We start from the raw sequence: 144,179 nt of genomic DNA, 5'->3' as shown, positions 1-144,179 counted from the left end.
AAGCAGTTTAGGGGGACTTGCCTGGCAGTCCAGTGGTTAAGAGTTCATCTTCCAGTGCAGGGGGTGTGGGTTTGACTCCTGGTTGGGGAGCTAAAATCCCATATGCCTCGTGGCCAAAAAATCAAAACATAAAAAAAAACCCACAGAAGCAATATTGTAACAAATTCAATAAAGACTTTAAAAATGGTCCACATCAAAAAAAAAAAAAAAAAACCTAAAAGAATAAAAAAGCAGGTTAGGGACTTCCCTTGTGGTCCAGCGGTTAACTCTCCACACTCCCAATGCAGGAGGCGCAGGTTCGATCCCTGCTCAGGGAACTAGATCCCGCAGGCCAAAACCAACAGCCCCCATGCAGCAACTAAAAGATCCCTCTTGTCACAACTAAAAAAGATCCCACATGCTGCAACTAAGACCTAGTGCAGCCAAATAAATAAATATTTTTTTAAAAAAAGGAAAGCAGGGCTTCCCTGGTGGCACAGTGGTTGCGAGTCCACCTGCCAATGCAGGGGACACGGTTTCGTGCCCCGGTCTGGGAAGATCCCACATGCCGCGGAGCGCCTGGGCCTGTGAGCCATGGCTGCTGAGCCTGCGCGTCGGGAGCCAGTGCTCCGCAACGGGAGAGGCCACAACAGTGAGAGGCCCGCGTACCGCAAAAAAAAAAAAAAAAAAAAATACTTTTGAATTAAAATTATTTGACTCTGCATGAATCAGCTGCCTAAGTATATTTCTTACATCCTATTCACTTTTTTTAATTAACATTTTTAAAATAAATTTATTTATTTATTTTTGGCAGCGTTGGGTCTTCGTTGCTGTGAACGGGCTTTCCCTAGTTGCAGCGAGCGGGGGCTACTCTTTGTTCCAGCGTGCGGGCTTCTCACTGTGGTGGCTTCCCTTGTCGTGGAGCACAGGCTCTAGGTTCTCTGGCTTCAGTAGTTGTGGCACGTGGGCTCAGTAGTTGTGGCTCACAGGCTCTAGAGCCCAGGCTCAGTAGTTGTGGAGCACAGGTTTAGTTGCTCTGCAGCATGTGGGATCTTCCCGGACCAGGGCTCGAACCCGTGTCCCCTGCACTGGCAGGCTGATTCTTAATCACTGCACCACCAGGGAAGTCCCCTATTCACTTTTTAATGAAATGTTTGTTAACAAGAAGTTTGAACTTCATAATTAGATACATAATATTCATGCCTTGTGATTCCCCACAGAAAACAATTTATTCTGTATGTTTAGTATTTTTAAACTCAGGCAATATATTTAAGAAAATTAATTTAAAGCATGACAGGCTGAAAGCATGAGCCAAAATTCCATACAATGAAAATCTGAAGAAGACAAATCTTATTTGGTAATTTGACCCAAATGAATAAGAACTATTTGATTTAAAAAATAATAAAATAAAAGCTAAATTAAAGTTTTTTTTCTTAATGAAGTAGGGCTTTTTTTGTATAATTAAGAAGCTAATATACTTCTGTGTTACTATCATGTCACATCTTTATTTACTTTTACCGTGCTTATTTTAAAGTTTCCAATCCATAGAGCAATGGTTCTCAACATTGGCTGCACATTTAGAATCATCAGGGGAGCTTTTAAAAATACTTGTACTTAGGCTTCACCTCAGATCCACTGAAAAAGGATATTTGAGAGTGGACCCCACAGGAGAATTATTTTTTTAATTTATAGCTCTCATCAATCCCTTTTCACACTATCACTATGCTGTTCAGACCTTCAGTATCATTTATCTAGACTGTGACCCACCCAAGAAGCCACCCAAGGTGTCTCATCACCATCCTTCTCCCTGTTGCCAAACTAAATGTCCTAAAATGTAAAATAAGCATTTTCAGAACTCTAATGGAAAACTGATGAACTCACAAAAGTGCTAACAAAAGATCAAGATGAAAAAAAAATTAATTACATGTGACTGAGTGAACTAATGAGGATGATTATAATTTTTGTGACTTTCTGTTTGAATTAAAAAAAAAATCCCACAGGACTCAGAGGCAAAAAATATACAAATCAATTTTCACTGCAAAGTAAAGGAGCTGTTACAGTGGAGGATTACTGGACTGAATGTCAATATTATGACATAGTATGAGTGTGTTTCGTGTTTGGTAATTGCAATCATCGTTGCTTTTGTTGTGGTCATCCATTTACAATGCTTGATGTCAGTCTATTCATCTCTTGGAAAAATAAAATACAGTGTGTGTGTGTGAAAAAAATAATAACGAAATACAATAAAAAAAATTTACTTGTCAAACTTGAACATGCATGTAAATCATGTGACAGTCTTGTTAATATGATCATACAATAAAGGCTCTAATTCAGTAGATCTTGGGTGAAGCTTGAGATTTTACATTTCTTTCAAGTTCCCAGATGGTGGTCATGCTACTGTGATCCAAAACAACCACACTTTGAGAATCATGTTCTAATTGTATTACCAAACAAATTGATTAATAGTTAAAATAAAATGTGTTTTTATTATTTACCACCCTAGTGTGAACATAATAACATTTTTAATGAAGCAGAGAAAAGTAACAGTACGTTCTTACAAGTATAAGAAGTTACACAGACCCAAATATATACACACACGTACATATGCACATATGCAAATTAGCAGAGTTGCTAAAGTATTGCTCGCTGCAATACTTTAGATTCCTAAAGTATTTCAATTACTGATCGTGCTTCAGCACTTTCACTCTAGTCTTTTTTTTTTCAGATTTCATCCATAGCTCTAAGTTCTTTATTTTACTTCAACTTGAACTATAAAATTATTTTCAACCAATTAACAAATAAATATGTATTGATTGCCATTACTATATATTAAGACTTCCAGAGTCATGAAGAAACTACTGGTACCACTTTTTCATTTTTTTTTCTTTCTTAAATTTCTCCTAATTTCATTTGACATTGTACATTTAAAAAGTAGAATTTTTCTCCGGCTGTTTAGTGAGTATCCATGCTAGTTAATATGTTCAAGTAAAGATAGATTTTTTGAGGACTTGAAACTCTGGGACAGTTCACAGGACAAGTTTGATGTAGAGAGTGCTCTCCCCTTACGGACAGATACTGTAAGATATAATATTTCTCCCTGAGCAAGTTCAGGGTCATATATACTAAATATACCAAGGGTTGGCAAATAGCACTACAATACTTACTTATTAAAAATTATAATTTATGGTAGGTAGGGGAGAAAAGGAAGACGTATAGTTGGAAGATTAGAGAAATACATCTAACTTAAATCTTGCTTCCATAATTTTCCTAACCATCTATTACTGGATTTTTAAAAAAAATCTTCTTCTTATGATAGTCTAGAAATTAGCCATGCTATCTGAAAACTAATACATAACTGGTATTGTATACCCATTTTAAATAACAATACCTGGAAACATACAGACTGAAAGAAATTATCCAGGAATTGTTGACAAATATTATGTAATGAGACATTTCCTTCCTTTGTGGTTACCTAAAATCCTTAACAAGAAAATATTAATAGTTTGGGTGTTCAAGCCTTCACATCTGCTTTCCTGAGTTTCCAGCTTGCCAGCTACAGATCTTTAGATTTTTCAGCTTTCATAGTCTCCTAAGCCAATTCTTTACAATAAATTTCATATATATATTTTATATATATATGTACATATATATATATACATATATATATACACCCACACACCCTATTGGTTCTGTTTCTCTGGAGAACCTAACTAATACACAGAACAATAGGTGTAAATTTTTAGTCATGCAAGATGAAAAAGTTCTAGAGATCTGCTGTATAACGAACGTTGTGTTTAAAATCGATAATACCGTATACTTAAAAAGTTAAGTAGATTTCACGCATTTTATACCACAATTTAAAAAAGAAAAGAAAAAAAGAGGATTTCTTTAGTCAGGGGTAATATATTTTGAATAATGTCAGACTCATTGAAATAAGTATACAAATTGCTAAGAAAATAATACTCACTGGAATATAGAAATTCTAATGTTTCTAAATTCTTTCATTACTTTGTCAGTATTTACACTGAAGTATATTTTACTATTTGCGGGTTTCATCAGTAGAAAGTAAAGAGCTTTGTATAGGCATTAAGATGTTTCAAGCCTGGATTTTTTAACTGGATATCAACTATTAAATTATAGCAAGTGTTTTTATAAGCAGGCAGCTACCATTCCTTATGTAGCTATTAGTTCCAGATCAGTGTTAACACCATGAGAGTTGCAGTTTTAATATTTAAAGTCATCACCAGAATTGCAAATACATCACAAGCTATTATACCTGTGAAACCTTGAAAGTGTACCCTGAGAGTCTTTCCAGCCTAAAATGAATTACAAGAAATGAAGTAAATTACAAATATGTCCCTAGCCTGGGGTTAGAAAGCTCATGAATTACAATACCAAAAGAACCCCCAAGCCCTAGATATTATTGTAAACCTCATCTACTTTGTTGTTATTGGTAGAACTATTTATAATATCAAAATAATAACATATATGGGATTTTCCCCTGTAATTCCAGTATACATAGTAGTTATAGTTTGTGTCTCAAACTACCCTTGAGAAAAAACACACATTAACGTGATCATAATGAAGTCACTGGAGGACTACTGTTGCTTAGGAACATAAAATTCTAGCATGGATTGAGGATTTATTATCATATGAGCCATTGAAATCAGCAATTGGGTGCTTTTCTTTTGATTAAATGCTATATATCAATGTGGCACCTCTAATACTTCCCAGTTAAGCTGATGAATGAAATCAATTTTATATTACATTACTCAGTGTTTGCTGTTTAATTTGGAAATAAAACCGTACTCTTATAAATCTGAAAATACAAACTAGAAATGTAAACACAACATAAGTCGTTGTTTTCCTGTTGTAAATGTTTTTACTATTTTCTAAGTTTTACTCACGTTCATGCGTTTAGTTCTCCTTGTCACCTTTCCTCTTTATCAGGGAAAATACACAAATAACACATTTCTCAAAGTCTATTGATGCATGAGCACTTATTCAAAGGGCCATTTCTGATTACTAACATACTATGTGCCGTGGCGATTTATGTTTACAATTGTAGAAATAAGTGGCTCGTGTTTCAGATTTTCATGAAAAAGATAAGCCTCCGAACTCAGAATTTTATTATGTATAGCATTAATTTTAAAAGTGACATCTTGAAAAATTTTTAAAAACATTTCAACCATCTGCTTTGTCAGCTAAACTTTACAGTGTGTGCCAAATCATTTTTCTTGGGTTAGCTCAACCTATTACTCAGTTTTGGAGGAATACAGCTCATCTTGTGTTCCACTTAAAATTTATCCATTGATGGGACTTCCCTGGAGTCACAGTGGTTAAGAATCTGCCTGCCAATGCAGGGGACACGGGTTCGAGCCCTGGTCCGGGAAGATCCCACATGCCATGGAGCAACTAAGCCCGAAAGCCACAACTACTGAAGCCTGCGCGCCTAGAGCCTGTGTTCCACAGCAAGAGAAGCCACCGCGATGAAAAGCCCACGCACCACAATGAAGAGTAGCCCCCGCTCACTGCAACTAGAGAAAGCCCACATGCAGCCAAAAATAAATAAAAAAATAAATTTATAAAAAAAAGAAAAAAGACTTATCCACTGATGTGATGTAGAACATAGAACGTATCACTGGAGTCTAATGAATTGCTCCCACCCTCTCCTTTGTATTTTATGTGTCATTATTATGATGAAGGGGTAGTAGAAAAAGAAGGGGGAAGAGAAAAACTATTGGGTATATTATAAAGTCAACCTCTGAGAAAACAAAGGAAAATTAATGTTTCCTATTTTACTTCAAATACCAGATTAATTATTAGAATAAGACTAAGAACAATTTGCCACATTGCTTGGAAATTCACTTAAGAGGGCATATCAAGATAAGTCTAGGTACAAGACTAAAAATAATGACTTTTCCATATCATAGTTAAAAAGTTTTCTAATAATAAGAAACTATACCAGATTATTCTGACACAAGATGATTAATTCTTATCTCAGGAGAATCTACGTTCATTAACAGCTGGTTCATTCACTGGATCAGTCAGTTAACAAATATTTACTGAGCTCCTTACTTTGTGCTATTCTAGATGCTGAAAATAAAGCTGGAAACAATATGGACAAAACCCCCTGCCCTCTTAGAGCTTTCTGTCTAGTAAGAAAGACAGGCAAAAAGTAAATAGACAAATAACAGAATGTCAGACAGTGATAACTTCTTCAGAGAAAAATAAAACTAGAATTGAATAGAGAATTATGAAGGAAAGCTTTCACTTTTAGAGTGAACAAGAAAAGCTTTGCTGAAGAGATGATATTTGAGCAGAGACCTGAATGAAGTAAAAGAGTAAGCCTCGTGAATATCTTGGGGAAACATATTCCAGGGAGTGGAACAGCAAGTGCAAAGGCCCTGAGGTAGGAGTGTGCCTGGGATGCTTAGAAAACAGCAAGGAAATCAGTATGGCCAATATAGTGAGTCAAGAGGAAGAGTAGCAAAAAAGCACAGGTAAAAGAACTAGCCAAGAGAAAATCATACAAGTTTTATCAATTACAAGAATTGTAATTCAACTATTGAGGTAGGGGAACACTGGGGAAGAAATAGGATTGAATGGAGGATTTCTGTTTGAGGTATAAGGTATCTACTTGAACTCCAAGTAGAGGTTTTGAAAAAGACAATTTGATAAATGAGTCTAGAACTCATAGAAGAGGCTGGGGATATAACTATGAGTCAAGTGCACTGGTGGAAATCAAAGCCGTGGCACTGGATGAGATGACCTGGCGAATGCGTGTAGCTAGAGAAGGAATAAGGAGCAATAGAAAAGTTAAGAAGAGGAAATAAATGCAAGGGAGACTGAGAATGTGTGACCAGTGAGGTGTGGGTAAACCCAAAAAGGAATAGTATCCTAAGTCAAAGAAGACAGTGTTCAATGTATTGGGTCTAATTGTTGCCAAATGATGCAAATAAATTCAGGTAAGATGAGAATTGAGATCTGGCCATTGATTTTGGCAATTTGAAAGCCAATAATTACCTTAACAAGAGAGATTCTAGAGGAATAGAGAAAATGAAAATCCTGTTGGAATGTGTTCAGGAGAAAGTTGAGGTAAAGAAGGAGATAGAGTGAAGATAGATAACCCTTTTGAAAGGGTTAAGAAAAATGGAGATAATAAATAGGTTAAGATAATTAGGATAAGAAAAATAAGATCGGTACATGGAAAAGAATGTAAGGACAGAGAGAGTTACTTTAAAGACAGCAAATATATTGGTGTCTTGTTGGCAATGGTCCATCAGGAAAAAGGAAACTGTTAGTAAAGAAGAAAAGGGAGTAATTGCAGAACCAAAATCTTTTAACAGGGTGGGATCCAGTATACAGGTGGAAGTGTTGTCCCTAATAGGAGCAGAGAGAGTGGATCCATTGTAACAAGTGGTAAAGTAGGGTATGTGATTACAGATACCCGAAGGTCCTAAATTTGCTGATACAACCAGAACATTTTAACCCTGGGATGTTAAAGTAAGCATTAAGTAGCAACCTCACTATCTGCTCCTCAGCCCAGGTCTCTGATTCTCCATGCCTGAAATAGCTGAATCCTGATCCCTCTAGCAAGGTAACAGAGGACATGGACCATCTTACCTAGTTCCCTCTACCCCCTCTCCTAGGCACTACCTTCCGTGATCCACACCTTGAAAGTCCACAAGAGGTAACAATTGCCTACAAACATTTACTAAGCCTGGTTTCAACAAACCTGACCTACATTAATCAAAACTTTTTCTTTCCCTGTGACTCTACCAGCCCTTCTGCCCTTGACCATTTGAGTTACTGGCTCCTTCCAGAGGGTGCGAGCCTTTCCAACCTGGTTTATTCCTTTCTTCCTCATAGCCATCCACTCCTAGTCTTCCACCTTTATTCTTCTACTTCATTCTAATCTCACTCCCCCTTTCCTATGCCAGTTTGTCACTGACAATGACAATCATTTCTATTGGAAATAAGTAGGTCAATGTTCTTTATGATTAGTTCTCCACCTACCTCTCCCTCAAACTTTAGAACATTCCATTCACTGTCTTTCCTTCTGCTGTACTGAATAACTTGTGAACCGCCTAAATCTTCATGTTATTTCATAATCCTTTCAAATGCCTCTTCAAAATGCCCCTTCTTCCTATTGTGACATCCCCCATTTCTTCATATAGCTAAATAAAATGTCAACTCAAGTCTCAACTCTTCTGGGACCCCATCTGTAAATATCCAGATCTCTGATTCTCAAAGTTGGCTGCACATTAGAATCCCTTGGAAAGCTTATACATGTGGAATCTAGAAAAATGATACAGATGAACTTATTTGCAAAGTAGAAATAGAGACACAGACGTAGAGAACAAACATATAGATACCAAGGTGGGGGAGGAGGGGTGGGATGAATTGGGAGATTGGGATTGACATATATACACTACTATGTATAAAATAGATAACTAATGAGAACCTACTGTATAACACAGGGAACTCTACTCAATGCTCTGTGGTGACCTAAATGGGAAGGAAATCCAAAAAAGAGGGGATATATGTACACTTAGCTGATTCACTTTCCTGTACAGCAGAAGCTAACACAACATTGTAAAGCAATTATACTCCAGTAAAAGTTAATAATAATTGGGACTTCCCTGGTGGTGCAGTGGTTAAGAATCCGCGTGCCAATGCAGGGGACATGCGTTCAAGCCCTGGTCTGGGAAGATCCCACATGCCGCAGAGGAATTAAGCCCGTGCACCACAACTACTGAGCCTGTGCCCTAGAGCTTGTTGCTCCACAACAAGAGAAGCCACCACAATGAGAAGCCCGCACACTGCAACAAAGAGTAGCCCCTGCTCGCCGCAACTACAGAAGGCCCATGCTCAGCAACAAAGACCCAACGCAGCCAAAAATAAATAAATAAATAAATTTATAAAAAAGAAAACAAGCCTATAAAAAATTAATAATAAAAAAAGAATCCCTTGGAAAGCTTAAAAATAAAACTGAGGCCTGGGACCTACCCTCAGAGATTCTGATTTAATTGATTGGGCTGCCACCTGGGCATAGGAATTTTAACACCTTTCCAGGTGATTCTAATGTGCACCTAAAGTTAAGAACTACTGCCCTAGATGATATGAATATCATCCTGCTTCAACTCCCTATCTCTTTACTCACCATTATCAGAACTTCTCACCTTGTATATTTGTCTGTGGACCATATTTTATTAGATTTTGCATCCCCAGTACCTGCTTCAGAAAATAGAGGAATGTTCAACATACAGGTTTTAGGTGAATGAAGGAATAAAATTATTTCATGTTTATTTATGAATGTTATTACTACTTAATCAGATAAGAAAACCTGTAATATCTTGGGGAAAATCACATAACTGGAGAATAAAGGAAAAATATAGTTGGAGGTGGTTGCATGATACCAGGGCAATGTTTGGAGCCAGGAAAATTTTAGAGTGATTCTTGAGTTGCACAGAAAAAAATCAGCAGATCTTTTACATAAGTAACAAAATGAGATAGCAGACAGTCACACTTTCTCCCCATTGTCCTAAAAGTGTCAACATAAATGAATCTTTAGCACTGCTCTGGTACCTGCTCTTTCATAATTCTGAAGATTAAATAACATGTCAGCACTTTTAAACTTTATCCTACTTATTTGATCCCAAATCATGAAGTTGTTGTTAAGTTACTGGAATCTAATACCCTTTAGATTACTGAAGCACCTAGATTCCCCTTACTTTATTATCCATAATCCATCTACTTACTTATTTGAAGGCAAAAGAAGATAGATTAGAAAGAAGATACAAAGACAAAAACAAAAAAACATGTATAGTAAAATCAGCATGAAAATAAATACTGGTAAGCACTAGGAGACTAGACATAATGCGTAACATTAGTATTTAATTGGAACATCGTCCAATTATGGTATGTTTAACCTTGGGTAAATATTAACTATAAATCCAATGATCAGAATGTAAGGTAATATAAGCCAATTTTGCAAAACAAATAAAACCTGAATTTTAGATTCATGCTTAAGCATATATTATGATAACATTTACTTTTTGTTAAATGGGTAATAGCAATTGCAATAAAAAATCAGAGCATTGGGGGACATATTATTTTCAAATTGAAAGGAAAGAAAATATTTTTAAGAAAAGCTAGCCCTGCCATTGAAGGTACAATCTCCAAAGCTAACATTAATAATTCAGCAGAATTCTATCAATTTTCAGAGGGCCAGGAATTAAAACTGTTGATTTTTAAGATTTCTAAGATTCCTGATTTATAAGAGTATAGGTGTGTTACAAAATGGGCCATGTTGAAAACCATAATTCAAAAAGAGTCATGTACCAAAATGTTCATTGCAGCTCTAGTTACAATAGCCAGGACATGGAAGCAACCTAAGTGTCCACCATCAGATGAATGGATAAAGAAGATGTGGCACATATATACAATGGAATATTACTCAGCCATAAAAAGGAACAAAACTGAGTTATTTGTAGTGAGATGGATGGACCTAGAGACTGTCATACAGAGTGAAGTAAGTCAGAAGGAGAAAAACAAATACTGCAATGCTAACACATATATATGGAATCTAAAAATAAAAGAAAAAAAAGGGTCAGAAGAACCGAGGGGCAAGATGGGAATAAAGATGCAGGCCTACTAGAGAATGGACTTGAGGATACGGGGAGGGGGAAGGGTAAGTTGTGACAAAGTGAGAGAGTGGCACGGACATATATACACTACCAAATGTAAAACAGATAGCTAGTGGAAAGCAGCCACATAGCACAGGGAGATCAGCTCGGTGCTTTGTGACCACCTAGAGGGGTGGGATAGGGAGGGAGGGAGGGAGGGAGACGCAAGAGGGAAGAGATATGGGGACCTATGTATATGTATAACTGATTCACTTTGTTATAAAGCAGAAACTAACACACCATTGTAAAGTAATTATACTTTAATAAAGATGTTTAAAAAATTAAATTTAATTTAATTAAAAAAAGAAAATAGTGTTATTTATGGAAGGGCTTTAAGTACGCTACCATTCTAAAGCTGAAAAGAGAGGGCTGATCATTTTTATCTATTTAGGTCAAAGTTAATTTGTTTTTCTTTTTTGATATAATCAGGTATTATTTTTGCTGTTGCTGCTCTTTCTTTGGCTTTTGAAAATAGATGAACACAAGTATCTGAGTTTGTATTACAGTTGCTAACTCTCTAGTCGGTAATCTCCACATTCAACTCACAACTTAGGAAAGGGAAATTGTCTTGCCTAATAACAAATCCTTAGGATGGAGGATTATTTCAATATTCAAAATCATGGACAGCAAACAAATATTTACAGGAGCCATTCAGGTAATGTAAAGGAGAGAAGCTGGCCACCAAGACATAGGGAATGTTGAGAGCTAAAGAGAATTGCAAATCTCATATCCCATATAAGGGCACTGAGATTTATGATAATGACGATGATGATGATTATGCTATCTACCATTTGGTCCCTACATTAAATTTAATAATTTATATAATGATTTTCCCTAAAATAAGAGATTCTTATACCAAAATTGGTCAAGAAGTTACACAAAATAAATTTTTGTTTAGAGATATTCCTTAGTTCTAAATAAACAACATCCATCAGCAAAATTGCCTAGCTTAACTTGGTACACAATTACACAAAAATCTTTTCCTATTGTAACGTATTTTCTTAGATTTACACATTACCTAATATACTTTGTAACTAAGAGGCAAAAATAAAGAAAATTTAGAAATAGAGATGAATATTTACTGAGTACCTAATATTTCTAGACCCTATATTAGAATTATTTCATACATTAGTGTATTTAATCCTCACAATAAAATTATAAAATAGGTTTTATTAACCCCAAGGTATGAGGAGCTTCGAGATGGCGGAAGACTAAGACGTGGAGATCACTTTCCTCCCCACAAATACATCAGAAATACTTCTACACGTGGAACTCCGACAGAACACCTACTGAACGCTGGCAGAAGACCTCAGACCTCCCAAAAGGCAAGAAACTCCCCACGTACCTGGGGAGGGCAAAAGAAAAAACAGAGACAAAGAATAGGGATGGGACCTGCACCAGTGGGAGGGAGCTGTGAAGGAGGAAAGGTTTCCACACACTAGGAAGCCCCTTCGCGGGCGGAGGCTGCGGGTGCCGGAGGGGCGAAGCTTCGAAGCCGCGGAGGAGAGCGCAGCCACAGGGGTGCGGAAAGCAAAGCGGGGAGATTCCCGTACGGAGGATCGGTGCCGACCAGCACTCACCAGCCTGAGAGGCTTGTCTGCTCACCCGCTGGGGCGGGCGGGGGCTGGGAGCTGAGGCTCAGCCTTCGGAGGTCGGATCCCAGGGAGAGGACTGGGAGAGGCTGCGTGAACACAGCCTGAAGGGAGCTAGTGCGCCACGGCTAGCCGGGAGGGAGTCCGGGAAAAAGTCTGAAACTGCCGAAGAGGCAAGAGACCATTGTTTCGGGGTGCGCGAGGAGAGGGGATTCAGAGCACCGCCTAAATGAGTTCCAGAGACGGGCACGAGCTGTGGCTATCAGTGCGGACCCCAGAGACTGGCATGAGATGCTAAGGCTGCTGCTGCCACCACCAAGAAGCCTGTGTGTGAGCACAGGTCACTATCCACACCTACCTTCCTGGGAGCCTGTGCAGCCCACCACTGCCAGAGTCCTGGGATCCAGGGACAACTTTCCAGGGAGAACGCACGGCGCACCTCAGGCTGGTGCAACATCACGCTGGCCTCTGCTGCCGCAGACTCGCCCCGCACTCCGTACCCCTCCCTCCCCGTATCAGCGGCTCCTTTAACCCAGTCCTGTCTGAGCGAAGAACAGACGCCCTCCGGTGACCTATATGCAGAGGCGGGGCCAAATCCAAAGCTGAGCTCCTGGGAGCTGTGAGAACAAAGAAGAGAAAGGGAAATCTCTCCCAGCAGCCTCAGGAGCAGCGGATTAAATCTCCACAATCAACTTGATGTACCCTGCATCTGTGGAATACCTGAATAGACAACGAATAACCCCAAATTGAGGTAGTGGACTTTGGGAGCAAGGATATATATATATTTTTTGCTTTTTCTCTTTTTGTGAGTGTGTATGTGTATGCTTCTGTGTGTGATTTTGTCTGTATAGCTTTCTTTTACCATTTGTCCTAGGGTTCTAATTGTCAGGGTTTTTTTTGCTTTTTGTTTTGTTTTTAGTATAGTTGTAGCCCTTGTTATCATTGGAGGATTTGTTTTTTGGTTCGGTTACTCTCTTCTTTCTTTGCTTTTATTATTTTTCAATTTTTATTTTTAATAATTATTTTTAATATTTATTTTAATAACTTAATTTTATTTATTTATTTATTTATTTTTCTCCCTTTTATTCTGAGCCGTGTGATGACAGGGTCTTGGTGCTCCAGCCAGGTGTCAGGCCTCTGCCTCTGAGCTGGGAGAGCTGAGTTCAGAACACTGGTCCACCAGAGACCTCCCAGCTCCACATAACATCAAACGGCAAAAATCTCCCAGAGATCTCCATCTCAACGCCAAGACCCAGCTCCACTCAATGACCAGCAAGCTACAGTGCTGGACACCCTATGCCAAACAACTAGCAAGACAGGAACGCAACCCCACGCATTAGTAGAGAGGCCACCTAAAATCATAATAAGGTCACAGACACCCAAAAACACACCACCGGATGCTGTCCTGCCCACCAGAAAGACAAGATCCAGCCTCATCCACCAGAAAACAGGCACCAGTCCCTTCCACCAGAAAGCGTACACAACCCACTGAACCATCCAAAAACAACAGAATACACTTTCTTCTCAAGTGTTCATGGAACATTCTCCAGGATAGGTCATATCTTGGGTCACAAATCAAGCCTTTGTAAATTTAAGAAAATTGAAATCGTATCAAGTATCTTTTCCTACCACAACTCTCTGAGACTAAATATCAATTACAGGAAAAAATCTGTAAAAAATACAAATTCGTGGAGACTAAAGAATACACTATTTAATAACCAAGAGATCACTGCAGAAATCAAAGAGGAAATCAAAAAATATCTAGAAACAAATGATAATGAAAACATGACGACCCAAAACCTATGGGATGCAGCAAAAGCAGTTCTAAGATGGAAGTTTATAGCAATACAATCTTACCTCAAGAAACATCTTAAATAAACAACCTAACCTTACACCTAAAGCAATTAGAGAAAGAAGAATAAAAAAACCCCAAAGTTAACAGAAGGAAAGAAATCATAAAGATCATATCAGAAATAAATGAAAAAGAAATGAAGGAAATGATAGCAAAGATCAATAAAACTAAAAGTTGGTTCTTTGAGAAGATAAACAAAATTGATAAACCATTAGCCAGATTCATTCAAGAAAGAAGGGAGAAGACTCAAATCAATAGAATAACGAATGAAAAAGAGAAGTCACAACTGACACTGCAGAAATACAAAGGAACATGAGAGATTACTACAAGCAACTATATGCCAATAAAATGGACAACCTGGAAGAAATGGACAAATTTTTAGAAAAGCACAACCTTCCAAGACTGAACCAGGAAGAAATAGAAAATACAAACAGACCAATCACAAGCACTGAAATTGAAACTGTGATTAAAAATCTTCCAATAAACAAAAGCCCAGGACCACATGGCTTCACAGGCGAATTCTATCAAACATTTAAGTACAGCTAACACCTATCCTTCTCAAACTCTTCCAAAATATAGCAGAGGGAGGAACACTCCAAAACTCATTCTATGAGGCCACCATCACCCTGATACCAAAACCAGACACGGATGTCACAAAGAAAGAAAACTACAAGCCAATATCACTGATGAACATAGATGCAAAAATCCTGAACAAAATACTAGCAAACAGAATCCAACAGCACGTTAAAAGGATCATACACCATGATCAAGTGGGGTTTATCCCAGGAATGCAAGGATTCTTCAATATATGCAAATCAATCAATGTGATACACCATATTAATAAATTAAAGAATAAAAACCATATGATCATCTCAATAGATGCAGAAAAAGCTTTCGACGGAATTCAACACGCACTTATGATAAAAACCCTCCAGAAAGTAGGCTTAGAGGGAACTTATCTCAATAAAACAAAGGCCATATATGACAAACCACAGCCAACACCGTCCTCAATGGTGAAAAACTGAAACCATTTCCACTATGATCAGGAACAAGACAAGGTCGCCCAATCTCACCACTATCATTCAACATAGTTTTGGAAGTTTGAGACACAGCAATCAGAGAAGAAAAAGAAATAAAAGGAATCCAAATCTGAAAAGAAGAAATAAAGCTGTCACTGTTTGCAGATGACATGATACTATACATAGAGAGTCCTAAAGATGCTACCAGAAAACTACTAGAGCTAATTAATGAATTTGGTAAAGTAGCAGGATACAAAATTAATGCACAGAAATCTCTTGCATTCCTATACACTAATGATAAAAAATATGAAAGTAAAATTAAGAAACACTCTCATTTAGCATTGAGACAAAAAGAATAAAATACATAGGAATAAACCTACCAAAGGAGACAAAACAACTGTATGCAGAAAACTGTAAGACACTGATGACAGAAATTACAGATAATACAAATAGATGGAGAGATATACCATGTTCTTGGATTGGAAGAATCAACATTGTGAAAATGACTATACTACCCCAAGCAATCTACAGATTCAATGCAATCCCTATCACACTACTGCTGGCACTTTTCACAGAACTAGAACAAAAAATTGCACAATTTGTATGGAAACACAAAAGACCCTGAAGAGCCATAGCAATCTTGAGAACGAAAAACGGAGCTGGAGGAATCAGGCTCCCTGACTTCAGACTATACTACACAGCTAAAGTAATCAAGACAGTATGGTACTGGCACAAAAACAGAAATATAGATCAATGGAACAGGATAGAAAACTCAGAGATAAACCCATGCACATATGGTCACTTTATCTTTGATAAAGGAGGCAAGAATATACAATGGAGAAAAGACAGCCTCTTCCATAAGTGGTGCTAGGAAAACTGGACAGCTACATGTATAAGAATGAAATTAGAACACTCCCCAGCACCATATACAAAAATAAACTCAAAATGGATTAAAAACCTAAATGTAAGGTCAGACACTATCAAACTCTTAGAGGAAAACATAGGCAGAACACATAAATCACAGCAAAATCCTTTTTGACCCACCTCCTACAGAAATGGAAATAAAAACAAATATAAACAAATGGGAGCTAATGAAACTTAAAAGCTTTTGCACAGCAACGGAAACCATAAACAAGACGAAAAGACAACCCTCAGAATGGGAGAAAATATTTGCAAATGAAGCAACTGACAAAGGATTAATCTCCAAAATTTACAAGCAGCTCATGCAGTTCAATATAAAAAAAAAAACCCAATCCAAAAATGAGTAGAAGACCTAAATAGACATTTCTCCAAAGAAGATATACCGATTGCCAACAAGCACATGAAAGAATGCTCAACATCATTAATCATTAGAGAAGTGCAAATCAAAACTACAATGAGATATCATCTCACACCAGTCAGAATGGCCATCGTCAAAAAATCTGGAAACAATAAATGCTGGAGAGGATGTGGAGAAAAGGGAACACTCTTGCACTGCTGGTGGGAATGTGAATTGGTTCAGCCACTATGGAGAACAGTATGGAAGTTCCTTAAAAAACTAAAAATAGAACTACCATATGGCCCAGCAATCCCACTACTAGGCCCATACCCTGAGAAAACTATAATTCAAAAAGAGTCATGTACCACAATGTTCATTGCAGCTCTATTTACAATAGCCAGGACATGGAAGCAACCTAGGTGTCTATCGACAGATGAATGGATAAAGGAGATGTGGCACATATATACAATGTAATATTACTCACCCATAAAAAGAAATGAAATTGAGTTATTTGTAGTGAGATGGATGGACCTAGAGTCTGTCATACAGAGTGAAGTAAGTCAGAAAGAAAAAAACAAATACCATATGCTAGCACATATATATGGAATCTACAAAAAATAATTTTAAAAGGTCATGAAGAACCTAAGGGCAGGACGGGAATAAAGACGCAGACCTACTAGAGAATGGAGGTAGGGGGAAGACACCGGGATGGGGAAGGGTAAGCTGGGACAAAGTGAGAGAGTGGCATGGACATATATACACTACCAAATATAAAACCGATAGCTAGTGGGAAGCAGCCGCATAGCACAGAGAGATCAGCTCGGTGCTTTGTGACCACCTAGAGGGGTGGGATAGGGAGGGTCGGAGGGAGAGAGATGCAAGAGGGAAGAGATATGGGGATATATGTATATGTATAGCTGATTCACTTTGTTATAAAGCAGAAACTAACACACCACTGTAAAGCAATATTACTCTAATAACATATTCTTTATCCATTCATCTGTTGATGGACACTTAGGTTGCTTCCATGTCCTGGCTATTGTAAATAGTGCTGCAATGAACATTGTGGTACATGACTCTTTTTGAATTATGGTTTTCTCAGGGTATATGCCCAGTAGTGGGATTGCTGGGTCATATGGTAGTTCTATTTGTAGTTTTTTAAGGAACCTCCATACTGTTCTCCACAGTGACTGTATCAATTTACATTCCCACCAACAGTGCAAGAGTGTTCCCTTTTCTCCACACCCTCTCCAGCATTTATTGTTTCTAGATTTTTTGATGATGGCCATTCTGACTGGTGTGAGATGATATCTCATTGTAGTTTTGATTTGCATTTCTCTAATGATTAGTGATGTTGAGCATCCTTTCATCTATTTGTTGGCAATCTGTATATCTTCTTTGAAGAAATGTCTATTTAGGTCTTCTGCCCATTTTTGGATTGGGTTGTTTGTTTATTTGATATTGAACTGCATGAGCTGCTTGTATATTTTGGAGACAAATCCTTTGTCAGTTGCTTCATTTGCAAATATTTTCTCCCATTCTAAGGGTTGTCTTTTTGTCTTTTTTGTGGTTTCCTTTGCTGTGCAAAAGCTTTTAAGTTTTATTAGGTCCCGTTTGTTTACTTTTGTTTTTACTTGGGTGGATTCTGTATTTGACTATCAAAATTAAGTGAACAATAAAATGATCATTAGAATCTTAGGATAGTATTTTTGTGACCCATAGGAAGTTCTGGATTATCTATTAACTGGATATGCAATTATATTTTATGTTTAGTTATTCTAATACATTGAAGTTTCATCATTTCCCTAAATTGACTACACTATCATGTCTTTAAGCACTATCAAATGACACCTTTTTGACCATACTTCAAACCAAATCAGTTGCCAGTTTAACTAACTTCTTAATGTTTGATACCTCATCATAACTCTTTGTGTTTATGTGTTGGTAAATTTGTGTGTATACCTAACACCATTAAATATATTCAATGTGTTGGTACAAATGATGTCATGAAAACTTAAATAGGGGCAAATTCCAGAGAACCCTATATCCTTCTTTTAAAATTATACAATTTTAAATGATGTATAGGAAACATCTAATTTCATAGCTTCAAATGATGGAATTAAATTTCTCTCCCAAGTGGGAGACTTCCCCCCTATGTTTACAACAGTAACGTACAAACTGTTATCCAGCTGGTCCATCCACTACAAACTCAAACTGGTAGATTCATTCAATAATTGCCTGCTGTCACTAGTGTTAAACACAAGAAAAAAACAGGGCATTTATCTAAGGCAAATTCAAAATCGACTTTTACTCAAATTGCCACACACATTTCCAAAGCTTTACAAAAAAGGAAATTGTTACTTTAAATTAATTAATTAATTAAATCAAAGAGAAATGACTTAACTGACTCAGCTATTCAAATAGCAAAAAATTAAATATTGATCATACAAAACAATATCAGTTTATTCAACCAAAACATTCACTTGATTTTTTTAAACTTCTGTTTATACAGTATTTACTTGGTTACATACTAATATATCCTATGTTCTAATCAACATTTCTGCACTTTTGTAATTAGAAAATAAGAATGGTCACATTTCCCACGTAATAGTCTCCTATATTTTGTGTAGAATTCTAGGTTAAAATTCTAAGTTTTCTGCTTCCAACCATCACTAAATAACTGGCACTAAATTAACTATCTTGTTTTAAACATATATAAAACTAAACAAAATATATGAAGCATCAGATGTCACATTTTTGGTGACAGGTAGTGAAGAACCGTAATCCATGAGAGAAAGGAAACTCATCAGGTGAGTCCCACAATTGCTCGGACTTTGGTCTGGAAGCACTTTCCGAACCACTGCACAAAAATGTGGAAGCCAGGCAGAGCACAGAGTCCCCTTTCTGTAGAAACTGACAAAGCTGTTTGTAAAATTTACATGAGAGTTAAAAGGATGTGGAATAGCCAAAATAATCTTGAAATATAAAAACAAAGTTGGAGGATTCACAATACCTGATTTCAAAACTTACTATAAAAGTTATAGTAATCATTAAGGTAGACAAATAGATCAATGGAATAGAATAGAGTCCAGAAATAGACACACAGTTATATGGTCAATTGATTTTTACAAAGGCCTAAAGTAATTCAATGGGGAAAGGAAAGTCATTTCAGCAAAAGGTATTGGAACAACTGGATATCTATATGAAAAAGAAAAAAACAACTAACTTCAAATGTCTCTCACAATGCTCAAAAATTAATTTCAGAAGGAGAATAGATAGAAACACAAAAGCTATTATTACTGGGTTTTAGGAATTCTTTATATATTCTGATAAAAATTGTTTTAAAATGTTTTTCTTGCATGTATTTTCTCAAATCTGTGAATGCTTATTCATTTTCTTGATGGTATCTTTTTGCTAAACAGAAGTTTTCAATTTTTATGAAGTCTTATTTATCATCTTATCATTTTATGCTGTGTGCTTTTTGTGTCTTGTCTAAGAAATCTTTAACACCGAGATTGCAAAGATATTCTCTGTTTTCTTTACCTGGTAGAGCCTCAAATACAAAAGGTTGTTTGTAATGACTGCTCAGGTGTCTTCTTCAGTGGGTATTTTTAAAAATGAAGGATTTATCAAAGGCTGCTGAAAACATTAACTCTCACTTCTAGAGCAGACCATTTTGGGGGCGCACAAATGATAGCTACAAATGTCAATTTTATTCTTGCTTTAAATACTATGTCCTAAAGTTTGATCCAGAATGAAAAATAAGTTACATGATATCTCTCTCAATTTTGTATATAATATAACAACAGACAATATAGACCATTTAAAATAAAACTTAAAAATAAAAAACAAAAAACATTTTTGACCCACACGACATTCTATTGGCAAAGAAAAATTGTGCTAAGGCTCAATAGAGGGACTTCCCTGGTTGTCCAATGGTAAAGAATCCGCCTTCCAAGGCAGGGAATGCAGGTTCGATCCCTCATTGGGGAATTAAGATCCCACATGCCGGGGGGCAACTAAGCCTGCGTGCCACAACTACTGAGCTCCTACACCTCAACTAGAGAGAGGAAATCCACACACCACAAATAGAGAGAAGCCCGAGTGCCACAATGAAGAGCCCATGTGCCACAACGAAAGATCCCACATGCCGCAATGAAGATCCTGCATGCTGCAACTAAGACCCGACACAGCCAGAAATAATAAATAAATAAATAAAATATTTTTTTAAAAAAAGCCTCAATAGAACAGTCCCACCAATATCGTATTTTCAGTCCAGCACCATGCTGAAATTATGATAGATCCTCATCTGTTTCTAAAGTGCCTTTTGCCTAATTATTTACATTACACAAAAAACTGCCCAAATCTATTCTGTCGTACAAACTACACCTTGTATGGATTTTAGGGAAAGTGTGATGTGCTATAGCCTGGCCTGACACAAAGAGAAATAAAACTTGAGTGTGCAACAAGGTATTGCTTTATAAGGCAGTAGGTAGACCATTTAGTGCTGGCCTGGCTGCTTCCCTGGCTGATGTAGCTCTAAGCCTACAGTTTCTTACACTATGGGTACGATATTGATCATCAAACTAAGTACTCATCTCCATGAAAAACTGGAAATTTGGAGGAACTGTATCCATTCATATATATTCTTTGCAATCTTGATTGCTGATTCAGCAGAAAATCAAAGAGAATGATCCAAAGTAGATTCATAATGTGTATCAACCTATGAACTTCAACCAGCCTTTGAAACCTGACATAGTGAGTAAATGCCCAGACTTTCTCTAGGCTTAGGGAATACAAAGATGAATGAGGCAACCTAAACCCTCAAACTGAAATAGCTATCAAATATTCTGAATTCGAATTTTCTGAATTCTGAATTTAACTGGTACATGACCCATAGCCAATCTACCTGACTCTTGACTTACAAACAAATTTGGGGAGTATCACTATTTATTAACCTTATTTAACAAGAGAGCTATAACTGTGTTATCTTAAACTAGAATCCATCTGTGCCTTAAAGTCTATAATATTGTAATATTTTTGTTGACGCAAGTATGCATTGCTACATACTGTTGGATTAAATAAGCAACCCCAAATTGATAAATCATTGATAAAATTACATCAAAATATCATGATTTTTAATTTAAAATCAAGAATAGCAGCAATTTAGAAATCACAGTTAAGAGAGGATGTACTTGTAAAAGTATCCTTCCTGAAGTTACTGAAAATTACAACTAACAAACATTGCTTGAAAAAGGAAAAGAATTCTAAGAAGAATATAATATGTAATAATAACGTGATAGAGTTTATGATGCAAATTTCAGCAATCTTTATAACTCATCTCACAAGCAATCCTTTGCTTTCATTCATTAAAAAAATTATTTTGGGGGTCTTACATGTGCTAGGTGCTGGGAGTATAATGGTAAGCAAAAAAATAGCAAAAATAAATGATCGTGCCATCATGGTACAAACACTTTAACCGAGGAAACATGTAAATCAGTCAATCAATCAATTACAAATAAATAGGAAATAGAAACTAGGAAATCATGTAAATGCTTTATGTACACACACACACACACACACACACACACACACACACACACACTCCACTAATGGATTTTGGCTTCATCACAAGGTCAGAGGAGATCTCCTGAGGAAATGACCCTAGAGTTAAAATCTGAAAGATGAGTATGGGTTAATTAGAAGAAAAAGATGGTTACATTCATTTGAAACCTCAGGAAGACCATAAGTAATGTGTATGGTGGGAGCAAGCTTGGGGAATACTTTGGAGTCAACAAAGACCTCTGTGTCTGCAGTAGGCAGTGAGAGGGAAAGCGCAGTGTGTGATGAGAATGGAAAACTGGGTTAGGAAGAGAATATGTAAGACTCTGTAGGCCTTTTTAAGGATTAACATCTAACAAAATGGAGTGTTTCAATTTAATATTTAGTTTATAGGATATCCTGATGAGACTGTGAGTAAGCTAGAAGAGAAATTATCATCTCTAAGAAATACTTGGTGTCTTTCCTTTTAGGGGAAATAGTGAGGATATTTTTATACACAAGGGATAGTTGCGTTATACTGCATGATATAGTTGCTACTGTCTAAATGTGTATAGTTTAAATTTGGATGATGTGGACTTCGCTAGATAGTGTGTGGATACTCAGTAGAATAATATATAAGATCAAGTGTCATGTGAATGTAAAACATATTATATTTTTAAACAGATATTAGTGGTATCATGAATATGTGATCGAAGATGTTCAGCATCATGAAATCAAGAAAACACTCCCATTTACCATTGCAACTAAAAGAATAAAATATCTAGGGATAAACCTACCTAAGGAGACAAAAGACCTGTATGCAGAAAATTATAAGACACTGATGAAAGAAATTAAAGATGATACAAATAGATTGAGAGATATACCATGTTCTTGGATTGGAAGAATCAACATTGTGAAAATGACTCTATTACCCAAATCAATCTATAGATTCAATGCAATCCCTATCAAATACCACTGGCATTTTTCACAGAACTAGAACAAAAAATTGCACAATTTGTATGGAAACACAAAAGACCCTGTATAGCCAAAGCAATCTTGAGAACGAAAAAAGGAGCTGGAGGAATCAGGCTCCCTGACTTCAGACTATACTACAAAGCTACAGTAATCAAGACAGTATGGTACTGGCACAAAAACAGAAAGATAGATCAATGGAACAGGATAGAAAGCCCAGAGAAACCCATGCACATATGGACACCTTATCTTTGATAAAGGAGGCAGGAATGTACAGTGGAGAAAGGACAGCCTCTTCAATAAGTGGTGCTAGGAAAACTGGACAGGTACATGTAAAAGTATGAGATTAGATCACTCCCTGGAGTGACCATACACAAAAATAAGCTCAAAATGGATTAAAGACCTAAATGTAAGGCCAGCAACTATCAAACTCTTAGAGGAAAACATAGGCAGAACACTCTATGACATAAATCACAGCAAGATCCTTTCTGACCCACCTCCTAGAGTAATGGAAATAAAAACAAAAATAAACAAATGAGACCTAATGAAACTTCGAAGCTTTTGCACAGCAAAGGAAACTATAAACAAGACCAAAAGACAACCCTCAGAATGGGAGAAAATATTTGCAAATGAGGCAACTGACAAAAGATTAATCTCCAAAATTTACAAGCAGCTCATACAGCTCAATAACAAAAAAACAAACAATCCAATCCAAAAATGGGCAGAAGATCTAAATAGACATTTCTCCAAAGAAGATATACAGACTGCCAACAAACACATGAAAGAATGCTCAACATCATTAATCATTAGAGAAATGCAAATCAAAACTACAATGAGATATCATCTCACACCAGTTAGAATGGCCATCATCAAAAAATCTAGAAACAATAAATGTTGGAGAGGGTGTGGAGAAAAGGGAATACTCTTGCACTGCTGGTGGGAATGTGAATTTGTTCAGCCACTATGGAGAACAGTATGGAGGTTCCTTAAAAAACTACAAATAGAACTACCATATGACCCAGCAATCCCACTACAGGGCATATACCCTGAGAAAACCAAAATTCAAAAAGAGTCATGTACCACAATGTTCATTGCAGCTCTATTTACAATAGCTCGGAGATGGAAACAACCTAAGTGCCCATCATCAGATGAATGGATAAAGAAGATGTGGCACATATATACAATGGAATATTACTCAGCCATAAAAAGAAACGAAATTGAGCTATTTGTAATGAGGTGGATAGACCTAGAGTCTATCATACAGAGTGAAGTAAGTCAGAAAGAAAAAGACAAATACCGTATGCTAACACATATATATGGAATTTAAGGAAAAAAATGTCATGAAGAACCTAGGGGTAAGACAGGAATAAAGACGCAGACCTGCTGGAGAACGGACTTGAGGATATGGGGAGGGGGAAGGGTGAGCTGTGACAGGGCGAGAGAGAGTCATGGACATATACACACTAACAAACGTGGTAAGGTAGATAGCTAGTGGGAAGCAGCCGCATAGCACAGGGAGATCAGCTCGGTGCTTTGTGACCGTCTGGAGGGGTGGGATAGGGAGGGTGGGAGGGAGGGAGACGCAAGAGGGAAGAGTTGTGGGAACATATGTATATGTATAACTGATTCACTTTATTATAAAGCAGAAACTAACACACCATTGTAAAGCAATTATACCCCAATAAAGATGTTAAAAAAATAAAAAAATAAAGTTCTCAAACATGAAAAAAAAAAAAAAAGATGTTCAGCATCATTCTTGCCCTTCTAAAAAACATTCCTCATTACCACAAGGACTAGAACCCTAAAAATACATTTCTCAGAAGACTTTGCAGGCAATTTTCTGGTTTAAATTCTTCAAAGAGGAGCACTTTCAGAAAACATAGAAGATTGAAGAGAAATAAAAGTATTGTTCTCCTCCAGAAGCAGTGTACAAAACATGTCTTAGACCATGAGCAAGACTTTGAGTGCAAATAGCTTGATTTGGAATTGATCCAGAAGCAGGAGAAAAGAGTGCAGAAGTAAAATAAGAAAGGAAAGAAAGGCAATAAAAGGACATTGACATGTGGATTACAACTATAGCCAACTAGGGCTCAATCCTGCTGGAAACCCTCCAAGGGACTAGGTAGAACATTTCAAAGTTGTCTCACTTAAGGCAAAATTGCCTTAATTGTCCCACTTAAGGCGAGGAAGCTGCTGTCCCTCAGGGTTGCTCCTGAGGCATTCACTTCCTGCCACCTATAGCCTGTCCCACATACAGTAGGCCCCTACAGCCAGATAAAGCCCTCAGAGAGACACAACATCTAAATACACAGAAATTGATCCTACAAAGTTTCAAGGGATGTTCAAGATAAGCCAACGTCAACAATGAGGGCAGAGCTCTTAGGACTTGCTTCGGCATTGCAATCATAACTTCCCTGTGATTCCTGCATTTCTGGACTTCCTAACTACCAGAAACACTTTCTTCTGATCTTCCTTCTCTCAGCCTTCCAATAGTGTTGTGTCTAATTTTCTGTATCAAATACCTTCCACCTAAAATGATTTCTGTTTTCCTCACCACACTAGCTGAGAGGGACAATATAGGAATAAAGATGTGGAGATATTCAAGTAATAGTTAATAGGAAAATTTACCTTGGTCAATAATTGGATTGGGGGAGGAGGTGAAAGAGGGGAAATCTATAGCAAGCAAAGTAGGATATACATGTGGAGCAGATGTGTTCAAGTTGGAGTGAGCGGCAAGGAGAGGAAGATAGTTCTTTTCCAGACATGTAGAGTTTGATGAGACTTTAGGATACGTACTATAATTCCTAATAAGAACTATATTTAGGAGGTAGTTTGATAGATGTATGAGTGTATTATACATTTCAGAGAAGTTGTTGGGACTGATGACATAGATTTAGTAGTCATATGAGTTCCAGAAATATTTGAAGCTGGATGAGATTTTCCATGAAGACTATTTAGAGTAGGTACAAACATTGAAGGTGCTAATGGGGAGACCCTGGAAAGAAAATTGAGGAGCAGCCAATAAAGTGTAGAAGGAAAACTAGAAAAGAATGATGTCAAAGGAGCCAAGGAAGAAGAAAATTTCAAGACTGACCAAAGTATCAGACTGAACAGATTTGGCAAGAAAGATAAGGTCCTAAAGTGTCCTTTGAAATGGGTGATAATAAGATTATTGGTAATTGAAGCAAAAGCATTTTCAGTGGTATAACTGGGAGTAAGTATAACTGAAGCAGGTTGAAATTTAGAAATTTAGCTGTGAAAGTGAGAAAAGAGTAAGGGAGGTTGCTAGAGAAAAATATATATAAATGTAAATGTCTATATTATGAATTCCATAATAGATTCTTGTATTATTCATTTACCTATGTATACTCAGGTTCATAAAAACACTATGAATATAAATACAAATATTTTTATATTTATTCAATACTTCATCAGTTTTTTTAAGACTGTGTTATTCACACCGAAAAAGAATAATTTTCTCTTGATTTATTATTTTATCTCTGGCTAGTCATTTAAAATGTACAACTTTTCTTACATTTAAGCAATATTAAAAATTTGAACTCCTTTATATACGCTAATCATTTAGCTTCTATGCTCTTTTCATGCTGAAAGAGTTAAAGCTTTTAATACACTAGAGCTGCCTGCTAGAAGCTCAGAAATGCTTGTATTAATTGAGAATTTGTCAGTATGCTACCCCTGGATGCATGTGGATAGATCACACTGGTATTAGCAGAATCACAAAAATGCAATGCAGTAAGGCTTTACAGCTTTTTATTTTTAACACAATTCATGGCTCATGGCATATGCTACCTCTTAAAATATGAATTTAGAAAATCCTGTGCTGGGCACAGTGGAAGTAGTATTTTTTTCCTATATTAGAATTTACATAGAGGTACAATCTAAAAGAATTCCATGGGTCTACATTCAATCAGTAGTGCCAGAGCCTATGCTAAAAACCAGAGATATGGGCATCAGGAAGACTTGCCTCGGAGTAATTTTTTTCAAACCACAGCTTGAGACCAATTAGAGATTTGTTAAATGAATATATTGAGTTGTACCAATGTTTTTAAAAAATGGAATTGAAAATAGCAGAGTACAGTTCCCATAGTAAATATAAATATTGTTTTGTGCAATTTAATTTCAGTTTTATGCATAACTCACATAAAATGTATTTCTTACTATGGTTGACAGCAAAAAGATTTGAAAGTTACTCTTCTAGAATATCTCACAGTCCAGGGAGGTGGTTGAGTCAGAGGAGAATGTTTGGTGATAGACATGTAAAGAGAAAATTTCAAGGTAATAATATAAATTCTATGATAAAATTATATTTAGGGTTGTATGGAAACTGGAGAAAAGGCATTTATTTAAGCCAGCCTATGAAGAAACAGGAGTCTTTAAAAAGGAAATAAATGTAAGTATCTATCAGTTATACTATTTAACAACATGAGCTTATTTGTTATATAAAATTCTAAATATGTAAAAAATTTTTGAAGTACTGCTCTTAGAAATGTTTTTACAATATGCACATATTTTACATACTACTTAAATATTAAGGCTTCACAAGCTACACTAACATGCCCTTTAATCAAATTAAGAAAAAAAGTTATATGGTAACTTTTATCCACATATTTTTTGTTTTAGAGTTCATTTTTCAATTTACAGTTACAAAATATGTCTTAAAACAAGATTATATTATTCACATTCAGATACTTTTTCAAATTGACTTTCTTACTATTTAAAATAGGTAGCTCGGGCCTTCCCTGGTGGTGCAGTGGCTAAGAATCCACCTGCCAATGCAGGGGACATGGGTTTGAGCCCTGGTCCAGGAAGATCCCACATGCGGCGGAGCAACTAAGCCCGTGCGCCACTACTACTGAGCCTGCGCTCTAGAGCCCGCGAGCCACAACTACCAAAGCCCATGTGCCTAGAGCCCATGCTCCACAGCAGGAGAAGCCACCGCAGTGAGAAGCCCGCGCACCACAATGAAGAGTAACCCTTGCTTGCCACAACTAGAGAAAGCCCACAAAGAGCAACGAAGACCCAATGCAGCCAAAGAATAAACAAATAAAATAAATAAGTTAAAAATAAAATAAAATAGGTAGCTCCATATTAAAGAAAAAGAGACACAGGTCCAAAATGCAATATACATATTTTAAACATTTATATTAGACTTTAGAATATTATCACCAAACAGATGGACACACTCACCTTGATTCTAACTTTGATTTTTATACTATTCTACAGGGCTTCTAGGGATTTACATGGTGATGATCCCCAAGTCTATATTCAGCTCCAGACCTGTATTTCCCAGTATTGAACATCTCCTTCTGAATTTCCCACAACTATCTGAAATTCAACATTTTCAAAATAAATTTATTATTTTATTCCAAATATAGGGGTTCTCTTTTATGTACCCTACCTGGTTATTGGCATCACCATCTGACTAATAACTTAATCCAAGAATCTACTGGTTATCTTAGACTCTTTCCTCTCCATTATACATCATATCCAATTAGTTAATAAAACCAGTGGATTTTCCAAACTGAATTCATCCCTCCCTCTTCACCTTCCACTGCTTTAGTTTAACTCATTTCTTATAAAAGTTTACTAGTTTCCCTACCTCCCTTCTTGGCCTCCTCTAGTCCAACCTCTTCTCTGCAGTCAGAGTGATGTTTCTATAAAAGAAACCAAATGATGTTTTTCCTCTACTTAATATTCTTCAATAGCTCCTTATTTCTTATAAAATAAGATCCTTAGTATGCAAGGGCTTTCTACTAGCTTGCCCTCAAAGGCAGTAATCCTATCTTTCCATCATTATTCCTCCAGCCCAGCAACTTGTTAACATGCTTAATGTCAGATGTTCGTTACTAGTTGGTACCCACTCTCCTACCACAATTCCCATCACCCTTTCTCCTTTACATGCACATTATTTTCCAGCAATACTAAGCCACTTGTAGGTGCCTGAGGACACAATTCTATATCAAGATGTGACTTTTCATAGCCTAGTCCTTTTTCCTGCAATTACAATTTTCCTTTTACCATTTACATTTCAAGACTCAATATAAAGGTTCCCACATACTTTATGACTATCTTTTTTTCTGAACTTTTTGAAAATTTTTCTAAAATTCTCAAGCAATCAAGGCAAAGTTAATTATTGCCTCTTCTGTATTCCCATGGTCACTTATAGTTCCATTATAATACTTATCATACAAGTATTTTGTTAATATAGTATATTAATTATATTATTATAATATTTATAATATTGCCATAATTACGTTTTTATCCCCACCACTAGGTATTGAACCTTCAATGTTTGTGGCTCTATTCATCCTTGTATTCTGAGCATGTAGCATAGTCTGACACCTAAGAAGTGAATTTAATAAAGGTATGTTGAGTAAATAAAACAACATAAGACAAAAACAAATATCATTAAGTGGTTGTTATCTTAAATACTTGCTTTCCTCTGAAAAGACTCCATGAAAAGAATGTGTGATCATTAAGCTATATTCAGATTAAACTTGAAGATGATTATTGTTGTCATATGTTTATACACAATCAAAACCTTGCAGTTATCATGTTACTTCTGTTTTTTCAGTATTGGAGAGACTAGTTTCAATGTTTTCAGGATTCTTTTGTATACCTCACTATGCACTTTGCATCATGGAATATCTTTCTCAACATGGAAAAGCAAGTGGCAGGGGCAGAAGAAAGACTAATTTGGCTTGAATTCATTTTGGCACAAATATGTTTTCTCTTCATGATTTGATTAACACTTCCTTCAACATTTTTCTCAGAATTCATTTATCAGATTGTAATTTCTAGTATTCACTTTTTCCCTTCCTGGAAATCAAATTACTCTGTCTATAGTTGTTTATCTTAAAAATCAAAGTTGATTATACCTAGGCTTTTTTTATTTCTCAAGTTTTTCAACATTCCTACAAAGTTTCTGATGGTTCTTTGATCACATACATTAATGGTACTATTTATGTATTTGTAAAAAATGTAATTCACCCAACCCAAAGAGATGAATTCATTGAAGTGATGATACTTTTAATTTTTTCTCACCTGATATTGGACTTCAATTATTCTTAATTATGATTGTGTCATATTTTGAAGCCCATTCCCTCTTAATAGGTAAAATAGGAGTAAAATACACATTGAGTAGTTGGGTTTTTTCCTAACATTTGTTAACACTACACTAACTGCTTGAAACAGCAAACCTGTCTCTACTTCATTCTCCCGTTCTTTCTTCCTGTCTCAAAATAGGTTTTAATTCCATTTTTTAATTATTTGTAGCATATTTCAAAAAGTTAACTCATGAACTTTAGTTATCCAATTTACCACCACTGTTATAGGCCCATACCATTATTTTTGTATTTATTTTCTTCCCATCTTCTGTAAATGGTCTTTAAACTCTCTGTTCAGCATCTTGTTCACATTGGTTTCTTCCACTGCAGCTCCCTATTCATTATCAATAGAATACATGGTACATTCTGCATTTAATTTCATGCTTCCCCAACCATCTAGAACCATATTTCCACTTAAGTCTCCAAGCATGGTCTTATGCCTATCTTTTTTCTGAAGTTTTTGAAATTTTCTTTCCTAGAATCCACTATATATACTTGACTATGTTCAGTGTCACACAGAGTTTTCTCTCAAGCTGCACATCAGTTCCACATCATCAATCAATACTTTCTTATTTGGAGCCTGCGTTGCCACAGAGCTGGAACTCCCGGCTCGGGGTCTCTTCCCTCCGCCATCACAGAACTGCCCCGGAGCCCGAGGGGAGGTCGGCCTCACCGAGGCTGGCGGTTCTAGAGGAGCCCCGGTGGCTGAAGCCGCAACAGTCTTGGGGACGGCAGGCCAGGAGTTGCTGGGCTGCCACCTGCTAAAGAAGAGGATGTGTCACCCATACCTGCTGCTGGAATTTCTCCCTGGGCAGAGCCAGGAGTCAGTGCTGTGCCTCTGAGGTGGGAGAGTCAACTTCAGGGCACTGGTCCACAAGAGACCTCTCAGCTCCACATAATATCAAACGGCGAAAATCTCCCAGAGATCTCCATCTCAACACCAGCACCCAGATTCACAAACGACCAGCAAGCTACAGTGCTGGACACCCTATGCCAAACAACTAGCAAGACAGGAACACAACCCCATCCATTAGAAGAGAGGCTGCCTAAAATCATAATAAGGCCACAGACACCCCAAAACACACCACCAGATGTGGACCTGCCCACCAGAAACACAAGATCCAGCCTCATCCACCAGAACCCAGGAACTAGTCCCCTCCACCAGGAAGCCTACACAACCCACTGAACCAAATTTAGCCACTAGGGACAGACACCAAAAACAACAGGAACTATGAACCAGCAGCCTGCAAAAAGGAGACCCCAAACACAGTAAGATAAACAAAAGGAGAAGACAGAAAAACACACAGCAGATGAGGGAACAAGATAAAAACCCACCAGACCTAACAAATGAAGAGGAAATAGGCAGTCTACCTGAAAAAGAATTCAGAATAATGATAGTAAAGATGATTCAAAATCTTGGAAATAGAATAGAGAAAATGCAAGAAACATTTAACAAGGACCTAGAAGAACTAAAGATGAAACAAGCAATGATGAACAACACAATAAATGCAATTAAAAATACTCTAGATGGGATCAATAGCAGAATAACTGAGGGAGAAGAATGGATAAGTGACCTGGAAGATAAAATAGTGGAAATAACTACTGCAGAGCAGAATAAAGAAAAAAGAATGAAAAGAATCAAGGACAGTCTCAGAGACCTCTGGGAAAACATTAAATGCACCAACATTCGAATTATAGGGGTTCCAGAAGAAGACGATAAAAAGAAAGGGGCTGAGAAAATATTTGAAGAGATTATGGTTGAAAACTTCCCTAATATGGGAAAGGAAATAGTTAATCAAGTCCAGGAAGCATAGAGAGTCCTATACAGGATAAATCCACGGAGAAACACGCCAAGACACATATTAATCAAACTATCAAAAATTAAATACAAAGAAAACATATTAAAAGCAGCAAGGGAAAAAAAACAAATAACACACAAGGGAATCCCCATAAGGTTAACAGCTGATCTTTCAGCAGAAACTTGACAAGCCAGAAGGGACTGGCAGGACATATTTAAAGTGATGAAGGAGAAAAACCTACAACCAAGATTACTCTACCCAGCAAGGATCTCATTTACATTTGATGGAGAAATTAAAACTTTTACAGACAAGCAGAAGCTGAGAGAGTTCAGCACCACCAAACCAGCTTTACAACAAATGCTAAAGGAACTTCTCTAGGCAAGAAACACAAGAGAAGGAAAAGACCTACAATAACAAACCCAAAACAATTAAGAAAATGGGAATAGGAACATACATATCGATAACTACCTTAAATATAGATAGAGTAACTGCTCCCACCAAAAGACACAGACTGGCTGAATGGATACAAAAACAAGACCCATATATATGCTGTCTACAAGAGACCCACTTCAGACCTAGAGACACATACAGACTGACAGTGAGGGGATGGAAAAAGATATTCCATGCAAATGGAAACCAAAAGAAAGCTGGAGTAGAAATTCTCATATCAGAAAAAATCAACTTTAAAATAAAGACTATTACAAGAGACAAAGAAAGACACTACATAATGATCAAGGGATCAATCCAAGAAGAAGAAATAACAATTGTAAATATTTATGCACCCAACATAGGAGCTCCTCAATACATAAGGCAAATACTAACAGCCATAAAAGGGGAAACCGACAATAACACAATCATAGTAGGGGACTTTAAAACCCCATTTTCACCAATAGACAGATCATCCAAAATGAAAATAAATAAACACAAGCTTAAATGATACATTAAACAAGATGGACTTAAGGGATATTTATAGGACAGTCAATCCAAAAACAACAGAATACACCTTCTTCTCAAGTGCTCATGGAACATTCTCCAGGATAGATCATTTGTGGGTCACAAATCAAGCCTTGGTAAATTTAAGAAAATTGAAATTGTATCAAGTATCTTTTCCGACCACAACACCATGAGACTAGATATCAATTACAGGAAAAGATCTGTAAAAAATACAAACACATGGAGGCTAAACAATACACTACTTAATAACAAAGTGATCACTGAAGAAATCCAAAGGGAAATCAAAAAATACCTAGAAACAAATGACAATGGAGACACAATGACCCAAAACCTATGAGATGCAGCAAAAGCAGTCCTAAAAGGGAATTTTATAGCAATACAATCCTACCTTAAGAAACAGCAAACATCTCGAATAAACAACCTAACCATGCACCTAAAGCAATTAGAGAAAGAAGAACAAGAAAACCCCAAAGTTAGCAGAAGGAAAGAAATCATAAAGATCAGATCAGAAATAAATGAAAAAGAAATGAAGGAAATGATAGGAAAGATCAATAAAACTAAAAGCTGGATCTTTGAGAAGATAAACAAAATTGATAAACCATTAGCCAGACTCATCAAGAAACAAAGGGAGAAGACTCAAATCAATAGAATTAAAAATGAAAAAGGAGAAGTAACAACTGACACTGCAGAAATACAAAAGATCATGAGAGATTACTACAAGGAACTCTATGCCAATAAAATGGACAACCTGGAAGAAATGGACAAATTCTTAGAAAAGCACAACCTGCCAAGACTGAATCAGGAAGAAATAGAAAATATGAACAGACCAATCACAAGCACTGAAATGAAACTGTGATTTAAAATCTTCCAACAAACAAAAGACCAGGACCACATGGCTTCACCGGCGAATTCTATCAAACATTTAGAGAAGAGCTAACACCTATCCTTCTCAAACTTTTCCAAAATATAGCAGAGGGAGGAACACTCCCAAACTCACTCTACGAGACCACCATCACCCTGATACCAAAACCAGACATGGATGTCACAAAGAAAGAAAACTATAGGTCAATATCACTGATGAACATAGATGCAAAAATCTTCAACAAAATACTAGCAAACAGAATCCAACAGCACATTAAAAGTATCATACACCATGATCAAGTGGAGTTTATTCCAGGAATGCAGGGATTCTTCAATATATGCAAATCAATCGTGATACACCATATTAACAAATTGAAGAAGAAAAACCATATGATCATCTCAGTAGATGCAGAGAAAGCTTTCAGCAAAATTCAACATGCATGTATGATAAAAACCCTGCAGAAAGTAGGCATAGAGGGAACTTTCCTCAACATAATAAAGACCATATATGACAACCCCACAGCCAACATTGTCCTCAGTGGTGAAAAACTGAAAGCATTTCCACTATGATCAGGAACAAGACGAGGTTGCCCACTCTCACCACTCTTATTCAACATAGTTTTGGAAGTTTTAGCCACAGCAATCAGAGAAGAAAAGGAAATAAAAGGAATCCAAATCGGAAAAGAAGAAGTAAAGCTGTCACTGTTTGCAGTTGACATGATACTATACATAGAGAATCCTAACGATGCTACCATAAAATTACTAGAGCTAATCAATGAATTTGGTTAAGTAGCAGGATACAAAATTAATGCACAGAAATCTCTTGCATTCCTATACACTAATGATGAAAAATCTGAAAGTGAAGTCAAGAAAACACTGCCATTTACCATTGCAACAAAAAGAATACAATATCTAGGAATAACCTACCTAAGGAGACAAAAGACCTGTATGCAGAAAATTATAAGACACTGATGAAAGAAATTAAAGATGATACAAATAGATGGAGAGATATACCATGTTCTTGGATTGGAAGAAACAACATTGTGAAAATGACTCTATTACCCAAAGCAATCTACAGATTCAATGCAATCCCTTCAAACCACCAGTGGCATTTTTCACAGAACTAGAACAAAAAATTTCACAGTTTGTATGGAAACACAAAAGACCCTGTATAGCCAAAGCAATCTTGAGAACGAAAAAAGGAGCTGGAGGAATCAGGCTCCCTGACTTCAGACTATACTACAAAGCTACAGTAATCAAGACAGTATGGTACTGGCACAAAAACAGAAAGATAGATCAATGGAACAGGATAGAAAGCCTAGAGATAAACCAACGCACATATGCTCACCTTATCTTTGATAAAGGAGTCAGGAATGTACAGTGGAGAAAGGACAGCGTCTTCAATAAGTGGTGCTAGGAAAACTGGACAAGTACATGTAAAAGAATGAAATTAAAACACTCCCTAACACCATACACAAAAATAAGCTCTCAAAATGGATTAAAGACCTAAATGTAAGGCCAGAAACTATCAAACTCTTAGAGGAAAACATAGGCAGAACACTCTATGACATAAATCACAGCAAGATCCTTTTTGACGCACCTCCCAGAAAAATGGAAATAAAAATAAACAAATGGGACCTAATGAAACTTCAAAGCTTTTGCACAGCAAAGGAAACCATAAACAAGACCAAAAGACAACCCTCAGAATGGGAGAAAATATTTGCAAATGAAGCAACTGACAAAGGATTAATCTCCAAAATTTATAAGCAGCTCATGCAGCTCAATAACAGAAAAACATACAACCCAATCCAAAAATGGGCAGAAGATCTAAACAGACATTTCTCCAAAGAAGATATACAGACTGCCAACAAACACATGAAAGAATGCTCAACATCATTAATCATTAGAGAAATGCAAATCAAAACTACAATGAGATATCATCTCACACCTGTCAGAATGGCCATCGTCAAAAAATCTGGAAACAATAAATACTGGAGAGGGTGTGGAGAAAAGGGAATACTCTTGCACTGCTGGTGGGAATGTGAATTGGTTCAGCCACTATGGAGAACTATGGAGGTTCCTTAAAAAACTACAAATAGAACTACCATATGACCCAGCAATCCCACTACTGGGCATATATCCTGAGAAAACCATAATTCAAAAAGAGTCATGTACCAAAATGTTCATTGCAGCTCTATTTACAATAGCCCGGAGATGGAAACAACCTAAGTGTCCATCATTGGATGAATGGATAAAGAAGATGTGGCACATATATTCAATGGAATATTACTCAGCCATAAAAAGAAACAAAATTGAGCTATTTGTATTGAGGTGGTAGACCTAGAGTCTGTCATACAGAGTGAAGTAAGTCAGAGAGAAAAAGACAAATACTGTATGCTAACACATATATATGGAATTTAAGGGAAAAAAATGTCATGAAGAACCTAGGGGTAAGACAGGAATAAACACACAGACCTGCTAGAGAATGGACTTGAGAATATGGGGAAGGGGAAGGGTAAGCTGTGACAAAGCGAGAGAGTGGCATGGACATATATACACTATCAAACGTAAAATAGATAGCTAGTGGGTAGCAGCCGCATAGCACAGGGAGATCAGCTCGGTGCTTTGTGACCACTTAGAGGGGTGGGATAGGGAGGGTGGGAGGGAGGGAGACGCAAGAGGGAAGAGATATGGGGACATATGTATATGTATAACTGGTTCACTTTGTTATAAAGCAGAAATTAGCACACCATTGTCAAGCAATTATACTTCAATAAAGATGTAAAAAAAAAATAATAATACTTTCTTATTTAGAATTAATCACAGACTAGCAATACCCCTTAGTCTCTTTTGACCTTTTGAGAGGTGAGATTGTAAGCAAAATGTGGCAAGAATTTGTCAGAAAATCTGCTTTTACAGAATTTGATTTCTTGTACTTCAGAGATGGTTGTGATAAAGAATGATATATTCAAAATAACTCTGATATTACGCTCAGGGGATTTAGATAATGCTCTACCACTTATTATTTGTGTGATTTTAAGAAAGTTACTTATCATCTCTGATCCTGTTTCCTCATCTGTAAAATTAAGTTAAAAATATCTCCTGCAGTTGTTATGAAGATCAAATAAAATGATTACATGAATTTAACATATGGCAGGTAATATAATATAGATAATAAACACTTTAAAAAACAATTTAATTATACTATTTTCAATGTTACCTCTCTAAAATCATTGATAAAGCACAATAAGATATTTAAAAGTATAAAACTATAATGCTTTAATATTAAAGGATTAAAAGGGTGAAGGGAGGAGTGTTATGAGCGAAATCTTCTTTATTCTGCATTGATGTATAACTGACAAAATTGCAGTATACATTGTGAAAGGATTCCCATCATTCAGTTAATTAACACATCTATCATCTCACTTTTTTTTTTTTTTTTTTTTGGTTAGAACACTTAATTTCTACTTTCTTAGCAAAATTTTCAATTATAAAGTTTGTACCTTTTTAGAAGCATCTCCCTATTTCCCACATGACAACCACCATTCTACTCTCTATTTCTATGAATTCAACTTTTTTTTTTTAGATTGCACATATAAGTGATATCATACAGTATTTGTCTTACACTACCTGGTTTATTACACTTAGCATAATGCCCTCCAGGTTCATCTACGTTGTCGCAATGGGAAGATTTCTTTCTTTATTAAAGCTGAATTATATATATATATAATATGTATCATATATATAAAATTATACCACACCTTCTTTATCCATGCATCTATCAATAGACAATTAGGTTGTTCCCATGTCTTAGTTATTGAAAATAAGGCTGCAATAAATGTGGGAGTACAGTTATCTCTTCAACATAGTAATTTTGCTTACTTTGGATAGATACCCAGAAGTAAGATTGCTGGATCATATGATAGCTCTATTTTTAATTTTTTAAGGAACCTCCACACTGTTTTCCATAGTGGCTGTACCAGTTTACAGTTCCACCAGCAGCGTATAAGTGTTCCCTTTTCCCTACATTCTTGCCGTAATCTGTTATCTGTGATCTTTTTGATGATAGCCATTCTAATAGATGTGAGGTGATATCTCGTTGTGGTTTGATTTGCATTTTCCTGATGATTAGTGATGTTGAGCACCTTTTCATATCAGTTGGCCATTTGTATACCTTCTTCGGAAAAATGTCTATTTGGGTTCTTTGCCCATTTTTTAATTGGCTTGTTTTTTTTACTGTTGGGTTGTATAAGTTCTTTATATATTTTAGATATTAATCTCTTATCAGATATGTGGTATATTTTAACAGCCTATTTTAAAATAACAACTTAATTTCAAACATATACACAAGCTCTACATTTTTTAAAAATAGATCTTTATTGGAGTATAATCGCTTCACAATACTGTGTTAGTTTCTGTTGCACGACAAAGCCAATCAGGCATATGCATACACATGTCCCCATATCCCCTAACTGTTTTACTTTTTATTTTTTTTTTGCGGTACGCGGGACTCTAACTGTCGTGGCCTCTCTCGTTGCGGAGCACAGGCTCCGGACGCGCAGGCTCAGCGACCATGGCTCACGGGCCCAGCCGCTCCACGGCATGTGGGATCTTCCTGGACCGGGGCACGAACCCGTGTCTCCCGAAGCGGCAGGCGGACTCTCAACCACTGCGCCACCAGGGAAGTCTCCACTAGCTCTTGAATCTCCCTCTGATCCTCCCTATCCTACCCCTATAGGTCATCACAAAGCACTGAGCCGATCTCCCTGTGCTATGCTGCTGCTTCCCACCAGCCAACTAGTTTACATTCGGTAGTATACATATGCCGATGCTACTCTCACTTCGCCCCAGCTTCGTCCTCCCACCCCATGTCCTAAAGTCCATTTTCTATGTCTACCTCTTTATTCCTGCCCTGCAATTAGCTTAACCAGTACCTTTTTTTTCTTTCTTTTTTTAGATTCCATGTATATGCTTTAGCACACAGTATTTGTTTTCCTCTTTCTGACTTATTTCACTCTGTATGACAGAAGCTACGTCCATCCACCTCACTACAAATAACTCAGTTTCGTTTCTTTTTATGGCCGAGTAATATTCCATTGTATATATGTGCCACATCTTCTTTAGCCATTCATCTGTTGATGGACATTTAGGTTGGTTCCATGTCCTGGCTATTGTAAATAGTGCCACAATGAACTTTGTGGTACATGTCTCTTTTTGAATTATGGTTTTCTCAGGGTATATGCCCAGTAGTGGGATTGCTGGGTCATAAGGTAGCTCTATTTTTAGTTTTTTAAGGAACCTCCATACTGTTTTCAATAGTGGTTGTATCAATTTACATTCCCACCAACAGTTCAGGAGGGTTCCCTTTTCACCACACCCTTTCCAGCATTTACTGTTTCTGGATTTTTAGATAACAGCCATTTTGACCAGCGTGAAGTGATACCTCACTGTAGTTCTGATTTGCATTTCTCTAATAATCAGTGATGTTGAGTATCTTTTCATGTGCCTCTTGGCCATCTGTATGTCTTCTTTGGTGAAATGTCTATTTAGGTCTTCCACCCATTTTTTAACTGGATTGTTTGTTTTTTTGATATTGAGCTCCATGAGGTGTTTGTATATTTTGGAGATTAATCCTTTGTCTGTTGTTTCATTTGCGAATATTTTCTCCCATTCTGAGGGTTGTCTTTTCGTCTTGTTTATAGTTTCCCTTGCTGTGCAAAAGCTTTTAAGTTTAATTAAGCCCAATTTGTTTATTTTTGTTTTTATTTCCATTACTCAAGGAGGTGGGTCAAAAAAGATCTTGTTGTGGTTTATGTCAAAGAGTGGTTTTCCTATGTTTTCCTCTAAGAGTTTTATAGTGTCTAGTCTTACATTTAAGTCTTTAATCCACCTGGAGTTTATTTTTGTGTATGGTGTTAGGTAGTGTTCTAATTTCATTCTTTTACATGTAGCTGTCCAGTTTCCCCAGTACCACTTATTGGAGAGGCTGTCTTTCTCCATTGTATGCTTTTGCCTCCTTTGTCATAAATTAGGTGACCATCTGTGTATGGGCTTATCTCTTGGCATTATATCCTGTACCATTGATCTATATTTCTGTTTTTGTGCCCGTACCACACTGCCTTGATTACTGTAGCTTTGTGGTGTAGTTTGAAGTTGGAGAGCCTGATTCCTCCAACTCCATTTTTCTTTCTCAAGATTGCTGTGGCTCTTCAGGGTCTTTTGTGTTACCATACGAATTGTAAAATTTTTGTTCTAATTCTGTGAATAATTCCATTGATAGTTTGATAGGGATTGCATTGAATCTGTAGATTGCTTTGGGTAGTATAGTCATTTTCACAATGTTGATTCTTCCAATCCAAGAACATGGTATATTTCTCCATCTGTTTATGTCAATGATTTCTTTCATCAGTGTTTTATAGTTTTTCTGAGTACAAGTCTTTTGCCCCCTTAGGCAGGTTTATTCCTAGGTATCCTAGGTACTTTTTTTTTTTTTTTTTTTTTTTTGCTGTACGTGGGCCTCTCACTGTTGTGACCTCTCCCGCTGCGGAGCACAGGCTCATCGGCCATGGCTCACGGGCCCAGCCGCTCCGCGGCATGTGGGATCTTCCCGGACCGGGGCACGAACCCACGTCCCCTGCATCGGCAGGCGGACTCCCAACCACTGCGCCACCAGGGAAGTCCTCCTAGGTACTTTTTTCTTTTTGTTGCAGTGGTAAATGGAAGTGTTTCCTTAATTTCTCTTTCTGAATTTTCGTTGTTGGTGTATAGGAATGCCAGAGATTTCTGTGCATTAATTTTGTAGCCTGCAACCTTACCAAATTCATTGATTAGTTCTAATAGTTTTCCGGTGACATCTTTAAGATTTTATATGTCATCTGCAAACACTGACAGATTTACTTCTTCTTTTCCAATTTGTATTCCTTTTATTATTTTTCTTCTCTGATTGCCGTGGCTAGGTGTTCCAAAACTATGTTGAGTAAGAGTGGTGAGAGTGGACATCCTTGTCTTGTTCCTGATCTTAGTGGAAATGCTTTCAGTTTTTCACCATTGAGTATGATGCTTGCTGTGTGTTTGTCATATATGGCCTTTATTATGTTGAGGTATGTTCCCTCTGTGCCCATTTTCTGGAGAATTTTTATCATAAATGGGTGTTGAATTTTGTCAAACGTTTTTTCTGCATCTATTGAGATGATCATATGGTTTTTATTCCTTAATTTGTTAATATGGTATATCACATTGATTGATTTGCGTATATTGAAGAATCCTTGCATCCCTGGGATAAATCCCACTTGATCATGGTGTATGATCCTTTTAATGTGCTGTTGAATTCTGTTTGCTCGTATTTTGTTCAGGATTTTTGCATCTATGTTCATCAGTGATACTGGTCTATAATTTTCTTTTCTTGTGATATCTTTCTCTGGTTTTGGTACCAGGGTGATTGTGGCTTCATAGAATGAATTTGGGAGTGTTTCTCCCTCTGCAATTTTTTGGAAGAGTTTGAGAAGGATCAGTGTTAGCTGTCCTCTAAATGTTTGTTAGAATTCACCTGTGAAGCCATCTGGTCCTGGACTTTTGTTTGTTGGAAGATTTTTAATTATGGTTTCAATTTCATTACTTGTGATAGGTCTGTTTATATTTTCTAATTCTTCCTAGTTCAGTCTTGGAAAATTATACCTTTCCAAGAATTTGCCCATTTCCTCGTGGTTGTCCATTTTATTTGCATACTCCTGCCCTATTTTATGTTTTTGATGTCACAAGTCACATCTTGTTATCTTGTGTATCTGTTAACAAATCATTGTAGTTATAGTTGTTTTTAATACTTTAGTTTTTTAACCTTTATACCTGATTCATGAGTGATTTACCCACCACTAGTACAATATTAGAGTATTCAGAATTTAAGTATATATTTAACTTTACTAATGAGTTTTATACTTTCATATGTTTTCATGTTACTAAATTAGTGTTCTTTCATTTCTGCTTGAAGAACTATCTTTAACATTTCTTGTAAGACTAATCCAGTGATGATGAACTTATTAAGCTTTTGTTTGTCTGGATACTATTTATCCCTCCTTCAATTCTAAAGGACAACTTTGCCAGGTAAAGAATTCTTGGCTAGCAGTTTTTTGTTTTATTTTATTTCAGCGCGTTGACTACATTATCCCATTCTTATCTGACCTACAAGGTTTCTGCTTAAAAATCTGCTGACTGCCTTATGGGGGTTCCTTTTATGTAACAAGTTGCTTTTCTCTTGCTGCTTTCAATTATGTGTCTCAGTGTGGGTCTCTTTAGACATACATTTTCTGGAATTTTCTGGGCTTCCTGGATATGGACATGTATTTCTTTCCCCAAGTTAGGGAAATTTTCATCCATTATTTTTTTGAATAAGCTTTCTGTACCTTTTTCTCTTTTGCTTCTTGGGCCCCTATGAGGTATATATTGGTGCCCCATAAGTCTCATAAGCTATCTTCACTCTTTTTTTATTCTTTTTTTCTTTTTTGTTCCTCTGATAGAATGAACTCCACTGACCTGTCTTCAAGTTTGCTGATCCTTTCTTCTACAGTATTTAGCCTTTTGTTGAACTCCTCTACTGAATTTTTCAATTCACTTATTGTATTCTTCATCTTTATGACTTCTGTTTGGCACTTTTTAAAATATAAATTTATTTATTTATTTTTGGCTGCATTGGGTCTTTGTTGCTGCATGCAAGCTTTCTCTGGTTGTGTCAAGCGGGGGCTACTCTTCATTGCGGTGCGTGGGCTTCTCATTGTGGTGGCTTCTCTTGTTGTGGAGCACAGGCTCTAGGCACGCAGCCTCAGTAGTTGTGGCTCATGGGTTCTAGAGTGCAGGCTCAGTAGTTGTGGCGCATGGGATTGTTTGCTCTGCAGCATGTGGGATCTTCCCAGACCAGGGCTTGAACCCGAGTCCCCTGCATTGGCAAGCAGATTCTTAACCACTGTGCCATCAGGGAAGTCCCTGTTTCGTACTTTTAATTAATTAATTAATTTATTTATCTATCTATCTATTTATTTTGTCTGGTACTTTTTCGCATTTCTGTTTGTTGAAATTCTTGCTTTGTTCATGCACTGCTGTACTGGACCTCAGTGAGCATCTTTATGACCATTATTTTGAACTACTGGATAAAGCGTTTCTCTCCATTTTATTGAAATTGATTTCAGGATATTTGTGCCTTCTTCTTTTGTTTGAAACATATTCTTTTGTTTCTTAATTTTCCTTGACTCTCTGTGTTGATTTCTGCACATTAGATAAAACAGCCACCTCTCCCTATCTTGACAGACTTCTGTAGGAGTTGAGTCTCATCAATCAGCCTGGTCTGAGCTCCTGTTTGCCTCTCAAACCTTTTTAATTGTCCAAGTTGCCATCTTTTTTCTTAATGGTTCCTAGTAGTTAAGGGTGTGCCAAGACCCAGCAGTGTCCCAAAGGGGAGGATGGAAGTCAGCACCTAGATGCAGGCTGGGTAGAAGCCAGACTCTCAAGCAGCACCTGGGAAAGTATGCAGTTAAACTCCTTCCAGGTAGGAACTGGGAGATGGGCATTTTGGCATGCTCCCCCAGTGCTGAGCCCAGGTATATAGCCTGCGTTGGAAGGGGGTGCTTCTTTACCCATTTAAAAACTGCTGTTTTGTGACTTCCCTGGTGGTCCAGTGGTTAAGGCGTGCAGGTTTCATCCCTGTTTGGGGAACTAGGAGCCCACGTGCTTTGGGTGCAGCCCCCAAAAATAAATAAGTAAAAATAAAAACTGCTTTTTTCTTTGCTGTAGTCTTGTGGGACTTGTAAATGCAAGTTCTGTTGGCTATCAGAACTGCATGATTTGTAGACTGTCCCTCAGGTAGTAGCCATAAAAATTGGGGCACTAGATGTGTGGACAAGGGACAGAGTAATGCCTTTCCTTACCCTGTAGGCTCACATAATAAAACAGCTTTAATATTGTACAAAGTAATGTATTCATAGGTTAAAATAGCCCCTTAAAACAAATGCAAATGCAAAATCCTCACTGTATTGGCCTTCTTTTCTTGCTTTATGAATTATGAATTTAACCAGAAAAGTATGGTATTCAAAAAAAAACCTCAGTTATTGGTTCTGACATACTTTCTAAATGATATTATTAATATTTTATGTGTTTAATTTGAATACCTCTGAAATATTCATTAATATCACAATTTATTCTTTAATCCTCCTGCTCTATAGGTAATTCTAAGTCAATATTGTGGCAGAAACCAATGCTCTGAGGGCAGGAGGAAAGAGGAGAAAGAAATGTATTCAGTTTGCCTTGTAAAATACTCTGAGGAATCTCTTTAAAGCACACTTACACAATGAGATATCTACATTTAGAATTTCAACAGTTTTATTCTTTTAGTGATCTCTTCAATGCTGATGTTATTAAAACCAAGAAATCACATTAAAATTACCATAATAAAGTATCAACATAATTCATTTATTTTACAAAAGGTGTTGGCTGCCATCTCCTGGACTATATGAGCCTTTTGCTTTCAAAAACAACAAACAAATTAGACCTTATATTACTAATATTTCTTCAAGAAGGAAATAAGAAAAATTGTAAACAGCTGAGCTGCAAAAAATGTTATTTGCATATACTTGATTATTTCATGAAAAATCTGGTTTCTAAAATATTTATATATGTGGTTAAATTTTCCTAGATGTGTTAAAAGAGGTTTATCCCAACAGGAGGCACACACACACACACAAAAGTACTGTATACATTTTCCCAACTTTAAGCTTTATGGATTTTTAAAAAAAATATTACTTGTGTACTTCCACATGGTCATTTTTCTATCTTATATAGTTGTGGCTACAACACTGTTCATTTCTCTCCTTAATATATTAGTTAATAAGATGCCAAGGCTGATTCATTTCCTCTGAAGGTAGTTGACAATGTGAATCCTCAAGAGATAAATAATTATTGTTTTTCATTAGAATCAAGTTTATTTTTATTTTATGGACATCGTATAGTTGGAACTAATAGGACAAAAAGAAGGCATAATTATTGGTATAAAACTAGAGTACATGTAAATTATACTCACTTTATGGAAGTTAGTGATAAAAACTCACATTTTAATCTTCTCACTACTCCTGAGTGCTTCTGTATGACATCTGTTTGTATTTTTTAAAAGATTTTATAGACTAGTGATTTTCTAAAAGTTAAGGAGAAGGTATTTGAGATGCCTCAATCTCTAAATATGTATATTTAGTTTTACCTAGGAAATAAAGTACAAGACTGTGAAAATTAAAACCACAGAATATTAAAACAAAAGCAGTTTATCACTCTTTTTTTTTTTTTTTTTTTTTGCGGTATGCGGGCTTCTCACTGCTGTGGCCTCTCCCGTTGCGGAGCACAGGCTCCGGACGCGCAGGCTCAGCGGCCATGGCTCACGGGCCTAGCTGCTCCACGGCATGTGGGATCCTTCCCGACCGGGGCACAAACCCGTGTCCCCTGCATCGGCAGGCGGACTCTCAACCACTGTGCCACCAGGGAAGCCCAGTTTGTCCCTCTGTTTTTGCGGTACGCGGGCCTCTCACTGTCGTGGCCTCTCTCGTTGCGGAGGACAGGCTCCGGACTCGCAGACTCAGTGGCCATGGCTCACGGGCCCAGCCGCCCCGCGGCATGTGGGATCCTCGCGGACCGGGGCACGAACCCGCGTCCCCTGCATCGGCAGGCGGACTCTCAACCACTGCGCCACCAGGGAAGCCCTGTCCCTCATTTTAAAAGGAATCCTAAAACAACCTGCAAGTAAGTAAATGAACATTTTTAAATGATGCTGCTTTCTAAAGTAGTGTTAATAAGCTCAAACCTCATAATCCCACTGAGGCTTATTGTGTATGTGAGAAGTAGAAGTTATTATTGGCAATTAGTAAATTGCAGTAATGTTATTAAAATTAAAGAATATTTTGTCACCTAAAAAAAACTTTGGTTTTCTATTCTTAATGTGTTCTATTAAAAATTTGAGAAGGTAAAAAGAACACCATTTAATTGTGTCTGGGGTTGAGAAAATTGCTTAGGTATTTGAAATGATCTAATTTTAAAATAATTGTTATTATGTTATTGAGTATTGCACGTGCATGTAATTATTAATTATTTACCCTCTCACCAGGCAGACCATCTAAGGATGAGATTACAGAAAAACTAAGGAATAATGGGTCTAATATACACATCATTTTGAGTTCTGACTCATTTGTTTAAGTACTAAAATCCACATTGCTTGATTTCTTATTTATCTAGGCAAAAAATTCAAGGGATATTACAAGTACATGGAAAGTCAAAAATACAAGAATACAAAGAGAACTAACAATTGTTTTCTTTTTTATTTCTGCCTTAACATATGTTTATTTTTCAACTATTCTGTAGATTTTGTTTTGTTAATTTAAATTTTTTAGATAATTGTAGATTCACATGCATTATAAGAAATATGGAGAGATCCATTCCGTGTACACTGTAACCAGTTTCCTGTAATGATGACATTACGTAAAACTGTAGTATAATTTCACAACTAAGGTATTAACATTGATACAATCCACCAATCTTTTTTTTTAACATCTTTATTGAAGTATAATTGCTTTACATTGTTGTGTTAGTTTCTGCTGTATAACAAAGTGAATCAGCTATACGCATACATATATCCCCATATCCCCTCCCTCTTGCATCTCCCTCCCTCCCACCCTCCCTATCCCACCCCTCTAGGTGGTCACAAGGCACAAAGCTGATCTCCCTGTGCTATGTGGCTGCTTCCCACTAGCTATCTATTTTACATTTGGTAGTGCATATATATGTCCATGCCACTCTCTCACTTCTTCCCAGCTTACCCTTCCCCCTCCCCGTGTCCTCAAGTCCATTCTCTACATCTGTGTCTTTATTCCTGTCCTGCCCCTAGGTTCTTCAGGACCATTTTCCTTTTTTTCAGATTCCATATATATGTGAAAATTGTTACCAAGAGAAGAAATTGCTGGCGTCTCTGGTTTAGAGTTGTAAACTCATTGTGACACCTGGTGGATATTGTTGAAAAGGCAAGTAATAGTAGTTTGCTTCCAATACGACAGCCACTAGCCACTTGTGGCCATTGAGCACTTGAAATGTTGCTAACCCAAACTGAGACTTGGTGTTCAAAGACAATATTTTACTATAATGTTCTATATTGATTACATTTTGAAATGATAATATCCTGGATATACTGATTAAATAAAACATATTAAAATTAATTTCACTCATTTCTATTTACTTTTTCTTACGTTGCTACTCAAAATTTTAAAGTTACATATGTGGCTCATGTTTGTGGCTTGCATTATACTTCTACTAGATAGTGCTGTGATAACACCTAAGCCTTAGATATTATATAGGTATTACGGAAATTCTCAGCTCATTTGTGAAAATAGGAAATATATCCGTAATTTAAGATTGATGTATGTGGTAGGCAGAATTTAAGATGACTCCCAGTGATCTACACCCTTGTATAATCCCCTCCCCTTGAGTGTAGGCAGGGCCTGCAAATATGGTGAGATATCATTTTCTTGATTAGGTTACACTATATGGCAAAGGTGAAGGAATTTTTCAGATGTAATGAAGGTGCCTAATTAGTTGACTTTGAGTTAATCAAAAGGGAGATTATGCTTGGTGGGGGCCTGCACTAATCAGACGAGCCCTTAAAAGAGGCTCAAAGCAGCAGCAAACACCTTCCTGTTGGGCTAGAAGCAAACTGCCATGTTGTGGAAAGAGTCACATGGCAGAAACCGAATTCTGCCAGCAACCTTGGCAAGCTTGAAAGAGAACTCAAGCCTCAGATGAGTTGCAGCTTCATCTGACAGCTTTATTGCAGCCTTCTGAGACCGTGAGACAGAGGACCCAGCTAAGCTGTGCCCAGACTCCTGACCCATGGAAACTGCAAGATGTAACTGTGTGTTGTTTTAAACTACGAAGTTTGTGATAATTTATTATGCAGCAATAGAAAACGAATACACTATGCCTTTGAGTTTTTTACTTTTCTTGTTTGTGTTATATTACTATAGTTCATGTTTTTTGGGTTTTTTTCACCTGACATATTCATCATAAGAAATCAAAATCAGCAATGATAACCGTAACTTTATTATAGCATACAATTTACTGTAACTTCATTGTAGCAAGCACTTTATCACGGTAAGCACAATGGAAACAGAAATAAATACAAGGAAATAATATAAAGGCTAATATAAACCTCTCATTAGAGCTGTGCTGCTATATAAATCATGGTAGCTCCAGCCCAGAGCTCTTTTAAATTTAAAGCAGTGATGCATTCCTTTTTCTTCATCATTTAGTGCTGTTTTGGCACTTAAGGGCACTAGACCTCGAATGGTCAAGAGACAAATGGATGCTAGTAAAGGGAAATTCAGGTACATGGAGAGGTGAAACCACTCCTAACCTAAGCTGGGGCCTCTAAACAGAACTCTTAACCATCTAGAAGTTCATCTAGTATCAGAGACCTTTCGCTCTGCTGCTTTGAATTCCCGATATTTATAGCATAGTCTTGACCCAAGTTCCTCAAGTCGAAGATTAGCTCACAGAGTAGTGGCACTTGAAGAGCTGTGCCCTGTGGCCTTGCCAATGATTCTAAAGGTGGCAGCTGTCATTAGCTCCTCCGATCAACCTACTATTCATCAAACTCACCATAATTTTTCTATGCTCTTGAGCCTTTGCACATAAATTTTGCTTTTCCTAGAATAAATTTTCCATTACTTCCATGCCTGGAAAAGGTCACTTCCCTTGAGAACCTTTCCCATTACCTTCTGCTGACTTCCTGGGTAGCTTTTGACTTTTTTCCCAGTCAAATGTTTCTTCTATTCAGTGAGTCCAACTGGGAGAACAAGTGTGGCCAACAAGATTATGTGGCCATTTTGTGATTTAGTATCTGCACTGATTTCATCAGAGTCAGTGAGTGAGGCTACTGTAGGTTTGCGGTACCCAAAGAGTTCTCAGGTGCACAGACTTGGATGTACATATTTATACAAAAAAACAAAAACTCCTCCTCCCTTTGTTTCCTCTCTTGACCACTCCCCCCGGGATTACATTAGACCCATGCCTCTTCCTATTCGCATATTATAATACAGGGAGCTACCTGTCCCCTTGTTATTTCTCCCTAATGCCTGCTGGCATTAGGCCAGTGGGGTCTGTTTTCTCACTATCCTTGTATTTTCACTTCTGATCTTTGGAAGAGGCCTTTTTTCTTAAATTAAGTTTTACTATGTCAACACATTTCCAAAATACTATAAGACCTACTTTTACATCCCATTACATTTCTTGTCACCCTAATATAAAGTTCATTGTTCTTGGCACTATGGTTTCAGAATACTTTGCCGACTTCTGTTACAGAATTTACCAAGTTGTATAGTAACTACTTCATGTCTATATCCACCACTATTAAGGACAGGGGCCATGCCTTATTCAGCCTGGCATCGTTAATCTCTAAAAGACAACAAAACAAAATAAAATACACTATCTAACTTAGCTTAAATGAAACATTTAGGATGAACTTGTGTTATCACTAATAGTAACCTTCCCATCCCTCTGCTAAAGCAAAAGCTGATTGCTTATTGCTTTAGCAGAGGGATGGGAAGGTTACTATTAGTGATAGTTGGCTGAGCCAATGGGGGAGGGGAAAGGAGAGGGAGGAATAGGCATGAGACTGCAACTGTTTCCTCCCCTTCCAGTTCCCAGTGACTAGATAATTGTCATTATCTAAGATTTCAGAGCCAGAACTTCTTTAACAAGTATTTTTTAAATTGCTTAAAATGACACTTCCTTATAGGTGAAGCTGATGTTGTAGATTGTACAAGAAGAAGAAAATGAGAAGAGGTGAAAAGGAGGATATAGGAAAAAAAGATTAAAACTATGCTCCAGTTTTCCACACTGAAGGTCATGAGTACCCTTGAGGTGTTTTGGTTAGCTTCACTTCTCATGACTTGTGAGATTTATTTTGATAATTATAGAAATTTTTTTATGAACATCTTGTGACTCTATATTTATCTCAGTTATTATCTCCGTATGAACTTAGCTATTGCTTGAGCCTGTCTCAGCCAAGTTTATTGGCAATTGCAGTCTATTTGCCAACAATTTAAGAAGCACTAATTTTAAACTAAAGTACACCCAATCCTTAAATGCAATCCTGCCTCAGGTTCATAAAACCAAATCAATAGAATCATTCAAATCCAAGGTTAAATCTTATCTTGGAACTAAGCTCATTTTATTTTTGTAAACTTTTATTTTTGCCTTATTATGAAGACCAAAAGGACCGTGGGAGGGCTGTAGAAAGAAAGCACCATAAACAATCTATTTATGTCCCTTTGTAATACCAATTAATTCATATAATTTTTACTTCCAACTTCATTCCAAGTATAATTGTGTATCTTCTCATATATAAGAATTGTCTTTTTCTGTTTGATGGAAGCCTTTTCAAATACCAAATATTATTAGGATTTTCTAAAAATATTAGGGGAACAGAGGAATGGAAATAAGTCAGATGTATTGCACATGAAACGGTCACACAGCTTTCTATAAGATCAGAGAAGAAAAAAGTGTGTTTGTGGAAGCATATTTCTCAGAATTAATCTGTTTTTAAAGTATTTTAATTTACACTAGAACTGTAATTGGCACTAAAAAAGAAGTTGATATTTTTATTCCCTCTACTTTTTCCTGGACATTTTGATATTCTTTTTATTTTGTCTATGATGACAAAAGCAAATATACAGGTAAATGTAAAGATAAAAGATTTATGGAGCAAAACTAGAGTTTCCTAGAAAAGAAGGAATGCCACCTCAATATGGTAACAAGATTGCAACATTGACTCTTACCTGAATATCCAGCCTGCCCGCCTGCCCTACAAATTTCAGGATGCTAGCTCCCAAAGTCACATGAGCTAATTCCTTATAATAAATAAATACACATATATGTCCACGTGCACACTCATACACACACAAACACACCCAAGTTCTTTGCAGAATTCTAACTGATATAATAGGTATATATTGTATTTTCAACTACAAAGAAGTGTGCAGGAAATGTTAAACTCCATTATTTCTTTAAAACCAAATTAATTCCAACTCCAAGTTCCCATTCCACAGACCAGCAAAAAAATTTAACCTAGGTCCTTTAAAGTTCACAGATATCCTCTCAGCTTTATCATATTTCCCTTTGATATCTTATTTTTCAAGGCCTCTTGGTTCCTGAAGGCAGATGGCTCTGTTCATTCTATGTCAAACCTGAGCACTGGAATCTCTGTCAAAGCTGGGAGTCCCATTTCCCGGTCCAGTCTCTCTAGGAGCACCACACAGCAGATCAACTCAGATGTCTTGCCAGTTCCTGAAGGTACTGCCAGGGAATAGAGGGTGGATCACCACTATTTTTGAAGTTCATAAACCTGCAGGCCCAGTGTTGGGGAATTTCTCTTTCCTCATTCACTTCCCTCAAAGGAATTTAACTCTCTTCTTTGCCCTAAATATTCTTCAGAAGCTCGGGTCTCACTATAAAATAAAAACTAAGAAAACAAGCTCTTTGGCAAGCAGTATCTACTTTCTATCAGGTAATACAAATTCCTTTTGAGATGAGGAATCCAAAATTATATCAATAAATTTTCATACTCTGTTACATAAAATGACCCACCTTGCACTATGAGTAGATCTTTTACCCACATATAATTCTGTTAACTCATGCATTGGTCTTTTGAAAAATATCAGTTCAATGAGTTATATAGATATTCCAAATGTTTATTATTAAAATAATTTTTTTAAAATCACATTTGTTAATATCACCACCATGTCATCAGAAAAATCTTTAGACAGTATGAAGCTGTCAAGCCCATAATGACAAGTACAAGTTTTTCAAAATTCTAACTTTTGCTTGAAAGGCTGAACTTTACCATTGGCAACAATTAATTTTCCTTGAAGTGATAGTCTCACTCAGTTGTTTTTCAAGAAAATATTTGCAAAATACCCAAGTCTAAATAACCATAGTTTATCAGTCAGTCTTTTAAATAAAAATTCTGTTCCATAAGAAAAGCAACTGGTTCAGCTTCCAACCCAAACAGTTGCACAAATGCTCTTCTTTGAGACAGCCATTGTGTTTCAGTATGCATCAGAAGAGCTTTATAAATAATTCTGATTTTTGCCACACAGAATGCTACATAGATGTATTTAAGGGTCAAGTTTTAATAAACTTCATAGTTTACACTACTTTATCAAGGACATTCTAAAGTGAAACTTGCTTTTTTTCTGTAAGTGGCAACAAAGCATACAAAGACTGCTAATATTGTTGGGTGCCACTGCCTTGGTATGCACCATCAGTGCAAATGTTAATACATGTGAAAGGCAAATAAAGTCTCAACTTCATTATGAAAATAATTTTGACCTCATGGACCCCCTGAAAAGGATTGGTGGCTCCCTCCCCCACCCCAGTGTTTATGTACCTTGATTTGAGAACCTCTGGTCCACAGCACTGAAGTAATGGGAACTAAGGAACTGGCAAACACCTCCCACTTATCTCCTGGCAGAAATGGGCAACTCAGTACCAAATAGCTGCAACTTTATGTACTAGTCCTAACCTAGAAACAGACCTCTAGACTAAACAGGATGCAAAAATCAAGTTTGTGTAGAAAAGATTAGAAGAGGAAAACCAGTAGGAAGGCATTTGCAATCATTCAACAATAATGTAAGAAAAACTGGAACATAGGGTAGTAAAAGTTACAATAGAAGAAAGGAAAGATAATTTAAAAGGCATTGGAAAAGTAAATATGTCAATAATGCCTTAGCTTTGGGGAACTACGGCAGAAGTGGTGTAAAAGACAAGTCCAAGATTGGTGGTACTAATAGGAGAAAAGTAGAATCAGGAGAAATCACTGGAAAAATAGAAATAATAATAACAATAACATTTACTGTAATAATGTACTAAGTAGTATTCTAAGCACTGGTTTTAGACACCTTTTTGTTTGGGGCTTTGTTTTTATTTTTTTAAAAAATGAGAGGATGCTGAAAAAAAAACCTGACAAATTTTAAAATTTCAGTCCCACCTCTTTGCTAGTGTTTCTTTCTTCTTTCTCCATTACTGTATTACCACTGCAGTATCTGGCAACTGTGTTATAAAGAATACCAGACACAAGTCAAAGGATAACACTAAAATCTTAGCATTATTAATCTTCGTTAATGTGTAAAATCAAAAGTACATGCTCATTAAGTAGAAGGGAATATGAGTCAGTCCACATATTTGTCTGTGAAATTATTGCTCTTAATCAATACAGATTGTGTGATAGGTGCTTTCTAAGATGCCCCTTGATGATCTCAGGACCCCTGCCCTGGTATTCATAACTTTGTGTAATCCACCCCAGCCCCAAACTGTGGGCTGGACTTCGTGGTTTGCTTTACGAATAGAATGCAGCAAAAATGGCAGACTGTCACTTCCAAGATTAGGTTACAACAAGACTTTGGCGTCCAACTTGCTTGCCCTTTCTTCCTCTCTCCCTGGCTCACTCTGATAGAAGCCAGCTTTCACGTTGTTACTGTCTGATGGAGAGGCCCATCTCATCAGGATCTGAGGGACATCTCCAGCCCACAGTCCATGAGAAACTCAGGCACTCAGTTGAACAGCCCACAAGGATATCGACCACTTGAGTGAGCAGGAAGTAGCTCCTTCCCTAGTTGAGACTTCAGATCACAGCCCTGGCCACCCTTGATTGCAGTTTGAGGACCCAGTAAGCCAAGCCCAGATTTCTGACAAACAGAAAGTGTGAGACAATAGATGTTTTTTGGGTTAAGCCACTGAATTCTGGGGTAATTTATTATGCTGCCACTGAGAACAAGTACACATGGTCAACATTTGCTCAACATTCATTTATTCATTCAGTGAATAAATACTAAATGTCTTTGTGTCAGTTATTGTACCAAGGAGAGGCAGATGTGACTATCTCACATGGGCCCCTTACACTCGAGAAAATCAGTCTGGTGAGGGAGATAGTGAGGTAAATAATAGTATATAATATCTATAGCAGAGATTGAAGAAAAAATCATGTGGGACTATGAAAAAGAAAATAACTCGATTTGAGAAGGCTTTACTGAGTAACTGCCATTTGAACTAGATCATAAAGTTTGAGCACATTAAGACTCCCTGGCACATGGCACTGATTTAGTTCAAGCTGCTACTTCCAGAAACCAAACCTAGAATTCTGCATGTAATCATTTTCGACCTACAGGCAGTAATTACATAAAGCCATGAGAGAGAATAGGATCTCTTTAGGAAAAAAAAAAAAAGCATGTAGAGAAAAGCAAAGACTCAAGGCACACATAGGCAAAATAAGGGAAATGATTAATAAGATGAATAAATACAGGGTCAAAAAGTGCTTACGTATAGCATTTGACACAACTCCTCCTCCTAAAAACTTTCTTCTCTTGGCTTTTTCAACACTACTCTTTCTCCTTGTTTCCCTTCTACCTCTCTGATAACTTCTTGTCTTTTTTCCTTCAATGTCTTTGTATTAGTTATGTATTGCTATGTAAGAAGCTACCCTAAAACTTAGTGCATCAAAACAACAAACTTTACTTATCTCAAAGTATCTGATGGTCAGGAATTCAGGAGCAGCTTGGGGTGGGGAGACAGGGACATTCTGGCTCAGGGTCTCTTATGAGGTTGCAGTCAAGGCATTAACTGGGGCTGCAATTATCTAAAGGCTCAAATGGGGAGAGGGGATCCATTTCCATGAAGTTTCACTCACATGGCTGTTGGCAGAAGGCCCCAGTTCCTATGTGTCCTATATGTCTCAGTTCCTCACCAGCTGTTTGCTAGAAGCCTTAGTTCCTCACGATATGGGTCTCTCCACGGGCTACCTAAGTGTCTTCACAGCATGACAGATAACATCCCCCAGATCAAGTAAAGAAGGACAGACAAACAGACAAACAGAAAAGCTGCAGTACCTTTTATGCCCTCCTCTCTGAAACTGTCCACTGTTGGAAGTTAGCCAATAAGTTCATCCCAACACTGAAGAAGAGAGGAATTAGGCTCTACCTCTTGAAATGTATCAATTTGTGGTATATTTCTTAATTACCACAGACTACTTCGTTTCATTTCTTGAATTGTTACTAAGAGGTCTTACCAGTCCTTTCACCATCTCACTTTATTCACTCACCCTGGGTGATCTCAACTACTCCCATGGTTCCAAGTGCCATCTATATTGTTGAATATACGCATCTATATTGAATCTCAAATCATTATTTGAGATTCATTATTTTAGTCCTCATCTCTCTTCCAAAACCCATATTTGTATTTTCAACGGCCTATCACACATCACCTAGAAAGCCAGCTTAGCCTAACCAAAACCAAATGCTTGTCCTCGTCTCTCTTTGCTTCCAGTTTGGCTCTTCTATATCTTCAATGCAGTTACCCAAGATAGAAAACATGAAGTCATCCTCAATTCCTACCTCTCCTCACCTCTTATATCTTTGTTATAGATTTATCCTTATTGTTTATGCCCCCTAAATAACTCTCAGTTTATTTCCTCTCTCCATCATCAGCATCTTTGTACAGGTCGTCATCATCTCTCTCTAAGACTACTGCACTAGCTTAATAATTGATCTTTAGGTCTAGTCTCTCCTTTTTCTAATTTATCTTTTGTCAGATTTATCTTGGCTAAAATATGTATCTGAAATCATATATCTCTCTAAAAACCTTGAATGTCTCACTAATAACTTCAGTTTAAAGCCCAAGTCATTTAAAATGATATATAAGGCCCTTTAAAATCGGATCCTAATATGTTTTTAGCTTCATCTCTTGTCACTGTCTCAACACATCTTCCCCAAATCATTGCCATTCCCCAAAAATGTCATGTACTTTTATACATTCATATATTTGCACATTCTCTTTTTCTCTGCCTGGCATACCCACTATCTCCACGCTGCTTGGTAAATTCTTATATTTCAAGTTCAAACAACCTCCTCCAAGCTTCTCCCTCTGACTTCCCTAGGTGAGAAGTCATTTTCATCTACTATGGCTTCACATCATCTTGCATATACTGTTGGTATATCATTTTTTTAAATTTTATTTTACTTATATGGCTGCGCCGGGTCTTAGTTGCAGCACGTGGGATCTTTTAGTTGTGGCATATGGGATCTAGTTCCCTCACCAGGGATTGAACGTGGGCCCCCTGCATTGGGAGCGCGGAGTCTTAGCCATTGGACCACCAGGGAAGACCCCTGATGGCATATCTTCATCACCTATATGTCATGGATGTTTTTAGAACTGTTTCAGTTTCTAATGTTCTATCTTTATGTCCTCATAAGAACATGAATAAATTTATCAGAGTGCTTCCCACTTTTAATGCAGAAAATATGATTACTAGTGACACTACTTGTCCCCTCTAGGAATTCCAGAATAACCTATTACAGGAAGAGGCTTACCTGTCTCTTGCAGAATTTTTGGAATCTTTTCTGATTTTATGTTGCAAACATGCATCATCGAAGAAGGCAAAATATCATTTAAAGCCCAGAGCACAAGTAAATATTTTACCAACGTTTATATCCTTCTGCACATTGCCTATTCCCCATTCACCACAACCCCCACCACACCATTAAAAACCCACATTCCATAATAAGCAGCAGAGATGTCATCAGGAGAACTGAAAGAAGGGAAGCCTATAAATGTGTCTGTACATCTAATTATAGATGTATATCCTCAGAGGTCTCATCTATTAATTTTTCCTGTTCTTGTGGAATCTTGGCATTTAGTGACATATAGCATCCCCATCATTACTGGAAAATTCCCCAGTTGGATCTGGATCCTCATAACATCTTGGCACAGAGGCTTTTATTAAGCTCACCTTCAATAGATGAGATAAATACCAAAGCTAAATACACTCTTGCAGAGCAAATGGGAAAGAACTCTTGTCTCTCTCACCTTAGTTCCAGGCCATCACTTTTTTTTTTTTTAACAGATCTTTATTGGAGTATAATTGCTTCACAATACTGTGTTAGTTTCTGTTGTACAACAAAGTGAATCAGTCATATGCATACATATGTCCCCAAATCCCCTGCCTCTTGAGCCTCTGTCCCACTATCCCTATCCCACCCCTCTAGGCCATCACAAAGCACTGAGCCAATCTCCCTGTGCTATGCTGCTGCTTCACACTAGCTATTTTACATTCGGTAGTGTATATACGTTGATGCTACTCTCACTTCGCCCCAGCTTCCCCCTCCCACCCCATGTCCTCAAGTCCATTCTCTACGTCTACATCTTTATTCCTGCCCTGCAACTAGGTTAACCAGCACCTTTTTTTTTTTTTTTAGGTTCCATATATACGCATTAGAATATGGTATTTTTTTTTCTTTTTGACTTAACTTCACTCCGTATGACAGACTCTAGGTCCATCCACCTCACTACAAATAACTCAATTTCATTTCTTTATATGGCTGAGTAATATTGCATTGTATATATGTGCCACATCTTCTTTATCCATTCATCTGTTGATGGACATTTAGGTTGGTTCCATGTCCTGGCTATTGTAAGCAGTGCTGCAATGAACATTGTGGTACATGTCTCTTTTTGAATTATGGTTTTCTCAGGGTATATGCCCAGTAGTGGGATTGCTGGGTCATATGGTAGTTCTAGTTTTTTAAGGAACCTCCATACTGTTTTCAATAGTGGTTGTATCAATTTACATTCCCACCAACAGTTCAGGAGGGTTCCCTTTTCACCACACCCTTTCCAGCATTTGCTGTTTCTAGATTTTTTTCTGATAATAGCCATTCTGACCGGCAGGAGGTGATACCTCAATTGTTGTTTTGATTTGCATTTCTTTAATAATTAGTGATGTTGAGCAGCTTTTCATGTGCCTCTTGGCCATCTGTATGTCTTCCTTGGTGAAATGTCTATTTAGGTCTTCCACCCATTTTTTAATTGGATTGTTTGTTTTTTTGACATTGAGCTCCATGAGCTGTTTGTATATTTTGGGGATTAATCCTTTGTCTGTTGTTTCATTTGCAAATATTTTCTCCCATTCCGAGGGTTGTCTTTTTGTCTTGTTTATGGCTTCCTTTGCTGTGCAAAAGCTTTTAAGTTTAATTAAGTCCCATTTGTTTATTTTTGTTTTTATTTCCATTACTCTAGGAGGTGGGTCAAAAAAGACCTTGCTGCAGTTTATGTCAAAGGGTGTTTTTCCTATATTTTTCTCTAAGAGTTTTATAGTGTCTGGACTTACATTTAGGTCTTTACTCCATTTTGAGTTTATTTTTGTGTATGGTGTTAGGTAGTGTTCTAATTTCATTCTTTTAAATGTAGCTGTCCAGTTTTCCCAGCACCACTTATTGAAGAGGCTGTCTTTTCTCCATTGTATGTTCTTACCTCCTTTGTCGTAAATTAGGTGACCATTTGTGTATGGGTTTATCTCTTGGCATTCTATCCTGTGGCATTCTATCCTGTACCATTGATCTATGTCTGTTTTTGTGCCAGTACCACACTGCCTTGATTACTGTAGCTTTGTGGTATTGTTTGAAGTTAGGGAGCCTGATTCCTCCAACTTCGTTTTTCTTTCTCATGATTGCTTTGGCTTTTCGGGGTCTTCTGTGTTTCCACACGAGTTGTAAAATTTTTTGTTCTAATCCTGTGAAGGATATCACTGGTAGTTTGATAGGGATTGCATTGAATCTGTAGATTGCTTTGAGTAGTATAGTCATTTTCACAATGTTGATTCTTCCAATCCAAGAACATGGTATATTTCTCCATCTGTTTATGTCATTTTTGATTTCTTTCATCAGTGTTTTATAGTTTTCTGAGTACAAGTCTTTCACCTCCTTAGGCACGTTTATTCCTAGGCATTTTTTTCTTTTTGTTGCAGTGGTAAATGGAAGTGTTTCCTTAATTTCTCTTTCTGAATTTTCGTTGTTGGTGTATAGGAATGCCAGAGATTTCTGTGCATTAATTTTGTAGCCTGCAACCTTACCAGATTCATTGATTAGTTCTAGTAGTTTTCTGCGGGCATCTTTAAGATTTTATATGTATAGTATCATGTCATCTGCAAACACTGACAGATTTACTTCTTCTTTTCCAATTTGTACTCCTTTTATTTCTTTTTCTTCTCTGATTGCTATGGCTAGGACTTCCAAAGCTATGTTGAATAAGAGTGGCGAGAGTGGACATCCTTGTCTTGTTCCTGACCTTAGTGGAAATGCTTTCAGTTCTTCACCATTGAGTATGATGCTTGCTGTGGGTTTGTCATATGTGGCCTTTATTATGTTGAGGTATGTTCCCTCTGTGCCCATTTTCTGGAGAATTTTTATCATAAATTGGTGTTGAATTTTGTCAAAAGCTTTTCCTGCATCTATTGAGATGATCATATGGTTTTTATTCCTTAATTTGTTAATGTGGTGTATCACATTGATTGATTTGCATATATTGAAGAATCCTTGCATCCCTGGGTTAAATCCCACTTGATCACGGTGTGTGATCCTTTTAACGTGCTGTTGGATGCTGTTTGCTAGTATTTTGTTCAGGATTTTTACATCTATGTTCATCAGTGATACTGGTCTATAATTTTCTTTTCTTGTGACATCTTTTTCTGGATTTGGTATCAGGGTGATGGTGGCTTTGTAGAACGAATTTGGGAGTGTTTCTCCCTCTGCAATTTTTTGGAAGAGTTTGAGAAGGATCAGTGTTAGCTGTCCTCTAAATGTTTGCTAGAATTCACCTGTGAAGCCATCTGGTCCTGGACTTTTTTTTGTTGGAAGATTTTTAATTATGGTTTCAATTTCATTACTTGTGATAGGTCTGTTTATATTTTCTAATTCTTCCTAGTTCAGTCTTGGAAAATTGTACCTTTCCAGGAATTTGTCTGTTTCTTCATGGTTGTCCATTTTATTGGCATAGAGTTGCTTGTAGTAGTCTCTTAGGATGCTTTGTATTTCTGCAGTGTCTGTTGTAACTTGTCCTTTTTCATTTCTAATTTTATTGATTTGAGTCCTCTCCCTTTTTTTCTTGATGAGTCTGGTTAAGGGTATATCAATTTTGTTTATCTTCTCAAAGAACCAGCTTTTTTTTTTTTTTTTTTTTTTTGCGGTACACAGGCCTCTCACCGTTGTGGCCTCTCCCGCTGCGGAGCACAGGCTCCAGACGCACAGGCTCAGCAGCCACGGCTCACGGGCCCAGCCGCTCCGCGGCATGCTGGACCTTCCCGGACTGGAGCACGAACCCGTGTCCCCTGCATCGGCAGGCGGACTCTCAACCACTGCGCCACCAGGGAAGCCCAAGAACCAGCTTTTAGCTTTGTTGATCTTTGGTATTGTTTTCTTCATTTCTATTTGATTTATTTCTGTTCTGATCTTTATGATTTCTTCTACTGACTTTGGGTTTTCTTTGTTCTTCTTTTTCTAGTTGTTTTAAGTGTAGGGTTAGATGTTTATTTGAGAGTTTTCTTGTTTCTTGAGATGAGATTGAATTGCTATAAACTCCCTTCTTGGAACTGCATTTGCTGTGTCCCATAGGTTTTGGGTCGTTGGGTTTCATTGTCATTTGTTTCTATGTATCTTTTTATTTCTTCTTTGATTTCTTCAGTAATCTCTTGGTTATTTATTAGCCCACTGTTTAGCCTCCATACAATTGTGTTTTTTACAGTTTTTTTCCTGTAATTGATTTCCAATCTCATAGCACTGTGGTCAGAAAAGATGCTTAAATTTTCCAAGGCTTAATTTGTGACTCAAGATATGATCTATCCTGGAGAATGTTCCATGTGCACTTGAGAAGAAAGTGTATTCTGCCACTTTGAGGTGGAATGTTCTATAATATCAATTAAATCTATCTGGTCTATTATGTCATTTAAAGCTTGTGTTTCCTTATTTATTTTCTGTTTGGATGATCTGTCCATTGGTGTAAGTGGCGTATTAAAGTCCCCTACTATTATTGTATTTCTGTCGATTTCTCTTTTCATGGTTGTTAACATTTTCCTTATGTACTGAGGTGCTCCTATGTTGGGTACATAAGCATTTATAATTGTTATATCTTCTTCTTGGATTGATCTTTTGATCATTATGTAGTGTTCCTCCTTATCTCTTATAACAGTCCTTATTTTAAAGTGTGTTTTTCCTGATATGAGTATTGCTACTGCAGCTTTCTTTTGATTTCCATTTTCATGGAATATCTTTTTTCCAACCCTTCACCTTCAGTCTGTATGTGTCCCTAGGTCTGAAGTTGGTCTCTTGTAGACAGCATATATATGGGTCTTGTTTTTGTATCCATTCAGCCAGTCTGTATTTTTTGGTTGGGGATTTGAATCCATTTACATTCAAGGTTATTATCAATATGTATGTTCCTACTACCATTTTCTTAATTGTTTTGGGTTTGTTTTTGTGGGTCTTTTTCTTCTCTTGTGTTTCCCACCTAGAGAAGTTTCTTTAGCATTTGTAGTAAAGCTTGTTTGGTGGTGCTGAATTCTCTTAGCTTTTGCTTGTCTGAAGAGCTTTTTATTTTTCCATCAAATCTGAATGAGATCCTTACTGGGTAGAATAATCTTGATTGTAGGTTTTTCTGTTTCATCACTTTAAGTATATCCTGCCACTCCCTTCTGGCCTGCAGAATTTCTGCTGAAAAATTAGCTGATAACCTTATGGGGATTCCTTTGTATGTTATTTCTTTTTTTATGTTTTTCCCTTGCTGCTTTTAATATTTTTTCTTTGAATTTAATTTTTGTTAGTTTGATTAATATGTGTCTTTGTGTGTTTTTCCTAAGGTTTATCCTTTATGGTACTCTCTGCACTTCCTGGACTTCGGTGACTACTTCCTTTCCCATGTTAAGGAAGTTTTCAAATATAATCTCTTCAAATATTTTCTCAGACCATTTCTTTTTCTCTTATTCTTCTAGGACCCCTATAATTTAAATGTTGGTGCATTTAGTGTTGTCCCAGAGGTCTCTGAGATTGTCTTCAATTCTTTTCATTCTTTTTTCTTTTTTCTGTTCCTCAGCAGTTATTTCCACCATTTTGTACTCCAGCTCACTATTCATTCTTCTGCCTCAGTTATTCTGTTATTGATTCCTTCCAGTGTATTTTTCTTTCAGTTATTGTGCTGTTCATCTCTGTTTGTTTGTTCTGTAGTTCTTCTGGACCTTTGTTAAACATTTCTTGTGTTTTCTCAATCCGTGCCTCCATTCTATTTCCAAGATTCTGGATCATCTTTACTATCATTACTCTGAATTCTTTTTCAGGTAGATTGCCCATTTCCTCTTCATTTATTTGGTCTTTAGGTTTTTACCTTGCTCCTTCATCTGTGAAATATTTTTTTTGTTGTCTCTTTTTTTTTTTTTTTAAATGAGTGGGATTGTGTTCCTGTCTTACTGGTTGTTTGGCCTGAGGCGTCCAACACTGGAGTTAGTAGGCTGTTGGGTAGAGCTGGGTCTTGGCGCTGAGATGAGGAACTTTGTGAGACCTCACCCTGATGAATATTCCCTGGTGTCTGAGGATCTCTGTTAGTCCAGTGGTTCGGACTTGGAACTCCCACTGCAGGAGCTTCCGCCCAACCTCTGGCTCATGAACCAAGATCCTGCAAGTCACGTGGGGTGGCAAAAAAAAAAAAAAAGAGAATAACAAAGTAAAAAATAAAATTAGATTAGGAAACTAACAGATATGTCAGAAAGAATATAAAAATAAAAATACAGATGAATGAACAACCAGAAGGTACATCACAGTACCACAGTAGTAAAAAAGAGGAGGGAAAAGGAAAAAAAAACGAAAGAAAAAAAAAGGGGGGGAAAGGCCTTGGCTGTGGAGGGAGGGTGGGACCTAAGCAAGGGGAAGGTTTGGGTGTTGGGCGGGGCCTATACTTAGGACCCACAGAGCAGGAAAAGGCCCTGGGGGCTGTGGGTAGTGGGGTTTAGGCTCAAGGAACAGAAGGGGCCCAGGCATGCCCCCTGCCCCTGGTCTCAGAGGGCAGGGCACCTCACCTGGGAGCCCAGCAGGCTTCCTGGGCTTGAGGTGGAGGGGCAAACGTCCTCCTCTCCTCTCTTGCTTCTCTGGTCCTGGAGGGCCCTTCCCACCGGTCTCTCCTGTTGTCCCCGCCCTCCCTCCTGTGCCCCCAGAACCAATGCGGCTGGGGGCAGGGTGTCTTGGAGGTCAGGGGACTAGCCAGGGAGCTCAGCAGCCTCCCCGGCCCAAGTGGGCCAGGAGATTGCCCTCTGCTCCTCTCCCGCTCTTTCCAGAGGGTCCCTCCCGCCTGCTTCTCCTGATCCCCCTGGCCTCTGGGGCGCCGGTCCTGTCTGGCCTCCACTTCTCCTTCTCCCTCAGTCCCCCCATGTCCTACCAGTTCACTTGGAGGTTCCTCCTGTCTCCTTGGGCATCAGCGTCCCCCACCAGTGGCCAGCAGGTGCCCTAGTTGTGGGGAGACGCTAACTCGACATCTTCCCACACTGCCATCTTGACTCCGCCCCCATCACTTATTTTTTGACACATGTATTGAGATCCTTCTAAGAGACGGATTGTGTTAGGGGCCATCAATGGAGCAGTACACAAGAGACCCAGGATCCCTACTCCAATGAAGCTTATATGCTGGGGCAAGAGACACCCAATTAAGAAATAAAGAAACAAAATTACAAAGTAATTACAGCTTGTGATAAATGCGATTAAAGAAATGAAGAGAGTGATGAGATAGAGATTAACTGGGAGTAGGGGAGGGAGGCCCTTTAGCTCTAATGGTCAGGGCTGGCCATTCCGAGGAAATAGCATTTGAGCTGACACCTCTGGGTGAAAACAAGCCAACCACGTGGAGATCTGGGAGAAGAATATACCCTAAAGAGGGAACAAGGGCGACCATACCCGAAATATAGTACCTTAATCACAAAAATGCATGTTATTAGCAGACGGCAGTATCCATATATACAAGAAAAAAAATATAGGCCAAGATAGTTTGAAATATCTACTAATTTAAGACTTCTATGTCTTAAATCGGATGTCCAGTATGACTCACCCTATTTCTGAATGAGTAGCCACATTTTAAAGCCAACTCCAGAGTCAAAACTACCCTGGTGACAACCTCCGACTTGAAAGGTTCTTCTCCCTAAGCATCCCTATCATAGTTGTCTCTTGTCACTTTGCTTCCTGAGCTGCTTCTTCTATATTTGCCTTTTAAATGTTTTTCCCTTACATTCCTACTCTTTTTTTGCTCTGTACAATTCTCAAAATTCTCCATTCCCATTGACATCCATATGTTCCAAAGTCTCTCCCGAATTTCCAAGTCAAATATCCATATTCCATTGGATTTCTCCACATGGATGTCCCACTAGCACTCTAAATTCAACAGAGCCGAAACTGGATACATTACTCCCTGCCCTGCCCACATACTCCACTCATTGTCTATGTAACCTGTCTAGCACCATCAGTGATCATTTGCCCACACTTGACACCTGGAAGTCCTCTCCTATTTCCTGACTTCTACCCCCTCAGCTCCCACACACAGTCACCCAATCTCCCAGTTTTACAATCTTAACGTTTCTTGGCGTGAGTTCCCCCAGATTAAGTCAACAATGAATTCTTTACTTCTTTACACTATGAACTGGAGTTATAGTAACATAAACTAATTATGTGTTTAACAGATGTTATGCATTCTGAATGATTCACATGCATTATGTCATTTCATCCTTCCAATAGCCCTGTGAGTTATGAACAGTATGATTATTTCTCTTGTGTATATAAAGAAACTGAAGCTTAGAGGTTTTTAGCAATTTCCCTAAAGTCCCCTATGGAAGTGGAAGGGATGAGATTTAACCTACACTTTTCTGACTCTAAAATCTGATCTTTTAAACATTATATCATAGAAAAGTAAAAAAATTAGCTTTCATAACAGAAAAATTAAGCATTTAACTTGACAGTTCTCCCTAGGAACAAACGTACCACTTTAAAGATTTTAAAGTTCTGGGATAACAGGCACTAAATCCAGCTATGAAGGTGACATGGTGTTTGATTAATTAAATCAGTTATTGTGAAATGTGTTCAGAAAACAGACATCTGAAAGTTGTGGTGTTATTTGGGTAACAACCAAAACAATGACACCTTTAATTTCACCAAAAACCTAGATCTAATGTTTCTAACAGAAAATAAGACTATATTTTACTTAAATAGCTCTACATTATTTGGAATGTCTAAAAAACACTTTTAGTCACATGAAATATTTTATCCATCCATTCCTGCTGGTTTCTTCTTTGTTCATTTGTTTTATGACTTGCTAACTAAAAATGCTAGCAGCCTGCCCATTTTCAAAGAACAAATGTGAAGGAGAAATTTTGAAATTGAGAGAAAGAGTTTCTTGCAGTAGCCCAAGCAAGAGATGTGGCCCTGAAATAAAGTAGTGAGGTAGGAAGGGCATAATTTGAAAGATATTTAAGAGATAGAATCAATAGGACTTGACTGGATTTGGAGGTAGAAGAAGGAATCAAAGATGACTCACCAAAGTTTCTATTTATAATAGATGGAACATAGATAGCAGTTTTTGTTTGGGGTTATATACATAAAACTATAGTGGTCCCCATTTATCCACAGTTTTGCTTTCCATGGTTTTAGTTACTTGTGGTCAACTTTGGTCCAAAAATATTCAATGGAAAATTCCAGAAATGAACTACAGTAAATCCCCTACATACGAATGAGTTCCGTTCCAAGAGTGCATTCGTTAGTCCAATTTGTTTTTAAGTCCAACAAAGTTAGCCTAGGTACCCAACTAACACAATCAGCTATATAGAACTGTACTATAATAGGTTTATTATACTTTTCACACAAATAATACAAAGAAAAACACAAAAAGTAAAGAAAACATTTTTAATCTTACAGTACAGTACCTTGAAAAGTACAGTAGTACAGTACAACAGCTGGTATACAGGGGCCGGCATTGAGTGAACAGGCAAGAAAAGTTACTGACTGGAGGAGGGAGAGGAAGTGGGAGATAGTAGAGCTGAAAGATCATCAGCAATAGGAGACGGAAGGCAAGCTGTAATTTCACTCACGCCTGACGATGATGGCACAAGTTCTGGTTCCTTGCTGGATTCAATTCTATCTACCCTCTTGAAAACATGATCCAGTGATATCTGGGTAGTAGCTTTTTTTTTCTCGTCATTGATGACACGGTAGCACTGGATTGCATTCTGAATGGCTGCTGCAAATTTCGTGTACCATTCTACATTCAGGTCCTGTGCCTCAAACACTAACAGTGCCTCCTCAAATAAAGAAAATCCTCTTGCCATTTCCCATGTCGTGAATCTCATCAGTTCTTCAGTTACTTCTTCCTCCTGTCTCTCTTCATCCTTTCTCTGGGCCGCCATTTCCTGGCGCTTCTTAGCAGTACCAGCTACATCACCGCTGCTTTTACACTTGCTTCCAGACATCCTGGGCTTGAAATAAAGACACTGTACTACTGTACTCTATACAGTACTGTACAGTAAAGTACACAAAAGCACAACCACTTGCAGAAGATGCAGACACATGAACTAACTTATGTGACTGGACACGGGAACGCACGTTCGCTTCTTTGAAAGTTTGCAACTCGAAAGTTCGTATGTAGGGGACTTACTGTATTTGTAAGTTTTAAATTGTGTGCCATTCTGAGTAGCTGTTCTGAGTGGCATGATGAAATCTTATACTATCCCACTACATCCCATCCAGAACATGAATCATCCCTTTGTCCAGCGTACCGGTACTATATATGCTACCTGCCCGTTAGCACTGTACAGGAAAAGAAAACATAATATATAGAGAGTTTGGTACCATCTGCAGTTTCAGGCATACATTGGGGGTATTGGAATATACATACCCCCGATGGATAAGGGGGGACTACTGTATTTATGAAAAGCTCTAAGGCAGTAGAGAGTAATAGGTGGGGTGTGGAGAGATAGGTGGGGTGTGAGAGATAGGAAAAGTTGGCCTAAAATGGGCAGTATAAACTGAAATAATAGAAGATAAAAAGCAGACATAACTGGGTGGAGGAAAGAGTGGAATCCCTTGTATTAATTCAAAAGGACATGGGAAACCATCAGAAAGCTAGTACTAGGGAAATGCTGTGATTGATGGGAATCATGAGAAATGGTTTTAGCTTCAATGAAGCAAAAAAATATTTGGAAATTGTACATCTTGATTTCTTGACAAATGCCATAATAATTTTATCATAATGGCACCAAGAAATATTTCAAATAGAAACAGATAAGTCACACATGTAAGTCACCCATTTAAGAAAACTTTACATCAGCGTAGGCTGAAGTGAAGGTTCATAGAATTGAAACTCAAACTGACAAGTTAAAAGAGATTTTACATGCGCTACTGAAACAATGGCACATCTTTTGTAATAGTTTATTTGGGAGAGGAAAAAATGTCTTAAGGAAACTGCCAACGTGTCAGAAGCATTTTGAAGCCCTCAATATTTAAATCAAAATACTTTCTAATATGTACTGCCTCAATCCATAAATCAGCAACTTACATGGCCAGTCAAATTAGTCTTGTCTTGATGACAAGAATTTATTTACATAAACTAGTAGTCTTGCCTCTGCTCACCGTAACAACACCCACAGCATAGTTTGGTCCTTTATCAGTTAGTATATTAGTATGCTATGATAACAAAATATCACAGACTTGGTGGCTTACACAACAGAAGTTTATATTCTTATGGTTTTGCAGGCTAGAAGTCCAAGATCAAAATGTCAGCTGATTTGGTTTCTTCTGAGGCCTCTCACCTTGGCTTGCAGATGGCTACTTTCTTGCTGTGTCTTCAGGTGGTAGTTCCTTTGTGCACATGCATACCTAATGTTTCTGTGTGAAATTTCCTCTTCTTATAAGGACACCAGTTAGATTGTATCACTATTAGAGCCCAACCTAAAAGCCTCATTTTAATTTAATCACCTCTCTAAAGTCCTTACCTGTAAACACAGTCACATTCTGGGGCACTAGAGATCAGTGCTTCAACATATGAATTTGGAAGGGTGGGGGGAGGCACAGATCATCCCGTAACAGTCTTTAGGTGCAAACAACTAAAATCAAGCCCAATTTAATATATATATATTAAATATATATATATAATATATATATAGGAAATGTTGCCCACAGAATCTAAGGAATCTGGTAAACTTAGGATATCCAGAATCTTGAGAAGCCTGGAGATCAGGCTGGGAAAACCTAAAGAGCAAGAGATAATAGCAAAGAATGTAATTAAAGTGTAAAGCAGATACTGCCACTGACCTACCACCTGGATTTGTAATAAAGTGTATTCTTCTAATGCCCTGAAAGACTCCAGAACTCTTCCTGAGTCTTGTCTCATTCCTTTGAGATAAAAAAACGTAGACATGGGGGTGGGGGGAGGTGGCAGGAAGAATCTGCCTGCCCAACCCTAAATTATGTAGCTAGAATCTGGTTCTGTGGGATAAGGGAAAGGGAGAAACTTGCCCCTTTAGTTTCTAAAGTGGGAATTTTAACGTAATGGGTTATCCCTCTCTCTCTCTCTCTCTCTCTCTCTCCCTCTCTCTCTCTCTCTCTCTCTCTCTCTCTCTCTCTCACACACACACACACACACACACACACACACACACACACACACAGGAAGGACCTTTGGTTTTGTTTGTTTTGGATCTTGGATCTCTATTCTTTTCTCTTACCCCCGCCCCAGATTTATCGAGATATAATTAACACATCATATTGTGTAAGCTTAAGGTGTACAATATGGTGATTTGACATGTATATGTTGTGAAACTATTACCACAATCAAGTTAGTTAACACACCCATCACCTCACATAAGTTACTGTGTGTGTGTGGGGGTGTGTATGCGTGTGTGAGCAAACTTTTAAAATCTACTCTCAACAACTTTCAAGTATACAATACAGTATTGAGTTTTTTACTATTTATTCTAAAATTTATTATGCATCTTTTTAAAAATTGAAGTATAATTGATTCATAATACTATATTACCATATTGTTAACTATAGTCAGGAAGCACCTTTGGCTGCTGGGTAGCAAAGAAATAATTTCTTCAGTACCAAATCTCCTACTCCCTAGAGACTCAGGTCCAAGTAATATATTCTGATGTCTTCTAAAGAGGTAGTTAAGGGAACAGACTACATCCAAGGCAATAAATCCACAGCCTGTCTACCAAATCAATCAGCCAGGACCAACATTTTTTTTAACTTTTTTATTTTTTGAGCTCTTTTATGGTGGGCATTTACCTCAGGTTTAACGCTGGTCCACTATTCCTTAGTGCAGGGGTCCCCAACCCCCAGGCCTCGGACCGGCGGCCTGTTAGGAGCTGGGGCGCACAGCAGGAGGTGAGCGGCGGGCAAGCACGCTCCCCATCCCTCTACATCGCTCGCATCACCGCCTGAACCATCTCCCCCCCCCCCACCCGACCCCAGTCCGTGGAAAAATTGTCTTCCACGAAACCGGTCCCTGGTGCCAAAAGGGTTGGGGACTGCTGCCCTAGTGTATTTCATTCATCTTGACACCCATGTTTATATCCCTGCTTTCTGGGGCATTTGAATTTGTAACCCCTGGACTACACCTTTAAACTTTGTTTTGTGGAAGTTTAGTTTAAATTATAAAGGAGTAAAAGGTATTGAATTCCTAATCCTACTTTCATTTGCTACTGGATACCACAAACAAGTAATTATCTCAGAAAACAGTGAATTCAATGAGTTAGACTTATTTCTAATCTATGAAGAAATGACTATGAGGGACGAGGGCTATCAGAGGAGGTACTATATTTTAAAATGTATATATTCCACTTAAGGCAAGACAGGATCTTTTTTTTCTGCCTGGATCACAACTGCGGGGCAGAAACAAAAGTAATGGTCGGACGTAGAAGGGAATTAAGACCTATGAACCTGGGGCCACTACTATAATTTAGTTTCTAGATTCTTTATAATGCCCCCATATTTGTTAGTTATAATTCATCAGTTTTATAAGAATGATTACCGATAAAATTCTTCAAAAATCAAAGAGCCCAAAGCTATCCTTGGGAGCACTAAAAAGAGAAACAAGGCAAATACATTTCACCCCCACGGGAAGTCTTAAAGGAGAAGATTCTCAAAGAATCAGAAAGATTATAATACTGAATAGAGAAGAAGGTGAGGTCCTTCCGTCTTCTGACATGAACTACAAAAATAATAAAAGATAAACAAGAAAGTAAATAAGTAAAAGACAGGGGAGTCCACCCATCAACCAGGGATAGGATCCCAGATGAAGTAAAATACGTCACACACACACACACACACACACACACACGGGATTCTTTGGCATTATCTTATGCAGAAAGTTTCGAAGTTTACTTCTTCGTAAACCTTCACAGTAACCTGAAGCACGCTGCACTCGCCGGCCGACCGGCCCTGCCCCACCTGGGCACGAGAAGAAGGTAACTGGGTACCCTGAACCTCCAAGCATCCCCGAGTTGCTGCGGCTGCTCGGTGATCACCGAGGCTGTGGATGCTACAGGCGACCACTAATCCAGCAGGCAGAAAAAGCCTCCACCCGAGGCGAAGATGGGCATGAGTCGCACACCCTCAGCGGAACAGGATGCGCAGGGAGAACTCAAGCGCAGTGTGTTCCAACTCGCTCGCCCCAACCATTATGAGGCCTGCCGCAACCAAGAAAATGCTAGGCGCGTAAGTGACATCACGTGTGACGCCCGGTCATTTTTCCCACGTCCCGTCCCTGCCCCATCCTGGCCGGCCGCTGCGGAAGCGCACGCGCACCTCCGCTTCCGCGCTCCTCCGCTTCCGCGCTCCTTCGCTACCCACAATGCTCCGCAGCACTGAACTGTCGCAAAGGCCGCGTTTCGGCGGCGAGTGAGCGACTAGCTTTCCGTGTGGTGCGGCGGCAACGGCTGCGCGCGTCTCCCTCCTCCTTCTGTCGCGGGGCCAGAGTGCCTGAGGGAGTCCAGCTACGCTTAAGTCTGGCCGGTGCCACCTATCTCCGCAATGCCCCCCAAGAAACAGGCTCAGGCCGGGGGCAGCAAAAAGGCGGAGCAGAAAAAGAAGGAGAAGATTATTGAAGTGAGTACCCACCCCCTCCCCCACTCACACCGCGAGTCCTCAGGAAAGAAGTCTCCCGGTTCCCCGCTCCCCGGCTCCTGTTCGCGTCTTCCGGGGCCACGTGCCCCTCCCTTTGGTTCTGTGTGCCCACAGTCCCTTCTCCAGCCCCCTGATGACGCTCACTGCCTCTCATAGCTGTAGTGACGCCGCTGGCGCCCCCGCACCCAGCCTTTGCTTCTCCGCCCACACGGTAGCCTTCACTGGGTCGCGTGCGAAACGACCCCTACCCCAGTGCCCACACAAGGTTGTGTCCTTCGCTAGTCACCGAAATTGAAGACGTTTTTAGGCTAGTGTTTTAAAAAATACGCTGAACTGCCCCGGACCAGACTGTTTCTGGGAGGCCGACTCATTACGAGCCTTTGTGTTCCTTGTTTCTTTACCCGTCACCTAGGAATAGTGGTTACTTCTTTCAGAGCAACAAATTAGTTCTTCATGGCCGTCTCGATCCATCTCTAAACTGTTTGAAGTTACATAAAGAGAGGAGGTTTCTTTCATGTCGTAGCCCACCGTCTTGTACATGGCGCTTGTCACAGATTCTGAGTTACATTAAATCCAATGACGTTTTAAGAGAGATTAGGTCTCATGTCACTAGCTGTGTACAGTGCCGTATCTGGATTTGTTATATATTATACATATTCATTTAGTGCACTAAAGCCTGTTGCCCTTTAATGGCAGAGGAACGTTGTTGACGTTCTCAAATGTTTTGTTTGTAGTCCAACGACTGTATCAATGAGTTTCCTTAAGAGAGTGGACCGTATTTGAGATTCCATAAACGTATAGTGTAGTCCCCAACAAGATATTTCTTCCCTCAATTCCTGTTATTAATCCTTCTCATAATTAAACAGTTCCTCGTGTACGTTAGAAGTAATTGGAAAAGCCATGACCGTTTTTCCTGCATGAGGTATATCTGAATAATTAATGCAGAGCCTTTTGTGGAATAGTTAACTTTTTATTAGAACACGACCAAAATGCGTGTTGTGCGTGTTTTGAAATGAGATGTTTATTTATAAATGATTATTATTTTTAATATTTAGTATTTATAGCCTTGAAAAATAGGATTGAAAGCCCCCAGGGTTTCATTGTATAAATCTAGTCAGAACTTTGTCAAATTTCACAAAAGTTTTAGTCTGTTGGTTGAGTTTAACTAACATGCTTATTTAGAATTCTGGTAGCCTTGGCCAAGTTCCAACACTGAAACAGAACCTGTATTCTTATTGCCAGTTTGTGCTATTTAGAACTGTCATGAGTAGCATAACCAGAGATTTGAAAACAGAATGATTGTCACCTTCACACCTGTGTCTGCTATACCTTTTTGAACAATCTGGACTCCTGGCACTTAGGTAGATCTCTGGGGATGGAGATCTGATGGCATTCGGTACTGTGTAAATAAACCAGGAGCATTTTAGGGATGACATTTTACCTGTTAACTTCCTTTACTGAGGTTGTATTAACATGTTAGACCATGATGCCAAATACAACTCCCATATAGACATGAAATTAAATGTTACATGACAATTTAAGTATACTTAACACATTATCAAGTTTTAACTATATATGATTGTTTCTGTTTTTAAATAAATATTTATTTTTGTTTTAAGGAATTGTAAATGAAAGTTACTTATAGTATCCCATCGACTAAAAATGGTAGTTATATTATGGATTCATTCATCTTGTTACAAGGTTATTTTTAAGATAAAGAGGACTTTAGTTTCATTAATGAAGACTTCACAAAAGAAAATTGCAAAATAGCTGTATTCTTTAGCCAAAAGTATTCTAACAGAATGGTGAAATTAAGCCTTTTTTCCTCACATTTAACATATATGATGAGTGTGTGTTTTTTTGTTTTTTGTTTTAAATGGTAGTGTGCTGCATAGATCTTTGCTACCACCAGAGAGGAATGACAATATTTTAAGTTGTAGGTTAAGTTATATCATTTTTTGTGAAACTAGATTTATAGAGAATATTCATCCTGGTTAGGAAACAGTATATTCCATTTTGTTAAATATCATATGTGACTTTTTTTTTTTTTAAACTTACCTAAAGCCCTAACATATCTCAGTGGCTCTTGCAAGGGGTTGAGGAGAGTTATAGCAGGCTTAGCTCCCAGCTCCTCAATCAGATTTCATCCAGAACAGCACTTTATCAATTTTTGTATAATTTGCATAATTTTGAATACTAGAAAGGATTTTTATTACCAAAGCCTTTAAAAGTTAAGATGAAGTAAAAAATATATTTTTAAGAATTCTACATGTTTTTTAATTTTTTAAGTTTTATATACAACTTCTAAAGGTTACTTTCCATTTATAGTTATTACAAAATATTGACTGTATTCTGCGTGTTGTACAGTACATCCTTGAGCCTATATACACCCAATAGTTTGTACCTCCCACTTCTCCACCTGTATATTCCCCCCTCCACTGGTATCTAGTAGTTTGTTTTGTGTTTTATTCACTACTTTGTTGTTTTTAGAGTGCACATATAAGTGATATCATACAGTGTTTGTCTTTCTCTGTCTGACTCATTTAACTTAGTATAATGCCCTCCAAGTCCACCCATGTTGCTGCACATGGCAAAATTTCATTCCTTTTAATGGCTAAGTAGTATTCCATTGTGTGTGTGTGTATGTATATGTACCATACCTTCCTTATCCATTCATCTGTTGATGGACACTTAGATTGCTTCCATATCTTGGCAATTGTAAACGATGCTGCTATGAACATTGGGGTGCATGCATCTTTTCAAATTAGTGTTTTGGGGGGGTTGTATATATACCCAGGAGTGGAATTGCTGGGTCATATGGTAGTTCTATTTTTAGCGATGTAAAATATATTCTGCAACAGACTTATAATGAACGTAATTGGAACCTGGTTCATACTGGTTGTTTATCTCTATGACCATAATATTTGTGGAAAAAAATATTTCTTTAAAGTCTATACTTTGACCTGTAAAAGGCTAATACTTATTTAAGTGTCTGGTTAATTTTGGAAAGTTTTTATAGGACTATGACCCGAAATTCTAAGTTTACCAAAAATTGACAGTTAAGTAGAACATACGCTTTTTAAGCAGTACTTTTGAAGAGATTTTAAAATAAGTGGTTGCACTACTTGCCTGTCCCATCTTCTGTACCTCTGTTGCTTCCACTGCCACCACCATAGGCACTCACTATAGAAGAACAACAGCAACACGTAGCTTTTGAGAACTCCAAGTAAAGGAAGTAAAAAGATGCATGAGAGACAGCCTAATTTAATGAAAGAAGCACTGGCTTGGGGTGAGATAGACCTGCATTTGAGTCCCATATTTCACATTAAAATTTCAAATTTTGGAGGCTTCCCTGGTATGGCAGTGGTTAAGAATCTGCCTGCCAATGCAGGGGAAACGGGTTCGAGCCCTGGTCTGGGAAGATCCCACATGCCATGGAGTAACTAAGCCCGTGCGCCACAACTACTGAGCCTGTGCTTTAGAGCCTGCGAGCCACAACTACTGAGCCTGCGTGCCACAACTACTGAAGCCCGCGTGCCTAGAGCCCGTGCTCTGCAACAAGAGAAGCCACCGCAATGAGAAACCTGTGCACCTCAACAAAGAGTAGCTCCTGCTTGCCACAACTAGAGAAAGTCCGTGCGCGGCAACAAAGATCCAACACAACCATAAATAAATGAATGAATGAATAAATAAATATATATATATTTCAAATTCTGCAGTTCTAGGCAAGTTACATGACCTATCTGAACCTCAGTTTCTCATTAGCAAAATGGAGCTAATTCCTATATTACAGAGCAGTGGATGACATGTAAAGTACCTGACGTATGGTATATGTTCAATTAATGGCAGTTGTTAATTTATTAATATAAAAAGCTAGTTAGGGGAAATAGACTGAACTGTACTGTTATGCAGTGCTTACTTTCTATCACTTGAAATAATTTCCTTATGGTGCCTTCATTTTTTTTCTTTCCCTGTTTAAACTCCCCAAAATTTCATGAATTCATTTGCATTTATAAGTATTTTCTTTCCGAAATGAGTATATCAAAAAGGGTTATTTAAAAAAAGGGTTATGGTTCTGTTAAACATTCACACTGTTGTCTCAAATGGCATGCACTATTTGCTTTCTTTGGATGAAATTTAATAAACTGAAGTCAGCTTTGGGAAATGGAAGGTTTGTTAATGGAAACGGGGGGATAATCTGGGTTTAGGGCAAGCAAATAAAGGATGTCCAGCTAAGGCCTTGTAGCAGCAAGGAGGTAGTAATGGAGACCTATAGGGATAGGATCCAGGTATGTGAAGGATGGAGAAAGAAATGATTCTCGTTGCCAGTGAAAAACTTCAGCTAAGGTCAGCTGTTGATTACTTGAATCTATATTAACCAGCTGCAGAATATCCATTGCGTGGATAGACAACAAAAGTATACTGGAGTGCATTTGGGGAACAAACTAATGAGGTAAAACAGTGCTGGCCTTTGTTTATACTAGTGTCCCAAAAGGAGGACTCCAGTTATCTTGGAGTACTATTCATTATTGACCTGCACTCCTGCCCCCTTCCTTTATTCAGACATCTTATTTAAGGAGTAGAGGCTGTCCTGTAAAAGAAGCAGGATTACTGAAGAGTGGACGGGGGAGAAACTGTCAGTTTTAAGTGAAGTCTGGAGTTCACTGAGTGTTAAGGCTTTTGGAACCTCTGGGAGTCGTCCTTTTCTGTTCTCTAAACTCCTTCGTATTTAATTTCCCAAGTCTGAAACACACACTGTTCCTTCCTTATCACTTAATGAGGACCACTGTTTCCCTAGTTTTATTTTAACCATGATTTGGGGTTGAGTATAACCTCCAGTCTTCCCATCTCATATCCCCTGACCCTAAATCCAGGTTAATCTGTAGGTAAGGTCTGTCCTGAACTCAAGAAAAAGGGAAAGGAAGCCTTTTGGAAGTATTCTGAATTTCAAACTATCCTATTTTCAAGAGGTACTGTTAGTATCCCAGGTCCACAGTGTAATATTCAGAAAACGTTGTGTACCAACCGACCCAATAACCTAACTAGTTTCTCTGGGAAGTAGTTTTTCCTGGTGGAAAGAACAAGGACTTTGCTTGGAGTCAGATATACCTGGGCCAGACACAGTTCTCAGTGTTTTGGGGAAAGGAAGGAAAAGAAACAAGCCATCTACAAGTGATAAATTTACACAGCTCCTTTAATTCTCTCACTGAGATAAGTACCTTTTTGCAGTTGAGGAAACAGAAACAGGTTAAATAACTGGCCCAAGGTTATTAAGCCGGCAAGTGGCAGAGTCAGGATTCTGGCTCCAGAGTCCTTGATGTTAACCACTGTGTTCCACCTCTTTGTAGTAACCCTAAGAGGTTAGAGTGAGACCCACTTTACAAATAAGAAAACTGACAAAGAAGGTAATTTGCCCAGTCCTGTTTGGGATTAGAATTTGGCCAGTCTGACTCCAGAGCTTATACTCTTGAATCATTACATTGTACAGCCTGCCCCTTATTAGCAGTGTTACTTCAAAAGAATTGTTGAAGATTTCTGAGTTTCAGTATCAACATTTACAGAATGAGGTAATAGTATATCATATGATTGTTAAGAGGATTCAATAAAGTATATATTCAGAAGTTTATGTTTAGTGAATACTAGGTAAATAAGTATCCCTTATCTCTGGAAAAAAATAACAATTTCCAAGTTCTAACCTAATTAGAGACTTCCAAGACACAACTCATTCATTCTCTTTAGACTGGTTAATTATGTGCTAAAGCAGTGTAATTAAACCTGAAAAACTTTTTCTCCTGGAATCTGGAGCTTATATACCTCTACCAGAAGCTGTTGTCATGAGTACTTTCTTCTCTAGCTGGCCACATCCCCTTACAGGACTTTTTTCTTTCCTAAGTTTTCATATATCAGTATCTACCTTGCCGTTTGGCCTTGTTTATTCGCAGTTTGCTTCTCATCTGTAGTTACATGTGGGGCATGAGTTGAACCCCAGAAACGCTGTTCTCTGATGAGACATATGTAGATGGTGTTGTACTTTTGAACCTCAGCATATGAAGATTGATAGTAGATGGATGAGTTGGTTAACTGGCTTAGTAGAGCAGAGCAGTTGGGCCTGAGGGCCCACCTAGGAGTGTGCGATTGAGAAGCAGGTGGGTTTGCTCTGAAGAAGTCTGCAAAAGCTTGACAGTGGGAGGTACTAGGTAATGCAGAAGGCGAGTGACTGAAAACTGGGTGTTAAAACTATAGAAGTAGCTGATAGCTCTTACCTATTCCTCTCGCCAGAAAGGGGGTGGAGGGGATAAATCAGGAGGCCTCTCTGCTTCTGTAACTAGGCACAAAGGATGTGGGGAGCATGGTTAAAATATGAGCCTGAAAAGGGCCACTAAGGAGTCTGTGTAGTAAACTAAGAGACACCTTCTCCCACCTGCTCTCTTCTCCAGTCCTTTAGCCAGGGTTATTGCTCTCCTAGCTAGAAGATTCTTCTCCAGAGAAACAGAAAAGACAGGAAAAAAGACTTCAGATACCAGTGTTTGGTGGTTTCCTGACAGCCTTTTCACCCGTTTACCTTAGAGTGAAGCTCACTCAGTCTAGCTTCTTGTGTTAGTTTCTTAGGGCTGCCATAACAAATTACCACAAACCAGGTGACTTGAAACAGAAATTTATTCTTTCACAGATGTGGAGGCTAGAAATCTGAAATCAGGTGCAGGCAGGGCAGTGCTCCCTCTGAAGACTCTAGGGAAGAACCTTTTCTTGCCTTTTCCTGGTTTCTGGTGGCTTCTGGCAGTCCTTGGCATTCCTTGGCTGATAGCTGTATCACTCTAATCTCTCTGCCTCTTTCTTCACATTGCCTTCTCTCTCTATGTTTGTGTCCTTTCCTCTTCTTATAGAGATACCAGTCATTGGATTTAGGGCTCACGGTAATCCAGTGTGACTTCATCTTAATTTATTACAGCTACAAAGACCTATTTCCAAATAAATTCTCACATTCTGAGGTCGGGGTAGGCATGAATTTGGGGGGAGGACCCTATTCAACCCACTGTAGCCCCCAAACACACACACAGTTGTGCAGTGCTTTCTAAATGTTTTTGTGCTGTATACTTACTAAATATGAATAAGTAGTCAAAGACTACTGTTAGTGCCTTGCATATAATGAGCATACCATAAGTGATAGCTGCTATTGTATTAATAACTTGCCCAAATTACTATTTAATAATATTCCAAATTTAGATTGTTGCTTTTTAGTTAGGAATACTTCAATTTTAATATTTCCTTTTTAGCAACAACTAGTAGTGTATATTTTAGTAGTTTGGTTTCTATAAATTTAATTGTTTTGAGAGGATAGCTCTATTACCCAAAAAAAACAATCCAGAACTTAATGTATCTTCTTATGCAGTATTCCCTAAAATGTGTTCAGTAGTGCATAATCCCTCAGGATACTCTGAGAAAAATGTTTTCTGAGGTAAAATAAGATTTGGGATTGCTGCCTACTGTATCTCCTCTGGTAAAGGCTCTCACATATCTTGTGCTTGAGAATTAAAAACCCTGTTAAATAAGCATTTTCCTAAACTTATTTGACTGTTGAACTAATTATCCTGGTGTAACAACTCTGCACATCCTGTAATACTGATACTCTAAAAACACAATTCAGAAAAAGCATTATAGGCTAACAAGCTTATTGACGATAGTTATAAGTATGTATTGAATCCTAAAGAATCCTGGGTGATGTTTTGAGCTCATATGTTGCCTAGACTTGTCGTTGTAGTGTTTTGCATGTCTGTGTATAGCATAAAGAAAGAATAATTTTCTTACCAATGCGTAAATGAAAGAATGATTTTTAGACATGACTGAAAAAATAGATAAGAAATTAATATAAATTGCTAAGATATCTCAATAATTTTTCTCATTTAGGACAAAACTTTTGGTCTAAAGAATAAGAAAGGAGCAAAGCAACAGAAGTTTATCAAGGCTGTCACTCATCAAGTTAAATTTGGTCAACAAAATCCACGTCAGGTAAATAACTTAAATTTCTTCGTTTTCTTCATATGGATGTAGTACAGCATCGTTGCAGATAAAAATGTTTGATATTGTAATTGTGTTTCAAAATGGAATCCTAGGGCTTCCCTGGTGGCGCAGTGGTTGAGAGTCCGCCTGCTGATGCAGGGGACACGGGTTCGTGCCCCGGTCCGGGAAGATCCCACATGCTGTGGAGCGGCTGGGCCCTCTGTGAGCCATGGCCGCTGAGCCTGCGCGTCCGGAGCCTGTGCTCCGCAACGGGAGAGGCCACAACAGTGAGAGGCCCGCGTACCACAAAAAAACAAAAACAAAACCAAAAATAAAATGGAATCCTACTCTATAAACTTTCCTGCATCTTGCCTTTGTTTCTCAGCAGTACCTTTTAGATATTCCTCCAAACCATTTTGATATAGTTCTAATTTATTCTAATGGCTGCATACTATGATGCGGATGTACAGTATCCATCCATTTCACTATAAGTAATCATTTTGTTTCCAGCTTTCTGACATTAAGAACAATTGTACAAGAAATATCCTTATACATGTGTTTTTACATGCATTTGTGTTTTTATTTCGGTAGCATAAATTGTCTGGTGACACATTTCTAAATAAAGGGAAATGGATTTCTAATTTTTAATAAATTTGCCTGATCATTCTCCATAGAGATTGTAATACTTCAGATTTTCATTTGCAGTATGTGAGTTTTAGGTACTAAAGCTCTTTTTAATGTTTTCCAATCTGATTATGTATAAAGTGATACCTCATTTTTACTCTTTCCCTTACTCCTAGTGAGTTTGAGTACCTTTTCATAAGCTTGTTGGCTAATTTGGTTTGTACTTCTCTGACTTGTCTATTCAAATCCTTTGCTTTTTTGGTTATTTGTCTTTTTATTGTCAATTTATGAGAGACACCTTCTGTCTACATTATAGATAATTTGTGATGTTTCTGTTACATTTTGTTGTACAACAGTTTGTATTGTCAGATATGTCTAGTTTTTCTTTCATATGGCTAAAAGGTCTCCCCTGCCATGAGATTATGTGTGTTTTTCCTCGATTTTTTTCTAATTATTTTATTTGCACAGTCTGTAATTTTATCATATAAATTTATTTTGTATGATACTAAGTTTATTTCTTTTCAAATGAATAGCCACTTATACCAGCATCGTTCATCTCACTGAATTGAAATACCCATATTGACATATATTAAAGTCTCATGTATGTTCAGATCTATTTCTGGATTCTCTTTTCTTTTCTGTTTATTGTCTTTCCCTAAACCAGTGTCACATTGATTTTGATTATAGTGACCTAGTAACATATTCTGTTAGCTATTAAGGCAAGTCCTTCCCCCCCAAGATGTTACTCCTTTTCTGTTTTTCCTGGCTGTTCTTAGGCGTTTATTTTTCCATATGAATTTTGAAATTATTTTATCATTCATCAGTTTTACCATTTTATTCAAAAAAATTTAGCTCCATTTTCTTCACATCTCTGTGTTCTCAATTCTTCATTTTATATAGATCTTTCACTTTATTGAGTTCAGGATTTTACAGACATGGACCTTTATTTTAAAAAGTACTTTTTTCACCACCCTATCTCCTTTTCCTCAACTTTTGGAAACACTTTTTTTTTCCATCTGAAAATATCAGAATATATATTTGTGAGATGGTTAACCTCTGTCACTGATGCTGTCTACAAATTAGTGCCTCCAACACTTTTGTTTCTCTTACACAGTTTGACTCTAAAGCCAAAAGCTTGATCTTCCACACTGCTGACTTAATAGCTTGGTTTCATAAAAATGCATGCTCAGGCCTTGGAATCAGATCAACTTGAGTATGCATCCGCCTATCTTATTTGTTACATGATCTTAAATTATTTAGTGACACTGGTCTTTAATTTGTAGTATAGTATAAGGGGGGCAGTTACCCTTGTAGGGTTTCTGTGGTTTAACTAAAAGAGAAGATAATGTAAATCATCTGGCATAATATAAGAATTCATTTCAAACATGTTCCCTCCCCCCCTGTTTTTTCTTCTAGTGGGAAGTATATTGACTGGTATTCAAATTTTATAGACCTGAGAAAGCCATAAAATGTGTTTTGGTTGTTAGGCTTGATGGTACATTTAGTAATATATTTTTGATAATTTCTTGGGTACCTGACCTTTTATCTGTGAGCTTGAGTTATCTAAACACCATACGTAACATTGGAAATGAGCAGCAGTCTTGCTGTTGGAGCCAAGCAAGAGATGCCTCACCCTAAACCCTGTGATGCCGAGGATGACCCTACTCTGTGTCTCCTCCAGATGTACCTCTCCCCACACCAGCTCAGGGCCTGCAAAGGTCAGTTACCCCAAGTCCATCTTAGGGTATACTACACTGCCAATATGCCTGAAGTAGTCAAAGGCAGGATATGTGCTAGGAGTGTGGACAGAGCCTTGATCCATTCCATGTTCTCCTCTGCACCTTCTTTCTCCCTGCACAAATGTGGTGGGATGAAACTCAGGGTGGGAAGCGGAGGAGCCAGGGGTTGACTCTCACTTTACTGCCATGCTCCAGTGTGGAACTCCATGGAGCCTAAGCGTTTTAAATTTGAAACTGTCCTTCCAGGTCACAAGGTATGTTTGTCAAGTAGGGGTACAAACCATACTAGGTACAAACCATACTTTATTTAACATTAGTTTGATTTCTAATTTATAAATATTTACAAAAATGATTTGTAGGCATCCACTGAACTCTTGCTTGGGGTCCCACAAATGTCTGAGATGGGCCTAATGAGCAAAGAATACTTTTTATTAAAAATAAAGTGACTTAAATGTTTTCTTTTTAGAAAACTTCTCCCATTTTTCTGTTTAAACACATCCGACCCACAGGGTCAAAGTCAGGATTTAGAATGCCTTTAACCCTATTATAGTATTTGGCCAATCTTTCCCTAAAATTTCCTCTTCCTTTAATACATCTTTGTCCTGGATTTCTGTTTCTTTGATGTTTCTTTGTTCCTTTAACAGGCTTTTTAGGTTCTGTTGGCTTGTTTAATATTGGTATTCTTCAGGGAGCTGTTCTCTGCTCTTAACCACTTTTTTATGCTGTCCTTGCGTAATCTGATACACACCCAAAGTTTACTTATTTGTAAGCAGCTATTTCTAAAATCTTTATCTCAAAGCAGACATTCTCTCCGGGAATCAAGATCCATGTCCAGCTGCCTTTTAAATAGCTCCACCTAGATGCCCTGTAAGCATCTCATACTCAGTATGTCTAAAACTGAGCTCATCCCCACCTCCTGCCCTGAAACCTGTTCCTCCTATATTCCCTGTCTTGTTTAACAGCACTAACCATGCAAATGATAATCCTAGACTCCTCCCTCTCCCTTATACTTCATGTCCAGTCACTTAGTCTTAACAGTTCTACCTCCTTAAGAGCTCTCCTTCCCCTTTCCTCCATCCTTGCTACTAATGCCTATTTAAATTAAAACTCTTGTGCTTTCTTGCATACAGCAATTTCATTAGCTTCCTAATTTTTATTGCCTTCATTCTTGGGCTCCTTCTAGTCCACCCTTCGCAAAGTTGTGATCTTTATAAACTACAATCTGATTGTATCACTGGCTTACTTTAAACTCTTGAGTCTTATCCTGTCACCTGTTGATACAGTCCAAATTTCTCATTGATGTCTCTCATACCTTTTTCATATCTTTGCACTGACTGACACTCTCTGCATTTCTTGCCCATCAAAAGAATTCATCCGTAAAGTATTAGCTCAGTCTAATTTTCTTAGGCATATTGGCATTCTTTGTTCCCAGAGCACCATGTATTATATTATAGTTGTTGACATGTCTGTCTTCCCACTAGATTCCGAGCTTCTTTAAATAAGCATCTTTGTCTTTTCATCTTTGTATTCCCTGTTATCTAACATAGGACCTGACATATAAATGTTTGGATGAATCCTCTAATCATATTAGGTATGTAAATTGTGTGCCTGGAATTATGTCATATGTCATGTTTTGTTTTGTTTTGTTTGATCTCCCCCATTGACCTAGCCCAGTGTTTTTCCACAAGGGTACTTATAGGTATTTGGGTTGGTACAATTCTTTATTGTGTGGGACTGTGCATTTCAGGATGTTTGTATCTCTAATCTTCAAAATGCACCTACTTGTTTCTGGGTTGTTGTCACAGAAGAAATTCCCAGGTGAGAACCATTTGCTAAAAATGCTGGGCATGTAGCATATGCTTAATAAATACTATTGCTATAAGCTTTTGAATATGCTTTTAACTTGGCATGGTACCATTTATAGGGTTTTTTTGGTAAAAGTCAGCTGCTACAAAACTTAGCAATTTCATTTAATAGTTTAACCACACCATTTAATATATACTGGAAGGCCATTGTAACACTGATATTAAGAAGTAAGAACTATATACATGTAATATGCACTTGTCTTTATGTCAGTGATATTGTATATTACTATATAGTAAAAACAATTCATTATATGAAATCAAATTTACATTTTATACCTGGGAATATTATAGGTAGCACAAAGTGAAGCTGAAAAGAAGTTGAAGAAAGATGACAAGAAGAAAGAATTGCAAGAGCTAAATGAGTTGTTCAAACCTGTAGTTGCTGCTCAAAAAATAAGTAAAGGTAAACTTTAAATTTCAGAAACGTTATTTTTATCAAATGTAATTCATATTTTAACACTCTTACTATGTTTTCTTCAGATTATAAGCCAGTTGTGTATGCTATGAAAATAATACTCCCTTTGTCAAAGTTATCTTTGTCAGTGACTTTCTTATGTTTCCTTTATACATGTGCATAGCTGTGTCATACAACTGTAAGACCAGCCATTAGCCCCTCACTTAAGGGAAAATTAAGGATTTGGGGCAGTCTGCTAGTTGATTTATAATATCCAATCTTTGGTAGTGGGCAAAGCAAACCTATGGTTGTAAAAACTGTAAATCCCAAACTGTTGGTAGTATACCTGCATTTATATTTCTCTTTTGCCTCCTGCCTCATTGACGCTAACTAGACAAGTGATGATAGAATAACCTATGTGTTTGCTTGGTTTCTCACCCCTGCTCTCTTTCTTTTTGGTAAGAAAAAAGGAAACAAAAATAGATATAAAATGCTATAGAAAGGACTTAGAAGAAATGTCTTATTGTTCATTTATATATGGCATTTCCTCTCACACCAGTAGTAGAAAATAACAAGTTAACCAAAAGTAATTATATCTCAGATAGAAGCTCTACTTTGTGATCTGGCAGAGTATAGTACAAATACCATATGCTATTTGACATAGGTGCAGATCCCAAATCCGTGGTATGTGCATTCTTCAAGCAAGGACAGTGTACTAAAGGAGATAAATGTAAGTTCTCTCATGACTTGACTCTGGAGAGAAAATGTGAAAAACGAAGTGTTTACATTGATGCAAGAGATGAAGAGCTTGAAAAAGGTATTTTTTTTAAAGATATTCTCTTAAAAATAAATGTATATTACTTTTGGTTTGTTGTCAATAAGATATTTAATAACTTGAAGACTATTTCAGTCTTAGTAGGACTGTGTTTGTCCTAAAGAATAGTTGTGTGTTGTTGTTTTTCATAAAATCTGAATTTACCATATTATGCCCTTTGATTAAGTAAATGAAGATGTTTAAAAAACAGTGGATTATTTTGTATTTGTCTCTTACCCATTCTTCCAGTACTACTTTCTCATTTGCCTAAAGTACTTAGATTTTAGTGGATAATCTCACAACAGTGTTATTCCTACCTTTGGTGTTTTAAAGGAAATGTGTTTGGTTTTGAGTCTTAAAATAGAACTTTCCTGTGTAAGGATATATGCAGTGTGTTTTGGGGACAGTAGATAAAATTACAGTATTTAGTCTCCATATCTCTTTTTATTTAGATACTATGGATAATTGGGATGAGAAAAAACTGGAAGAAGTAGTGAACAAGAAGCACGGTGAGGCGGAAAAGAAAAAACCAAAAACTCAAATAGTATGTCCTTTTCTTGAATTGAGTTGCTGTGGTATTTATCATTAGGGAGAATTAAGTGGCAAGGTATTTGCTGCTGTTTTCTACTGGATTATTCTTTAAGTTATTGCCTCTTTTCATAAAGATTAGGTGAATCAAGCTTTGTTTTTGGAATTTACAGGTGTAAGTTATACAAAATTTGTTTCTTGTTTAAAAGTGACTTGAAAACCATGTGACTGAAGTCCTTCAAATGCCGTTTTCTGAGGTGGTTTTACTTTCTCAAACATGTAGAATTCTTTATTTTTTTGTGCAAAATGAATGGAGGTAGAACTATTAAATTAACCCACTTAATTCATAACATATTCTGTTTTAATGGTAGGGAGACATTAATAAATCACAAGGGTGAAAATATTGTTGCATATGAATTGCAAAATGAATTTTTATTCTGTAGTATAGTTACCATGAAAAACCTTGCCGTGTTAGAAAAATTCTAAGTATTGTTTTTACTTACTTCTATTGTATTTTTTCAGGAAAAAAATGACACTTATTAGTTAATTTTTCCTTCTTGTTTGTAAAGCGTGTTTACCTAAGGCTTCAGTACAGTTGCATCTTGCACCCATTCATGTTTTAAAGGGTCACTATCCTTTGTGTTTCTTTTGTGCCTTGCTCCTTTCTTAGATGTAAGAAATTGCCTATAATTTCAGGTAATTCAAATAGTGTTAGTATCTTTACGCATGTGATTAGTTTTTAGGAAAGATCAGATCAAAACAAAGTTATTGGTTTTTATTTTTTTGTAACCATTTTTATTTTCTCATATTTGAAAACCAGACTTTTGGATTACATTTACAAAGCCTAAATGGCAGCAAATCTTTTTTGTATAATTCAGTTTAGAGCAATGTCAAAAATAGAAATTTTATACAGATCCTCTCTAAAGGGAATTTACCATTGTATTAAGTATTTTAAGATTAATTTATATTTACATTTCTGCACGCAAGGTGCTCTGTACGTAAGTGGTTAGCCTAAAAAAGATGTGAATTGAGTGTACTTGTTCCATATACCTAAGCATTTACCTTGGAAATGGACCACACTGAGCCACTGCTTGTGAATATTGTCTCTGTAGGTGTGCAAGCATTTCCTTGAAGCTATTGAAAACAACAAATATGGCTGGTTTTGGGTATGCCCTGGAGGGGGTGATATTTGCATGTATCGTCATGCACTTCCTCCTGGGTTCGTCTTGAAAAAAGATAAAAAGAAAGAAGAAAAAGAAGATGAAATTTCATTAGAAGATCTAATTGAAAGAGAGGTAACTAGTATCTTTTTCCTACCATAAAACACTAAAGCAGTATTTATTGTGAAATTCTAATATTTACCACTTGGGGGCAATAGCATGTTGTTATGAAAAGGAAATGTAAGCCTAGCCATAATGATTAGCCAAGCATGACATTAATTTTAGGATTATGAAATATTTTTTTAAGTACTAGCTGCTGGCTTATCAAATAAACTGTTTCCATAAGATTGATATACTGGTATATCAGTTTGTGAAAATGCTTAGTCAGTATTCAGAGTGATTGAACTTGAAGTTTTAGATATTTTCCTTGGTGTCTTTATTTTTTGTCATTTTACTAATTATTTAGTAGTTTTTAACATGTGTGGAAGCAGACAACTCCACTACAGTTTTTCAGCTATATGTTTTATCATCATTCCTGGACTCAAAGACTCTTCAGCTGCTCATCTCTGGCTCAGCACAAGAGTTTTATTCTTGAGCTAGCAGATAGGGTTACTGAGTTAGCAGATAGGCTCTTGGCCTTGACATGAAAAATGTTGAGATTATTGGAAATACTAGATTTAGGGTTGTATGCTTCAGACTGTATCCATTTTGCCTTGTCTTGGGTAATCTAAATGTGTTGTGTACATGTCTAATGTTGAGATTATATACATTTGTTCTTAAAAGGACATACTGTTTGGTGTCTCACATAGGCAATATACTGTGATAGAAAATGTAGACTTTGGAGTCAGATATATTTGAGATTACTATTTGTATCCTGGTTCTGCCACATATTAGCTAATAACCTTTGGTAAATTTTCCATCACCCTCTGTTTGCTTATTTGTGGAGATGGATGTGTTAGCATATGTGTATGAAGTATTTAACATTGAATACCTGGCAGATGTTCAGCAAGTATTATTTTTCTGTATATTTATTATTTGATTATTGGCCCTGAGGAAAGCAGATGGTGCCTTTTGCTTAGTTTGTTTTCTCATCTCTTGAGGATCACAAATGAAACTTGGATATTGTCATGGTGCTTTTCGTATTTATTGTTTTCAGCAATTGACTTATTTTAAAACTATTTCTTGTGACGAGTTTTACTCATCTTCAATTTTGAAAAGACATCTAGCTCAGGATAATATATTTTATAATGTTTAGAAATGTTTGTATCTCTGGACATGCATTTTGCTCCTTGCCATGTAAAGTGAAAATAAATCAGTTTATTCTAAGTTTAATGTCTTCATAACAGTCATAGGCAAGGGCTTAATTGAAGTAGGAGAAAACTGTTAGATCATAGTATCATAGATGACTTTAGGGGGAGAAAATTAACTTTTTTATCTTTGCAGCGTTCTGCCCTAGGTCCAAATGTTACCAAAATCACTCTAGAATCTTTTCTTGCATGGAAGAAAAGAAAAAGACAAGAAAAGATTGATAAACTTGAGCAAGATATGGAAAGAAGGAAAGCAGACTTCAAAGCAGGGAAAGCATTAGTGGTATGTCCCAGACTCACCCAAATAGATTCTCTATTCTTTCTTCCATTTTATAATTTCTGTATTATACAAGATTTTATCCTTATTTAATTATGTGTATGTCTAAAATCAGTGACCAAGAAATGTTTGAATTTTGTCCTGAGTTGATATATGTGTGTATTTGAATAGATCAGTGGTCGTGAGGTGTTTGAATTTCGTCCTGAATTGGTTGATGATGATGATGAAGAAGCAGATGATACCCATTATACCCAGGGAACAGGTGGTGATGAGGTAAGAGGAAGCGTCGTCACCTCATCTTCTCATGTTGATTGAGAGAAGCAGTAGAGAGTGACAGTAGAGCAGTATAGTTAAGAGTACCAACTTCGGGGCCTTGGTTCACATCCTGACTCTAACCTGGGAAATTAGTTACACGCTAGGCCTCCACCCCCATCTGTAATACGGACATAATGATAATCCCTACATCACAGAGTACTTGTGAGAATTAAATGAGTTTATAAGTTTATGTTTATTTATAGTTCTTTATAGAACTTAGGTTAGTGCCTAATATATAGTTAAATGCTTATGTGTATTAGCTGTAAAATATGTTGTTTTCTCCCTCTAAAAGAAAAAAGCGTTTTGTTTAATATTTTATACTAAACAAAAAAAATCATGAGACAGACACTAAAAAGTACAGAGAAGGGAACAGGAGACAGCAGCAGAATTATTTGGTGATACAGAGACTTAGTATTAGCAAATAGCTTTTCATTTTTCATATGGTTATCATAAAATTCTGACTTCTGCCTTTGAGTTGAAAGATGGAAATATATATGTAAAAATATGATGTCAGAGGAAGAAGCTTCAAGTATGGCATTGCTATTCCTTTTTCAAGAAGTTTAGAAAAGTGAATTTTGGCAATAGTCATTTGTTTTCATTTGGCATTATTAATAATTTTATTTCATTAAGATAAATGTCAGAGGTAAAAGGCAAGTAATTTATGAAAACTTATTAGTAACACTTTCTTTTCTATGTGTTTTTAAAGGTTGATGATTCAGTGAGCATAAATGACATAGATTTAAGCCTGTACATCCCAAGAGATGTAGATGAGACAGGTATTACTGTAGCCAGTCTTGAAAGATTCAGCACATATACTTCAGAAAAGGATGGTAAGTATGCTGACTTTTGTGTAATTCTGAGAATTCAGAAACTGTCTAAAGGGGGTTAGGCCAGGCTTGGCAAACTTAGATGCCTGCAGGTATCTGACTGGTAACATATAAACATGTGATTTGGCCGTATATAAAAGTAGTAAACAGTGGAGGCTGTGGAAATGGGTGGCTGGTTGGATATTGAAGCCATTAACAAACTAGAAAGGGACAAAATGAGTTTCGAGATGTAACTAATGAGTTCATTTCAGGACCTCATGAGTATGAGATATTTTGGTTATTAAAAGTGGCGTTGTCTAGTGTACTGTGTAGACATTACCAGGAGGAAAAGGTTTGAAAGTCATCTGCATTGGTAGCTGAGAGTGAATGAACACACCCAGGCACAATACATATGATGAAAACATTCTAGAACAGACTGCAGAAAATATCAATGTTTTAGAGTAGTCAAAAGAGAAAAAAGCTTGGGAAAGACACTGAGAAGGACAGAGAAAAATTAAGAAGAATTTCAGGAAGATTAAGTAGGATGAGAATTAGAAATAATTCCTTAATTGTGATTAGGGAAGGAGTTGTAGGAATAGGGTACACAGTTTTCATTGGGACTGCAGTGGTATGAGGAATGAGGAGAAAAAAATGACTACAGATCACTCACTCTTAAGAACTTTGAGGGGGAGACATGGTCAGGATGTCATTTCATTTTAGGATATGGGAAATCTAAATATATCTGTTGGCCAGAGAGAAAGGATCTGGGAAAGAATGAAAAATTAAAAATGAAACAATATCAGGTATAGAAGCAAGATCTGGAAGTATAAATAATGAGTTCAGTTAAGAGTGAGAATGGAGGAGAGGCTGGCTAGGTGTATTTGGAAATAAGGATTGCTGATACAATTTACATCTAATTGTGCCTTGAGTGAGGATTTGAAGAAAAAAGTAAAAGTTTGGCATGGTTGCTGTGAGAGAAAAAGGTAGACTACTGATCAAGGCAAAAGTTGAGGGAAAAAAAGCTAAACGTTGTTTTTACAATAAAGGAATAAAAGTTATAACTTGAAAAACTGGCCTGTTCTCCTGAGATTTGAGAATGCTGTCAGACTACTGTCTTAATGCCAATCTGCAGACTGATTTGCTCCTTTGAAAAGTAGGGCTTTGGTGACAATAGGCACAATTGCAAGTACCTCAGAGGTTATAATTCCCAAGAATTTGTCATCAAAGATGTTTGAAATAACTTTAAATTAGGCTATTAAAAATTCTGTGTGTTCAGTATTGATGTCATTGAACAAGAAAAGGCAGCATTTTTGTTTTTTCAGTAATATAATTATAGCCTGAAAGGAAAAGTAGCTCCATAGCCCCAGGGTTGTTGTTTTTTTTTCCCACAGTTTGATGACAAGATGAAATATTTCTGCATTCACACTCATTTACAGCATTACAACTAGTGTGACTTAACTGCTATTTGTAAAACCAAAAGCTAAGTAGCTGCTTATATCATAAATGTTTTTTTTAATTCCATAATCATTTATTCAAACAAAATATGTGGAAGTTGACTGTTTAAAAACCTAATTGTTGGGTCATGTAGAGGACACAAGGTTGTATAAGATAAATCTTGACCTCAAATGTATGAACCGTTAAGCAGTCAGATGTCTACAGTGAAAGACATATGTTATAGTAGGTATAGATAATTGATACAAATAAGCTCAGAAAAAGAGCAGTTCTTGTTGGAATAATCTTAGGGAAGGCTTTCATGGAAAAAGGAAAAGAAGTGTATCAGTCTGTGACTGTCCGTTGCTAATGGACTAGTGTTTTCTTTTTCTAGGCCTTACTGATTTCAATTTTTATTTTTAGAAAACAAATTAAGTGAAGCTTCTGGAGGTAGGGCTGAAAATGGTGAAAGAAGTGATTTGGAAGAGGACAACGAAGGGGAGGGACAGGAAAATGGAGTCATCGATGCTGTTCCTGTTGATGAAAATCTTTTTACTGGGGAAGATTTGGATGAACTAGAAGAAGAATTAAACACACTTGATTTAGAAGAATGACACCAAAGAAGTCAATGAAAAAATTAAGTCAGCTCAGCATGAGTTGAAATTGACTACATTAATTCTTTTCCACCTAGAATTCTTCAACAGGATGTTTGTTTCCCATGCTGATTCTGGAGGGCTTACTCTCCAAAAAAGGAATATTCTCCCTACATCTTGTCTTCTGACTTTGGCTACATCTCATAGTAAGTTCAGAGTAGTTCATGATAAGTTAAAAATATAATGGTCATTGCAGAAAATGATTGATTGTTGTAACTGTCCACTCAAGTAGGAAGTGTAACTGCTTTTCCAGCTTTTGATTTTCAGTGGGCATGCGTTATTACAAGGACAACATAAGTGTAAATTACCCTTCATTTAATGCAGTTTTTAATGAGTGATTTTATTTCCTTTGTATTTATATGTTTAAAAGACTGCCTGAGATATGAGCCTGTACTTCATAAAGGAAACTGCATATGCAGATTCAGTATTGTATATCTTTGGACAATTAGATGGACATTTAAAATGAAACTTCATTAATCTGCCAGGATCAGCTGCAGTGCCCTGTGTTAAACTGTTTTAAACTATTCCTTTTCTTTTTTGCCAATGAAGTTGTAAATAAAGACCGTGATACATTAAAATCCAAGTATGGGCCTTTTTTTTTTTTTTTAAGATTTTTCTATGAAAGTTTTCTTACCATTTCTAGCTTGAGAATTTTAACTAAATATCTGTTAGAGTTAACTATCACAGAAGGCACAGACACCTAAAGGGGTCTCTTAATACTGATTATAGGACTGTGTAGACTGCTGATAGCCCTACTATGAGCTTAGTAACACCAATACTTAGCCTCAGAATGAGACCATAGGTGATGTTATATGAAAGGGTAATTACTGAATTGAGGATCATCAACCTAATTAAGTATCATCTACAGTTGAACTAGATACTACTAAAGCATCATTGTGGAGATCCATGGTGTTATAATAGTACCTGATAAAGTTTGATTACTCTGTTTGAGAGAGTGTAAACAAATCCACAAGAAAACTGGGCTGGGGGCCTTTGACATTGAGATCCCCTGAAAAATTAGGGTGATACATTTAAAATGGACATAATTTGCCAGTAACATTTAATACTAGTTATACCTTTTTATCATTTTTATGTAAGTATATTTTCAAATATTAATACAGTGCTTCTTTTGTTATTTGCAAATATAAGTGGATTTTAAGATAATAGCACTAAAAGGTCAGGTGACCTGGGCCCTAATTAATTTCTGCCTCAGATAAATTATATGATTTTTAAATCTCTGAACCTTAGTTTCTTCATCTGCATAGAGAAGTTAAAGTGCTTCTGAATTGTAAAACCTAAGAAAACGTGACTGTAAATTTTGTCAAATGATAACATCAAAGTTGGTAAAGAAATTGAGTTCCTGGCTGTTCAGTACTATAACATAATTGACATTTTTAAAATGTAGAATGTTATGAGCCAAGTTTCCCATCTACCGTGGAATTATACTTAAATACTTTCTATGAAAGATTTTTTCATTGTTTTTATTAAAAAGTTTTAAATGTTACTTATGCTTGATTTAATAATGAAACATTTTCAGTTTAAAGTATGACTAGCTTACAGTAAGCATGTGATTTTGAAAACCAAATTTTCTTTAATCAGTGAGTTAAAAGGAAAATGCTACATTGTGGAAGTAATTTTTGAAACCCACAATTCTTCATCTAGCCTATAAGTGTCTTTCATTAGAAAAACAATATATGCTCAGAGAACGCAAAAGAGCATTTAAATCTGAAAAAATCAAAATGCAAAATTAAATTTGCTTCTAAAGTAACATATACAGGCATACCTCAGAGATATTGAGGGTTTGATTCAGACCACCAGAGTACAGCAAAGTATTGCAATAAAGCAAGTACACGAATTTTTTTGATTTCCTGGTGCATGTAAAAGTTATATTTACACTATACTGAAGTCTATTAGGTGTGCAATAGCATTATATCCAAAAAACAATGTACATTCCTGAATTTAAAGCTATAGCTAAAAAATGCTGTCATCTCAGCCTTCAGGACGTCATTGCATTAATATCAAAGATCCCCTATCACATATCACTAAAACAAATATAATAATGGAAAAGTTTGCAATGTTGCAAGCATTACCAAAGTGTGACACAGAGACACAAAGTCAGCAAATGCTGTTGGAAAATGGCACCGATAGACTTGCTCAGCGAAGTACAATAAAATATGGGTATTGCAGTTTTAACAAAGATCTGTGGCATCCCTGCATCAAGCGAGTATATCAGCGCCATTTTTCCAAGTGTTATTTTTAAATTAATGCTGTTTTTTAATGTTTGTTTTTTTAGATGTAATACTATTGCATACTTAATAGACTATAGTATAAACTTAACTTTTATATGTACTGGGAAGCCAGAAAATTTGTGTGACTCATTTTATTGCAATATGCACTTTACTGTGGTAATCTGGAGCTGAACCTGCAATATCTCCGAGGTATACCTAATATTGTTTACAGTGTAGTTACCCCGTCTTAGTATAATAAATCTGAAATTGGCTCTTGTTTTTCAAACTCATTTACACATAACTTTAAATAGTTTTTTCTTACACATTGCTCTTTTATATAATTTCCATTGTAAACATAGTAAGTCTCTGTAATCTAATTTTAATTATGTGATGACTTAGCTTCATTTTTAAAGATTTGTGATTTAGAAATTTAGAAACTTACAGTGTAAGCCTTCTACAGGAGGAGAACTGTGGCTTTGCACCTATTTCCATATAATTTGTAAATGAGATCATTTTCCAAAACATAAGAACTTTTTATGTTCTCGTTAACATCTAGGAATTACATCACCCCTACACTCTTTTATCCTGTACTCAATAACAGTTACAACCTATAATGATCCCTTGTTTGCCAAAATATTTCTAATGCAAAATAATTAAATTATGAATTTTAATTTATTTTTGCACAAACGATTTCATAATAGGCCCACCATGGATGGACTGATACCAAATTGTGTAATTGTTGTACCATATATTTGAATTTTAGTCCATTCTGATCATTAAGTGATTTAGAATGTGATAAAAATGAAGCTGCAGGATCACACATTTAGGTATAGCACATCATTAAGAAAGCATTGCATCCATCCTCAGGTTTTAACACACAAAGTACACAGAGGGAGTTTGTGACAAGTTAATACAGATAATTAATAGTATTACTGAATGAGTTCCATTCGTATTCTGGGTATTGAACTTCGTATAAAGAACTTTCAGGATCACAAGCTGTAGGCTACTCCTCACTCTATATATTAAGTTCAGGTCTGTGATTCTGATACATATACTATTATATTAAAGCTTCCAGGTATTAAAACACTTCGCACCGTATGAACTCATATACGTGTTGCAATGAATGTATCACAAGGAATACTGTATGAGAGGTAGGTGGACTACCAAAGTCTTGTGTTTTGGGTTTTTGTCTTTTTTCTGGTGCATATCCCATTGGTAATAGCAGTGTTTTCTTAATAAAGATAATACCTTGTTTCTCAATAAAAACTACAAAGATTGAAATTAGTAGAAGCCCACAGCATTTTAACTTTAAACTAGAATTTAGTAACATCCACAGAATTTCATGACATCTTCAGAAATAAACCTGAATGGCATTAGTACAAAATGTATTTCCAAATACTCCCCTCCCCACCCATTTTAATGTTGTATGTTTACCCTTTCACTGTTCATTGCTTTCTGTTTATAGGCAAAGAAGAAAGGATTAGCTTTTATTCATTCAATTAACAGGTATTTCTGTTATTATTATTCTCTCTAAAACTGTCAAGTGGTTTTTTTCTCCAGCCTTAAGTAGTTTCCTAACATGCACGGGCTAGTCAGCAGTACTCAGTTGAAGACACAAGAGAGACCCTTTGTGTGTCTCCAGAGTTCTCTTTGTGTGTGGCTCTCATCCCTGGCACTTTGCCTTGCAAATTCTAGCTGCCTTGGCTTCCCTAGACTCCATCTCCTCCTGGGTTTACCCTTCATATCCTTTGGCTAGAAACTCCAGGCAGTAAGCTTGGAAAAATCATGGGGGTCACTTTTGTTTCCCATCTCTTAGAAATCATTGCCTATTGTCTGATATTTATATCTTGAAAACAATTGTTTATATATTACATCTGATTTTTTAATTGTTTCAAGCGGGAGGTAAATCTGATTCATTGCATCATCTTGGCCAGAAGTAGAAGTAAAATCTGAATTTAGATTTTCATCACTTTTTGATACAGGAAATATTTAAATGAAAGCTGATTAATTTTCTCTACAAAATCTGCTAAGAATGTGGGTGTTCACAAAGTACCAAACCCCTAGTTAATTCTTCACCACATTTCCTATGTTTACCTGGGTAACTTATGGTTTTAGTCAGTACTACTCATAAAAATCTACTTGACAGAAATAGCTTTGCTAATATTAAGAATGTTCATATTCCCCCAAAAATCTGGTTTTCCAGATTCTTTTTTAATGATTAAGTATTGGAATAGAAATTCTCTATATGTGAATATAGTATAAAGTATTAAAATCTCATGAAAGCAACTCAGATGTAATATAAATAAATGTCAAGAACTTCAAGGGAAAGAACTTCAGGAGTCTACTAAGTGTCTGAGAAAATGATCTTTTACCTAGTTCTTTGAATTCACTGTTGAAGAGATATATCAGTATTTAAAATGATTCTGTGAAACAAAGAAGATTCCCCCAAATTACTGTTCTTTCTTTCTCAAGGCTTTTAATGTAAAACCCACAATAACTATAGAACTTTATAGAAGCTGAAATATTTAGTGGATGACCTTCTCAGAGAAGATACAAATATATCTTTATGTCTTGTTTTCATTTCCATATGTTTAAATTAAAAGCTGTTGCTTTAAATTGGATCTCTTGGTTCCAGAAGTATCAGAGTAGAAATTCTCTATATGTGAATGTACTATAAAGAAATATATATTTCTTGGTTCAAGAAATATTTGGATACATTTGACCACTTTTGTTTTCTTGGTTCATTTACTTACCCATATATTGATGATGAAGACTGAAGCTAACAGCGCCCTAAAAATGGGGAAAACATTTGAAGTGATAATAACCTGTTTAAGATCTTAACTTTAAAACTTAGGCTCTAGAAATTCAGGGAACATAGAGGATAACAGTTTATTTTACCTCAACCTCTGTACATATCATCCACATAATTATTTAGCTGTGTAATCATCCTGGGATGCTCAGCATCTGCACAGGCTATTTACTAAACATATTGCCAAAAACAGGTCACAGAATTTTTTTTTTTTTTTTGGCTGCATTGGGTCTTGCTGCACGTGGGCCTCTTCTAGTTGCAGCTAGCAGGGGCTACTCTTCATTGTGGTGCGTGGTCTTCTCATTGCGGTGACATCTCTTGTTGCAGAGCATGGGATCTAGGCACACGGGCTTCAGTAGTTGTGGCATACGGGCTCAGTAGTTGTGAATCACGGGCTCTAGAGTGCAGGCTCAGTAGTTGTGGCTCGCAGGCTCAGTAGTTGTGGTGCACGGGCTTAGTTGCTCCGCGGCATGTGGGGTCTTCACGGACCAGGGCTCGAACCCATGTCCCCTGCATTGGCAGGCAGATTCTTAACCACTGCGCCACCAGGGAAGTCCCTCACAGAATTTTTTTAATGACATGAATATTGCAGTCCATTTTCAAAAAACAAAGATGAAGCCATTTATAATGTCAAACAGCGTATTGTCTAGAGAAATTCTAGCCAGTCATTTAGTGACTGTTTACAACTTATTATTGAATGTGCTTTACCATCAGGAGCAAGCTTCCCATGGTGATCATATTAAAAATTATCAGTTTTACATTTGAAAGGCCCAATGCCAACCTGGAAAAATTGGTTGCACTGATGAGTAATAAATTGCATATTGCAGATTCCCATATTGCCTGAATTCATTTCATAATATTGGCAAAGAATCTGAATTTTTAACTGGATACATACATGTTTCTCTTCCAAGCAGGTATTAAAAACACATTGTCTACTTTTCAGAGAATCATAGAGTTGCTGCACTATGTCTTTCTGACAGTAGTTTAAGGTTTGAAATTTATTGAAATTGCTTGAAAAGATTCATTATCCTGCTCTATTTCTCCTCCATAAATTTAATATAACTCCAGTGCACTGTACCATTTGTTTTTAGATGTATGGATGGAGAAATACATGGTCTACTTTAAAACTGTTTTCCCTCCAAAAATGAATTTTGTTAAATGATGGAAAAGAGTTAAATAATTGCAAAGTCACTATTTTCAGTTAGACTTGTAGTAAATGATGTATATTATTGATACTTATTGAAACATCAAAGTTTTTTTAAAAGGAGACAAGCTTAAAAAGCATGCCAGTACTCCTGCTGTTTAACTCCAACTTTCTAGACAGTTAAATAGAGTTTTGCATTTGAAGTATTTTCATATGGCTTTGTTTTAAGGGCAAAAGAATATGAATTTGCCTTTCAAAATGTAAAAATTTTAAATGCACCTTTTTTCTCACTTGTCAAAGCAGCCTTGAAATTAAACTGAAATGCCCTTTTATATGTTTTTATCAGTGCCGTATAGTAATTTGAAGGTGTACCTGGTCTTTCATAGGTAAAATTTATCTCTCTATATAAGTGAAAGAGTAAGTCCTGGGCTTTCCCATATGAACACTAAGCAACTTGTCAATATACCATATAGTTCTGAATGCACTAATAATACAGAGCTTAATTCTGTTCTTTAGTCTTCATGTCATCACTGATAACGGTGGGAGAACCCTCAGCTTGACAATCTACAGCAAGTTATGTAGGAAACAATAACATTATTATTCTTATACATATATTAATGTACAGGAAAATGAGTGACAGAATGTAGATACTTGAGTGGCCCATATCACTTACGGCTGTTTTTAATCTTCTTTTATCAATCACTGTAGTCCTGAGCTAAAAATATATTTATAACATAACACTCAGGAGTTCACATCAAAAGAAAAAAGTTGATAAAAATGTCATGAAATGATAAAAAGCAGGAAACAGTTTGTGAAGGTGCCCTTTGGTTTCCTGATGAGCTACTTTCAAACTCAGCATTCCACGTGGGCAGTTGGTAATTTTGACTGGGCTCAAGATGATCAGTAATTATAGAACTGTCTATTAACCTCATTTAGTATTTATAAGATGAGAGTTTTTCTAAATAGGTATTCCTTGAGGTCCTTCAGGCCTCTTTGCCATCTTTGATTATTCTCTATTCCTTGGCAATCTCATTCACTCTCATGATTTCAGTTATAATTTCCATATGTACAACAGTATTCCAGCCTCACATTTCCAGTAAGGTACCACACAGCTCAACATGATATCCTGCCAGTATATCAGATTCCAAACTAAAGTCATCATTTTCTCTCCTAACTCTTTTCTCCTTCCTTTTTCTTTAATCTCTTTTTTAACCCATTCTTGAGATTTTTTTTTTCTTATCCGGCCACTTGAACTAAAAAAATACCTATTATTCTACCATGCCAAGATTTCTCTCACGTCCATCCTCCTTTCTTTTCACACTGCCACTATCCTATATTACTCAGATTCTCATCTCCCTTCATATTTAGTCACATGGTTATTTCTCTTCCAAACCAGGACACTTTGGAGTGTAAAAGGGACATTATGGAGAGTGAAGAAGGCTCTTTTAACACTTATATTAGGACAACTGTTATACACTGAGACTGTCCCTTGCAAACTTGGGCATATGATCACTGTACACTAGTTAATTAATTTATTTCCTTCCTTCCTGTAACAAATCCATCCACAGCAATACCAGATTTGTCTTCTTTTTTTTAAATTGAAGTATAGTTGATTTACAATATTGTGTTAGTTTCAGGTGTATACCATAGTCATTCAATATTTTTGCAGATTATACTCCATTATAGGTCATTACAAGATAATGGGTATAATTCCCTGTGCTATACAGCATATCCTTGTTGCTTATCTATTTTTTTAAGAACTTTATTTATTTTTGGCTGTGTTGAGTCTTCGTTGCTGCGTGTGGGCTTTCTCTTCATTGTGGTGTGCGGTCTTCTCATTCCGGTGGCTTCTCTTGTTGAGGAGCATGGACCCTAGGCACATGGGCTTCAGTAGTTGTGGCTCGCGGGCTCTAGAGCACAGGCTCGATAGTTGTGGTACACGGGCTTAGTTGCTCCTTGGCATGTGGGATCTTCCTGGACCAGGGATCGAACCCTTGTCCCCTGCATTGGCAGGCAGATTCTTAACCACTGCGCCACCAGGGAAGTCCACTTATCTATTTTATATATAGTAGTTTGTATCCGTTAATCCCATAACCATAATTTGGCCCTCCCTGCTCCTCTCTCCTGTTAACCACAAGTTTGTTTCCTATGTCTATTTTTCTGTTTCTATTTTGCATATACATTCATTTGTATTATTTTTTAGATTCATATATAAGTGCTGGCATACAGTATTTGTCTTTCTCTGTCCAGTTTATTTCACTGAGCATAATATTCTCTAGGTCTATTCACATTGCTGCAAATGGCAGTATTTCATTCTTTTTCATGGCTGAGTAATATTCCATTGCATATATATATGCCACATTTTTGTAAGCCAGTCATCTGTTGATGGGCACTTGGGTTGCTTCCATGTCTTGGCTATTATACATGGTGCTGCTATGAACATTGGGGTGCAATTAGTGTTTTTGTTTTTTCCAGATATATACCCAGGAGTGGAATTGCTGGATCATATGGTAGTTCTACTTTTCGTTTTTTAAGGATTGTCCATACAGTTTTCCATATTGGCTGCACCAATTTACATTCCCCCCAACAGTATATGAGGGTTCCCTTTTTTCCACATCCACTCCAACGTTTATTTGTAGACTTTTTGATGACAGCCATTCTGACAGTTGTGAGGTGATACCTCGTGGTTTTGATTTGCATTTCTCTAATAATTAACGATGTTGAGCACCTTCTCATGTGCCTGTTAGCCATCTGTGTATCTTTGGGAAAATGTCTATTCAGATCTTCTGCCCATTTTTTGATTGGGTTGTTTGTTTTTCTGATATTAAGTTGTATGAGTTGTTTGTATATTGTGGATATTAAGCCCTTGTCTGTCACATCATTTGCAAATATTTTCTCCCATTATGTAGGTTGTCTTTTCATTTTGTTGATAGTTTCCCTTGCTGTGCAAAAGCTTTTAAGTTTAATTAGGTCCTATTTGTTTATTTTTGCTTTTATTTCTTTTGCCTTGGGAGACTGATCCAAGTAAATTTTACTGTGCTTTGTGTTAAAGAGTGTTCTGCCTATGTTCTTTTCTAGGAGTTTTATGGTTTCAGGTCTTAATTTATGTCTTCAAACAATTTTGAGTTTATTCTTTTATATGGTGTGAGGGAATGTTCTAATCTCATTGTTTTACATTTGGCTTTCCAGTTTTCCCAGCACCACTTGTTGAAGAGACTGTCTTTTTTTCATTGTATATTCTTGCCTCCTTTGTCATAGATTAATGACCATAGGTACATGGGTTTATTTCTGGGCTCTCTATTCTGTTCCATTGTTCTATGTGTCTGTTTTTATACCATTACCATATTGTTTTGATTACTGTATCTTTGTAATATAGTCTGAAGTCTGGGAGGGTTATACCTCCAACCTGGTGCTTTTTTCTCAGAATTGCTTTGGCAATTCAGGGTCTTTTGTGGTTCCATATAAATTTTAGGGTTATTTGTCCTAGTTCTGTGAAAAATGTCTTGGGTATTTTGATAGGAATTGCATTAAAACTGTAGATTGCTTGCTTTGGGTAGTATGGCCATTTTAATAATATTAATTCTTCAAACCCAAGAGCACAAGATATCTTTCCATTTCTTTGAATCATCTTCAATTTCCTTCATCAATATTTTATAGTTTTCAGAGCATAGGTCTTTCACCAGCTTAGTTAAATTTATTCCTAGGCATTTTTAATGTGATTTTAAATGGGATTTAAAATTTTTTTCTCATTCTGATATTTCATTATTAGTGTATAGAAACACACCAGATTTCTGTATATTAATCTTGTGTCCTGCAACCTTGCTGAATTCATTTATTAGTTCTAATACTTTTTGGATGGAGACTTTAGGGTTCTCTATATAGAGTATCATGTCATCTGCAAATAGTGACAGTTTTACCTCTTCCCTTCCAATTTGGATACATTTTATTTCTTTTTCTTGTCTGATTAATGTGGCTGGACTTCCAATACTATGTTAAATTGAAGCAATGAGAGTGGGCATCATTGTTTTATTCCTGAATTTAGAGGGAAGGCTTTCAGCTTTTCACTGTTATTTTGGCTGTGGGTTTGTCATAAATGGCCTTTATTATTGGGATATGTTCCCTCTATACCCACTTTGATGAGAATTTTTATCATTATAATGGATGTTGAATTTTGTCAAATTCTTTTTCTGTGTCTGTTGAGATGATCAAGTGATTTTTATCTTTCTTTTGTTAATGTGGTGTATCACATTGATTTGCATATGTTGAACCATCCTTGTGACCCTGGAATGAGTCCAAGTTGATCATGTTGTGTGATCCTTTTTATATATTGTTGGATTTGCTTTGCTAATATTTTGTTGAGGACTTTTGCATCTATATTCATCAAAGATATTGGCCTGTAATTTTCTTTTTTTGTAGTGTCTTTGGTTTTGGTATCAGGGTAATGGTGACCTCGTAGAATGAATTTGAGAGTATTCCCTCCTCTTCAATTTTTAGGAATAGTTTGAGAAGGATAGGTATTAGTTCTTCTTTATAAGTTTGGTAGAATTCCCCTGTGAAGCTGTCCAGTTGTGGACTTTTGTTTGCTGGGAGTTTTTAGATTACAGATTCAATTTCACTTCTAGTGATAGGTCTGTTCAAATTGTCTGTTTCTTCTTGACTCAGTCTTGGCAGGCTGTATGTTTCTAGAAATCTGTCCGTTTCTTCTAGGTTGTCCAGTTTGTTGGCATATAACTGTTCATAGTGTTCCTGTATGGTTTTTCGTATCTCTGTGGTATTGGTTGTTATTTCTGCTCTTTCATATCTAAGTCCTCTCTTTTCTTCTTGGTGAGCCTGGCTAAAGGTTTATTGATTTTGTTTATCTATTTTAAAAAACAGCTTTTGGTTTCAATGATCTTTTCTATTGTTTTTCTTTAAACTCTATTTATTTCCTCTCTGATCTATATTATTTCCTTCCTTCTGCTGACTTTGGGCTTTGCTTGTTCTTTTTCCGGTTCTTTTAGGTGATAGGTTAGGTTGTTTATTTGAGATTTTTCTTGTTTCTTGAGGAAGGCCTTTATCACTATGAAATTCCCTCTTAGATGTGCTTTTTCTGAATCCCATAGATTTTGGAAAATTGTGTTTTCAGTTTCATTTGTCTCAAGGTATTTTCTGGTTCCCCCTTTGATTTCATTGTTGATCCACTAGATTTTATTAGCATGTTGTTTAGCCTCCATGTGTTTGTTCTTTTCCTGTTTTTCTTTCTGTAGTTGATTTCTAGTTCATACTGTTGTAGTTGGAAAAAATGCTTGATATAATTTCTATCCTCTTAAGTTTGTTGAGGCTTGTTTTGTTATCTAGTATATGACCTACCCTGAAGAATGTTCCACGTGCACTTGAAAAGAATGTGTATTCTGCTGTTTTTGAATGTAGTGTCCTGTAGATATCAATTAAGTCCACCTGGTCTACTGTGTCATTTAAGACCACTTGCCTTATTTCCTGTCTGGAGATCTGTCATTGATATCAGTGGGGTATTAAAGTCTCCTACTATTATTGTATTATTGTCAGTTTCTCCCTATATATTTGTTAGTATTTGCTTCGTATGTTTAGGTGATCCTGTATTGGGTGTGTGTGTGTTAACAAGTGTAATATCCTCTTCTTGTACTGATCCCCTTATCGTTATGTAATGCCCTTCTTTGTCTTTTGTTATAGCCTTTGTTTTAAAGTCTATTTTGTCTGATATGAGTATTGCTAGTTCCCAGACTTGCCTTCTTACAACATTGTTTTAATCATGTCTTCCACCTTCATAATTCTTCAGTGGCTCTAAATTTCCTACCAAATAGAATCTAAATGTTCAGGCATGCTCTTCAAAGTCTTCTTTAGTCTGATCTCAGCTTCCTTCTCTTACATTATTATTTCTTTTACAGTTTTATTGAGATGTAATTGACATACAGCAATATATACATTTAAGATGTACAGTGTAGGGACTTCCTTGGCAGTCCAGTGGTTAAGACTCTGCGTTCCCAATGCAGGGGGCATGGGTTCAATCCCTGGTTGGGGAACTAAGATCCCCACATGCTGTGTGGCATGGCCAAAAAGAATATTAAAAAAAAAAAAGATGTACAATATAATGACTTGACTTACATATGTTGTGAAATGATTACAGTAAGGTTAGTTAACATCCATCATCTCATATAGATACCAAAAAAGTGGGGGAAATGTTTTTTCCTTGTGATTGGAAATCTTAGGATCTACTCCCTTAACAACTTTAAAATATACCATACAACAATGTTAACTACAGTCATTGTGTTGTACATTACACCCTCTGTACTTATTTATCTAATAACTGGAAGTTTGTACCTTCTGCCCACCTTCATCCAGTTTTTCACCTCCCATCTTTGGCAAACACAAATCTAATCTCTTTTTCTGTGAGTTTGGGTTTTTTTGGTTTTTTGGATTTCACATATAAGTGAGATCATACAGTATTTGTCTTTCTCTGTCTGACTTATTCCACTCAGCATAATGCCCTTAAGGTCATCCATGTTGCAGTATTATCATTTCTTTAGTCAAGTAACTCACAATGTTAATATTTACTTAACTTTTCTGATCCTGAGTTACCTCATTAGTAAAATGGGGATCAAAATGTTTATTTCTCAGTTATAAAGCTGAAAGGGGTATTATATGTAAAGAATGTAGCTTAGTACATAGATATTTAGTACTTGCCAAGTACTTAGTACATAGGCACTGAGGAACTGGTAGCTATTATATTATTACATACTGTAGTTTTGTATGTCTTATCTACCTGTTTCTACTTTGTGAAATATTCTCTTCCTCTTCTCTAGTCTCCCTATCTCCGCATTCCTAAATCCTTCCTATCCTTGAATGTTCCGAAGATGTATTCCTTTGAAACTACCTTTGATTCCCTGCAAACTGGGGGTATAAAATTCACATGATGATTAATATATATGTCTTTCCACCTTGTTTATTTGTGTGTGTATCTTTGCTTCCATAATAGAGCATTGTTTGCTTGAGGACAGGAACTCTGTCATTCATTATAGTGCCTTCCCCACACCCCAGTGCTGTGCTTTTAGTCAATGAATATTTGTTAATTTAAAAAATTTTTTTCATTAAAGGGCTCATTTTTTTGGATGTATGAAGTCTCTGAGAACTATGGTACTACATTTGCCAAATATGGTACATTCATGTAGTGAAATATTATGCAGTTGTTTAAAAGAATCAAGTAGATTTTTCCATTTACTGACATGAAAAGATGACCATGACATTCTATTGAGTATTTAAAAAGAAAAAAGGCAAGTATAAGAACTCTACTGAAAAGTATGTATGGGTGTATCTGTATATTCCTTTAAAATAAAAAAAAAGAATGTTTTAAAACTGTATACCTGTTAACAATATTTGTCTTTGTAGTATGGTGTTTATGTAGTTTGTTTGTAGTTGTTTGTAGTAGGCAGGGAATGTAATTACAGAGACCCTTGACTTTCAGATTTTTTCTTTCTGTGTGTGTGGCAAAAAAGAAAAAACACAATATACATAACATTAAATTTACCATCTTAACCATTGTTAAGCGTCAGTTCTATAGTGTTAAGTATGTTCATGTTATTTTGCAACAGATCTCTAGAACTTTTTCATCTTGCAAAACTGAAACTCTATACCCATTAAACACTAATTCCTCTTTTATCCTTCACCCTACCTAAAGCTATGGGCCACCACCTTTCTGCTTTTTGTTTCTATGATTTTGATGACTTTAGATGCTTAATATAAGTGGAATCATACAGTGTGTGTGTGTGTGTGTGTGTGTGAGAGAGAGAGAGAGAGAGACTGATGACTTTGCTTAGCATAATGTCCTCCAGGTCCATTGATGTTGCAATATGGGACAGGATTTCCTTATTTTTAAAGGCTGCATGATATTCCACTGTATGTAAATATCACATTTTCTTTATCCATTCATCTGTCAGTGGACACTTGGGTTGTTTCCACCTCTTGGCTATTGTGAATAATGCTGCAATGAACATGGGTGTATAAATATCTCTTCAAGATCCTGCTTTGAATTCTTTTGTATATATACCCAGAAGTGGGATTGCTTAATCATATAGCAATTCTATTTTTATTTTTTTAAGGAAACTCCATAATGTTTTCCATAATGGCCACACCATTTTACATTTCCACCAACAGTGCACAAGGGTTCCAATTTCTCTGCATCCTTGACAATATTTGTTATTTCTGTTCTTTTGATAATGGCCATCCTAATGGGTGTGGGTGATATCTCATTGTGATTTTGATTTGTATTTTTATGACTGATTATTGATATTGAGCATCTTTTCATATGCTTGTTGGTCATCTGTATATCTTCTTTGGAGGATTATCATTTCAAGTCCTTTGCCCACTTTTTAGTCAAATTATCTGCTTTTTGTTGTTGAGTTACAGAAGTTCCTTATATATTCTGGATATTAGCCCTTTATCAGATATGTGATTTGCAAATATTTTCTCCCATTCTGTAGGTTGCCTTTTCACTCTTGATTATTTCCTTTGGTGTGCAGAATTTTTAAGTTTGATATAGTCCCATTTGTCTACTTTTGCTTTTGTTGCCTGTGCTTTTGATGTTATATCCAAGAAATCATTGCCAAATCTAATGTCCTGAAGCTTTTCCCCTAGTTTTCTTATAGGAGTTACAGTTTTAGACCTTATGGTTTAGGTCTTTCATCCATTTTGAGTTAATTTTTAATATGGTATAAGGTAAGCTTCCAAATCACTTTTGGCTTGTGGATATCCAGTTTTCCCAACACTGTTGTTGCAGAGACTCTCCTTTTCCTTTTTTCAGTCTTGTACAAATTGTCTGGCCATATACGTGAGGGTTTATTTCTGGGCTCTCTATTCTGATCCATTGGTCTATATATCTGTTTTTATGTCTGTACCCTTGATTGTCTGTAACTTGATTGGTCATCTCATATATTCCTCATAACAACCATGTGAGCTGGGTGTTATTATCCCTATGTTACATAAAAGGTAATTGAGTTCCAGAGAGGTTAAGAAAATGTCCCAAGGTCAAATAGCCAGTAAGTGTCAGAAGCAGAATCAAAGCTCAGTCATTTTTAAGGGTATTATTTTATGAATAGTTCTTTATTCTTAACCATAGCTGATATACTGTGGGGCTATTGTGATCACCAATATGAAAATTGGCATTACTATGATTTAACTAGAAGAATATCTGAGTCTATTCGACGGCTTACTTCTGGGCAATGGATTTGCAAGATGAATTAATTGGGCCAAGGCACAGCAGAGTCATTCAGAATAAATACTGAACCCTGGGATCCAAATGATCGTGCAGTGATACCAGTGAACTCCTGAAGCAAAAGCTTAACCATTTAATGAATCTATTCATTTCATTCCTGGACCTACTCATTCGTTTCTTCTCCACATGGCATTTCCCTCACAACAGTTCTTATAACAACTTTTTAGTTAGAACGACATGCTGTCATTATACATAGCATTTACTGTGTGAAGCTGTTGTGCTTGCTTCACATGGACAACTTGTTGCTACAGAGTAATTCATTTAAAGTCATTATAGGAGAAGGGACCACTTGGGTGCTGTGTCTTCTTAGAAATGACTTTAGCTCAGTCAAATATGGAGGGGAAAAAGTAGTCAAATCCCTCTAGTTCTGTGCCTTTGTTAAGCATCTCAACTTTTTCATTTATTCAGCAAACACTTATGCAGCTACTATGTGCATACACTACACTAGGTGTAGGGGACACCAGAGGTAGAAACAAAACAAAACAAAACAACCCACCTATCTTCACGAGACCCCAGTCTCATGGGAAGATGGGAAAATAAATGGATGATTTTAATATTGAATACATTGTAATAGAGATATGCATGTGCCCTATGGAAGCCTGTGAGGGAAGAGCTTAACTCGAGAGAAGATCAAGAAGGTTTCCCACAGACACCTTCTTATAATAATACTTTAACTAAATCTACAGAAGTGTGAGCAAGCGTGGATCATAGTTCAGTACAATTGGAACATGAAAAGGGGTCGTGGGAGATTTCTGATTTCATGGTTGAAAGCATTCTAGGTATAGGAAACCATAATTAAGATTCAGGATCTTAAAAATCCAAAAGCAAGTTTACAATCAAATATAATAACATTGCTTAAAGTAAGGGAATATTATAGGCTCAATTCTTGGATTCTTCTAAGACTTTTAATGACTTAAGTAAACTAGTACTTCTGGCCTTTAGATTAGGCTAGAAAGTGAGCTTTGAAGTCCTGAGGTACTGAGGGGGCTTGTGCAGGGGAATGAAGCCTACAGTGAGCCTTTACACCTGAGATAGAGAAAGAGCCCGCACAGTAAAGAGCTCATCACCTCCTGCTTCTTAAAATGGCTGAAAAATTTTTGCTGCCTACTGAGTCCTGAATATTACCAGAGATAGTCATCTCCTTTAGCAGTCAATTTAATCAAACCCAAGCAGTAGCCAAGTTAATTCTACTATGTTATGCCATCAAAGAGCCAGGTTTTGATCTCCAAATGGTGGATTTTTCCCCTTACTTGCATATCCCACTCACCCCAGTCTCCTCCAGTTCTTAATGAATTACTCAAAAATAATTTTCAAGTATAGTTATTATTAATGTCTCGGTCTAATATGTTTATAATTCAATAGACATTAGACCATTTAGAGCATAAATTAGATTTGATTTAATTACATTGACCAAATTCTCTAATATTTATTTAATTAGATAACCCAGAAAAAAAAGAATTAAATAATCTCTAATTAACATGATAAATGAAAAATTTGAAATAATGGATTAAGTTATACATGTCTGGTATTAATATACAAAATTTATTCTTGAATTCCTTCATATATTCAATATTAAAATGAAAAAAACTTATTTTCAGAGTTTACCCAAATTTCAAGTTAGTTTCTATCAACTGTGTGAGTCTTTCAACAATTCCCTTAGGTTTTTCTTTCTGAAAAATAGCAAAATAATACATTGGAGCTTAATATTTCCTGCAGATTGGAAGGTGTTACTATACATACGTTTTGGAGTCCCACGTTTGAACATAAAAAGAAGAAATGTTTCTCTCTCTTTACATAACTCCATCCTTGGCCCCCATACTTATGCACAGACCACAAACTGACAAAAGTTGTGTATCCCAAAACTGGATAAAGAAGAAAGAAGAAGCTTACCTAGAAGTCATGATTCTTTGCTTCTTAGGGTCGCTGAAAATTACCTCATGTCTAAGCACATTCATAGCATCAGATGCTTCACCCAATGGCCAGAAACCATGTAAGCAAGGCATGGTTGCCAGCATTAGTAAGGATTTCTTGAATCTGGACCCAAAGTGGGTTGAAGAGTACAGAAGTGTAGGCACAAGGGCCCTCTTGGCCTCAGAAGTAAAAATTCATAGCCAGTGTGTCATCCTTCCTCCTCCCCCAGCTGTATTAGAGTCTTGTTTGCCAAGTGTTTTTCTCATCTGTTTACAGACACTGCTGTATATGTGTATTGAAAGGTGTGGCTGATTTGGACTTGAATAAACTTTTTCTTGGAATCTTTTAATTGTATGATATAACACCATGAACAACTTCTTTGTTATATGAAAGAAAAGCATGATAACACACTGGTGGCCCCAAATGGAGATTGGCTGCTATTGCAAATTGTTGGGAGAGCAGAAACAAACAAATGTTATATAGATTAAAATATTGTTTTGATTGGCACAGTATAAAATGCTCATGGGGATGAGGACATCTTTAGCAACAAATGAACTGAACATTGACTCTAAAAGGAAAGTGGATATCATATTAATACAGGTAGAATATCAACCATAAACCTTGGTAGAACAGTGGTCCCAACAAAAACCCCAAATGTAGAGTTTTTAAATATATATGTATTCACAAGCAGTATTGGAAAACTTTTGTATCCATTTCTCAGCATCTCAATACTGGGAATATGTAATGTATTTTGGCATAGATTCAAAGAATAGCAATAAAAATATGTGAGACAGATTAATTTAGAAGACATCTAAAGGATTAAATGGAGGTTGGTTATGAAACGGATTGACAAAGAATACCCTGCCCTTATTTCAGTTCTCCTTGTTCCATGAAGGAGGTGAACTGGCCAACCATTTAAATGACTACTTTGTGCCTGGGATATAGCTCATCCCAAATAGCTTTTGCATTGCTAACTCACAAAAGAGAAAAAGAAGAAGGATTCCTCAAGGGTTTCTAGGGGCTGTGGACTAGTTTGAATACACCGTGCTCTCTGTACTTAGTATCCAGCAGAGTTCAGAACACAAATAGGCACTTAATAAATAATGTTGACTTGAATGCATTAACTAGGTTTTTTACTGTAGTTTAAAATCAATCTCTTTTGGGACAAATACCAAATTATCTTTCTTTAAATGTTTCTAATGTTATACTATTTAAATCACAGTGTAAAAGTAAATAATCATAATTTTATTTATTTATTTATGCCTGTGTTGGGTCTTCATTGCTGCACGTGGGCTTTCTCTAGTTGTGGCGAGCGGGGGGCTACTCTTTGTTGTGGTGCGCAGGCTTCTCATTGCGGTGGCTTCTCGTTGCAGAGCACAGGCTCTAGGCACGCGGGCTTCAGTAATTGTGGCACGTGGGCTCAGTAGTTGTGGCACACGGGCTTAGTTGCTCCGCCGCATGTGGGATCTTCCCGGACCAGGGCTTGAACCCCTGTCCCCTGCATTGGCAGGCAGATTCTTAACCACTGCACCACGAGGGAAGTCCACTAATCATAATTTATTAAACGTATGCTATTCAAAAAAAACTTGCTCACTGAAAAGCAAGCTCAGAGGTACCCTTAAACCAACCCTTGCCCTAGATACTAAATTTCACTACATCCGGTAAGAACAGATGAGCCGATATATTCTATTTATAGTTGATTCATATCCTTTTCCATCATTGAATGGGTTCCAGGAGATAAGTGGGATGTTGTCACTTTGTGCAGTAACATTTTATCATTCTCTAATTCATTAGAAGTGCTGATGGGTAATTTCTTCCTCATATTTCTACAAAGCCTGAGTTGCAAGATTTTAAGCTCAATGGTAAAAACACAGCTACATATTATCACCCTTGACATTTGCAGACTGAAGAGAATTCTTTTTTCCACTTGGTTTCTGGCTTCACTCACTGACTCAATAAACAGGACTTATTTATTGGAGAAAGATTTAAAGACCAAACCCAGCATGGTGAAAATGGCAAGAGAATAGATTTTGGAGTAACACAGCCCTAGTCACAAATCCTGACTATTCCCCTTAATAGCTAGATGACCTTGACCTTCTAACATTCCTCATTTGTAAAATGTGGAGAAAAAGATTTGTCCTGGGGACGCTGAGTTTTTGAAGAATAAAATGCATGTGAAGCACTTAGCACAAAGCCTGACAGTTTATAACTGTCAGCTCCTTCCCCTCTCTTTTCTCTTCATGTTGTACAACATAATAATGACTCCAGAAGAAAAGATCCAGCAATACATTTCTCCATCCTTTATTTAGACAAAGTTTTCCTTCTGCTAATACTCATTATACAATTCTACCAATTAAAATATGAACAATAAATTATGATTAAAATATAATAATGATGATGATATTTTTTACGTACAACACCTTCCAAGTTATTTGCCACATTTTGTAATAAGCTCTAAAGGGCATGGTTGCCTCATATAACAGCTCAGGAGTAGGGCTATCATTAGGCCAGGCTTGATCTAGATGCTCAAAGGATGTCATCAAGAACTTGGTTTTGAAGTTTTTACATAATATACAGGCTAGGTCCTCCCCTAGTGGCCCTGATGATGCGGGAGAGGGAAATTCTTTGAGAGAGATACTGGAGAAGGCAAGAGGGGACGAGCAGAGACATTGAGCAGGTTGCCGGGTGGAAGGACACTCCAGGCAGAGGGAAATCAAATGCAAAATTAATGGCGAAAGGCGTGTATTTGGTATATCTGGAGAAAGAACAAGGAAGCTAGTGTGCTGAAGCAGAGTGAACTACAGAGTGGTAAGCGATGAAATCAGAGAAGCAGCAAGCAGCCAATTAATCTAGGGCCTCCCAGGCCATTGCACAGATATTGGCTTTTGCTCTGAGTAAGATGCACAGCCATTGGAGGATTTAGAATAAAGGAATGGCACGATCTGACCTACATTTTAAAAGGTTCACTCTGGTTGCTGTGTTGAACTAGGCCAAAGGGAAATAAGAGAAAGCCCGGGAGACAGATCAGCAAATTTTCAATAGAGCAGGTAGAAGATAATAGTACCTTGGACAAGGATATAGTGATGAAATACTGGGAAAGTTTGAATTCTGAATATGTTTTGAAGGTAGAACCCCCCGGATTTTCTCATAGTCTAAATGGGGAATATGATAGGAAGCAAGGAGTTAAAGATGTTAGGAAGGTCTACAGGAGCGAGAACTTAAGGGAGAAAAATGGGAAATTTGGTTTTAAACATGTGATGTTTGTGATGCCTAATAGACAGCCAGCATGTTTTTAGCTGATTATATAAAGTACTTACTGTGTTCTAGACAGTTTTAAGTGCCTGTGTGCATTAACTCATTTAATCCTCATTACAACCCCATGAATTGGTGTGGTTTTTTTTTTGTCTTTTTTAGGCATCCTCGGTTATCAATAGTATTTAAAGCCATGAGTCTGGATGAGACCACCAAGAAAGTAAGTGTAGATACAGCAAAGAAGACCAAAGACTGAGCTCAGTACACTCCAATGTTTAGCATTTAGAGATATGAGGGGAAACCAGCGAAGGAGATTAAGGAAGAGTGGCCCACAGGGGAGAAGGGGGACATTAAAAATGGACGTCCCAGGAACCAAGTGAAGTCAGTCTATTGAAAAAGATGAAATTACCACTGTGTCTACAGCTGCTCATATTTCAGGTAACATGAGGACTGAGAATTGACCACATTTCAGTGGAATAGTGAGGGCAAAACCTTGGTGGGAATAGATCCAAGAGAGATGGGAAGAGGGGAAATAGAGACAGCTAGCGAGTACAGGCAACTCTTTGGAGGAGTTTTTCTCTAAAGGGAGCAGAGAAATAAGGTGGCAGCTGGAAGCAAATGTAGGTCCAGGAAGGTTTTTTTATTTTGTTTTTGTTTTGTTTTGATTTTAAATTGACTTTATTTTTAGAGCAGTTTTAGTGCACAGCAAAATTGAGCAGAGGATAGAGAGGTTTCCCACATGTCTACTGAGCATACATGTATATACAGCCTCGCCCACCATCAAAGTCCCACACAAGAGTGCTGTATTTGTTACAATTGATGAACCTGTATTGACACATCAGTATCACCCAAAGTCCATAGTTTACGTTAGGGTTCACTCTTGGTGTTTTACATTCTTTGGGTTTTGACATATGTATAATAGGTATCCACCACTATAGTATTATACCTAGTAGTTTCACTGCCCTAAAAATCCTGTGTTCCACCTATTCATCCCTCCCTCCCCCAAACCCTAGCACCACTGATCCTTTTACCTTCTCCATAGTTTTGCCTTCTCCAGAACCAAATTCTCTAAAACTCTTCAGTGCTCTGCCTATTCATATCCTCACCCCCACCCCACCCTTGCAACAACTGATCTTTTTATGGTCTCTATAGTTTCGCCTATTCTAGAATGGCATATAGTTAGAATCATACAATATGTAGCCTCTTCAGATTGGCTTCTTTCACTTAGTAATATGCATTTAAGATTCCTCCATGTCTTTTCACGGCTTGATAATTTATTTCTTTTTAGCACTGAATATAGTCAGTTGTCTGAATGTACCACAGTTTATTTATCCATTCACTTACTGAAGGACATCTTGGTTGCTTCCATGTTTTGGCAACTATGAATCAAGCTGCTGTAAACATCTTTATGTGCAAGGTTTTGTGTGGATACAACTCTTCAATTCATTTGAGTAAATACCAAGGAATGCAATTGTTGGATCTTATGGTGAGACATGTTTAGTTTTGACAGAAATTGCCAAACTGTCTGCCAAAGTGGCTGTACCATATTGCATTCCCACCAGCAATGACAGTTCCTATTGCTCCACATCTTCACTAGCATTTGCTGTTGTTAGTGTTTTGGATTTTGGCCCCAACTAATAGGTGTATAGTGGTATCTCATTGTTATTTTAATTTGCACTTCTCTAATGACATATGACATATGATGTTGAGCATCTTTTTATATGCTTATTTGCCATCTGTATGTATTCTTTGATAGAGTATCTGTTCAGGTCTTTGGCTCATTTTTCAATGCAGTTGTTGATTTTCTTATTGTTGAGTTTTAAGAGTTCTTTGTATATTTTGGAAAACCGTCCTTTATAGATATGTCTTTTGGAAATATTTTCTCCCACTCTAAGGCTTGTCTTCTCATTTTCTTGACATTGTCTTTTGCAGAGCAGAAGTTTTTAATTTTAATGAACTCTACCTTATAATTCTTTCTTTCATGGATCATGCCTTTGGTGTTACATCTAAAAAGTAATTGCATATCAGAGGTCATCTAGGTTTTCTGCTATGTTATCTTCTAGGAGTTTTATAATTTTTGTATTTTACATTTCTATATGATACATTTTGAATTAATTTTTGTGAAGGGCATAATTATCCTTAAAATGTTCATGGGATATTTTGTGATGTCCCTTCTTTCAATTCTTTCTTTCTTCTCCTCCTAGTATTCCCATTATGTGTATGTTACCCCTTTTATCATTGTCCCACAGTTCTTGGATATTCTGTTCTGGGTTTTTTTTGTCTTTTTTTAAAGTCTTCTGTTTCCTTTTCAGTTTGGGAGATTTCTATTAACATATGCTCAAGCACAGAGATCCTTTTCTGAGCTGTGTCCTGTCTACCCATAAGCCCATCAAAGGCACTCCTCATTTCCATTACAGCTTTTTTATCTCTAGTATTTCCTTTTTATTCTTTCTTAGAATTTCCATCTCTCTGCTTACATTGTCCATCTGTTCTTGCATGCTGTCTACTTTATTTGTTAGAGCCCTTAATTAGCATATTAATCATAGTTGTTTTAAATTCCTGGTCTGATTATTCCAACATCCCTGCAATATCTGAGTCTAGTTCTAGTGCTTGCTGTCTCTTCAAACTGCATGTTTTGCCTTTATAACCAGACATAATATATTGGTTAAAAGGCACTGTGGTAAATAGACCTTTAGTAATGTGGTAGTAAGGTGTGGGGGAAGGGAAAGTGTTCTCAGGTCTCAGTCTTTCAGAGAGCCTGTGCCTCTGAACTGTGAACTTCACGAGTGTGTCTCAGTGTTTTCCCCCAGGTGGGACAGAATGGCTAGAGGGAGATGGAGTTAGCTACTTCCCTTCTCTCACATGGAAGGCTAAAAGGAATTGGGATTGGGTATTTCCTTTCTCCCACGTGGAAAGCTAGAATGGGCTAAACTTGGGTATTTCCCTTCTGATAAAATCTCAGTAGTTTAGGCTCTGTAAAATAGTTTCTCTTATGGGCAGGACTTGTTAAGAAAAAAATGCTCTTACGTATTTCAAAATGATTTCTTTTCTCCTCCTCCTTCTAGAAACCCAAGCAAATTTTCCTCTGATATTCACTGCAAGAACCAGGTCAAGCTCCTGGAGATAAAACTCACAAAATTGTGGGGACCTGCTGATGACTGGGTCCCCCTGGAGTTTTTAACTCTCAGGCTTGTGCACACTGAGCCTCCAGCAATTTGTCAATTACAGTTCAGGTTTTCATATCCCAGCACCGGTTCTCATGAAGGTTTCTGCTCCAGTAAGTTGTGATTCTCTGTATTTACCTGTCTCTCCAGTTTGGGAGGTAGTGGTTTGCCCATGACCTCACTTCTCTGATGGAGCTAAGAAAAATTGTTGATTTTTCTATTTGTTCAGCTTTTTACTTGCTGTCAAGACAGAATGACAATTGCCAAGCTCCTTACAGGCCAGATCAGAAACCAGAAGTCTGTTTTTGTTTTTAAGATAGGAATATTACAGAATATGTGTCTACTGATGGGAAATGACTTATGGGGGTAGGAAAACTGATGATACAGAAGAGAGGGTATATTTGAAAGAGAGAGATCCTGGAGAAGGTGAGGGGATGGGATCCAGTGCTCAATAAGGAGCTACTGGATTTAGATAAGCACACAGACATTCATCCATGGTGAAAGGTCAGGCAGAGTACATGGGGCCCAATGCAAGTAGGTCAGTAGATGTGGTGTGGGGAGTATGCGGAAGTTCTCTTCTGACTGCTTCCATTTTCTCAATGAAATGGGAAACAAGTCATTACAGAGTGAAGACTGGAGAAGTGGCAACAAAAGTTTGAAAAGAGCTAAGAGGTAAAGTAATTAAGAAATGAACTGACTGGGAAAGTAGAGTAGACTTTCAGGGCTGTGCCAAAGCATGAATCTGAAGGGAGAATAATCAGTATGGTCATTAGTCTTCAGCTATGTTCAGCTTTTTTTTTTTTTTTTCCTGGGGTAGATATATTTATTTTGGTAATATACATTAAGTGGCGCTAATTACACAATAACTATAAGGTAACTAACGTGAAACCACAGAACTGTAACTTTGCCACAGCTGCGTGGACTTGGGCCTTTATGGCTGAGCACATTTTCAAAAAACTGGATTGCCACCCAGAGCTATGCCAATGAAATCTGTTAAAATGAGTAAAGCTCTCAAGTGGTGGCTCACCAGAGTACCTTGCAGCTGACAGATGATGGGCAGGACATGTTAGTTATAAAGTAGTTACAGCCTAATTCACAAAAGTTACCAACTGTTTGTCTTTCAGAAAGAAGCAAGAAGTTAGGAAATTCCTTGAATTAGCGCCTATAGCACCTAGTGTGTCAGGTGGGAGTGCAGAGGAGGGCTGTTAGAGCAGTGTCAGAAGGACCCTGGTGGGTCAGGCAGGGAAGTACAGAGTTGAATTTAACCAGAGAGGAGTTTGGCAGCAGTGCATGAAGGCGAAGAGTATACACTCTGGAGTCAGACTGATTAGATTTAAATCATGGTTCGGCCACTTGGAAGCTAGGTGGTCTTGAACAAACTGCTTACTCTCGCTGTGCTTCAGATTCCTCACCTGTAAAATGAGTATAGTCTGTTTCCCATTTACAGAGAAACTAGGAGCATTTAGAGGAGATCTTTTACATGCTTCCACCACCCTGTCTCTCAACCTACCTGCATCTGGGCCCACGTACTCTGCCGTATACTCAGAGGGTGTTGTTGAGTGAATAGATGGACAGTTCTAAGCACTGAAAGAAGAGGAGGCAAGGGGAAGGGTGGGGAGGAGAGGGGAAGGGCACAGAGAAAACACAACAGAAGTACTTTATTATCTTCTAAGAGGGTAAGATGGAGGAATAAAGTAGCAAGAAAGCTGAGGATATATACAACTGAACGATTAAAGTGATGAGTGACGACTGAGGTACTGAAATCTTGCTAGTTTAGATCTCAACAAAAGTGCAGGAAACTCCAGTTAGCTTTAGGGAAACCCCTTCATCCAAAAGAACATTCTGGAATTTGATTTGAGCCTAAATGAAAGTGAGGCAGACTTGAAACACATGATCTCTCATAGAGTTCAATAATGAAAGGAGAAACGTGCCAAGAAAATGACAAATTCTTAATGCAAATCAGAGAAATTCTGCAGCTTTGTTGAAAATGGTCTTTCTTTTTTCTGCTGTAATTACTTTAGTGGTGTAGGATTGACTATAATCCCTGCTCAAAAGCAGCCTTAGAGCAGTTTTTATACTACCAGTTTCAGGAATCTAGAGTTACATGGCGGCTTGCCTCATATCTTAAGTATTTCATGTTCATTGGCCACAAAATGACTTCCATATTCTTCATTTGTTGAAGAAAAAGCAGTCTTGGTAGTTGTCCTTATAGAGTTCCACCAGTTTCTTTATTTTCTGTTAATTCAATGACTATATCATGTTTGTCGTGAGGACCTTTGTTTCCTAATATATCATAAGGGAGTCTAGTGGAGAAGAAAGAAGAGAACCATTTTAGGAGGTAGCAAGGCATTGGGTACTCATACAGATGAGCAAGTGATGTTTAGTGCTTAAGAGTGGCCTCTGAAGACAGACTGCCCAGGATCAGCACCCACCTCTCTTCACTACTATCAGCTGTACATTCTTGGAGATTTCCCTTGGTGTTCTCATTTGTAAAATGGGCATCACAATAGAGTTAGGTGTGAAGATAAACTAATATATAAAATGTTCAGAATAGTATTTGATGCAATATGCACTCAATAGATATTATATATTTCAATTAAATAAATTACACAGGAATGGACTGTAGTTTTCTGTAATTTTCTTCTTAAGTCCCATGCCTTGGGATTGAGCATGTCCAAACCGCATTTGAATACTCCCATCGTTTTTTTGTTTTTTGTTTTCTTTTCTCAAATAACCCTGAGCTTGTCCCTAGCAAAAAAAAAAATGTCTGCTATCTTAAAGATATATATATATATATGGAAGAAAAAGGTGAAGCAGAGATTTTCAGGTAGGATCATGAGTTCATATATTCTACCATATACTCATTGGGTTATTGTTGAGTTAGAGTTGAGTTCATATGTGTAAAGTGCTTAAAACAATGCCTAGCTCAAGTGTTTTTTTATCTGCTAGGAGAGAAAGAGGAGGAAGAGAGTAGCAAGGACTCTGAGGGAGAACTAGCTCCAGTGATCCAAATCAATTCTAAATCCTGTCTGTTTTCCCTTAACTACCTTGGGGATACATCCCCTTACCGCCAACTTCCCTGAACACACTGTGCCCCCTGCTGCAGGACCCTGTAGGTGCTAGTTGTTTCTGCCTGGCATGCTCTTACCACAGTCAACCCACCCCTCTTTCACTTTGTCACCCCTCTTCCTCCTTCAGATCTCTGCTCAGGTGTTGGTTCTTCCTGAGAGAAGTGGGTTTTTTTGACTTCGCAGTTAGGTCTTCAGTCCTTTGTTATAAAGAGACTTATCTTCAGCTGTAATCACGCTTGTGATCATTTGGTTAGTCTGTCTACTTGTGGTTAGCAATCTGTAAAAATCTACTGAACAGTGACTGACCGCTGCTCCCATTCTCACACTTTGAAAGTTTTCTCCTTCTTCCTAATTCCTTCACTGTTCATTCTTGGACAGTGACTTAAAGAAATAGCCAGAGGAGAAAGGGGCTGGGGGCTATATCATCTTGTGGCTACATAATTGGGGCAAAGGCAAAAAAAGCATAAAGTTCATTAAAAAGTGTAGAATACAAGAGTTGGGAGTATTCGTAGAGATTTTCTAGTCCAACTTCTTTGGTATTGACAACATAGGGTTAAAACCCTAAAGTCAAGGACTTTAGCCAGTTATCTTCCAGACCACAGCTTCATACACAAATAAAAAATATGTTTTGAACTATAAGAGCTTAAATGTGACTCATCAACATCTGCTTTCTTTAAGTATTTTTTTCCTCAGAGACTAAAAACCGCTTACAAGGATAGAAAAAATTCCCCCAACTTAACACATGGCAAAAGAGAAGTCTTTTATGCCATTTTTCTTTTTTAATTCCCTTGTTTTCCATCTGAAATGACTTTATCACAGGACTCTTTCGTGAGGAATGTTTGAAAGGATTTATTGAATCATAACTGTGGAACTGCTTATTTAAGTTTGCTTTAATTAAGGAAATAATCAAAGTAGCATCTACTTTCAGTGGAAAGTTATCACATTTTGATATTGACCTAGCAAGTAACCCAAATGTTAGAGGACTCTAGCCTAAGGGGAGAAAAAAAAATATCAAGGTTTGTTTTGAGAGTATTTCCCTTTTCGTCTTTCTCTTTTCTTCCTTCCTGAGAAAGAGAAAAGTTGTCTTGAAGCTACCTCCTTGCTACCCGAATCCTTCCATAAAATTTCTTCAAGCACATGAGCCATGCACTGTTTCAAACATTCTTTACTTTCCCTGTACATCTCATTCCCTCTGATAAAAATAAATGGCGGGCTTCCCTGGTGGCGCAGTGGTTGAGCGTCCGCCTGCCGATGCAGGAGACACGGGTTCGTGCCCCGGTCCGGGAAGATCCCACATGCCGCGGAGCGGCTAGGCCCGTGAGCCATGGCCGCTGAGCCTGCGCGTCCGGAGCCTGTGCTCCGCAACACGGGAGGCCACAACAGTGAGAGACCCGCATACTGCAAAAATAAGGCAAAATTTAATCAGAGAGCACAATTATTGTTAATAGGCTAATATCCTGTCTCAACAAGATAATAACATCCTTCACACAGTTAAAATCCAAGTTCCCAGAAAGTCCCTTGGGAATGACTCAGGTGGGAAAATTCAGACATGGCATCAGACTCATGGATTGAAATATATTTGAGCAGTTGAGCCTTTCTCTCCTTATCATTTAAATGACACTGTGTAGACAGCTTCCTGTACTTGACTTTGGGCAGGGTTGACCTGGAGATTAAACAACTGCATAGTTACTGCCAGTAGAACAACCTAAGAACCTTAAGAGTACAAAAAATTTGTGCAAATTAAAAGTTGCTTCCTACAATAGACACCTTAAACAAAGCTAAAAGACAAAAGATAGACATAAATGGCAATCAAAGGATTGTTATATAGTATCTAGACTATATGAGGAATTTCTATAAGTGAAGAAAATATGAACAACCTAATAGAAAAGCAAGCAAAAGTTGTAAACAGGAAACTCATAGAAAATTTAGTGCAAATAATCCAAACATTTGAGAAGCTAGTCAACTTCATTTGTAACCAAGAAAATGCACACTGAAAAAGCAATGTGATAAGTTTTTCATCTGCCAGATTAACAAATATTTAAAAGTTTAATCTTATCAAACTTTGGATAGGAAGTAAGGAAATTTTTTTTTATACTACTAATTAGTGTGTAAAGTGGTAATGGCATTTGTAAGATTCTGCAACACTTAAATGTTGCCGTCTGTGGAAACAATTTGACATCTCCCTATTCATCCTACAAAATACTTCACATATGCATAATGAGGCATCTACAAGCGTGCTCATTGCAGCATCATTTGTGCAACAAAATGTTAAATGGTATTTCTCTGTTGTCTTATTCCCCAAACTGAAATCAATAGGTGCTAGCCCTCTCACACTGTAGAGAGATCCACTAAGGATCCATCAAACTCAGTGCCTAACGGTACCTGAAGCTTCAGCCATGATATTGGGGCCATGTTGAGAAATAGTCCAAGGGGACAAGCCAACAAGCAGAGAAAGCATCTGGGTCTTTCAAGATATCATTAAGCCAATGGCACTAAACTTTGGAGCAGTTCTACCTGGGGATTTGTTGTTTTGAGGTAGTCAGTATTGTTGAAGGCATTTTTAGTTAGGCTTTCTAACAGTCCTTACCCAATCATCCACTAACCTCTAAAACCTGATACAGTATCTTTTTCACTGACTTTAGTATTCCATCCACAGTCTTCCTCTCCACTTTAAGCTCTGTCATCCTCGCAAGGATAGACACTAAGGTATGATTCATGAACATACTGAAAGCTAACACTAAATATTAATAAGAGTATGTTCTGAGCCCTTATCAGATGTCAGATGTGAGATACTTTACATATATTATCCCATTTAGTCCTCCCAACAATTCTAAAAGTTGGGAAGCAATATGACCTCCATTTTACAGATGAGAAAAGAGATTTGGAAAGGTTTAGTAACTTGCACAGGGTCACCCAACTGAAGAGTGATAGAGCTGGGGCTTAGAACCCAGACCACTCTGACTGACCCACTGGATCGTATTCCTACACAACCTTTCCTCACTGCTTTCTGGACTTTGGAAGCTGAGCTCCACTCCACGAGGTGACCCCCCTGACACGGCCCCTCTAGACTTCATCTCACTTGGTGTTGCTCCACTTCTAAGATCTTAAAACCCCTGAGAATCTACATTCTAATCTCAACTTCAATTCCTTCCATATCTTCATGATCACCTAACCTGTTTTTAATCCTAATGGTATCCATATGTGTCTTGAACTCTCTCTTTTCTTCAATATATTCTCTCTGTTCTGGGTTCATTTGTTATGTCAGGTATATACCAAGCCATGTTAGTAACTTACTGTTAATTACCACATGGCATCTCTTGCCATTTTTATGTTCCCTCATTTCTGCCTCAGCATTATCAAGTTTAATATAATGCAAAATATGCTTTCCCTACCTTCCTCCTGAAGATTGATCATTTCTAGGGAAAGTCAATAGATTGGGTCTACAGGATATCATTAAACCAATGGCACTAAACTAATTATCTAATTTCAGCTGAGCTCTCTACTGCCCCAGAAATTATTGAATTCAGCTACAGTCAGCTCTGCACAGCAGCCTTTCCATACGGCTTTCCTTGTCCTTCAGTTCCCACCCACTTCTGGCAATCTCTCAGAATACTGTAGTCACTTTCTTGTTTACCAGTAAGATCCAAGATAGCTGATGGAGACCTCTTGCAATTCCATTTGCTCCATCTTAGTATCTCTTGGTAATTTTAATCTGCCTACTCCTTTGCTTTACTCTGGCTTCCAAGAGAGGCTCATGTCTCTGCTTTTATAAAGTTCAACCTAGCCTCTATTCCCATTCTTCCCTGTTTCCTCTGGGTCCCTATTGCACCAAGGACCTCTCTTTTTTTTTTTTTTTTGCGGTACGCGGGCCTCTCACTGTTGTGGCCTCTCCCGTTGTGGAGCACAGGCTCCGGACGCACAGGCTCAGCGGCCATGGCTCACCGGGCCAGCCACTCCGTGGCATGTGGGATCCTCCCGGACCGGGGCACGAACCCGCGTCCCCTGCATCGGCAGGCGGACTCTCAACCACTGCGCCACCAGGGAAGCCCTGGATTCTACTCTTGATTCTCTTTCTAAAACTGTTCTTTCAAGGTCACCAATTACCCCATAATTGGCAAAGCCTACAGTTTTTCTCAAGCTTTTATGTACCATTTAGCAATGTTGAACATCCCTGTCCTTCCTGCAGTGTCCTCCTTTCTTGGGACTGTGACGGCTGTCATTCTACTTCTGCATCACTCATCTTTTCTTATGAATCCCTTCCTGGCCTCTCTTCCTCCTCCCATCTTCAATGAGCAAACACCTGGTAAGGTTCATCAGGCCTCCTTATTCCCTATACTCCCTCAACGTTCTCAATTATTATCTCTATGCATGTATTCTAAAATCCATACCTTAAGGCCCCAAACCCTAAGTTCCCAATAAACAGAGCAAAGTGCCCTCTAGATATCTTCAATTTATATTTTAAAACATCCATCTATCTATTTTCTAAGTAAATTACATATTGAGAAAATTCTTTAAAGAACCCACAATTAATAGAGAAGTAACAACCAAATATCTACCTAATGCAATGTAGTTGTAGTAGTAGCAATGTAATTATAATAATAATACCTAACATTTAGAATCTTGACTGTATGCTGAATACATTCAAGAACTTGTTGAATCTTCACAAGAGCTCTGTCTGGGAGCTACAAGTGCTATCCTCTTAAGAAGTTCTATGCATAGATCATCTCATAAGTCTTTACAACAACCATAGTTGTTGTAGTTATTCTTATTATCCCCCATTTTAAAGATGAGCAAACGAAGGTTTAAAAAGATTAATCACACAGCTAGTAAATGACAGAGCCAGTATTTGGACCTGACTCTGTATGGGTGATGATGATGGTGATCGCTATCGTTTCTTAGCACCAACTACATGTTAGGACCTGTGCAAGGTAGGTACATATGTTATCTAACTTTGGAAGTCTATGACATAGGTTTTCCTTTTGCGATGTTAGGAAACTAAGGCTGAGAAGGATTAAGGTAAAAGCCCTGGGTTACAGGGCTAATACATTGTAAAATTGGTGTAGTACATTCAAGGTGGCAACAAATTCTTTGCAGAATTGGAGGTGGAGTCTATTTCCCTACCAATTGAAGGACAGAATGGAGCCAGAAGTGACTAGAGTTATTCACTTGAATGTCCCAGTAACATCTCAAACTTAGTATCTAAGTCTGAGCTCATTGTTTTATCCTTCTAACACAAATCGTTTTTTATTTGCTTTAATCAGATAAGTCAAGGCTTAGAATCATACAAATAGGGAATTGAATCTCAATTCCATCTCAGTTATTCCCATTCCCTTATCTCTGAATTGAAACTGCCTTATGTATCACTGCCTGATTCATCTTCTTTAAAAGCAACTCTAAAGTGAGTACCTTGTTCAAAAATTTTCCATGTGTTTCCACAGTATGGTCAAAGCCTGTCCAGCCTCTTCCCCAACTTACTTATACTCTAAGTTTCAGCCAGAATGAATTACTTGTTGTTTCTCCACAGATACCTCCTTGCCACCCTCCCTCTCCTGACACACATATTCATGCTTTTCTGCCTTTATGGTATTGCTGTGTGTTTAAAATGCTCTCTCCCTCCCCCATTAAATCTGTCAAAGTAATAACCACATTAAATACTATCTCTTCCATGAGTTTTTTTTTTCCTGATGCCTCCAGAAGGAAGTGATTTCTCCCTCCTTTGAATTGCCCACAAAATTTGCTTTTCTTTTTTATTTTATGTATTTATTTATTTATTTTGGGCTGCATTGAGTCTTCGCTGCTGCATGCGCGCTTTCTCTAATTGTGGCAAGTGGGGGCTACTCTTCGTTGCCGTGCGCGGGCTTCTCATTGCAGTGGCTTCTCGTTGCGGATCACGGTCTCTAGGCTTGTGGGCTTCAGTAGTTGTGGCACATGGGCTCAGTAGTTGTGGTGCACGGGCTTAGTTGCTCCGTGGCATGTGGGATCTTCCTGGACCAGGGATCAAACCCGTGTCCCCTGCCATTGGCAGGCGATTCTTAACCACTGCACCACCAGGGAAGTCCCCACAATTTGCTTTTCTTATTTTAATTATTCATCCTGTGTTATAGTTACTTATGAAAAGTTATCATTCTTTTTACTAGATTTCAAGCTCCCCGAGGAAAAGAAGTTACCTTAGACATTAATGTATCACCTACAGAAACCTCTGCGAACCTTACACATAGTAGGTTTTGAGAATTTGGGGACCCAATAAATAAAATATTATTCTCCCTCTGAGTCAAAACCAACTGAGAAAAAGACATCCTAGTCATATGGTGGAGAAATATAAGCTTTGTTACTGCTAAAAAGTAGATTGGAAAATAGGTCCAAATAATGGATATCATAGCTCTAAAATAGTACAGTTATCATCTACCTTGTCATGGAAGACCTAGACAAACTCAAATCTTCCCCACAGGGCCAGGCCTGACTGTTGGTGGAGAGCCACACCAGAATGTATCTGGTCGACACAATGACAGATCCACTGACCACACAGCCCAGGTCCTTCTCCCAAACCCTCTAGGGTGAGAAGTGAGTGACAAGGCAGAAACCTGAGGTATTTGGCAGTTGAAGTCCCTCCACATGACAACTTGAGGATTGGCCTTGATGAAATGATGAAAACTGAAAGGACAGTCTATCTTCAACTAACACCCAACCAGATTAACCAGATTTATGGAATAAGGAATAGAAGAAAAATGATTTAATATAGAGAAACTTAGAGAGGTACATGAAAGTAATAATAATGAGAGGGCTGGGGGGCAATATATGCTGAATTTTACAATGAGTTAGGACATTATTCCAAGCCTCTAGAAAGAATGTACTAATATTCCTCTAGAAAGAATGTACTAATGTTATCTCCCCTCTACAGACAAAGAAACTGGGATATAGAGAGGTTTAAAAATTCGTCCAAGCTCACACATCCAGTAAGTGGTAAAGCTGGGATTCAAACACAGTCTCCCTCTAGAACCCAACTGTTTATAAGCCGAGAAATATTAACAACGCCTTTCATGTTGCTGTGCTACCTAAACCTCCCCAGCTCATACGCCACTTCCCTACCCCCAGCAATTCCAATAACTCGAAGTTTCTCTTTGTCACAGTTAGGTTATCATTGGTTTGGGAGTCTGCAAATGAAGAATGTCTGTTATTGTGTGATCAGACCGTTAAACGGTTACATCAATAAAGAAACCCCAGATTGGTTTCCAGAATCTAGATGCCCTTCAAGTAGCAAAAGGCATCCTCCAGTCATTCTATTTTTTTACTGCCCTGGTTTTCCATTGTAAAATGTGTCTTTAAGTGATAAAATCTCTTGTCTGGAGATGCCTCCTCTTTACCCTCACTCCCATTCTCCAGCACATGAATGTGTTGGGTTTTTAGAAGTTCAGTTTACTACTAAGATACTTCACTTAACTAAGAACACATGATAGAGACTGTATGGCATGTAGGCATTAGCCCAGGAATGAAAAATTCCTTGCTGATTACATGCAGACCTGACAGGCTAGACTGATTGTCTCTTGGGACTTGCTGAGTTAGCACTACTCAAGAGCAATGTGCTATGAAAAGAAGTAGGTATCCACAGCTCCCAGTTATTGAGGTCAGTTGCCTCCTATGCTGCAACCAGTATGAAACTCCAGAAAGACACTGGCACACAAGCCTAACACCAGATAACAAACTGTGCCCAGCATTACTACAAGCAGGGATGTGACTGCCTCCACTTGAGAAGTCCCAGAATACCCTAGGATGCCTGAGTAGGATGGGGTAGGGAGGGGAATCAGGATAAGGTGAAGAGAGCAACACACCTGGACTGATTTTTTTTTTTTTCAGTACGCGGGCCTCTCACTGCTGTGGCCTCTCCCATTGCGGAGCACAGGCTCTGGACGCACAGGCTCAGCGGCCATGGCTCACGGGCCCAGCCGCTCCACGGCATGTGGGATCTTCCCGGACCGGGGCACGAACCCGTGTCCCCTGCATCGGCAGGCGGACTCTCAACCACTGTGCCACCAGGGAAGCCCCTGGACTGATTTTTATAGTGCCACAGTCATTGCATTGCCTTTTGATGGCTGCTTTAATGAAAAGCAAGGTTTAAATTATCTTTGGAACATAGACAAAAGCTGGGTAGAAACTGATATGCCCCACTGTCTTTGAACAGCCCTTCCTAAACCATAGTCGAGGCCTTGGACACCCCTTAGGAAGAGTGACAGTTTCACTTAGCTGCTTAGGGAATGTCTCAGTATCTGCCCCCGACCTTCCATGCTTTATCCCACTGGCTTTGTTTTCGCATATACAGTGTCATTAGTATTCAATAATATTTATTGAGCAAGGAAGGAAATAAAATAACACAGTCCCTACCTTCGTGAAATCTGTAGTCTAGACTAGAGGGGAATACACATTCCTGTGTAAAGCACTTAGAAAGTCCTTACCTCATAGTCAGTGCTACACTGATATTTATTATTATTATTATTTCCTATTGCTTCTTGCCTATTCAAGCTTCAGAGAATTCAGCTTCTCTGCTTATTCCTCTTAGATTTATATCTTGTTTGGACTCTGATTTTTTTTTTTATTTTTTTTTTTTGCGGTACGCGGGCCTCTCACTGTTGTGGCCTCTCCCGTTGCGGAGCACAGGCTCCGGACGCGCAGGCTCAGCGGCCATGGCTCACGGGCCCAGCCGCTCCGCGGCATGTGGGATCTTCCCGGACCGGGGCACGAACCCGTGTCCCCTGCATCGGCAGGCGGACTCTCAACCACTGCGCCACCAGGAAAGCCCCTGGACTCTGATTTTGCTTCCTGGCATTGTCTTGTATCACCCTGACCTCCATGTTTCCCAGACAATTGGTCAATTTCCATATGTCCCTCCATCTCTCTCTCTCTGTCTCTCAAATACACACACAGGCTCCTGCCAGAGGATCAGAGCTCAAGTTCAGTGCCTCAGATTTAAATGGATACTTCTCAACCTTTAAATTGATGACTTTACACCTTAGTTCTAATTGAAAGGGAAAAAAATTCTCTGTCCTTCTCTGGAAAAAATTGTCTGTGCCCAAAAGAATAATAGTATGGGCCTATCTGCTAAAAAACAGACTGGTAAATGATTAAAATTAATTACTAGAAATTTTGTTTCTATTTAAAATGGGAGTGGTGAATGAGCAATTGTTCTGTTGAAGGATTGTATACATTTTTCCAGTCAGCAGGATGTTGTTCAAATGTGTTTCTAAAGAACACGAGTTACAATGATTTCACACTTGCCAAAAAGAATTATAATTCCTGTTTTGAAGCCAGTGGAAGCTCAAACTCTTCTGACTGTTTCGGATCTGACTGGAAACAGAGCCCTTAAGTGAATGAATCAGTAAATAAATCATTTATTAATACTGACATTATGTGGGGCAATCAGCTAGACCCCTGCCTTCTAGCAGCTTGTGGGGTAACGGGGAGACAAATGCGTTGATATGAACAACATCATTGACACTAAAAAGTAGTTTGAATTATATCCAATGAGTAGGATCGCTCAGTACTGCTAAGACTCTCTAAACTGGAGTGTGGAACAATTACTAGTGCCCTTTAGCCTCTAAGGAAGTTTCACACTTAATGCCAAAGCAAGGGTATGGTTCTCAGGGTTCCCACTGTGTATAATACAGTAGCATTTCAACAGTGCCTACAACACATGGCAAGAGAAAATAATGGGTAGTGTAGTAAACATTTTTTTCTGGCTATGCACATCTATTTACCCTACTTCTGGTAACAGCCCACAATTTATGTTTGGGGATTGACCTCCCCTCCCCGCTCAGTCCATGTGGTTCCTGTGCAGATAATTCCACTTTCAACTCTGGAGGGTGTTACGTGACCCATACTTGGCCTGAGCCAAGTTACTAATTCACAAGCAGGTCAATCATGCTAATGAGACTCCAGGACTTTTGTTGGAGCCATCAAGGTGGCAGACTTCTTTCCTGCTGGACTCCAACCAGAAGCGTTGTGAGACCGGGGCTGCTGCAGCTCTCTTGTCACCAAGGGGAGACTTAGAATGGAGCATGACCATGTCACACATGAATCTTCATATGGAGATTAAAAAGACAGACGCCAAGAGCTTCCTTCTCCTGGGTTTTTCAGTTATGCAAGCCAGTAAACTCCTTTCTTAGTTAGTTTGTGTTTGAGAATATTGTGTTTTGGTTTTACCTAATGCAACTGGCAAGTGTGGTTTATTTTCTCTTAGGCAAACAGTGGCTGATTCAGGAGCTAGTCCTTAAGGAAACTCCCTTTGTCTCAAATCCACTGAGTCAGTGCTGTTTCTTCTCCAGAACCCATGACTCACATGGCTGCAGCCAAGATCGTTGCTCCCCCTGAGAGGAAATTTCAAGTCAGATTTTCTTTACCACCCACCTGACCTTGGAAGTTCCCCAAGAGCCAGTATAGGTGGGATTCTATCACCTTCTCCCACCTTCCCACCTCATGGTACTGCCCCTTACTTGTTGTGGGACCTTGGAAAACCCTCTCTTTGCCTCCCCCTTCTCCTCTCTCACTGCCACCCCTGCTGGAGTCCTTCCTCTCAGCACTGATAGTTGAGGAACTGTCTTACCTCCCCATGGAAAATGTGAGCATCATCTCCTAACATTCTGTTCTGTGGACAAGTAGTAATTGTTAACATATGTTGAATGCACATTAGAGACCATGACTGCTAAAAGTTTTACATAATCCTTTCAACAACCCTGACCTGTCAGTTTATTATTCCCACTTTACAGGTCGGCAAGTGGCGGCATAGATCAGTTAAATAAATTTTGCAAGGTCACACAACCAGTAAGCATAAAATGGGAAGGAATATCACATCCTCTTGCTGTGCTTTTCTGGACTCCACCCAGATACTGGTAATTCATGTACGTCACAGGACTGGAAGGGGATGTGGAAGAAGGAGCCCAGGGTCAGACAGAGACAAGATGATTCAATTAAGTAGAGATAAAGTAAAAGCATATATGTAAGATCTTTCTGGGGTGGAAAAGAACAGAATAATAATGGAAATAACATTTCAATAATAATGGAATAACTTCCAATTTGTAATTGTTCATAGTAAAGACTATTCTGGAAAGATGTGATGCCTCACAAATTCATGTATCTTTTATCTTTGAAAGGCACCTTTCTGGAAACCTTATCTTGTTATGTGATCTGTCAACATTCTTTTCCTATCACTGTGTCCTTACATATTTATTCCAACTCAGCAAATGTTTGTTGCTTGTTTATTACATACCAGGCACCACACCAGGCATGGGGATACAATCTCTGGGAAAAAAGGGTTAGTGTGCCTGAGTTAATGGAGCTACACTGTCAATCTATATATTATACAAATAGGTGTAAGCTTACGAAAGAGAGACAGATGGTCACATCTACGAGAGCCTAGGATAGGAGATGTGCCCAGTGAAGGAGGCCAAGCAAAAGAGAAAGAAAAAAATAAAAGATATATATTTGGAGGACATTTGTTCAGGCTCTTAGTCCTCACGTTGGTTTCAGTTGAGACACTCCCATTCATTATTTTCTTTCTTATCCTTAACTTCTTTTTTTTTTTGGTACGTGGGCCTCTCACTATTGTGGCCTCTCCTGTTGCGGAGCACAGGCTCTGGACGCGCAGGCTTAGCGGCCATGGCTCACGGGCCCAGCCGCTCCGCAGCATGTGGGATCTTCCCGGACCGGGGCACGAACCCGTGTCCCCTGCATCGGCAGGCGGACTCTCAACCACTGTGCCACCAGGGAAGCCCATCTTATCCTTAACTTCTTAACATTTTTACATCCTCTGCACTGAATGTCCACACTTTCCCACAACCCCACACTCACAGTGCCTGCCTTTCCATACCCTTTCCCAAGCTCCAAGTCTCCAACCTTGGTCCCAATCAAAATGTATGTCTTTATGTCTTTGTCCCATTCCCCAAGGCTTTTTCTGTTTTAAAATCATGTGGTTATGTTTTAAAATCATTGTACAGATGTGGCAAAGGCTGCCAACTGCCTGGCCAATGTTTGCTGGTGTCTTCTTCTTTAGTATTAGAATTTTTACTTTATTTGATTTATTAATGTGCCTACCTGAAAATACTGTATTTCTCAACCTCCCTTGAAGCTAGGTGTGGCCATACGACTAAGTTCTAGCAAAGGAGATATAAGCAGAAAGGTTACATGAAAGCTCCCAGAAGACTTCCTGAAAAGGCAGCAAGTGTAGGCTGTTTTGCCTCTCCTTCTTTCCTATCTCTTTCTCTTTTTTAGCTGGCTAGATTATTGATACAGTAAGTAAAATTTTTGAAAAAACACACTCCTATTACTCTTTCTGTGTCTCTCAACTCTCAATGCTCTACTTAGGAACACTTAACACTTGTAACACCAGATGTGTGGGGTTTCCACATGCCGATCGGTTCTGTGACACCAGCTGTGTGTTCTAAAATATAACTCAGTTCTGACACTACCTGGAGATAGCGTCACATCCCACAGGTTAAGGGTTCAGTCCCACAGACTGCCACTCCCACACCCCCACTGATGCCAGTCGCAAGCCCAGGTTGTCATCTGTGCTTCTGACAGACAGCTATAAATCAGAGGTTCCCACAACCCCCTCCATGCGTTCAATTAATTTTCTAGAGTGACTCACAGAACTCAGACAAACATTATACTACTAAATTATCAGTTTATTATAAAAGGAAACACTGCAGGAACAGCCAGGTGGAAGAGATGCACAGGACAGGTATGTGGGAAGGGGCGAAGAGCTTCCATGCCTTCTCTGGAAAGGCCACTCTCCCAGCACCTAGTCAGGGTTGGTTACCCTGGCAACCAGCTCCCATCATTATGGGTTTTCCAAAGTCACCTCGTTAATATAAACTCTGATGTAGTTGAAAGGTGCTTGTTATGAATAACCAAAGATACCTTTATCTCTCTGATCACTTAGGAAATTCCAAAGGTTTAGGAGCTCTGTGCCAGAAACCAGGAAGAAGACCAAATATATATATTTCTTATTATGAATCACAATATCACATGGTGGCTGGAGCTTGAGCAGCTATTTTGATCCTTGAGGTGATCTTGGAATGGAAGTTGCTAGGAGATATCCAACAAGAAAAAAAGGAGACTGAATTTTTGAGGGTGTTTTGGATCAGGGTTGCTGTAATGACCTTAGGCTGTGTAGCTCCCTAAGGAAAAAAACTCTGATCATGTTTAAGCCACTGTTGTTATGCACATCTGTTACACTTCTAGGAATACCCCTTAAAAGAGGACATATCGTTAGCATGCAGCTTTTTTGCTCTTCTTCACTTCTACTTCTTGCCTGGAACGTGGACACCAGAGCCAAAGCATTGACAGCTATTTTAGCCAACTCTGAAGATGATAAATAGAAAGAGACAGGGTGCCCGATGACTGGAACTGCCTTGCCAGCTCTGGACTTATTTTCTGTGAGAGGAATACAAAATTCTCTCTTGCTTGAGCACTAGTATTTCAGTTCTTTAGTACTTTAGCAGCTGAATACAATTTATAACATAAAATCTGCAATTCTATAAAGTATCTCCTGTATCCACCTAACACAGCAAAAGCTTTCGTTTCCTTTTTTTTTTATGTCTATTTTTTTTAACTGGGGTATAGTTGCTTATGTTGTGTTAGTTTCTGCTGTACAGCAAAGTGAATCAGCTATGTGTATACATATATCCCCTCTTTTTTGGATTTCCTTCCCATTTAGGTCACCACAGAGCATTAAGTAGAGTTCCCTGTGCTATACAGCAAGTTCTCATCAGTTATCTGTTTTATGCATAGTAGTGTATATATGTCAATCCCAATCTCCCAATTCATCCCACCCACCTTTACCCCCTTGGTGTCCATATGTTTGTTCCCTATGTCTGTGTCTCTATTTCTTCCTTGCAAACAGGCTCATCTGTACCATTTTTCTAGATTCCACATGTATGCGTTAATATACGATATTTGTTTTTCTTTTTCTGACTTACTTCACTCTGTATGGCAGTCTCTAGGTCCATCCACATCTCCACAACTGACCCAGTTTTGTTCCTTTTTATGGCTGAGTAATATTCCATTGTATATATGTACCACATCTTCTTTATCCATTCATCTGTTGATGGCCATTTAGGTTGTTTCCATGTCCTGGCTATTGTAAATAGTGCTGCAATGAACACTGGGGTGCACGTGTCTTTTTGAATAATGGTTAAAAGCTTTCTTTTTTGTGGTTTTACAACTTTATTTTATAATCAGCTGTTAGCCCTCATCCACATTGGCTGTAGATCTTTGACAGTAGTGATAGGTACGTAGATAACCAACATATAGAGCTTGCTTGTTTGGTGAATCTTCATCCTCGTTACACTTTCTGGACAACCACACATGGAAACAGTATGGGACATTCCTATTCCTTTGGCCCAGACAGCTTTGTTGAGCCTGGTGTGAAAGTGCACATCTGGAGTTCCCATCTCCTTCATGGCAAATTTCCAGATCTCTCTGAGTGCCTGAGGGCCCCACTTCTTGAAACCCACTTCGTGGATGAGCTGGTGAATGTCAAGGATGTATCTTCTGGTCTCTACCCCCTTGATGGCAGAACCATTCTTCTTTGCCTGAGCCATTCTCCGGGCCCAGGTTGGAAAGGAAGAGAGTGAGGTATTGTGGGAGAGGGAAAACATTTTTAAGTTATTGAAAACTCTTTGTGATTATTGTTGTTAATGCCAGCATCATAGTTCATTGCATAGGTGCAGCATGATTTAAATATACAGGGCCCCATTTTCAGATGTTCACAACTTTTTCTTTCATTTACTTGCCATTCTAATCCATACTTAGAAAAGTATCCTACATTCAAGTATGATTATTACACATGTCATAACCTACCAATACTCACAGTTTTCATGTTTTCAGTTTTGTCACACCAGGCTATTTCATGAAGAAAGTTAAATTGGGTCTGAATAAATGTAGGGCACTGAGAGGCGCCCTCTCCACCTGCTAAGGGATGAGAACTTGGGTACCCTATTAAAAGCAACTACATTCTACTCCAACAGCCACTCAGTGCACCTCTCTGTGATCTACTACCTGGGTGCTATTTCAAACCTTTTGCTCTAGTATTCCTGATTCCAGACTTTTGCTTGATGACTAGATTTTGTCTATTTGCCAGATCTCTTCTGATGACACCTCATTTGCACTATCTGCCTGGATTTTCATTTTCCTTTAGACGCTGTATCTCTGTCTGCTGCATTTCCTACAGCCTGGGTGCCAGTCTCAGCCCACTCCTGTGTCCAACATGGGCCATTCCAGGTATAACATCAGGTAATCTCCCTGAGAACTCCTGTAGTATGTTTTACTTACTTGGATGAATTTTGTTCAAGTGTCTCCCATACTTGAATTTTCCAGACTCTCAGGCCTTTGACACCAAGCATGATATTTGGGGGATAGTTTCACTGTTTTCCTATTGGCTGCAGAGCCATATTCTACTTGTTCTGGTTGCTCAAAACTACTTTCCAGGGGCTGGCCTCTTTTCACACTCTGCTTTGCCTTGTTTCCAGATGACATTTCTAGAATATTTGGACTCTGTGTCCTATTTGACCATCATTTATGCTCTGTACTTTGAAAGCTTCTTTCCATTCCCCTAAACTATGACTTTGATTTGGACTTTGCATACCTGAGCTTCATGAGACTGAATTTGCAATATCCAAATTTAGCCTATGATATTTGACCCTTTATCCTGGAAACTGAAAACCTGTCCTAGTTTACCACCAATCTTGCTAGCTTTTTACTAATTCCCCTCCTTCCCTTAGGATTAGCTTCCTTGCTGTCAATTTGCCACCTTTACGGGGGAGAGGTATATTGGTAGACCCCAACCCCTGGGTCTCTCTGGTTTGCTAGGAGCCAACCATGACAACTAAAGCTGCTGTTGCATCTAGCAGGGAGAGAATCACCAAGGTAATTTGGTGATTTGCAGTAGTCCTGTCAAATTGTTGCATGAAGTGCAACGGTCATGAAGTGTCATGTCCTGTCAAAAAGTATCATGAAGTGTCAACGGTCATGTCAGAGATCAATCCCAGGTGAATCCTGACAATACCAGTGATAGCATTCAGCCAATAAAGGTTTACATTATTCAGATTCTACTACAGTCGGCTCTCTTCTTCTCCTCCCTAACTATTCCACCAATCCTGACAAACAGGCGCTTTGTAGATGATTACCCCAAACTGAACAACAATGACAACTGAGAGTTTGCTCAGGTTTATTGCTCTAGAGGACTGTCCATAACCAGATTACGGAAACACTGTTACTCTGTGCCATATCCAGGTCAAGGAGCTAGATTTTTTTATATCAGACTTCTCTTATGAGGTTTGTTGTATTGGACATTTAACAAATACTTCATTGTCTTCCGGTAATACAGTCTCCAGTGTAAGGACCTATAAAGGTTATTGTTAATAAAAACTTATCATTTTGCCCTTCTTGTAGATTAGCATTATTTTGCAGGTATTTTCTCTGCATTCCCAGGATCTCAATGCAGCTATACTCATATTGTTCCTTCCTCACTTTTTGTTATGTCTCATGAAAGCCATCTCATGCATAAAGTGCTTAAAATGTCAGCAAACACAAAGAAGAATAGAATGTGAGAGTTATGTGGTTGATGCCATATGCTAAACTGTAGTGAAATGAACGTGCTATATCTGTCTTTCTAACTAATCCTGATTACAGGGCAAATTGTGTCTCCTCTCTTCCAAATATGCTAGAACCTCTGAAAAGGTGTTTATTAAAATCTGAATTATGCACCTAGGGGTTTAAGTGATCTTACACAGCTAACAAGGACTGGCCTTGCGTTTTCTGCTTTTTGTGTTTTGAGTGTGTGATTTGATTTTACTTTTTGTCAGGGAACCAGACCTGGGAGAGTTAAGGGCACTAGCTTAAGCTGGGCCATCAGCGTGAAGCTGATCACACAGATAAGCAGCTCTGGAAGAATGTCTGAAGTTAGTCATCAACTAGAGAAGGCAGTTTGGTCACCCTTTCAGGCCATAATTACATTCTATTCCAGTGACCAGTGGTAATTAATTGTACTTTGTGCCCAGTGTAAAAATAGACACATACAGGAGAAAGCGCAGTGTCTGGTAAATGCCACGGGCATTCTTGGAATTCAGAATAGTTTCTTTAAATGGTGCAAAGGAAGTGGAAGCCTCGATTTCTTCCAGAATGATATCAAGTTGTAACAGGCAGCTGACCTGTAATAGTGCCCTCCCCCCCACCCCCAAATGAGCCTTTAAGTTAAGTAACCTTTCGTAACAAAAACAGAAGCTTTACAAAATAAAGCATTAACATGGCTTATATTCTCTCAAAAAACATGTGAGTTGTACAGGCTACACAAAGCTTCACCTAGATAAGCACTTTGGAAGAAAGGCAAATAAATGTGCAGACCATTTCAGATACATTGAAGAAAGCTAGAATAAAAGAGCTAGAAGAAACAACTTAATTTGATCTTTTATTTCTTGATGGAGAAACTGAATTCAAGGAAGATATTAGGACCTGCATAAGGTGAGTGGCAGAGGTTGGATCCAACCGGGAGCCTCTGAAAGTGAATCAAGAGCTCTTTCTACAATATAATACACCCTCATAGCATGGAATGAGGAATAATTAATTTTTCCATAGTCTGGAACTCCAGAATCTAGAGCCTAGGGGAATTCAAAAGCAGTTAACATTGTTTTCTTTAGGGTTAGACTTTTCATTTCTTCCTTAATTCAGACATTTTCATGCAGCTAATGGAAATAAGACTGCAGAGTCTTTTTGGTTTTTTTCTTGTTGTTTTGTTTAAAGTATTCTAGACTTTAGCCATCACAGTACTAATGCCATGATTTTTGACATACCTGCATATCAACTCTACTACGTACTTTTTTTTTTTTTTTTTTTTTTGCGGTATGCGGGCCTCTCACTGCTGTGGCCTCTCCTGCCGCGGAGCACAGGCTCCGGACGTGCAGGCCCAGTGGCCATGGCTCACGGGCCCAGCCGCTCCACGGCATGTGGGATCCTCCCGGACTGGGGCACCAACCCGTGTCCCCTGCATCGGCAGGCGGACTCCCAACCACTGCGCCACCAGGGAAGCCCCCTACGTACTTTTTTATAACAGTATTTAAATTTTATTTTAAGAGGATATATATCCCTACCATAAATGGAAAACAAAAGGAAAGAAAACAGAATCACTTGCCATAAGTAGAAGGCAACATTAGAAATGAATACAAAGCAATGTTACTAAATTCTCAGTAGATACTGTTGTCTCCCCTAGTCCAAGGCCTGCCTTCTTTGTTAATAAAGGAAGATTAATGCAAATTAGCACCAACCTGAGACTTAACTTTTGTTACAATCAGAAAGACTGAAAGAAAATTGAAAAGGGAGTAAAATTCTTACTGTGATTCACTTAGCTAACACTTCAAATAACCTCTTTAACCATTGGTTTAGTTTGGAGAAAACTACTACAGTGAATTCATTTACTACCATTAATACTTAAAATTAAGGTCCTTTAGGATTCTATTATTCCCTGCAAGTATCACATAAGAGGCAGTATCACATAGTGGAGTCCCTGGATATATTTAAATACATGGTAGCTAAGGTATATGCAGGGTTTCACCTCTAATTTGATTTGTTTGGCTTCATATCCTGGCTTTACTACCAATTATCTATGTGACCATGGACAAGTCATTGTTCTCTAAGCTTCAGTTTCTTTATCTTTAAAATTGGAGTAGTGATAGTATTTGTTGGGGTGGTTACAAAGCTTTAAAGGTCTAATGCATATAAAAACACATAGTGAGTGCTTAATAAATGTTAGCTTAGTTATTATTATATTGTACAGTGCAATGCTATACTGTGGGCTCCCTAAGAAAATGTATATAAGCCTTTCATGGCAGGAAGAGTAAATTACCATAATTTAGAACAAATACATTTTTAGGTAGCTACTTTGTATGCAGGACAGATCAGGTTAATTTCCTCCTATTCATGGGAGACTTCTGCTGCCTAAGAGCCACTTTCCACCTTTCCCTCCCCAGGCAAAAGTTCTCTGAAAGGGCACACCAAGAACCCACAGTTAAATGTTTGCACAGCAATTTGCCACCCACTTGATAACTGTCTTGTTGTACTTCTTCTGAGCCAACTTTTCATCTTGGCAAATGGGCCCACCCAGGGTCATGGGCATGTGTGGGCTTCTTAAGGTTGTTTCCCAGGGCATGGTGATGACTGCTGGAGCTGGTGAGGGATGCAGGTCAATTAAAGGTCTGTTCACAGATTCTAGAATGTTTGGGCCCAAGGGAAGGAATGGAGCAGAGAAGTGATGGAGGGTGTAAGCTAGGCATGAACAAGAGAAAAGAATACATGATGAATCAAGTGGACCAAAAAAAACCAACAACAACAACAAAAAGCAAAAACAAAAACAAAAAAACCCACCAGGATAAAGTTTTAAAAAGAAAAAAAAAAAATCTTTCAGTAAAAAATTCCGTGTAAGGTACAAGAAACCCAAAAACATTCTTGGAGCTAAACAATACTGCAGAAAAGATCGTGATTTAAGGAAGATGGCATAAAAATTGATGACACTAAAATGACATAATTAGAAGAAAAAAGAGGAGGGTGTTTGGTTAAGAAGCAAGGCTTTTTATAGACATTTCCCACAGCTAACTTTATGTCAGCACCTGTCTGTTTTGTGTAAACATGTGTTATATCCATGCTATATTCTTAGCAGTAGCTTTGAAGGCATGCTTTTATTTTTGTTGACATCTTTGTGTGAAAAACAACAAGAACTTAAAGATTTGATTTTCTTCCCTAAGTCACATTTCCTGACTCTAGCCAAGCCTCACAAAGAGTAATGGACTATAAATTCCAGTTTTTTCCAAGCCAGACTGACTCTGAGGTGGTGGCTGTTTGGTTTCCATTAGAAACATTAAGAGAAATAAATTATTTTGGACTCATGGGAAAATGTGTGTTACAGATATAAAATTTCCAAATTTGGAAAATATTTGGTGATCTAATAGTTAAAATAATAAAATCTGTTGCTCTCCTCGGTTACTTAGAAAGCGTAATTGAAAGTGGACACATTGAAAAGACTGTGGTGACAATCCTTCCACACATCAGTCTCTCAAGATTACAGTTAATGTGTAATAAAGCACCATGTCAATTTAAAACAAAAAAAACTTTGCCTCCCAGGTAGTTGATAATAAACATTAACCAACATCAAAGTGGATGCATCAAAGACAGTGGTTCTCAACACTGGCTGCACACTGGAAGCAACTGAGGAGCTTTAAAAAATACTGACACGTGGCTCCCACCAGCCACAATTCGGATTTAACTTGGATGGGATACAGTTTGGGCATCAAGAGTTTTAAAATCTCCTCAGCTGATTCTAATGTGCAGCAATGTTTGAGAAACACTGAAAACTTTGCCACTGTGGGCCCAGGGACCAGCAGCATTGCTATCATCTGGGAGCTTGTTAGAAATGCAGAACATCAGGCCCACCTCAGGCTGCTGAACTAGAATCTGAATTTTGCCAAGATCCCCACGTGACCTAAATGTACATTAAAGTCTGAGAATCAATGCTCGAAGGAATTCTTGTCTTTGATAATTTTTTGCTTTCTATAATGTTAGACAGTAATTACATGATTAATAAAAGATGAAAGAAAAATGGTTCAACTTTTCTTCTCAAAAACTCAGGAAACAGACTTTCATATCTCTGACATTCTGCAGATAATAAAATGTGGATGATATGAAGTAAGATCCATGTTTGTAGGGTTGCCAGGTAAAATATAGGATGCCTAGTTAAACGTGAATTTCAGATAAGCAATGTTTTTTTTTCAAGGGAAAGTGGGTTACGAATATTGCATGGAATATACATATACTAAAAAAAGTATTCATTGTTTATCTGAATTCCAAATTTAACCGGGCATCCTGTATTTTTGTTTGCTAAATCTGGTAACCCTACATATATTCCCAGGAGCGTTTCTTTGCTCTCTAGGCTCTCAGTAATAAAGGGGAAATGATACCATAAATGGCCAAGTGGCTGTCTAGACTGATTGACTGTAATGTTGTTTCTCATCCCGCCCAGACAGCCAGGACTGTGACATCCCTAAACTGGACTGATGACTCACCCAACTGGGAGAGTAATGGGAAATTTACTTGCTGATTCAGGAAGACATAAAACTTGGCAAACTTTTCCTTCAGCCTAAACCAAAAGAAAAAGATTTCCAAAGCAAATGTTAAATACAGTACAATATATAAAACACTTTAACTTGAGGCAGCAGCAAATTCAAGGACTTGTAATAGCATGTTTTCCATTAGTTGACTAAAAGATATTTTCATGGTTTGTTCCACCATTGCACTCAGAGTTTGGTATTTTTCTTTAGAATTACTGCTACTTAAGCGCCCCCAGAGGCCACTCTCCAAGAATACATGTTAGATCCGTTTTCTCAATACTGCATGTAGTTTTCAAATAAAGTAGCACATTTTTGAGCAGAGATGGGGGTGTGGATTTGATGGTTACCCTCCCTTTGTCACTGACTCACAACAGGCTTTGCAACTATAGGCAAAGCTGATATCTCAGTCCTTCCTCCTGGAATGATTATTTAGTTTTACACTCTGTACCTGATTTCTCAGGTTGTCTTTAATCCTTCTCTATTCTGTCCTACAATTTTACTATTTTAAATTAAGACCACTTGTTATCAAAATCACTGAAAGACTAGCTTTGGTAGAAGAGGAAACTAAATTTACGTTAACCAATTCTGACCTTTTGATTTTTAATTTGGAAAATTTTTGATCAGAAAAGTCTGAATAAAATAGCTGTGAAAAGTATGCAATATTAATGATTTAAAAAAAATAATTCCATAGTTGATTTTGAGTAGGTTGAAAACGTGAGTGTAGATACCAACACTTTTTTTTGACAATCCTAGTTTCAGGACCTGAAAGCAAATCAACTTTTTTCTAGCAAATGCAGGCAGAAACTTTCATTTAAAAGCAAAGCCCACGAATAACATATTCTAGAAGTTTCAATCTCTGCAGACATGATGATGAAGGCTGAAAGTATTAAGTACCTCATATGTACTTAGCAATACACTATGGTGTGTTGGGGAGTATAGCTATAAATGCTTTGCAACTCTTCTGTCAAAAAATGAAATCAATTTCCCATGCTTTGAACCTGGTCTGGCCTTGTAACTTGCTTTGACTAATAGAAGTGGCAGAAATGATGTGCCAGGAAAGCCTAGGCCTCAGGAGAGCTTGCAGCTTCCACTTGTGCCCTCTTGGAACACTGCCTTGAGAATGCCATGTAAAGAAGCCACCCCTAGTTTGAGGAGCCACAGGAAAAGAGGACTGAGGCACCCCACTGACAGCCAGCGCCAACTGACAAATATGTGAGTGAGGCCATTTTGGACCTTCCAGGCTAGAATGATGTTGCATGAGTGAGCCCAGGAGAAACTGCTGGTCAACGCACATAGAATCACGAGAAGTAATAAGTCATTGCTTTAATCCACTATGTTTGGGGGGTAGGGGGAGGATTGCTACTTAACAGTAAGTAACTAAAACTCCCAAAGGAAATTGTTAAAAAGGCACATCCCAGGTCTCCTTTCCAGAAATTCTGATTCAGTAGGCCTGGCTTGGGATTCTGATCACACTTTTCACACGAGGACCCCATGGAGGCGATCCTCAGACCAGCCTTTGAGAGAATGTCCTAGTGAGATTTTCTTCAGCACAGAGTGGGCCTGAGGCAGGTGGCCTCATAATTGTGCATCAGCCCTGCAAATGGTGCTCTTGCATTTGTGCAGTGCACATTTACGTCAACACATGCAATGGCCAGGTACAGATAGAAACTTTTTTTTAATGTTTGCATAAAAAGATATACTGTATATATGTGGCTATATATACATATATTTGTTATATATATATAACATAAAATAGAAATCAAAAATGTTATTTTTAAGCTTCCCCATTTGCCTAATATGGATTGATTGAGGAGGGGGTTGAATAGGGAAGCAGTAATAGCACAGATCTCCTGGGGGAACAAAAATTTAGTGGGAGTTTTTTTTTTTTTTTTTTTTTGCGGTACACAGGCCTCCCAATGCCGTGGCCTCTCCCGTTGTGGAGCACAGGCTCCGGACACGCAGGCTCAGTGGCCATGGCTCACGAGCCCAGCCGCTCCGCAGCATGTGGGATCTTCCCGGACCGGGGCACGAACCCGTGTCCCCTGCACCGGCAGGTGGACTCTCAACCACTGCGCCACCAGGGAAGCCCAAGTGGGAGATTTTTGAATGAAATTGATATGGGCTAAAGTCTTGAAGTAAAAGAGGGTAGGTATTTTTTAAAAAGCAGCACAATTGAGGCAGAAAGAGAAAAAGAGTGCAGGTTTCTTAGAGCGTCGTGAAAGGAGGAGGCAGGAGAATAGGAAAGACAGATGCTCAGGGAGGTTTATCGGAGTGAGGGAGCAAGACCAACTGCAGGTGAATATCCTGAAGCTGCTCTAGAAAGACAAAGGCAAATCTGCTAGATAGAAACAGCTGAGTCTTTTACTTATGTGTACGTGCCGCGATGGGTGCATCATGAACCCGAGCAGGTGTGAGTCTTTAAAGCCTTAGCTTTATTCGGTTGTGCTGGTTGATGGTGATCCTCGGAGCGTCTGGGTCCTGCTTTTATCCGTCTCATACATGTGATTTCTGCTAACGTGCCATTGGAAGAAAGGGTTCCACTGCCAGGAAACATTTGAAAACCGAGGAGTTAAAGCATGAAGGCAATGTTATTTAATTGAAGAGAAAGATGATCAGACCAGTGATATTTTAGTTTCTGACATCACTGCTTCTCAGTGGCAGATATAGTCAAATTCAGTCTTCTTATGATTCTCTTTTGTTCTCAGGAGGTGATGGGAACCCATAAAACCTTCAACAACTGCCATGTCCCCGGGTCCTGTGGTGAGTTCAACCTGCATTTTCTTTGCCACAGTGAAAGTGAAATAACTTGTGGTGAAAACCCCAATTTCTTGTATAGTAACATAACTTCTCCTCAGAAGTCTCCCTTTTTAGGAGCTGTTTGTGAAACTTAAGTGGCTGAAATAGAGTAAGAAAAAAATCATAGATACGTACAGAAAGTTGTCATTGAAGATCCTCCCTGCCTTTTTACGGGCTTGAAGGCTCCTGACACTCACCAAATTATGATTTTTTTCCCCCTTTCTCTTGGGAAAAAAGTAGAAATAGCTGTCACTCTTAGGAAATCACATAAACATACGTGTGTGTTTGCCTAGAACATAAATTATACATATTGTAATAAGGAAAATATATAGTATTTGTGTACTTACAGTGAGAATCTTTTTGTTTATAAAGTATGATAACTTTCAACTTAACACATCTGCATTTATCAGGATTGGCTAGGATATATTTCAGTATCAAATTAACTCAGAAATCTCAGTGACTTAACCCAGCAAAAGCTTGTATTTCACTCTATTGCATGAGACACATTTAGTAAAAATATGATACAAACATCAGGTTTTTTATTTCTTTCTATATACCAAGATAGCATGAGTAGAAAATAACACAAATTATGCTTTCTAGCCAATAAAATGCCTATGAAAATAATGGTAAGTTTTTCTGTCAAGGCTAAAACAAATTGTCTCTAAATATAGTAGCAACCAATGTGTGGTGAGGACAAGAAACAATTTTCAAGCCATCATAGCCACAAAACTAAGATTAACTGAGGAAATGACTTGTTAGATTGACATAGTTTTCACAGTGTCTAAAGACAAATTTGTCATTTATCATATAAAGAAAAAGTTTTAAACCAGCATTGCCTTTGACCACCACAAAAATATTACGCCAATGATCAAGTAATTTTCACATGTAGTTTAAAACTAACAAAACCAGATTTATATAACAATAAGGACTGGGGGAATATTTAAATTTTATAATTGAGATAACTGATTAATATTGGAATTAAAAATTGGGGGCACATGTGGGGATATTTTCCCATATATAAATACTAAGATTTATATGGGACAAACTCCTTGAGGACAAGACTTGTTACTTATCAATCCACAGTGGGCAGATGTATTTATATGCTTGGTTGTATCCCTTTCTTTGCAGAACTACCCTTCCTCCATCCTGAATCATTAGGAACATCCTATCTACTACAGTGCTGTGCCACATCCTTGCTACAGGAGTGATTACGTGACCCAGGCATGGCCGATCCTAATATCTCACTCCTCTGAACACAGTGATTGGTTCAGGGGTAAGTAATTATTATAAACAGAGCCAATAAGAATCATTGCCTGGAGTTGATATACCAGTTTGAGAAGTAGGCAGTATTTTTAGCTAGGATGGGATTGCTAAACTATGACACATAGTCTGAGATCGCGGGTAACTATCTTCCCTCATCAACTGGGGAGCCTGAAGCAGTAGGAGAGGAGAAGACTAAAACAAAGAAGGAAGTAGAGCTGGAAAAGGAAGAGGCAGAAAAAAGGGAGGATGGGGTGCGGGGAAAACACCACATTCCCTGGGAATTGTGTTGTGTTTCCAGCCAGAACCGACCCTGAGCTTCCTGTTATGTGAACCAATCCATTTTCTTTCTGCTTTGGGTCATGTGAGCTGGGTTATTGTCACTTGCAATTGAAATGGTCCTGACAAACACTTCATTTTTAGAAGCCCTGTATGATCTGCCATGTGGCCATGGTATTTTACATACAGTGCTGAGTCAGTAAAGGTTTTAACTCAGTGAAAGCATAGATGAATCTATCTTCCGGCATCATTGAAAGGTGTGGTAGGTGCCATCACATAATTTTGTGAAAATAATTATTGTTGTCTACTTGCTTCTTTAACTCAACTTCAAGAAAAGAAATTATTTTCTTTAAAGTTCCATTTCCTTGGTGTAACATTGGATCCTCACAGTGTAACTGAATTCTTTTTTTTTTTTAATTTTTATTGGAGTATAGTTGATTTACAATGTTGTGTTAGTTTCAGGCGTATGGCAAAGTGCATCAGTTATACATATACATATATCTTGAATTCTTAATTAATGTACCCATGGGAAATAGCATAAGTATGGTCGGTCTCTCTCTCTCTCCCTCTCTCTATATATGTGTATGTATGTATATATATATATATATATCAAGCTATTTTCAATCACTTTTAAAATCTGTACAGTTTTCATTTTTATATGATTCCCCCCCCAGATGTCTGCGTCTGTCATGCCATTTTCTAGTGCTCATGAACTTTTCCAATTGGCGACCACATTGTAAGTGGTTGTGAGATTCTCATACATGTTTATAAAATCTTATTTAACCCATATTGTTTATGGCTATAATTTAATGGAAGGATAAATTCTCAAGAGTTTTGTCTTCTAGTCGCCGTAACACCTTTTATTAATTTTACGACCATGGCCAAGTCTTTTCTGAAACTACTTTATAGTAATATACAGTTATATAGCATATGTAGTTATATGAAAAAGAGAAAATTTTACTTCAAAATGTGGAAGTAGAATCCTTTTTTAGGGTAAGAAGTTTTTTATACTTACTTTTTTATTTGAAATTTTGAGTCTGGCAATATAAGTCCCAAACATCTGAAAAATTAGGGCAAAACAGAGAAGACTGAACTGCTCAGAATGAAAAAATGAGGGAGATTTAGACATGGCCTTGACCCAGAGTGAAGAAATGGGGGTTTGGGAATGAGGCGAAGAGAAGGAAGAGGGCCTGGTGGAGGTGGGTGTGAACATGATGGGAGGTTGGGAATCTGAGAAAGGGCCACAGGTAGGAAG

At 37.7% G+C, this 144,179-nt stretch overlaps 1 protein-coding gene and 1 long non-coding RNA gene across 2 annotated transcripts; both read left to right on the top strand.

Moving 5' to 3' along the window:
* The first annotated feature begins 70,434 nt into the window (after positions 1–70,434).
* On the top strand, positions 70,435–91,180 carry ZC3H15 (zinc finger CCCH-type containing 15). The gene is made up of 10 exons (XM_030850210.3): positions 70,435–70,661; positions 78,585–78,686; positions 83,197–83,308; positions 83,964–84,116; positions 84,566–84,657; positions 85,754–85,936; positions 87,245–87,391; positions 87,557–87,658; positions 88,407–88,530; positions 90,361–91,180. Exons 1-10 carry the CDS (start codon positions 70,587–70,589, stop codon positions 90,549–90,551), a joined length of 1,281 nt encoding a protein of 426 aa, XP_030706070.1. The 5' UTR covers positions 70,435–70,586; the 3' UTR covers positions 90,552–91,180.
* Positions 91,181–94,292: 3,112 nt separating this feature from the next.
* On the top strand, positions 94,293–142,554 carry LOC138842749 (uncharacterized). Its single transcript, XR_011377562.1, has 5 exons — positions 94,293–94,324; positions 111,380–111,437; positions 114,283–114,494; positions 141,295–141,349; positions 142,514–142,554. It is a non-coding gene; the product is annotated as an uncharacterized lncRNA (long non-coding RNA).
* Positions 142,555–144,179: the final 1,625 nt, after the last annotated feature.

The sequence above is a fragment of the Globicephala melas genome, chromosome 7 (genome assembly GCF_963455315.2).
Source record: "Globicephala melas chromosome 7, mGloMel1.2, whole genome shotgun sequence".
NCBI classification, from domain to species: Eukaryota; Metazoa; Chordata; class Mammalia; order Artiodactyla; family Delphinidae; genus Globicephala; species Globicephala melas.
This window is presented reverse-complemented; position numbering and strand designations above follow the sequence as displayed.

Excerpts from the sequence above, each read along its gene's own strand:
- ZC3H15 (XM_030850210.3), top strand. The coding sequence starts at position 70,587 with ATGCCCCCCAAGAAACAGGCTCAGGCCGGGGGCAGCAAAAAGGCGGAG. Across the intron at positions 70,662-78,584 it reads AGAAGGAGAAGATTATTGAA|GACAAAACTTTTGGTCTAAA; the intron begins GTGAGTACCCAC and ends TTTCTCATTTAG. Across the intron at positions 84,658-85,753 it reads AAAAACCAAAAACTCAAATA|GTGTGCAAGCATTTCCTTGA; the intron begins GTATGTCCTTTT and ends TTGTCTCTGTAG.